The sequence below is a fragment of the Girardinichthys multiradiatus genome, chromosome 4, assembly GCF_021462225.1.
Source record: "Girardinichthys multiradiatus isolate DD_20200921_A chromosome 4, DD_fGirMul_XY1, whole genome shotgun sequence".
Lineage (NCBI taxonomy): Eukaryota > Metazoa > Chordata > Actinopteri > Cyprinodontiformes > Goodeidae > Girardinichthys > Girardinichthys multiradiatus.
Genome location: NC_061797.1, coordinates 34,484,390 through 34,626,660, shown reverse-complemented (window position 1 = coordinate 34,626,660; position 142,271 = coordinate 34,484,390). Strand labels below are relative to the sequence as shown.

Below are 142,271 nucleotides of genomic sequence, written 5' to 3'. Positions count from 1 at the left end.
AAGCACCCAAACGTGACTTTTAATGAGACTATTTCTGCTCTCACTGCCTTCTCTTTGTCCCTTATGTTGAATATTTCTCGGGCCGAGTGGTAGTGCAGAGTACCCTGCCTTCTTGGCGTCCCTGTCGGGGGTGCTGGATAGTGCCCCTCTCGGGGACTCCATTATTCTGCTGGGGGACTTCAACGCCCACGTGGGGAACGACAGTGACACCTGGAGAGGCGTAATCGGGAGGAATGGCCTCCCCGATCTGAATCCGAGTGGTGTTTTGTTATTGGACTTCTGTGCTAGTCACGGATTGTCCATAACGAACACCATGTTCAAACATAAGGGTGTCCATCAGTGCACTTGGCACCAGGACACCCTAGGCAGGAGGTCGATGATCGACTTTGTTGTCGTATCATCAGACCTTCGGCCGCATGTTTTGGACACTCGGGTGAAGAGAGGGGCTGAGCTGTCCACTGATCATCACCTGGTGGTGAGTTGGATCCGCTGGAGGAGGAGAAAGCCGGACAGACTCGGCAGGCCCAAGCGCATAGTGAGGGTCTGCTGGGAACGCCTGGCGGAGCCCTCGGCCAGGGATGTATTCAACTTCCACTTCCGGGAGAGCTTCGACCAGATCCCGGGGGATGTTGGAGACATAGAGTCAGAGTGGACCATGTTCTCTGCATCTATTGTCGATGCTGCTGCCCATAGCTGCGGCCGTAAGGTCTGCGGTGCCTGTCGTGGCGGCAATCCCAGAACCCGGTGGTGGACACCGGCAGTAAGGGATGCTGTTAAGCTGAAGAAGGAGTCCTATCGGCTGTGGTTGGCTTGTGGGACTCCTGAGGCGGCTGACGGGTACCGTGAGGCCAAGCGTGCTGCGGCCCGGGCTGTGGCAGAGGCAAAAACTCGGGCCTGGGAAGAGTTCGGTGAGGCCATGGAGAAGGACTACCGGTTGGCCTCGAAGCGATTCTGGCAAACCGTCCGACGCCTCAGGAGGGGGAAGCAGTGCTCTGCCAACACTGTTTATAGTGGGGGCGGGAGACTGCTGACCTCGACTGAGGACATTATCGGGCGGTGGAAGGAGTACTTCGAGGATCTCCTCAATCCTGCCATCACGCATTCCGTGGTGGAAACAGAGGCTGGGGACTCGGGGTTGGACTCTTTCATCACCCAGGCTGAAGTCACCGAGGTGGTTAAAAAGCTCCGCGGTGGCAAGGCTTCGGGGGTGGATGAGATCCGCCCTGAGTACCTCAAGTCTCTGGATGTTGTAGGGCTGTCATGGTTGACACGCCTCTTCAACATTGCGTGGCGGTCGGGGACAGTGCCTCTGGACTGGCAGACTGGGGTGGTGGTCCCCCTTTATAAGAAGGGGGACCGGAGGGTGTGTTCCAACTACAGGGGGATCACACTCCTCAGCCTCCCTGGTAAGGCCTACGCCAGGGTATTGGAGAGGAGAGTCCGACCGATAGTCGAACCTCGGCTTCAGGAGGAACAGTGTGGTTTTCGTCCCAGCCGTGGAACACTGGACCAGCTCTATACCCTCTACAGGGTGCTCGAGGGTTCATGGGAGTTTGCCCAACCGGTTCACATGTGTTTTGTGGACCTGGAGAAGGCATTCAACTGTGTCCCTCGTGATGCCCTGGGGGGGGTGCTCCAGGAGTATGGAATCGGGGGCCCTTTATTAGGGGCCATCCGGTCCCTGTACGAGCGGAGCAGGAGTTTGGTCCGCATTGCCGGCACTAAGTCGGACCTGTTCCCAGTGCATGTTGGACTCCGGCAGGGCTGCCCTTTGTCGCCGGTCCTGTTCATAACTTTTATGGACAGGATTTCTAGACGCAGCCAAGGGCCGGAGGGGGTCTGGTTTGGGGACCAGTGGATTTCGTCTCTTCTTTTTGCGGATGACGTGGTCCTGCTGGCCCCCTCTAGCCAAGACCTACAGCATGCGCTGTGGCGGTTCGCAGCCGAGTGTGAAGCGGCTGGGATGAGGATCAGCTCCTCCAAGTCCGAGGCCATGGTACTCGACCGGAAAAGGGTGGCTTGTCCTCTTCAGGTTGGAGGGGAGTTCCTGCCTCAAGTGGAGGAGTTTAAGTATCTCGGGGTCTTGAATTATATTATATTATATTATATTATATTATATTATATTATATTATATTATATTATATTATATTATATTATATTATATTATATTATATTACAAAAACAGGAAAAACAAAAAAAAAACTAATAATCAGACTTTTGAGCAACGACTGAAAAACAAAAAAGAGTGGTATGCATAATTTTCTTCATGTTATCACTGGTCTTTGTTCACCAGCGCTTGCTCTCTTTCCCTCATCACAAAAAATAGAAAACATTCATAATTAAAGACATCTGCTGCATGTTTCTTTTTTTTATACAGACAGTAGCAAAATGTTTCTGCCACCGCTGGAGCACAATTTTGTAATTCCTCTAGGAATTAGTTTTTTTCATGAGTTGTGAGGTTATACTAACTCTCTTATTTATTGGTGTGTCATGGTAATGAGATGAAAACTCCAATTTGTTCTTTTTTTTGCTTTATCTTCTTCTCCTTTTTCTTTCTCTTCTCTTCTCTCCTCTCTCTCTCTTATGCAAACCAAGCCTTGCATTCAGCTTTCCCATTTTATTTCTGCAACACAAACACAAGCCCACACATTTGCAAGCAGACAGGCTGACGTCACAGAGTCACTTAAAACCTCTGCTCTCCCACTCCACTTTGTTTCACTTCATTTCACTCCAAAAGCCTGCGTATCAACAGAAGGCAGAAAGAAGTATACCAAAACCCGGTACTTCCAGATGTTATGTCATACATCAGCACTCAGCATTTATTATTTAATCATATATTAAACTCCTGATTATAAGAACAGTCAAGATGAAATAAGCCTGCTTTTCTCTGCATGTATTTATTGTATCTAATGTAGTTCTTCTGACATATTCTAGATGTTTTTCAGGATACATACTGAATCTGAAGAGCCTCTCATAGCAGCAGATAGTTTGCATGTAGCCACTGCAGCTGCTGCTTTGGCCGTCACTCAGATGCTCATCTAGCCGTGATGGAGAGAGAAGCAGCTCTGAAAATGGAAAAGGCTTCAGTCCCCTGATTCAGCCTTTAAGCTGCTTTAGAGGATTGCAGAGTATTTTTTTCTCTTGCTCCCTCTAAAATAGACAGCTGACACTGGCTCTGAACCAGAACAGGAGAGAGCAGGGCGCTCTGAGCTTTCAGTGCGTGGCTGCAAACTCAGGGCAGAAAGTGTCCAAGCTGCTTTGTCTTGGCTTTATAATCTGCTCCTGGGAGACACGTGACAGGAGGGGTTGCTGCCAGGAAAGTCCTGCTGCTCCTATTGGGGATGCTAAGTAGGCATCTGTCCAAGCTGACTAGACTTTGTCGGGGTCAAGCCAAATATTTCACTGAATCAGATTTTTCTTTGTTGCAGCAGCATTCATGGTGTATAGCCTACATACCCAGTCCTCTCAGTGACATCACAAAGAGGACTGGAAATGTGGGTGGTATTAAACTTTTAGTCTTGCAGCTAACAGGACGGAAACAGTTTTCTGCTGTGTTGAATTCCTCATGAATACATTCATACCTTCTACATATAAAGGTAACAGTCAGAAGCAACATCTTCAGAATTCAGTAAGCTTGGTTTCACGGAGCTTGGAGAAACTAAGAAAGTATGAAGTATAATCAGAAATGTGGTTAGATTTTTTTTATGCAATGCATCTGTGAGCAACAAATCATAGAAAAGAGATATACTGTAATTTGTGTGCACAATGCTGAGTCAAAGTAATACTTAATGTGTCTAATGAATTACACTGGAATAGCATATGTTTTAAACATAAAATTTCAATTCAATTCAGTTTATTTATATAGCGCCAATTCACAACACATGTTATCTCAAGGCACTTCACAACAGTCAGGAACATACATTCCAATTAATCCTAACAATTGAACAGTGCAGTCAAATTCAGTTATTTATTCAAATTGTATAAAAAGTTTTTCTGTCTAAGGAAACCCAGCAGATTGCATCCAGTCAGTGACTTGCAGCATTCACTCCTCCTGGATGAGCATGTAGAGACAGTGGACAGTCACTGGCGTTGACTTTGCAGCAATCCCTCATACTGAGCATGCATGTAGCGACAGTGGAGAGGAAAAACTCCCTTTTAACAGTAAGAAACTTCCAGCAGAACCAGGCTCAGTTTGAGTGGCCATCTGCCACAACCGACTGGGGGTTTGAGAGAACAGAGCAGAGACACAAAGAGAACAAAGAAGCACTGATCCAGGAGTACTTTCTATGGGAAGGAAAAGTAAATGTTGATGGATGTAGCTCCATTACTTGTTTCACCTAGAAAGAAAGAACAGATAAACTCTGAGCCAGTTTTCAAGGTTAGAGTCTGAAAGCGAGCACATAGTTAGTCACAGTAAACAATTGCCATGTCTAGGAGAGAGAAAGGGTTAAACACTGAAAGACAGGGCCATGTGGGTCATCGGTAGAAGGTGAGCATTTAGTTGTTGCCAGCAGAAGCTTGGACGATGCCCTTCTCCAGAAAGGTGTCACAGGTAGACACAGAGCCAGGCCAGGTGTAGCTTCTAGGAAGAGAAAAGAGAGAGAACAAAGTTAAAAGCTGAAATAACAGCAAATAATGCAAAATTGGAGAGTAGTGTGAGAATGTAGCGAAGAGGGTGAAAGTGGTCATTACATCCTCCAGCAGCCTAAGGCTATAGCAGCATAACTACAGAGATAGCTCAGGATAACCTTAGCCACTCTAACATGTGCATTCTAATATGTATGAGTAAATGTGTGACGGGATTAGCTGTTGAGGAAAAGTATCATCTCTCAGCTGGAAACTTTGCAGTCTGTCACTATTACAATGAAAAGACATTGAATTTCGTATTGTTTCATTATATTACTTACTTGTAAATTACTTTGGATTAAATGATCTGCTAAATCAAAGTAGCTAACATGCAGCGGAGCTCAAAACCATGTTACAGCTTCCCTTTTACTAATGGCTCCCCGCTTTTCAGGTTATCCAGTGTGTTTACTCCATGGAGATGATCATTCAACAGATGCTTGCACATTTTTATAGTGATCACTTTTGTTAATCCTATTCAAAGCATTCCTGTTTCACTTTAATCTGGTTTACTGAATTTTTTGTTTTTTTGTTTTTTGGATCAATCAAGTGTACTTTTTTTTTCCTGTACCTTTTTGACATTAGTTCGTGATTAGTTTGTGTCCTCGGTAGAGGTTTCTGGCTCTTTATTATTTTAAACACTATTACACAGCATATCTAATGCTTAGCTTTTTGTATCTTCAAATAAATCTGATTCAGTAAATTAAAAATGCATTTTGTAACAAATATTTTATTTGAGGAATCCATATAAGTTGCTATGGAGAAAAGTGTCAATGTGGCATAAGGTATCATGTTTCACATCAAATGTAGAGAAAATGGCTACTATGTACTTTATTAAAAAGAAATGCAAATCCTTTCCTAACATTAGTGTAAATGGGTAAATAATAAAAAAGAAACTCAGTTCTAATACCTTAGTATTACCTTCCACCATGACTTTTAAACAGCATGTAATAGAAGAGTCAAACTTTGAGGTACGATCTTGCAGATTTCAAATATGTCAGAAATTCACTCTCAGTAAAAGCATGTTTAATAATTAATTGGTTAATTAGTTTTCTAAATCCCTGTGATGGACTGGCAACCTCACCAGGGTGTACCCCACCTACCACCCATAGGCTGCTGGAGATAGGCACCAGCTTCCCCGCGACCCGCTATGAAAGACGAGGTAGAAAATGACTCACTGACTGAGTTTTCTAAATCCAATGATTATGTCTTATTTACTTTACTGCATTTAAATTTGGTCACAAGCTAATAAGATCACCGTGAAGCTTTTTGAGTCAATTCAGAAACAAGCTTTAATAACATAAGAAAACACAACAGTGCATGACTGTTGTGTACATACTAAACATAATATGCTAAATTTCGACAACATGATCATATTTGCAGATATATGCTTGGTCTCAAACGTTATTCCTAATAATGCACCTCCATCTCCATTTATCTAATGTAACAAAAAAAAACAAAAAAACACCTTTTAGACAATCAGCTTTCTCATTTGAAGCCAAAAAGGCATGGAGTATGCTCCTCAACACACTGTGTTTTTTATTTAGAGAAGCAAGAAAATAGATTTTAGAAGAAGAAATATCAATATATAGATTTTACAAGTATGTTTAACTAGCTTTTTATTGTTTTAGATATTATGTGATTTATGTATAATTAACTGGGAAAAAAAAACAACTATAATCTGGTCCAGTAAATATTTTCTTTTTGAGCTCTATGCATTCTGTAGCTACATGGTCCTAGATAAAAACAAAAACAAATACAATTAAAATTTAATGTCCTAAACTTTTTACTGCAGTTCAATCTTCAAGATGTGTGCTGAATTGTGCTATCCACATTATTCGCTTTTTGTGGGGTGGAGCTATTAGAAATCTGTTCAATGGCGCCTATCAGTGGACATCTGATAATAACGCAGTTTAGTTTAGTATTTTACTTCTGACTCTGAGCACAGGGTGGCGCTAAGACACCATTCGCCGGGCAGCTGCGAAGGGCAGCGGAAAAAGCCGAGGCGAAGCCCCGGAAGCTTCGTCGTTAGTGGTCACTGTCAGCTCGTTGTTTGAGCGATGTGCTCTATCTGCCGATGCCCCACCGTGTCGGCTGTGGGTTTAATATAAATGGGAGTAGAAATATAGTGATACGGAGTTCCTGCTCACGAAATAAAGACTGCAAAGGTATGTAATTCAGCTGACAGTGCTAAGGTATTTACATACATACTGCTAGCATGCTAGCGCTTGCTAGCTTCCCTCAGCGGCTAGTTAGCCAGCTAGATTCAGCAGCCTGCTCGGTGTTGATGAGGGAAATCGGGGTAGATGGAGTCGTTTGAACTTAAGGTGTCGGATTGGACCGTGACATTTATTATTAACAGGAGGGACAACATGTATATGGTGCTTTTGACTTGCTCATAGCTTTGCCGTACTGATTGCAGATGATACAAGTGATGGTGTTGGTTTAGCAGTCCTATTATTACAAAGGTTGTTTTGATCCACAAATGAAAATAAGAATGGATTTAGACCAACATGTTGGGACTGATTGGGTCTGTGTAAACAAGGACTAGAACACACTATTTGGAAAGAAAATAACAAATGCAGTGTCACCTCATTAGGAGAATGATGGGTGTGTTTCTGGTAATTACTTGGCGAATCCTACATGACTCCCAGAGAGGAAGTAGGATTTATTTAACTGTGGTTTACATAAATCTGTTAACCACTGTTTACAGATTTATGTGGTCCCTTTGTGGTACTTTGCTATTAAAATTTACTGACGCATATTTAGAAGTATTTAGTATATACTTGCTGATGGATAAAAACGTTGGTTCTGTGTTTCAATTAGGTTTCTAATTAGTATTTCACAGTAAATCTGCGAGTTGGAATTTATTCTGCAATGAGGCATTTTCCATTCTTTTCAGGTGTCTGCCAACATTACCATCTCTGCAGATGTGCTTCTTCCCTAATGGTGCTCTGCACACCACAGCATGTTGTTGTAAAGCTCAGTAATATCAGGTATGTTGCCCCTGAAATTGATTTCCTTAAATTCCAGAAAACCAAGGTTGTTAGCTGTTTGTGCAAGATGGCAGTTTGTCTTATTTAAAAGATGGGAAACTTCATTCTGGGGTTGGCTGATAGAAACAATATTGTAAAGTAGGAGAAATGAGTAGCAGCAGGCTGCTTTGGGCATCCTTGGTTAAATGGATTATTTAAAGCGGCAACAATAAGTTTTTCCCCCCGATCAATTCTGGTTTTCCTGGAGGTCTCACGTGTCGATTCCAAACTTTACCATTCCAGATTTGTTTTAAGGCTATAACAGAAATAGGAAGCGAAAATGTGCTGCAGGTTCTTTTATACATTGAGTTTTGTTTTGAATCCAACAAAAAATAAAGCTATTACAAGAAATCCCCATTCATGCATAAAAACATATGTTCTTAACTTTTATCTGTTTTTCTACCCTAATTTAAAAGAGGTTATCAATTTGTATCACAAGAAAGAGGATTTTACAAAGAGCTACAAAAGATCTCATTTCTCAGGAAAATATGGTTTTGCTGTTTCTTAGACAGACTTTAGCACTGGTGTTTTAGTTGAATTAAATGATTAAATAAACTACCATGTGGTGATCAAAATCAATTTATAATTACATTCAGTTAATTTATAAAGCATCGAGTGATTTTACAAAACAAACAGATTCAATTCAGGCTTGAATAGGAAGTTATTTAGTTTATTGTAGTTAGTTGATTGACCTTTTTTTTCCCCCTACTTTTATTTATTCATTAAAAAAAACATTCTCATATCCAGTTTGTTATACCAAGCATCTAGAAGGTTGTCTTCAGCGTCTAAAACAAGCCTGGAGTTAAAACAGGTATATCCAGTTCGGAAGACAACTATGAGTATAAAATACAGTACAGACCAAAAGTTTGGACACACCTTCTCATTCAAAGAGTTTTCTTTATTTTCATGATTATGAATATTGTAGCTTCACACTGAAGACATCAAAACTATGAATTAAGACATGTGGAATTATATACTGAACAAAAAACTGTGAAACAACTTAAAAAATGTCTAATATTCTAGGTTCTTCAAAGTAGCCACCTTTTGCTTTGATTACTGCTCTGCACACTCTTGGCATTCTGTTGATGAGCTTCAAGAGGTAGTCACCTGAAATGGTTTTCACTTCACAGGTGTGCCCGGTCAGGTTTAATAAGTGGGATTTCAAGGCTTATAAATGGGGTTGGGACCATCAGTTGTGTTGTGCAGGAGGTGGATACAGTACACAGCTGATAGTCCTACTGAATAGATTGTTAGAATTTGTATTATGGCAAGAAAAAAGCAGCTAAGTAAAGAAAAACGAGTGGCCATCATTACTTTAAGAAATGAAGGTCAGTCAGTCAAAACAATTGGGAAAACTTTCAAAGTGTCTCCAAGTGCAGTGGCAAAAACCATCAAGCACTACAAAGAAACTGGCTCACATGAGGACCGCCCCAGGAAAGGAAGACCAAGAGTCACTTCTGCTGCGGACGATAAGTTCATCCAAGTCACCAGCCCCAGAAATCGCAGGTTAACAGCAGCTCAGATTAGAGAACAGGTCAATGCCACACAGAGTTCTAGCAGCAGACACATCTCTAGAACAACTGTTAAGAGGAGACTGTGTGAATCAGGCCTTCATGGTAAAATAGCTGCTAGGAAACCACTGCTGAGGACAGGCAACAAGCAGAAGAGACTTGTTTAGGCTAAAGAACACAAGGAATGGACATTAGACCAGTGGAAATCTGTGCTTTGGTCTGATGAGTCCAAGTTTGAGATCGTTGGTTTCAACCACCGTGTCTTTGTGCGGCGCAGAAGAGGTGAACGGATGGACTTTACATGCCTGGTTCCCACCGTGAAGCATGGAGGAGGAGGTGTGATGGTGTGGAGGTGCTTTGCTGGTGACACTGTTGGGGATTTATTCAAAATTGAAGGCATACTGAACCAGCATGGCTACCACAGCATCTTGTAGTGGCATGATATTCCATCCGGTTTGCGTTTAGTTGGACCATCATTTATTTTTCAACAGGACAATGACCCCAAACACACCTCCAGGCTGTGTAAGGGCTATTTGACCAAGAAGGAGAGTGATGGGGTGCTGCGCCAGATGACTTGGCCTCCACAGTCACCGGACCTGAACCCAATCGAGATGGTGTGGAGTGAGCTGGACCACAGAGTGAAGGCAAAAGGGCCAACAAGTGCTAAGCATCTCTGGGAACTCCTTCAAGACTGTTGGAAAACCATTTCAGGTGACTACCTCTTGAAGCTCATCAACAGAATGCCAAGAGTGTGCAGAGCAGTAATCAAAGCAAAAGGTGGCTACTTTGAAGAACCTAGAATATAAGACATATTTTCAGTTGTTTGACACTTTTTTGTTCAGTATATAATTCCACACGTGTTAATTCATAGTTTTGATGCCTTCAGTGTGAAGCTACAATATTCAGTCATGAAAATAAAGAAAACTCTTTGAATGAGAAGGTGTGTCCAAACTTTTGGTCTGTTCTGAATATATTCCATATAAGTTGCACAACTAAAAAAAACCAGAACGCATGTACTGTCGCAAACACCTTAAACACTGACAAATAAGCAAAACAGCAGTTAATTTTAAAATAAAGGGTGGTGCCCCGTGGAATATAGCATCATTGTGGCCTGTGCAGCATAACTGGTCTTACAAAGAGAACAGCTACAGTTGAGGTTACTAAAGCGCAGATCAGATTCCTCCTGTGTATAAGATGATGTCAGACTTTTAAACCCTGAGCATAATTTTACTGCCATGTCTAAAACTGTTTGTGGTTCTACTGTGATTTCAAACTCTTTACTGCTTCCCAAAAACATAGTCACATTTTTAATAAAGAGTCAAATTTAAGCATTAGAAAAATAGAAACAGCTGGGGCATCAGCAGCTGTATTTTAACGGTTAGTAAAGAGAGAAGCTGCCAACCTGTTTTGAATTGCGGGATCAGTTTATCTAATTGTTTCTAATATTCAAACTTATCTGTCCATCTTCTCCAGTTGTGGCACACGCTCATATAGATAATATATTTACAACCTTGATAGTCAGCTGTGTTGAAAGGAAATATCTGCCTAATTAGCTCTGAAGCAATGCAGGGGATTGCTTGTAGTTTAAAGGAGGAGCATGAATAAAGCTGCTTGAGATAAGTGAATCTTTTAAAAATCCATTAAATTTTGTTGTTTGTTTTTTTTTTGTCAAAATGGAGACAAAGGAGGAAAACAACCCAACATTTGTCCATTTGAGTTCTGTGATCCATCTGTGTTTTGGCACAGAGAGACAGACGTTTTTAGAAATGATCCCCTGCTAATCTGAGTAAATTGCAGTGTGGGTTTCCTCTTGTTTTATTCAGTTTGAGTTGTTTATCTTGAAGCTGTGGACTTTGTCTCTCCTGTTTCTACTGAATGTTATCCTACAACCTTGGCTTGAAAAGAGAAGTGGAAAGCTATGATTACTCGTGCCTCTTACGGGGGGGGCAGCATGTAGTTTAGTGCAAGGCTGTGTACCAGTAACCATATTTTCAGTTTTTCCTAATAATGTAAAATGAAATGAAAGCAGTTGACAGTCCGTTTCCTCAAATGTTCTTCTCTCAAGCTGTTGTGAAAAATATCTGAGGAAACGTATTATTTTATCAAGTTTGGAAATAAAGCCAGAAAATAAACTTGCTGTCAGTTTTACTCAAAATATTTCTTTTCTCCCGCAGGGCAGGATGCAGTCTTCAAACCACCGGCTACGAGATATGGATCAGCACCACCCACTGCTTTCAGCCGGTGCAGACGTAGAGACGGGCAGCCTGGGAGCTGGAGTGATGGTTGGAGGTCCAAACTCGGGCCACACTGCAGGGAACCGCACAGTCTGGTTCATTCAGGACAGCTGCGGTATGGTGTGCGCAACCATGACTTGGTTCCTGGTGCTGTACGCCGAGTTTGTGGTGAACTTTGTCATGCTTCTGCCCGCCAAAAACTTTTGGTACTCCTTACTGAACGGAGCCACCTTCAACTCCCTGGCTGTGCTTGCGCTGGCATCCCACCTGCGTACGATGTTGACCGACCCAGTAAGGACTTCCAACATAATAAAAGTGGGCAATATTTAAACATAAATGCAAAGTGGAGTGAAAGAGGGGCTTCACTGAGACAAAGTTTTTGCTTTTAAATTGTGTACTACTCTGCATATAAAGGTAGTCATTTACATTTATTATAGTTCTCAGTCAGAAAAGAGTGTAAGTTGCAGCACCGCCACAATGTCTTGGAGTCACTTGCCGATATAATGTTTGGCGCTGACCTGGTGGATAATTCGTTATAGGATGCTCTGTGTGTTGATTCTGGAGAGTAGCTTGTTTAAATCAGTCTTTTAGTTTAATTCAACGCCAGAGTTCACATTTTCACCCTAGCTGATAAATTAGGAATGCTCTTTGACATCTGTTCACGGCATTCTACTTTGACTGTTTCCATGTAAGTTTTAAACACATTTCCAGTCAGACAGTTAATTGACTAGAAGTAAATTAAATTAATCACTGGCACTACCTTGTGGTACTCTCCACGGGAGTTGAGCCAAGGTGGAGATACAGTTATTAATGCAAACACTGAAATGTCTCTCTGAGAGAATTGAAATACAATGAACCTTACTTCATTCATTGGGTTTTGTGCCTCATGTTTAACTTGTTACTTGTGTCTAAATGAGACTAAACTTGACTTCTCTGAACTTAATGCAAAATGTATCAGTGTGGTTCTTTGTAACTAATTGGAGTTGTTTTCTTGCCTTGACTACGCTTCAGGGTGCAGTTCCTAAGGGCAATGCAACCAAGGAGTACATGGATAGTTTGCAGCTTAAGCCTGGTGAGGTCATCTACAAATGCCCAAAGTGTTGCAGCATCAAACCTGAAAGAGCACACCACTGCAGGTCAGTCTGACACAGCAGGCAAAGATTGACTAAATAAATGGTAAATGGACCAAACCTATATAGCAACATATTTTCAGAGTAAACATTTAAAAGACAGTGGACTTAAAACAAGGTTTCAGCTTTATCAGTTAGTCTTTATATAGGTGCTTTTTGCCTTTTCAAACTACCAATAAACAGCTAACTAAACACAGAATGAAAAACTACGACCAAGCTCATTTTCCTTTTTAGATATTTCCAAAAACTGTTTACGAATCCATTCATTTTGCCGCTAGTTAACCTATCTCTCCTCCCTGCAGTATTTGTAAACGATGCATCCGGAAGATGGATCATCACTGTCCCTGGGTCAATAACTGCGTAGGAGAAAAGAATCAGAGATTCTTTGTTCTTTTTACTGTAAGTACACAGACGTTGGAAAGGAAGGAAGTGGTGAGTAGCAAGAGGGTGCGGCAGAAACGAGCAAATCTTTTGAAATGTTATAATAGCTGTAGTGCGGTAGGCATGACTCTCATTTTCTGTTACTTCATTTTTAAATATGAATAGGTATTATAATATTCCTATTTTGTGGAGGGATACATTTCCCTCCATCTCAGCTGGGTTTTGCTGTACTGGACAGCAGGACAAGGCCTACATTCAATGTGCACTCATCTGGGACTCCCTTGATAAGATCAGCACTTTTTATGACTCTATATGCTGACTGGATTGTTCTAAACATAGAAAAATACAGCTGCCATATATGGCTCAACAGTGGAACCTCGCCTGCCATTAAAATCTAATGTTTGGACTTGTTTCACACTTTAATTGCTAGAAAACTAAGCTATAAAACTGCAACCACGTAGCAATCTTTTGTTTACATTTGATATTTTTATATTCTTTTCTCCACAGATGTACATAGCCTTGATTTCAGCCCATGCTCTGGGCCTCAGTGGAATGCATTTTTTCACATGCATTAAGGTGCAGTGGAACGGTAAGACTTTGAAGAATTGAATGTGTTGAAAATGTGGAGGAAATTTAGAATTGCAGCTCTAAATATGCAAGTAGAGATGCGGGCATTAGAGAATGAGGTGGAAAATAGTATTCTTCCCATTCTAGGATTGCTTGTATTCCGACATCATTTGAATTGTTCATAAAGAGCTGTTGTTGCTTCTATTTCTTCACTGTGGTCTGCAGGAATGAATCAGAAATGAACATGTTAAGATGAACATGTTCATTAATACAATGTATATTGTATTAACTGAAATTACACTTTTCCTGCTATGTGCAGAATGTGCCTCTTGCCTAAATAGGAAATACTTTCCTTGCAGCTGTGGGTTGTAGATGGTCTCTATAGCCGACCGGACTGCTGCATGACTTTTTCTACAGCTGATGGCAGATTATTAGCTCCCACTGCTTTATTGGACTGAAACTGAGAAGAGTCTCTTCTTAGTATTGAGATTTGTATGCTTTTACCCTACACCCTGTTTTAAACATACCAAAAATATGTATTTGAAACTTGCTTTTTTTTTCATAATTAATACCCATATTTAAGGTTTTCGAGTCTTGTACTATTGGAAACCTCTCATTTGCTTCCTTTCTCTGTCCTGCTCAGAGTGCAGTGACTTCTCACCGGGGGTGTCGGTTCTGCTGCTGATCTTCCTCTGTCTCGAAGCCATCCTCTTCCTCACTTTTACAGCTGTGATGTTTGGCACACAGATTCACTCTATCTGCAATGATGAGACGGTCAGTATCCATGCAGCCCCATCACCTTTGGTTGCTCTGAGTTTAGATCTGTGATTCCCTACCTGGGTGATCATTAAGCTGGAAGGCCAAAGAGACTGTTAGTATGTTTCGCACATATACAAAATTATTAGACTGATGAAAATTCTGCTGCATTTAATTCAACTTTTATGCAATAAACTACTTTATTCATCTGTTTGTGAAATTAGAATGATCTAGAATAATAGATATAGCAATTTTATAATAGCTGTTTGGGGTAAAAGTAAGAAAAGCATTTATACGGAGTTGATGCACATACATGCAAAGCAGAGTGTTTGCTTGTTTGTGGGAATTTAGCTACACAGGTCAAGCTGTTGAGCTCAGAATAAGTGATTTCAGGTTATTTTATCATTCAGTTCTACAAGCACGTCAGAGAGCGCAGCTGTTTGTCAGAATTAAAACCAGCCTAACAGTTGCAACATCCTAATATCTGGTCGCTAGACAGAGGAATGAAAGGTCAACTTGGTTTTTCTTTTTCAAAAAATAAATTAACTTGACTATTATATGGACAAATAAATGATAAATAGGTGAGGGTTTTTTTATAGTGCTACATTTACTCAGGGGAAGAAAGGGGCTCTATAGGGGGGGAAAAAATCCTCCCATTGAGATCATTTGATTAAAAAGTCACAGTTTTTTTGTTTTACTGAACCGATGTAAATGTCTTCCAGGAGATTGAGCGTCTTAAAAACGAGAAGCCCACATGGGAACGTCACATGAGATGGGACGGAATGAAATCCGTTTTTGGGGGCCCACCATCTTTTCTGTGGTGCAACCCATTCACGGGTCTGCGTCTGAGGCGTCTGTTGATGGTGACCCAGGGTCGCCGTGGTGGCTCCGAGTTTTCCGTTTGACAATCTGGGCAGAATGATGGAGATCACCCACACGTTGGCTGCGTCTAAAGCAGGATTACTTATTTGTCCGCCCTGTGAGGATTAAGATGGACCTTTTCTTTCGGACGCTGGCAATTTGGAGGGGCCGATGCACAGGCTGCTGCAGTGGGACCTCAGAGCATCTCATCTCTCACGCCCACTGGCTGTTAAACACCCAACACTGTTTGTGTTGTTCTGCGCTTGAGTTCTCAATAATTGGGCTATTCGTCTTTACTTGAGCAGCATTATGATTTGTTTGTATGGATTTTGGAAAAGCACTTACTGCAGAAATCAAGTGAAACGTTTGTTCCTCACCATCCAAGTAATGTTGGAGATGCACATATGTGATCCAGACAGTGTGTCATGAGGGATGTGAACAGCATATGATTTATTGTCAGAAGGATCTCAAAGGGAGAAATGCTCAGTACTCTTCTGGAACCAGACATGGGAATCACAGTCTAGGATATGCACTACTTTCTTCAAAACGGCCTTGTTTGTTGAGCACAATGAACTGCAGTGATTACACTATGTGCTCCAACATGCATGTAAAACAGACCTGTCAATCAGCCTGGGATTGTCTTTTAAAGAAACAGACCATTATGAACACGAGCCTTATTCTTAGTCAAGAGGACCAAATGGCTTTTCTCATCAGCTCGTCCTCTTCGTCTTGTAATTTTTCTCTTTGAGCTGATTTTTGTTGTTGTTACGTGAGCCTGTAAAGATATTCCATTTTAAGTGACTGCTGACGCCTTACCACCATGACCACTATTCAACAGCTAACTTTGATGACTCACTGGAGATGACTACTGCTGTCCTGAATCCTCATTTGGATAAGAAAGTAATTTTCTTGCCATTCATCCCTGCCTACATGCTGCTTAACATCTCTGGAGTGTTTCTGAAATAATAAGTCAGATCACTGATATGTCTCCCTGTATTTTCACCTCAAAATAATCAAGGCCGTAGATTGAATGTTATTTAGTCTGAACTGTTTTCTTTTTGTGTTTTTCTTTAAGCGGTCAATTGGAGGAGACTTTTCTAAGCGGTTAGGAATACACAAGAATATGACAAGGAGATTGCATTGCATTCAGACTCTGAAACAACCTCAGAAGCTGCTCAAGACAGAGCCAAGTCTGAGACATGGTTGGTTTGCATGCTGCTTGGCAACTGTGTGGTGCAACGTTTGTTAAAGAGGACTCTGGAACTCTAGCACATCAATGGACTACACAACCAAGCTTTTTTTTCTTTGTGAACTCACTTATGATTGGAAGTAGTTTTATTATTCAGGCTTTAATACTGAACCATGTTTTAGGAAACTCAGCAGATGCTTGCAAGGCCTTTATTTTCCATTTGACCACTGTATAAGTTTAACCCTTCATTATCTGTAAGCAGGGCAGGAAGTGATATCTTTCAGGTGTTTTATTAGAGCGCTTAAGCTGTTAAAATAATAAAGATGCCCACCTTTGAATTTTCCCTTGGCAGAAGTCATATGTCTGGAAGCACTTGAGACTGATGCTTCCTGAATTTAAAGTTAAGTATTGTTTAAAAGGCTAGTAGTGCTCAAGTATTATCAAATTGACCCTCTTAAGTCTCATATCCTCAGTTGTTTAATGATATACTGCTGTTATGTCTTATCTGTGGTGGTCAGGAGGGGATACTCTCAGCTGTTTACATTGCATATTATTATTAAAACCTCTAAGGACATGGTGATTTTATTTTTTTGTTTTGTTTTTAGGAAATACGCTGTCATAAGAATGTAAGACCTACCTACCTACTTTAAGAGCAGGGCTCAGAGCAATGAGCGCATAGTGATATCAGGGGACTTTCCTAATGCTGACTTTTCATTTTTCCCATTTATTTAGCAGAGAGAGATTTTAACTGAACTGTTGGAAGGTCACAAGATACAGGTCCTTCTCAAAATATTAGCATATTGTGATAAAGTTCATTATTTTCCATAATGTCATGATGAAAATGTAACATTCATATATTTTAGATTCATTGCACACTAACTGAAATATTTCAGGTCTTTTATTGTCTTAATACGGATGATTTTGGCATATAGCTCATGAAAACCCAAAATTCTTATCTCACAAAATTAGCATATTTCATCCGACCAATAAAAGAAAAGTGTTTTTAATACAAAAAACGTCAACCTTCAAATAATCATGTACAGTTATGCACTCAATACTTGGTCGGGAATCCTTTGGCAGAAATGACTGCTTCAATGTGGCGTGGCATGGAGGCAATCAGCCTGTGGCACTGCTGAGGTCTTATGGAGGCCCAGGATGCTTCGATAGCGGCCTTTAGCTCATCCAGAGTGTAAGGGTCTTGAGTCTCTCAATGTTCTCTTCACAATATCCCACAGATTCTCTATGGGGTTCAGGTCAGGAGAGTTGGCAGGCCAATTGAGCACAGTGATACCATGGTCAGTAAACCATTTACCAGTGGTTTTGGCACTGTGAGCAGGTGCCAGGTCGTGCTGAAAAATGAAATCTTCATCTCCATAAAGCTTTTCAGCAGATGGAAGCATGAAGTGCTCCAAAATCTCCTGATAGCTAGCTGCATTGACCCTGCCCTTGATAAAACACAGTGGACCAACACCAGCAGCTGACACGGCACCCCAGACCATCACTGACTGTGGGTACTTGACACTGGACTTCTGGCATTTTGGCATTTCCTTCTCCCCAGTCTTCCTCCAGACTCTGGCACCTTGATTTCCGAATGACATGCAGAATTGGCTTTCATCCAAAAAAAGTACTTTGGACCACTGAGCAACAGTCCAGTGCTGCTTCTCTGTAGCCCAGGTGAGGCGTTTCTGCCGCTGTTTCTGGTTCAAAAGTGGCTTGACCTGGAGAATGCGGCACCTGTAGCCCATTTCCTGCACACACCTGTGCACGGTGGCTCTGGATGTTTCTACTCCAGACTCAGTCCACTGCTTCCGCAGGTCCCCCAAGGTCTGGAATCGGCCCTTCTCCAAAATCTTCCTCAGGGTCCGGTCACCTCTTCTCGTTGTGCAGCGTTTTCTGCCACACTTTTTCCTCCCACAGACTTCCCACTGAGGTGCCTTGATGCAGCACTCTGGGAACAGCCTATTCGTTCAGAAATTTCTTTCTGTGTCTTACCCTCTTGCTTGAGGGTGTCAATAGTGGCCTTCTGGACAGCAGTCAGGTCGGCAGTCTTACCCATGATTGGGGTTTTGAGTGATGAACCAGGCTGGGAGTTTTAAAGGCCTCAGGAATCTTTTGCAGGTGTTTAGAGTTAACTTGTTGATTCAGATGATTAGGTTCATAGCTCATTTAGAGACCCTTTTAATGATATGCTAATTTTGTGAGATAGGAATTTTGGGTTTTCATGAGCTGTATGCCAAAATCATCCGTATTAAGACAATAAAAGACCTGAAATATTTCAGTTAGTGTGCAATGAATCTAAAATATATGAATGTTAAATTTTCATCATGACATTATGGAAAATAATGAACTTTATCACAATATGCTAATATTTTGAGAAGGACCTGTATTGTTGGTTTAGCTGTTTGTAATCAGTACCGTTCAGACGGCATGTTTAATAAAACATATTTAGGCAAAAAATAAATCCTGTTCACATTAATCACTGAAGGACAGGTTGGTAAAGATTTGACAAAAATATGGAAATATGCTGCTGTATTATTTGATGGATGCACAAATAGGTTGCAAATCAAGCAACTTCAGTCTGTGCAAAAGGACATTCTGATGCAAAATGGTACCATGTGACTTGTTTACATAAAGTGTTAGCAAAAATAGAAGACAAGTCAAGGGGCTAATTTACAAGTTAACATGTTACCAGATAATAGGATTATTAATGCTCAGACAATTCTGTATGAATTAAATTGATCTTTGTGTGTGACTTCAGTCACTGTGATGAGATGCTTGTTGAAAATAGCGCGAACCTACCAATACAACACGGTTCTCTCAAAGCTGTTTTTCCGTATGAAGTTGCAGGTTAAAAAAGTTTAATGTTTTTGTGATGTACAGTAACAGGATAGATGTTTTAATACATATTTATAATTATTTCCACCATAAACAGTTGTGGGAGATTGGGTTTTATCTCCAGTGGGAATGTCTCTTCAAGAACAAAAATCCTTCAGCTTTATAAACAAAGTATAAAAGTAACTATTAACGATATATAAACTGAATGTCTAGTTTTGTTTGGTTTTGTTTTTATTTAAACTGTGTCAAATGTCATCCTTAATGTCATTCTTCTCCATAATAAACTTGAATAAATCAATAACTCATGCTATGTACTGCGACTGCTTTTTAAAAGTAGTTACCACACTCACTGGTTTATTTCTAAACAGAAAAGTGAATGCAGAAAACTCAGTGTTTGTCAAGTACTGTCATGTGATTCAGATATCTTTGCAGACTTTTCTACGATCAGAAGGTCTGGTTTTGTTTGGGAATAAAATAAGTAAAATTGCAGGGGGGGTTATAACCTAAACCAGTCATCATCCTGTGAAAGGTGGGGTACTGCTGCCAGTCACTCACAGGGCCTGTACAGAGACCCACAATTATGCATCCTGAAATTCAATCCTTAACATACAGTCTGTGATTAACTTCATACATGTGTCTTGACTGTTGGAGGAGAATGGAGTACCAAGCTAAAAAAAAACATAGGAAGGACAAACAAACAGATTAGCCCACATGGCTGAACTGGAGGGCATCTTGCTGTCAGGCACCTAACCACTGTTCAGTAATCATCCCCTCCTAAAGAAAGAAACAGTTTTATATAAAATATGTGTTTTACTCATTCCTGGATGGGATTTGTCCACATAGGAACTAGGGCGCATGTACGAGTTAAGTCATGTTAATCCTGGAACGGGCACCCGTCATTATTGAACTGCTAACTTTGTCAGTGTTCCCAAGTAACATCAACACCATCCGAAAAATGTTTTGTCTTCTTATTTCAGCAAAATGCCTCCACCAAAGAAAATACTTAACAGCAGGACTTACTTTAAGCTATTTTGTATGTTTAGGAGCTGCAATGCAGAAGCACAAACACAGAAAGTAGAGGATAGAATAGCTATATCAGCCACATCCAAAATTCATAGACACTCAAGTTCTGTCTAACAGAAATTTAAGCTTTCAAGAAATGTGGTTCAGGGACTTTCCTTGGCTTTATTATGATGCAGTACAGTAGGGAGTTTTGTGTTTTTATTGCAAGGCAATTTACCAGAACAAACTTTCACCATTTGCAGTAAAATCAGAGCCCAGCTTTATCACTTCCCGATTTCAAAATTGGAAAAAAGCCATCGAAACATTTAAAGCACATGTAATTCTTTTCTCTGGGACTGCACAGTTGTCCAGTGTTTGGCAAATCAACAAGCAGACAAAAGGCACTGTCTGGGAAAAAATTGTTCAATCAAATATTTGGCATGGCAGGGACAAGCCTTGAGAGGGCATAAGGATGATAACAGTAATTTGTATCAACTCTTGAAAGACAAAGTTGAGGATTACGTCCTTTTAGCCAATTGGTTGCAGAGGTCCGAAAAAGACTACATGAGTCCACAGATCCAGAATGAAATCTTGTCTACCATGAGCAACAGTATTGTGAGTGGAATAGCTGATACAATTAGACATCTACCAGTTCTTCAATATGCAGTTATTATGGATGGAACACAAGACAACACATTTCTGGGCAAGAACAAGAAAGTCATGTTGACAGTGACCTGAGCTTGCAGGAGATGACTTGTGGTGCCTTAAATACAGCATCTACTGCTAATGGCCTGTCAGAGCAGTTTAGGAAAGGGAAAACAGTTTTGGGTCTCATTCTTGCCTCACTGGTGATTTTTGAGCTTGAATGCCTGAACGTCTATTTCCAGAAGAGAACTGAAACCATTGCTGGCATGAGGACTGCTGTTGAAATTGTTCAGACCTCTTGCAAGGCCAAAAGAGATGAGGACATTTTCAATACTCTGTTTGAAGAGGCAACAGCTGTGGTTCAGTCTTTTGGCGTTAAGCCCATTGCCATTCCACGGACCACAACACCGGAGCTAAGGCTCACCAGCCTAACTGTGCCCAGGACCACTACAGAGCTGAGTTTTTTAAAGTCTTGGATATATTAGATGCACAGCTTTCTGAGCTATTTAATCAGAAGGACTTGCTGACTTTGCAAAAGTTTACAAGATACACTTCTAATTAGAAAGATTCATGCCGCAGTCATTGAGAAATGGCCAGAGCTGAACATAGAGTTACTTTCAGTGCAGCTTTCTATGTGTCGCCTGAACTACTTTCTTAGCAACAGCGCAGAAGCGGCAGGTATCATTGATGGTTGGAGAGGTGCGAGGACTATTTGGGCAAGTGAAAACCCTTGTCAGGATGCTTTTGGTAGTCCCTGTTTCACCCTCTGAGGCAGAGAGGTTTTAGTGCCCTCTGCAGGCTCAAAACTTGACTGTCATGTCCATCAGGATAAACTTTGATTACTGGACAGTAAGTCAATTTGCTAGCAATGTATGGCTTCAAATGAGAGGAGGAAAAACGTTTTGGCCCTTTTGCTTAGACCAATGTTTTTCAGTGTTTTTTTGTGTGCAAATCATTGAATGCAGGGTAGCATAGTGCAACAGCACACTGAGTTGTCAGTGAGGCACTAACCTTTTCTTTAGGAGGTAACACATTTATTTATTTTTGCTGGCCAAACTGTTGCACTAATCTACATGGAGTTTTTGGAGAAGAACAAAGCTTGTTTATTAGACATTATTTTTATTGGCCAAACTGTGTTGTGTTTCAGACTGTTCAAACAATTTTACTAGCTGTTTTTACTTTAGGTTTTCATAAGAAGCATAACATTGAGGAGTATAATCATAAATTTTACAATTAAAACATTGTTTTTTCATTTATGTTAAAAGCAAATAATTGTTTTTCCAGATTACTCATGTTTTTTTTATATCAGAAAGTTGTTACCTAAAGAACCAGTTGAACTGCCAGTCAGTCTACATAAATGCATTTTTGACCAATTAAACATGTTAATCCATTTATGGATCTGTACGGATCTCCTCCCCTACCCCAAAGTTTAACTCAATCCTACACCCTTGTTCATCCACACAAAAAGAATCACTGAAATGTAGCTGCTTCCAAATATGATTTATACACCTTCAATTATTATTATTATTATTATTATTATTATTATTATTATTATTATTATTATTAATTACAAACATCTCACAAAAACTGAAAGTGTGATGCCAGGTCAAACAAAGATCAGTTCTCTCTGGCTTGCACAGTTTTGTAAGATGATTAAATAAGAGCAATATATATATACAGTTTTGTTACAGCTATACATTAAATTGAATTAGGTTGGGTTTCCCTCTTGACAAGTACGTGTCTCTAACTGATTGGTTATTCGCAGCAGTTCATATGCCGCTCCGGGGCGGCGGTAAAGCGCCTGAAAGAACGTTACCACCACCATTCAAGCGAAAAGAAGAAGAGAGGCGAAGCGCGAACATGGCAGCAGAGGAAAGTGTAAACGTCGACCTGGTCAATGTCGAGAAGGTTGTTAACCGCTGGATAGTGGACTACTACTTTTCTCTGGCGGTGGAGTTCTTCAAAACTCATCAATATGCGGACTTCTGTGTTTCTAGGGCCATACTGGACGGTAAGGACCCAGCACACTAAACTAGCTAAACTTGGCTAGCTTCTCATGTCTGTAGTAACTTTGGCGTCCAAAAAAACTGAAATAACTGGATACTTATTAACCATCACAGACCTTTAACAAGCCATTACAAGGTGTGTTTTATTGATCTCAATATTTTAGGAGAGGCTTGCGTCCTTTACTACGGTGAACGACAGGTGCAAACGCGCAAGAAACACATTAATGATGAAAACTCCATATTTCATGAGTGATGCAAACTCCAAAACACACAAAAACAAAAAAAAAAATGCAACAGCAAGACAATGGAAAAGTAAATGCTGCAAACACAGAAAATGGACAGAGGCAAAAGGAAAAAAATGCTGCAAATACGAAAACAGCAAGTTAAAATACGAGCAGTCCACCAAGCCATATGGAAAGGCATTAACTGGATTGCCCAGATTAAACTTGGAAGGAAGAAAGAAAATGTACTTTTTCCTTCATGTCTTTCTAAACAAGTGGTCATAATATTTGACAATATTATAGAACAGCAGCAAATGTACGTCGGTAATATCACTGATCGACTCCCCCTAGTGGTTCCTTTTTGTGGAGCGAGTTTGCAGCTTTTCTTAACTTGTTTTTGCTATTTTCGCATTTGCAGAATTGTTAATTTTGCTTCTGTCTATTTTCTGTGGTTGCTGCGGTTTTCTGTTGCATTGTTTTTATTTTGTGATTGTGTATTTCGGAGTTTGCGTTATTCATGTATTTGCTGCGCGTTTGCACCTGTCGGCCACCGTACTTTTAGCGTCGCAGACGTTAAGCAAAATAACATAATCAGCTTGGTTGATATTGTGGGTTCAGGAAGGCCTTGCAGAGTTGTGTTGGCATAGACGTGGATTCCAGCCTCCAGCTATCCTGGTACAACAAAATCAGTCAGAAGTCAATGATGGATGCAGATTTCTGAGTATATATTTTGTTTTCTCCTTAGAAATCATTAAACGTCCAATAGAACCCATTGATGATATGGCCATTAAGGTCAGGGTGTTGCAGTTCCTTTCACGCATAAATGAAGGCGAAAAACTAAGTGAGTTCATTTTCCCATTCTGTTATTAACACAATTGCATATATGTTAAAAGACGTGTGAAGATCAACTTATGATTTTCTCCCAGTTTAAAATATGTAATTGATTCAATGCACTGATCATTTCTCTTTGAGCCACAGTTCAGCATTAATCCCACTTTTAGTCCTACGGTTATAGTGACCAGGCCTTGCAGTTATTGTTAATTCTGTTCCTCAGATGTGGAGTTTGGTCCCGAACATTCAAAAACTCCTCTGGAATCAGCCCTACATTTGCTGGAAAGCATGAGGACAGATTTCCAAATTCCCCAAAAGGATTTTGACTATGCATCCACATTACTGAAAGAGATGGTAAGTATTTTTTTCATACACTTACGTTTGTGTACTGGTTTAGATTTTATATCTATCAACACAAAGGCACCAAACACCCGTCTTTGCAAAGTCAGAGGCTGTAGAATAAATTTTTAAAGAGGCCGCTACGTGTGATTGACAAGTCCAACAAATTGTCCAACTGAAGATATTACCAGCATTATCAGAACATTTAAGATAAATGTATAGTCGACTAAGAAATGTACTTTGCCTGTTCTGTAAATTAAAAATATGAAAGGAGAAGGGTATCTTGAATACAAAAGGGCGATTTGGACCTAACAATTTTTTTATTTTTTTTTTCCTTTTTGTCTTTAGATCCTGGGAATTTTCATAAAGAATGGAAAATTTAATAAAGCAAATAATGCACTCATTCTGTACTTTCCCAAACCAGGGAATTGCAAGGTGAGTCCTCCTAATCAATGTTGAACATGCTTCCTATTTGCAACTGTCTTTCTGTCCAATTTGGCAAATTCACAAACCAATTAGGCAGATTAAATGGTGTTTAATTGTCTACAAAATCTAGAAAAGCCAATGCATACACATCTGAATCTCCAACCTTGTAATTGATGTTCTTTTATTCCATTTATGTGAATAATAGTAGACAGATTTTCCATTACAGTAGATATTCTTGAGCAGACAGACTGTGCATGTCTAAAATAAGCATTAATATGAACTATGGCTTCACTATTTGGGGAGAATGCAGTTGTAATATTATTGTTGAATATTGTGACGATGACGGGTTGTGATTTGCCCATATTTTCCTCATTCTTTTCTTTATTTGTTGTTCTCATAAGCCCTATTATCTCGACCACAAAATTTTGTATTAGGTTTGTGCACAAAGAGCAGAAACCCATTCAGTTCTCTGAAATTACGGTCATAATAAATTTGGGTAACATTGAAAATAATATTATTGAGTTTATTGGTGTAACTTAATTTGCTAAGTGATATAACACATAATACAGATTAATTACACACAGACACACAAGCCCTTATTGCTGTTAATTATGATGATTTTGTGAAATCGAATCATTATTTGAAAGAGGTCAGTCGCAGTCTGTAAGGTCACTGATTCTGTTAAAGATGAGGGAGCCTTATTTAAAAAGGTGACTGCAAATCTTGCTCATGCTGGTGAAGTGCATTCTCTGAAAATCTGAGTGAAATCCAAATTTCCTCCTCAGCTTACTAAACATACAAGTAGTACATGCTGTATTGTTAGGATTGTTATTTTTTATATTTTCTCCATTGTTTGTTCAATGAGAGCATTAATAGATTCAAAAATGGGATTAAATGCAGTGATGAAAATCAAACTTCCCTTATGTAACTGGTGTCCTGAAGAATCCTAATTCAACATATAATTTTTAAGAGCAGGACTTGTGTTTGTGGCACTACGGTTACTGTGATATGCAGTCACAGCCACATAATTACCTAAACAAGACTGAAAATAAAAATTTTTATCATTACTTTTATCGTTACCACAACAGTACGGTTACCTGTGGGTACTGTAACAATTACCGAACTTGTATGGGAAGCAAAGCTATCTGCAAGGAGATCCTGCGAAGATTGCTTCTTGCACTGTGGTGTCAGCTTGATATCTCACACAGAAGGGATCATTGATCAATTTGAATACATTGAAATCCTCAAAGAGGTCATGCTGTCTTTATGCTTAAGAGAATATGCCTTTTGTAGGTGGTGTTTCAATATGACAAGAACACCCAAACACATCAGCAGGCAAGCAACAACAAGAGTAGAATGTAGTTGGGAAATGTAGTTCAGTCGTCCTGGGTTTGAGTACCAGAAACTGTGGTTATAGAGCTAAATATTAGTTCAGTTATTCACAGAAAACCTAAATCTTCCAGAATTTTTCCATTTGTTCAGTAAGTGTTTGAGATTATAAAGAAAAGACAGACACTGCCATGTTTGAACAGCTTTATTTCCCCTTCTGTAGATTGGTAACAACTTCTCTTTAAGTTTTGCTTTGGGACAGAGGTGCTGTGTCCTAAATGCATTTGCATCCACCGAAATAAAAGATATTTTAAGATTTTGGAAGAAATGGAACGTCCAAGTTGCTTTTGGGTTGTTGCCTCTGTTTCTTCTGTAAACACACAGTATTTATGATTAGAAGAGAGAAGGTACCCTGAGGTTTAACTTTAGTTGAGCACCGTCTCATTAATGTCAATGTCTTTTTTTTATATAGCACATTTAGTACAGATGCCTGTCCAAAGTGCTGTAAACAACAAACAATATAAATATTTAAAATAACAAACAACATCCAAAAATAATAATAATAATAAAAAAAATTAAATACTAAGAAAAACTAAAAATAATAAGATCATAAAAGAATCTGCTCAGCTTGAGTTAAAGGCCATTGTAAACAGGTGGGTTTTTAACAACGACTTAGAAAAGAGACAGGGCTGTTCTAATATTCAATGGAAGACTGTTCCAGAGTCTCGGCGAAGTCGCAGGAAATGCTCGTTCGAACTGGAATGTGGACCGACAGAAGCTTGGAAAGATAGAGGGGAGCTAACCCATTCAAACATTTAAAAACAATAAACAAAATCTTAAAAGAAATCCTGTAGCTGACTTTTTCTGAGTTTTAGAGTCATTTAGCTTTAGGCAATTTTGTGACATCCAGTCCTTCACTTCCACAAGACATTCAAACAGAGTTTGCACATTGCCTGAATTTAAAGGAAGATAAATGTGTAGATCATCTGCAAAACAATGAAATGAATTGTCATACTTTCTAGAAATTGACCCAAGGGCCAGCATATACAAAATAAACAATAAAGGGCCCAAAATAGGACCCTGCGGCACTCCACAACTGAATGAGGCAACATCAGAGGTATAGGGACCAAGATGCACAGAAGACCGACCTTCCAGATATGATTTAAACCAATGTGAAGCAGTACCTTTAATGCCAACATGGTAACTTCCTTTGCAATCAGCTATTAAACTTAAAGCTCCTTATCATTTGTGAACAGAGGTAGATGGACATCAACTTCACAGTGCCTGCGAATCTAAGCAGTTTTCACCTAATTTTGGTCCGTTTTTATGTCAACATCTGATTCTCCTTAGAGGGCCATATTCATGCATCTCATCGATCAGGGGAGCAACACGCACGAGCTCATCAACCAAATCAACTTTCCACAGTTTAAGAAGAAGATGCTGGATTTTTGCCAGAAGCTCTGCCTCTTTACTGTCCCATTTCTTCAAAAGGTGTGAACACCGTGAATTAAGCTCAATAAATTGTCTTTTAGGTGTTTTGTTTTGAAGATGAAAAAATAACAAGTATTTATTAACATAGAAATGAGACATTGTCATTTAAAGTCAAATGAACACGTTTGTGGACTTTGAAATACAAAAGTATTTATATATGCAGTCAATCTTTAAAAAATCAAATAAAAAAATATTTGTATTTGATTGTAGGCTGTACATTTATTATTGTGTATGTGTGTGCTAAACAGGCAGCAAAAACCCTTCTTGAGCAAAGAATTGAGGAGCAACAAGATGGAGCAGGTAGGATTGATGAGCAAGATGAACCCGGTCCGTCCTCCAGCCTACAAATAAACACCGTCCAGTTCAGATCAGAGTAAGGCTCCTCTCTCTCAGACGTTACCAGTTCCATCACAGGTCATATGTTCTCAATATCAAACGTTTTGTAATAAAGTTTGCGATTTTGCAATTAGCAGTGTATATATGATCAGGGTTCCTACAGTCTTGAAGTATTTTTCATGTCCGAATATGGTGTAATCTGTATATTTACAGATTGAATTCCCCGTCTCATTCTCAACATGACAAATATCTGGATTTCTAAAAATCTGTTCCAACCAAAATTGTGCTATTGTGATGTTTTTAAATAAAAGATGGACATCAAATTTTTTTAATCTTTTCATCCGTCTGTCAATGCATTCATTCATCCATCCATACATGCATCTTTTTGTCCGACTGCTCTTCCTTACAGTCTGTGGTTTTTAAAGCCTGTGCTCTAAATTTGACTGAGAAGTTTTGTAGGAGTCCTGTACTGTGGTTTTCAGACTGTCAGCAGCATTTTTTAGTTCTCTCTCATATCTTTCAGAATGTACCCTTTTATCCAGAAGATCAGACTTTCGGTAACCTACGAAGCCCTGGCTGAGGGTTTGGAAGAAAAAACATTTTCTGCAGTGGAGGAAGAGGTGGAGGTAGAAGCCCAGGAAAATGAGTGCATTTGCATGCAGCACTCAGTTGATCCCATCAGAGGCACTAATCAGAGGTCAAAACAAGAAGCACTGTTTCAGAGAGACTCATGCAGCCCTATGGAAGCTTCCCCAGCAGACCAGCCACCACAGACAGACGCAGAACCTCGAGCACAGTCGGGGTCGTGCTCAAAGACACTCTACACTGTGGCCCGGTTGGTGGTGGAACCAGACAGCCAGCCGTGCTCCCAGTGCACAACAGCTGCAGAGGAGATGGAAACTGAGAGAAGAACAGAAAAGCCTCCACGGACGCCATCTCCATCATCATCTAAAGAGGAAAACAGCCTGCAGTGCCCAGTTACAGACAAAGAAGTTGTGATACCCACAAGAAAGCTCCCCAGGCGATGCAACAGAACAGTGAGCAGGTTGGTTAAATACCAAAAAACAATACCTTTGGTTAGTTGCCACTTTTAACATTAATTCTCCAATAGGTCTGCCTTCTGTTCTTTCTGCAAGGACTGTGTTGTTCAGTGGGTGCATTAAAAAAAACTTGTTTTGCAGAGCTTCAACTAGTTTTGCTGAATTCTCTTCAGACAGTGAGGAGGAATCCCTTCACACTACTACAAATAAGGAACTGGACAAAAAGCTCCATGACCAGTCAAAGAAATCATTGAGCAAGTAAGTCCAAATGAACAGTATCACCTCACACTAACCTGGCTTTAGGAAATCCCAAAGATGCAATTATGTGGACTTTTGGTACTATTACAATTTTGCAGTGTTGACTAATCTTACTCTAGATTATAAATTGATTAGAATATATATCGACAATAGCATTTGAGTAAAATAGAACATGTATTTTATGGATTTATTACACACACCAGGGAACATTTTTATTGTTTCTTTCTGATCATTTTGATGATTGTGGTTTATAGCTAATGAAAACCCAAAACTCAGTTTCTTCAAAAATCTGAACAATAGATCTAAAAACTATTATCAATACAGAAAAGTTTGGTTATGGCCTGCAAGGCCATGGGGAAAGCAAACACACCTTTACACCCTCCACAAAGGGGGAAGTTACAAATGTTCATGCTAAAGAAGCTGACTGTTCAAAATCCTGTATGGAAGGTTGAGTGGAAGGAAAAAGTGTGTTAGAATAATGTGCACAGCCAAGAGGAATACCACCAGCTTTGAGAGAGTTTTGAAGCAAAGCCTATTTTAGTTTTGTGGAAGATTCACACGGTGCGGACTGCTTAAAGAACCGCCACACATGAACATACTTTTTAGTATACAGACATTTCTGTATTGTTCTTTGTTTTTGTTTGTGTATTTATTAAAACAATTTTCAGGTTTTCATCATCCGTAAGACATATTCATCAAAGTGAAAAAATGTATCACTCTGTGTGTGTAATCAGTTTGTTCTGAATGAACTTATTGATTCTGATTTATTGAGAAAACCAATTCCTTATTTAAAAAACATGTGTATACTTTCATGATAGAAACTCCAACAAATCCAGAGCGTCATCAGAAAGCGAGGAGGAGCAACAGGAGCACTTGAACCTCTTCAAAACTCCAGTGAAGAGACCTCACAAACAGCCATCCAGGGGTTCTCCAAAATGGTGAGTGGAATAGTATTTTACATCTTTTAATTGAGTCTAAAATTTTGGTTGACTCGTAGGTCTGTATGGCAAACCTTTACATCCTTTTTACCCAGTGGCCCAAGCAGTGTAGAAGATATTTGTTTAACAGACTCTTCGTTGGACTGCTCCCCTGATGCGTCCTCTCATCACCCTATCCCTCAGAAGAGCTCTACTCCTCACAAAACTGCTCAAAGCAAGGCTGGCCCCAATAAAGAAGTGTTAGTACAGAGAACAACACACACTTCAGACAGATTATTGGCTGCTGTTAGTTAACGTGTCTTCATATTTTTCTGGAAGTGTCGAAAGTCACCAAATTTACTATTTATTTGTATTTATATATTAAGAAGGATGTGTTGTCATTGAAACTCTTGAGTTTTGAATGGTTTGGAGTCTTTAGCCTTGTTGTCATTTTGTCGTGCATGTTTTAAATGATAGGAAGTTTCCCTCTTGCCAGCGCCAGAAAATTTCTATAAAAAGGAAACTCTCATGTTTACAGGAAAGAAAGAGCCAAACATGCAACGGAGGTGAAGGAAACATGGATTGATGAAGACTCTTTTTTCCCCTCCGTAAGGAACAGAGGTAATGCTTCCTCAACTATCAGAATCTAATCTGTGTTAATCTGGTTGTGAAAATATTGCTCACAATGCAAACGTCTTTTATTTATGTTTTTAGTTAGAGGATCAAATGAAAGAACAATCTCAAACTCAGGAGCAACAAAGAGGGTAAGCATAACATTGCCTGAGTTTTGCTGTTTTTAGAAATTGAAAAAAGATCAACTCAAAGAATCAGTTATGATTTTAATTCTCATTGTTGTGAAAATGTTATTACAACACATTTTAATATCAGACAAAAGCAAAAAAAAAAAACATTCAAACCAACAAAGCCATTTGCAACTTCAGTATGCATACTGAAGTTGCAAATGCACCTTTGTATATATGTATATTTAAGGACCTAAAGATATATGCATAAATATATCTTATAACGCATTATTAAAAAAAAAAAAATCAGAGAGCAAAGTGTACCGGAGTCAAATTCCTTGTTTGTATGTACGCACTTAGCAATAAAGCTGATTCTGATATGTGGAAAAAGTAATGCCTTCCCCAAATCCCTCACAGTGATTACCCACTTTTTTTATCAAACCCATACCTGATTACTGTCAGATTTGTGCAATCAAGAAATCAGTTAAATAGAACCTGTCTGGCAACATGAAGAAGGTGAAAGTATCATAAGCATCGATGAGGTGATACAAATGTATCTCCTTTTGTAAGAGAGAAATGTGCACAGTTATTTGAGAAATGCATTTAATCCTGTGTAGATCTGCTCAATAACGGAAAAAAATCCAAAATAGTTATTTTGGTCATCAGTGAAAACACGATTATTGACTCATCCAATTTGGAGACGCTGCATTTATTGCACTTACAGAACAAAATAAACTTAATTTTTTTGTTGTTCTTAGCCAAACTGTTCTGTTCTGGTTTTTCCTTTGCCTCTGAATAGTTCGAGTGAATCCAAGTGAATAAATTGTTCCTAATGTTAAAGATATAGAAACAGTGGATGGTGGCATAATAAGAAGGGTGATAGATTATTAGGTGATTCATGTTTGTGATCCTACTTGCCTCCATTTGTTATGTGAATTTAACGGTTGCTTCTGATGGACTGAATTTAACGTTGATTGCTTGGCTTCGTTCCTTTTTAGCCCGTTTTAATTAACCACCTTTGAGCATTTTTTTCACATCTATATAAGCTGCAAAATGCAAGACAAATAGAAAGAATGCCAAGTATATAATGCACTTTTTCATCTTTCTGTGAAACACTATTGTACTTTAATCAAGGCAAACCCACTGTTGACATCCAGTGTTGCAGAAGCATCATTTTTTGCATGATTGCATTTTTGTTAAATCTCACTAAACATCTGTTGACCTTGTGACTGTTCTTTGGTTGACCCAGTCTGTGAAGCTTGATAACACACAAAGACCAACCAAGCATTTAAAGAACTCATTTCAAGCTGTAGAAAAACAGCACAGCTGAAGCAAACTTCTTAATTTAGTAATTTGTATAATCATAAAGAAACAAAGAATAAAACATGTCATTAGTTTTTTAGCTTTTCAGAGCAGCAAAAAACATTGAACAACTTTTATGTTTCAAATGTTGCAGAAGTGGACTGAGAGTGAGACGGAGAAGTTAAAAGAAGGGGTCAAGATGTTCGGAGAGGGAAACTGGAGCAAGATAAAGGCTTATTTCTGCTTTAAAGATCGAACCAATGTGAACCTGAAGGACCGATGGAGGACGATGAAAAAACAAAACTTGGTTTAAGTTTATTTTGTTTAGCTAATTTTCAAAATGGACACTTGTTCTTTACTTAATTCAAAGCTATTTTCAGTTTAGAAAACTGTTAAAAACTGTTCATTAAATCAGAAATGGCTGGTTCAAAGATGAGTTTTCTCTCTAGCAACAAGAAAGTTGTAGCAGGAATTGATTTATTTCTTGTTGACTTGTGGGTCATCCATGCTCAACCAGAACTGTTTTTAAGGACTGTTGGAAAAGACCTGCACACAGCACAGCCTTGTGTTTAAATACATTTTGGTTTCCACATAAAAGCAGCAATTGCATAAAAGGGCTGGTGGTTTTATTACAGCTGCATTAAACTGGTGGTTGGTATAGGTAGGTCATTGGTTCATAATGACCCTACTCTCCTAGATATGGATAAAAAAATAAATACGGTGGGGAGAACAAGTATTTGATGCACTGCTGATTTTCCCACCCACAAACCATGTAGACTTCTTTCATTTTTATCATAGGTACTCTTGAACTTTGTGTGACAGAAGCTAAAACACAAATCCAGAAAATTACATCGTGTGATTTTTAAGTAATTAATGTGCATTTTATTGCATGACATAATAATTTGATCACCTAACAACCAGTAAGAATCCTGGCTCTCACAGGCCTGTTAGTTCTTCTATAAGAAGCCCTCCTGTTCTCCACTCATTACCTGTATTAACTGCACCTGTTTGAACTTATCTGTATAAAACACACCTGTCCACACACTCAATGAAACAAACTCCAACCTCTCCACAATGGCCAAGACCAAAGAGCTGTGTAAAGACATCAGGGATACAATATTAGGCCTGCACAAGGCAGGGATTGGCTACAGGCAAATAGCCAAGCAGCTTGGTGAGAAGGCAACAACTTTTGGAGCAATTATAAGAAAATGGAAGAAGTTCAAGATGATGGTCAATCTCCCTCAGTTTGGGGCTTTGTGCGAGATCTCACCTCGTGGACTTCAATGATCATGAAAAAAGTGAGGGATCAGCCCAGAACTACATGACAGGACCTAGTCAATGAAGAGGGCTGGGATCAGAGTATCAAAGAAGATCATTAGTAACACACTATGCCACCATGGATTAAAATCCTGCAGGATGGTCCCCCTGCTCAAGCCAGCGCATCTCCAAGCCTGTCTGAAGTTTGCTAATGACCATCTGGATGATCCAGAAGAGGAATGGGAGAAGGTAATTTGGTCTGATGAGACAAAAATAAAGATATATAATAATCGTTTATAATAATCGGCTCATATTTTCCACCGCATGGCTGCACTTCTGCCGCGGAAAAACATCTTGCTGAGCTGATTACAGACCTGGAGAAAAAATACACGGACTCTTTCATCATAATACTGGGAGATTTTAACGGCAAACCTCTCCAATGAACTCCCCAAATACAGACAGCATATTATGTGTCCCACCAGAGACAAAAACACACTGGACCATTGTTACACAGCTTTAAAGGACTCATATCATGCTGTTACCAGGGCTGCTCTGGGTTTTTCGGATCATTGTCTTATCCACCTCATCCCAACCTACAGACAGAGACTAAGAGCTTCCAAACCCAAGGTTCACACTGTTAAGAAGTGGACTGAGGAATCAAAGCAGATGCTACAGGCCTGCTTTGAATGCACAGACTGGACTGTTTTTGAAACATCAGCCACTGACTTAAACCAACTAACCAATGTGGTGACATCATACATCAGTTTCTGTGAGGGCATGTGTGTGCAGACCAAGACCTTCTGCTCCTTTGGGAACAATAAGCCATGGTTTACTCCACACCTCAGGAATCTGCGCAGGGAAAAGCTCACAGCAGTGGAGATTGGGCGCGGTACAGGCAGACCAGGAACAGACTAACAAAAGAGATCAAAGCAGCTAAGAGAAGCTATAGTGAGAAGCTTAAGAACAGCCTTTCTACTGGTGACACTTCAGCTGTATGGACTGGTCTGAGACCTGACTGCCTACAAGAGCCCCTCCACCCATCCTGAACAGAGTCGTCTCCTGGCCAACCGTCTGAATGGCTTCTACTGCAGACATGACAAGAAGTCATTCATACCTCAAATCATCTCCTCCACATCCCATTCAGGAACAAATTCCTCCCATAAAGCAACCAACCCCCCACCTTCAGATCTTCTGACTGCACTAAAGGTCTCAGAGGAAGAGGTAAACAGGCTCTTTCAGCGCATGAAAACAAAAAGCTGGAGGACCTGATAACGTCTCCCCATCATGTCTGAAAGCCTGTGCAAATCAACTCGCTCCGATCTTCACACGGATCTTCAACAAGTCACTGGAGAAATGTGAGGTCCCCTCCTGCCTCAAATGATCCACCATCATCCCGGTTCCCAAGAAACTCACCATCCTAGGATTAAATGACTACAGGCCTGTAGCCCTGACATCTGTGGTCATGAAATCCTTTGAGCGGCTGGTGTTGAAGCACCTGAAAGACATCACGGCCCCCTGCAATTTGCTTACCGAGCAAACAGGTCAGCACTTCATCCTGCAACACCTCGATCACCCAGGGATGTACGCCAGGATCCTGTTTGTAGACTTCAGCTCGGCCTTCAACACCATCATACCAGACATCCTCCACCAGAAGCTCACACAGCTCAACGTCCCAGCCTCCACCTGTCAGAGGATCAACAGCTTCCTGACGGACCGACAGCAGCAGGTGAGACTGGGGAACATTTTCTCCCGATCCAGATCATTAAGTGCTGGTGCCCCCCAGGGGTGTGTTCTATCCCCACTCCTCTTCTCCCTGAACACAAATGACTGCACCTCATCGGACTCGTCCGTGAAACTCCTGAAGTTTGCAGACGACACCACCGTCACTGGACTGATCCAGGACGGTGATGAGTCTGCATACAGACAGCAGGTGGATCGGCTGGTACACTGGTGCAGTCAGAACTACCTTGAACTGAACCCACTCAAGACTGTGGAAATGGTGGTGGACTTTTGGAGAACACCACCCCCATACACCCCCCTCACCATCCTCAACAACACTGTATCGGCCATGGACCACTTCAGGTTCTTTGGAACCACCATCTCTGAGGACCTGAGATGGTCTTCACACATAGACACTGTTCGAAGGAAGGCCCAGCAGACTGTACTTCCTGAGGCAACTCAAGAAGTTCAACCTTCCACAGGAGCTGTTTATCATCTTCTACACTGCCATCATTCAGTCTGTCCTGTCTTCATCCATCTCAGTGTGGTTTGGCTCATCCACAAAACAGGACAGGTCCAGACTGCAGCGAATAATCAGGAATGCAGAGAGAATAATCAGGGCTGACCTTCCCTCCATCCAGGACTTATACAGGTCTGGGGTCAGAAAAAGAGCTGCAAAAATCTCTGCAGACCCCACACACCCTGCACATAAACTGTTCAGAGCTTTACCTTCAGGCCATCGCTACAGAGCACTGTTCACTAAAACCAGCCGCCACAGAGACAGTTTCTTCCCCCAGGCTGTTTCTCTGATGAACATTCAATAGAGTACAAAACAACAGCATACAGATGTTGCAAATGCACCATTTTTATTATATATGTGTATATTGTACATCGTAAATTTGTATATTCTGTAATGCAAAAACAGAACAAAAGAGCAAAGTGTACCGGAGGCAAATTCCTTGATTGTATGTATGAACTTGGCAATAAAGCTGATTCTGATTTTTGGACTAAACTCAACTGGCCGTGTTTGGCGGAAGAGGAAGGATGAGTACAACCCCAAGAACACCATCCCTACCGTGAAGCATGGAGGTGGAAACATCATTGTTTGGGGATGCTTTTCTGCAAAGGGGACAGGATGACTGCACCGTATTGAGGGGAGAATGGATGGGGCCATGTATCAGGAGATGTTAGCCAACAACCTCCTTCCCTCAGTAAGGGCATGATGACCTGAAGCACACAGCCACGGCAACTAAGGAGTGGCTCCGTAAGAAGCATCTCAAGGTCGTGGAGTGGCCTAGCCAGTCTCCAGACCTGAACCTAATCAAAAATCTTTGGAGGGAGCTGAAAGTTCATACTGACCTGAAACCTGAAGGATCTGGAGAAGATCTACAGGGGTTGGACAATGAAACTGAAACACCTGGTTTTAGACTACAATAATTTATTAGTATGGTGTAGGGCCTCCTTTTGCAGCCAATACAGCATCAATTCGTCTTGGGGATGACATATACAAGTCCTGCACAGTGGTCAGAGGGATTTTAAGCCATTCTTCTTGCAGGATAGTGGCCAGGTCACTACGTGATACTGGTGGAGGAAAACGTTTCCTGACTCGCTCCTCCAAAACACCCCAATGTGGCTCAATAATATTTAGATCTGGTTACTCTGCAGGCCATGGGAGATGTTCAACTTCACTTTCATGTTCATCAAACCAATCTTTCACCAGTCTTGCTGTGTGTATTGGTGCATTGTCATCCTGATACCCGGCACCGCCTTCAGGATACAATGTTTGAACCATTGGATGCACATGGTCCTCAAGAATGGTTCGGTAGTCCTTGGCAGTGACGTGCCCATCTAGCACAAGTATTGGGCCAAGGGAATGCCATGATATGGCAGCCCAAACCATCACTGATCCACCCCCATGCTTCACTCTGGGCATGCAACAGTCTGGGTGGTACGCTTCTTTGGGGCTTCTCCACATCGTAACTCTCCCGGATGTGGGGAAAACAGTAAAGGTGGACTCATCAGAGAACAATACATGTTTCACATTGTCCACAGCCCAAGATTTGCGCTCCTTGCACCATTGAAACCAACGTTTGGCATTGGCATGAGTGACCAAAGGTTTGGTTATAGCAGCCCGGCCGTGTATATTGACCCTGTGGAGCTCCCGACGGACAGTTCTGGTGGAAACAGGAGAGTTGAGGTGCACATTTAATTCTGCAGTGATTTGGGCAGCCGTGGTTTTATGTTTTTTGGATACAATCCGGGTTAGCACCCGAACATCCCTTTCAGGCAGCTTCCTCTTGCGTCCACAGTTAATCCTGTTGGATGTGGTTCGTCCTTCTTGGTGGTATGCTGACATCACCCTGGATACCGTGGCTCTTAATGCATCACAAAGACTTGCTGTCTTGGTCACAGATGCGCCAGAAAGACGTGCACCGACAATTTGTCCTCTTTTGAACTCTGGTATGTCACCCATAATGTTGTGTGCATTTCAATATTTTGAGCAAAACTGTGCTCTTACCCTGCTAATTGAACCTTCACACTCTGCTCTTACTGGTGCAATGTGCAATTAATGAAGACTGGCTACCAGGTTGGTCTAATTTAGCCATGAAACCTCCCACACTAAAATGACAGGTGTTTCAGTTTCATTGTCCAACCCCTGTATATGGAGTGGTCAAAAATCCCTGCTGCAGTGTATACAAACCTCGTCAAGAACTACAGGAAACGTCTGATATCTGGAATTGCAAACAAAGGTTTCTGTACCAAATATTAAGTTTTGTTTTTCTGATGTATCAAATACTTCTGTCGTGCAATAAAATGCTAATTAATTACTTAAAAATCACAGATTTTCTGGATTAGCTTTTTAGATTCCGTCACAGTTGAAGAGTAACTATGATAGAAATTAAAGACTTATACATGCTTTGTAAGTGGGAAAACCTGGAAAATCAGCAGTGTATCAAATACTTGTTCTCCCCACTGTACATAATCATAAACCTAATCACAGTAAGATCCAAATAACTGATTTATTAAGAAAACTGTTAGAGAAAAGATCCAAACAAGACTCCCTTTGATTGGATGATTTAATAGAAAAAAATGTAAGGTGATCTGTGAAATAATCCACATATTACAGATTTGCAAAATGAAAGTAAATAGAAATTTATATTTCCATTCTGGCTCTGCAGAAAAACATGGTCCAGATGTTGACTCTCATCTAGCAGCGTCACAGTGAAAGTCACATGGGCAGAACAAGCAGCTGTGAACGCTGGCTAGACTGGACATGCATTTTTGAAAGACAAAAGAAAAACTGTCCATCCAGCTGTTGTATCTTTATGTCAGCGTGTCCTCATTCCTAATGAACTCTCCCACATCAGCCTGGTGGAACACCACAATGGACATGGGGTCTACTCTCCGACACTCCTGTGTGGACTTGGCTGCTACTCCAAAACCCTGATGATAAAAGCAGAAAATATTCAACACCTCCTTTACTGAAAGAAGAAATTGGGCATATTGTCTACTTTTAGTGAAGATGCCTCTATTTCTAAGATACAACAATGTGCCATAGATTTCAGCAACATAAGATGGTACGGTTGACTTAAGTTTAATGTGAGCGAGCATGTCGAAGATTATTCATACCCATTGCAAATTGTGAGAGACGGAGGGCAAATTCAAGGTCCACAATTTTGAATAGTACAAGGTGTTCTAAAACATGTCTTGATGACCAGGGAACAGCTGTTTTTATTACTCATGGATGAAAAACTGCAGCTCTTTATAGCTGGTTTATGGGACGTCATGGTTAAAACCAGCAGATTTAGGTTTAAAGTAATATTTCGATTTGACCAACATGTTTCTTCTATATCTCACGACTATCACTGTCACATGCCCAAACAAATACCACATGGTCAAGCCCTTCCAGAAACACATACACAAACATCAACAAGATGGTAATAAATATTGGTTATTAATATCGGCCCAGTTTTAATTACCGGACCGATACATTATAAAATGACTAACATCGGCCGATACCGATGTCAATGCCGATATATCGTGCATCCCTAAAAAATACAAAACATTACAAACAGTGAAAAATCTCTGATGATGAAAGATCAAAAGTGACATCGGCACAGGCAAGGCTGGTGTTGCGAAAGATGAAAAACAATCCAGGGATCATCACCACGGCCATCCTGAAGAATGTGGGCCATGCCAGTGGTAACATAAAGGCAGACATCCAACAGACACCGAATACCGCTGGATTTCAGGGATACAGACAAATAGGGAGCCACATCTCCAAGTAAGGCCTTGGCCTCTACAAAGTCTCACCTGGGATAAGAAGAAGACTTCTGGTGATGTCTTTCATGGCAAGATGAAACAAAAACTGAATTGCTTGGCCATAATGAAGCCAGGAGAAGCATAATCTCCATCACCCCCTTGGTGGAAACATAATCCTTCAGGTATGTTTTTCAGCCGAAGGGACAAGCAACCTAATTCTCTACTTAAGATAGAGAAATTTTGTCTTGGGCAAAGACCCAAAACACACATCTAAAGTGTTGTAAAAAAGGTAATCTGAGAAAAAAATAATACCGCTTTGTAAAGGGAGGTAAAAATTAGGGTGATGGAATACAGTCTTCAAACCTCAAAGACTCAGAGCTCATCAAAAAGAAATGGTTAAAGAAACCTTGTCAGAAATTATGAGAAGCATCAGATTGCTCGAACAGTTTTTATACACATTATTGAGCAGGGTATGAATAATTTTGGACATGCCATTTTCTGTTCAAATTTAAATAAAAACAGAGAAATGTTTCCTTTCCCTTCTTTTGGAAGATGTCCATTTAATTTCCAATAGGAAAACAACCTCGTGCTTAAACAAAAATAACTTCAAATCTAGATGTAACCGTATTATTTTGCAAATTTCGTTTTTTAGCAGGTATTGACTAGTCCTAAAAGCCAGGGTTAATGGTTTTTGTTACTTCTGTCACATAATCGCTTAACAACAGAGAATTAATCCTACTGAAAGCCTTGCAATCCTGGCTTTTCTAGTCCTTCGAGTATAGGCAGAACTTTCCAAAGAATGCTGTCACAGAACTAGTCTGACTTTTTTTTTTACTTCATGACATACTAACTTGGCTTTTCTCTTCAAAATACTTTTTTTTTTTTTACATTAAAAAATAAGGTTGTACGAGGCATTTCAATGAAACTGGCTCTGAGTGAACAGTGTGGTCCTGAAAAAGAGGCTACATTAAGTTTGGATAAATAACCAATAAAAAAAACTGTCACTGTTAGAAATATTTTAAATTTCAACAATGCCAAACTGTGGGAGCCAAAAAAAAAAAACTTACCAAAGGTACATCAGCCATGGAGTAAACCACGACTCCTTGATACTGCATCGTGTTTTCAGTAATTCTGCCAAGGCCAGATTTCAGCACATGGTTCCCATACAAGAAAGACTGTTCTGCTCCAGGTTTCACCCACACCTTGAACTGAGGACAAGATGGTTTTAAATTTGTGCATGAGTAAATGTAGTCTTAAGGCAAAGATTTCAAGTTTTAAAGCTGAAGGAAAGATAGGATGAAATATGTGTAATGAATGCAGTTGTGTCCTGTCAGTTCTCTGTTACTGAGGGACATTCTTGTGAATGCCATGTTTTACTGCGATAAAGAATAACTGATCATACATGACATGCAAATTTGGCCAGTCTCCAAACAGTTTCTAATATTTTGAAGTGTTTCTATGAAGCACAGCAACTTCTATGTGGCTCATCAGTAATCTAGCAGAAGATCCAGTGGTGCAGCAGCTAATCATTGATTCTGTCTGAGAGGTTGTTGTCCCATCAGTTAAACCAGGGGTCTCAGTCTCCAGTCTTTGGAGGCATGTGTTACACAACTTTAAGACATGCACTGCTTCAACATACTTGAATCAAATAATAAGGTCATTAGCATGGCGCTGTAGAACTTGCCCAACAGGCAGTTCTATTATTTGATTTAGTTGTGTAAAACTGAAAACAGACTTAAAATTACAGCAAACAAACCCTCAAAGATTGGTATTCTAGGACCCTGATTTAGTCTATACTGCTTCTGCTTTATCTCATACTCCAGCCGCCATGGAAAGGAATACCGAGTGATGCAGTCATGAAGAGAATACCCACCTTTGCATAGGGAGCCAGGAAATCCAGGGCTGTGATGTGCAGGCGGAACTTCTTGGTCTTTGAGAACTTCCCAAAGCACGTTCCCACTGAAATAAGTTTATCTCTGGAAAAGTTTGTTGCCAATTTGAGAATTTTCTCACTGTTGGACAGAGAAAACAAGTCTACATAAGCTTCTCAATTAACCAATGGCAGATCTGCCAACTTTTGAGAGGAGCAGGGAGTAAGATGAGGACAACAATGGTGTCATCAAAAAAATATGAAGGGGAATGAAGGCATTTAAGCCAGAAAAGCACTTTATGTCACACATAAGACAAAACTGTACAAGATTTGACCATTTTATATTTAAATTGGCTGAATAAAATAACAAAATGAACATGTGAAGATTTTAAAAAAGCTGCATAGAAGATAACCAGTTTATGAGCATACACATAATAGCCAACATGTGATCAGATGACTGTGCCTTATAGAATTGCACTTTTTGGAAGTCTTTGTGGGGTGAAAGATTGCCTATTATACATTATTAATTACAAAAATAGATCCCAAAAACATCATAAAAAGGAATAAATATGCTGGATTATTTTTAGCTTTTGGCTGTTTAAAGGAATGATAAATGATTCCTTGTTTGATATCGAGAGCTTGAAGAATTATCTTGCTCCTTAGAGGTACTGTGGATCAGGTATATGTGAAGAATACGTTCTGATCAATTTCATGTCATCAAAAAAAATACTTATACAGTGCTGTGAAAAACTATTTGAAGTAGGCTATTCATGCTCAAAGGCTCTCTAGTGTGGCTGATGTAAAAAAAAAAAAAAAATTGCAAAGAGTGGGCCAAAAGTCCTTCCAGTGATTTGAAAAACTTATGGCCACTTGTTGCAAATGCTTGATGAAAATAGTTTCGGACAAAGGTACCATGAGGATTAGGGTGCAATTACCTTTTCATACAGAGCCAGGCTGGTTTTGATTGCTTTTCTTTTTTTTTTTTTTCTGCTTATTTAGTCCTATATAATAAAACTGCTTTGATTGCAGGTACTTTTTTTGGACTGAGATTTATATGAGCAGGCTGAGAATTTAAAGAAAACCTCAAAGTCTCAGAGGAGTGAGAGTTGGCAACCTTGCCTACGGTGAAACAAACATGTATTAACCAATAATTACCTCATGTAGTAAACGCGGTCTTGGTGTAGCCTGAAGCAATAGGTGCCATCAGGCCTGTCCACTAGAAGTTTAATGTTTTCCCCAATGCTTTTGGGAGAGAAAATACACCGATCACACACAGGCTAACACGCATGCTAATATACATATATAATATTGAAAGTTGCGCCCTTTCGGGCAACCAAAGATCATTTTAAGGGTCACTTACTACTTTGACAGCTTCTCAAACATAATTTTTGTCTCCTCGTCTGTTAGCGGTCTCATTTTTCGGATATAAAGTCGTCTTGTTAAGCGGTCAATGAGGGTTTTTAGTGCGAAAGAGGTAAAAACGTGGGTCCCATCGGAAGTCGTCACACTTTAAAGCGGAAGTCGTCTTTACGTAAACAGTCGGCACATTTCCGGGTTTTTTGGTATTCTTCAGCTTTCAAGTCGAGCTTCCCTTTCCCTCCGGTAAACCGGCTACATTCTGGTGAGTTTATCTTCTTAAAAATTACACGAAACCCAGTAAAGGGATTTGTTATCTTAGTAGCAAGAGTTATACGAATGATTATTTGTTTTAGTTCTAGTTTTTTGTTTCCTATTCTTGTCTTGCCAGTCGGAAATGAGCTGTTAGCCTAGTCGGCTAGTAGCTGTCAAGGGGGAAAAAAAAGTCAGCTTCGGTTGCTAGCGAGGTTAGCATGTAGCTATATATGATAGCAGCTGACATTTAACCCTAGTTCGGTGTTGACTTTCGTCCCAACCACCAAATAAATTCTATTAGAAATGAATTCTGAAAAAATGGAGTATAGTCAGCGCTTAAACCTAATCGTAGCTCTCATTATTCATCGTTTGAAACCCGGAGTATTTTTTGCCGCAGCGGCGCGTAGTTACATAACGCTCATTTGTTTGTAAATAGCAATTACGTTCAGATCGTAGGCAGCAGCGTTTAATCCTTAAAGGAAACAAGATGCCGCTGAGATCAGCTTTAAGCTTTCCTGCACTCCTGTGCCAGCTGACAGTATGATTGTCCTACGTACTGAGTGCATACAGTCACTTTAATGTCAGCGAAGTGAGCTGTCAGCTGCAGAGTCAGTGACTCAGTTTTGGGAGAGCTACTTTGTCAGCAAACTCTTTGCATTTGAGGGAACATTTGATCCTCCCTTTACCGACTGTTAGACAACAAAAGTAGCTGAGTGGTTTTTTTTTTTTTATATATATATATAGGCTGGCAAAGAATTTGCAACTTTATACAAAAATAGCACAGAGGTCTAATTTCTGATTATGGTTATACAGCTCTGATTAGGGATTTAGTGGATCAACTGAATTTAAATTGACTAATGTTGGGAAAGTCATGAATTAATTCCTCAAAGCGTTTTTACATCACCTCGAACAGGAGCGTTTTCCCACATTATTTTTTTATTTAATCCCCCAAAACGTTTAAAAAGTCACCGGATCGCCTATCAGAGGTTCAAAGTCACAGAACAGAAGATAAACCCGAAACATTTATTGCAATCCTGTACCAAAACATTCCTCTACCTGTAAATATTTACAGGCCTGTATTCTTCTTTCCGGGAGGACAAGTGTGATATTTATGATAGCACTTTTCATTTTTATTTTTTACGAGTTGCAAGAATGTCTGACAGCTTTGATTTGTCAGATGAGAGAGTAATCTGAAACGACACGTTTAGCCAGTCGGGATAAAAACAAGGTGTCCCTATTAGACAATGTGTGTTTTATGCATACTCCTAAAAGCATTTAACATTTAAATGAGACTGAAGCGAGTGAGCCCTGAAGTGTGAGACTGTAGGAGCTCTCTTTAATTCGGGAGTTTGCATCTGTTTATTGGTCTCTTTCACGTTTTAATCAATTGTTTGCAATTTCACTAAGCACAAAGATATTTATCAGTTTTATCTCTTCGGTAACACCCTAACTTTCATCCAGACTTGATCATCTAGTGCGTGATGTCAGCTAGGGGGAGCATGTGCATTTGATGACTGGTTAGTTCAAAGGGATGCTTTACCAAAACTGTGTCACCAGTTGTCAAAAGTTACATTATAAAACTTGATATAGAAAGTGTCCCTAACCTGCCAGTCTGTTTTGCCATAGTAGCAAATATAACAGCAATATTAATTTCTGCTTTTTTACTGTGTCGACAGGTGTATTCGCTTCCCTGTTTTTTTGTGGAGCAGTTCTTGTGCCAACAGTTTACCCCAGAGGAACCAGCAGCCCTTCTGTCAGCAGTTTCCGGTGGGTGTTTGTGACTCTGGCAACGGCGAACAGGAAGACAGACGCAGAGAGACGTCTGAGCTGAGAGAGGAAACTGCTGTGGCTTCTTCGTCTGCCTCAGAATGACTGAGTTCTGGGTTTGTTTCAGTTGCTGCATTGCAGAGCAGCCGCAACCAGTGAGTGTGACATTTCCTCTGAAGAGTAACTGATTTTGCTCAAAGCATAATGAAGCCTATGAGTTTTAAGTGGAAAAGTGTGGGTTTGAAGAGGAATGTAGGTTAATAAACTGGCTGATGTTGTTCAGTGGCCCGGCCTAAGCATGTTACATTTTAACCTGTAAATATAGCTTCAGATTTCAGGGGTAGAAATATGCTTTGCATCTAGTTTGAAAGAAGGAAGTTGTAAAAATAAACAATATGAACATTTTGCTACAATGACTGCGGAATAATTAAATATGCAGAGAGTTGAAAGAGGAGTATCTGCATAGAAAATAAACCGAAAATGAATTGTGTACAACTGGTTTAAATGTAAAGATGCTTTTAAAGAGGAAACTAAAGCAGCTAAAGATTCAGAGCTGAATAAATAAAGACTTATTGGTATATCTACCTGGCTCGACTTTTTCAACCGTTCTGAATATTTTGCAATCTTTAATGATGCCAGTTTAACTTCTGATTTGATGCTTTGTTTTATTTTTATTTGTATTTGTAACAATGTTGTTACACTTTGTTGCTTTTTCTCCAGAAACGACGGCGACGAATCGACCGCTCCATGATTGGGGAACCAACAAACTTTGTTCACACCACACATGTAGGCTCAGGGGATATGGGCCATGGATTGCCATCAGTAAGCTTTCATGCACCGTTAAGGCTTTAATCAACTGAACACAGCATACTGTGGTTGTCGGTTAACATTTCGATCTTTTTGTAGGTAGATCTTGTTCAGGCCCAGATGAAATCTAAAGGAGGCTACACACACGGAGGTTCAGAGGGCTCTCAATTGTAGCGAGGTGAGCTGGATTTTGCTTCAATCGATTTTTTTTTCAGCCAATTGGTTCTCTTCACTGTGAATGTGCACAGGCTCTTGTCTCACGTGTTTTCTGTTTGTGATTAATAGAGTCCAGTTGAGCTTCTTGAGAACAAACGATAAGAAAAATCAATTGTCTTCTTTGCATATTTTTGATGTGGTTTTGGTGTATGATATTCAAAAATATTTGTGAGAGCAGTGCAGCATTCTTTACAGACTGATAAGTAGGTCGCAATGTTTAATCCGGTCATATTCAGTGGAAGCATGCGCTTCCTCAAAACATCAAGTGACTCCTGCAGACTTTTTGTCACTGCAGTCTTTGGGCTTTCCCATTCAGCCGGTTTTAGATTTAACACAAGAATTAACATTACTGTAGAGCTGAAAGGTTGTGTTTTGACCCCACCCATGCTGTGTTAGACCATATGATAACACCCAGCTGCAAGCTGCTCTCATGTGTCTTTGTGGGGAAGCTGGAGCAATGCTACACCGTTTATATTTATGCTCATGTTTTACTGAAGAAATTCTTCCTCCGGGGTGAAGGAATCAGTGGACTTTTCCCCTATCGATAAGCTTTGTTTTGCTGATAACCGCTTCAGTGTATCTTGAGACAGTGACCCAGCTGTCAATAGTATCTGTTTTTGTAGTATTTATTATATTTTTGTATCGCATACCTGGAGCTAAACTGGGATGTGGCTTTTTGTTGATGTTGCATTCTGGCGTGTTTTGAAACTCCCTTTTTGACATTGCTTCAGTTGCTCCTCCATTTATTTATCTGTTTGTGTTGGAGCTAATCCAGATTACCGATAACATGGTTGAGAAATAAACAGTGTTTTAACTAGATTAAGCAGTCTAAAATCAGATCTCTTTCAAAAAACATATTTAATAAAACTATTTATTGATCAATGTAGACATTATTAACCACTAGCGCTGCAAATCCTAATGTTTCTTCCACCTTTTTTTTGTTCACAGCTCTTCAGACTTGTGAAGAACTACTGTTGTTTTAAGGAAGAATAAAAAAAAAAAAAAGCAGTTCTGTCTGTAACGGACCCAGGAACAAAAGACGAAACTACTGCTTTTCAAAGATGTTGTACATATTTTTATTATCCATTTCTCCTGGGTTATGTTTTTGGTTTTTTTATGAAAGCACTGCTATCCATTTGTTGCCATATTGTTGCACTGTAAAGAGCATATGTTAAGGGTCGATTAAGGTGTTTAGAGAGAGCTCATAATTTCAGTCAGATGTATGCTTGTGTGTATGCATGAGGGAAAAAAAAAACATTTTCAGAAATATTTGCGGGTGAAGCCCACCGGATGCCTGTAATTTATTAATTTGATTTGTAAACGGAGCTCATGGTGGCTGGGTCACGCTGGATACGTGGAACGTTCAGTTTCCTGTTTTATTCTCTGAGGTTTATCAAAGGACAGGTTAAAAGTAAAATAAAGGTTTCTATTCAGAGAATTGCTTTAGCTGCTCTGGGTGGCTTTCAGGATTGAAGATTGCTGTTTTTGGAATAAACTTGAAATCGAGTGGATACACTGGACCGTACGTTACACACCCACACTTGCTTAGGGATTTCTCTTTAGTTTCAGCCATTTCTTTTTAAGTTTCTTCAGATTGAAGCATATAGAACTTTATTAAACTATAAACTTCTTAATCTGCCTTCTAAAGTCATGTTTATTTTATTTAAATGTTAGAAGCACATCGCTGCAACAAACGCTTGTAGTGTTTTATAGAAAGAAAAATCATATTTTTTTAAATGCATTCTACGTTTCAAACGTTGTGTACCAACTGTAGGCAAATAATTCAACTTGATTTAAACAGACTCTTCCTCTGAGGTGGGTTAGATTTGGTACCATTGACAGACTTAATGGTAAGTTGATCATCTGGTTAATTGTAACTGATTGTATCTTTCACCAGCACACCAAGAAATCTCAGCTATCTAACTAGTAATCCCTCTTTTAGTTGTACAGAATTTTGTCGCCCTAAATATCCTGGACCGGCTAATGTAAGCTCAGCTCCAATGTCTCTTAAATGTTTGTCTCAAGTTGTTTAGGTTTCTCATGTAGAATTTAATCTTGTCATGATTACAAAAAAGTATTATTCTCTTATCCTCTAGGCACACATTCTCTATCAATGCTGTAGTTTTTTCTTGTTCTCCAAAGGGTCTGCCTTTTCCACAAGCACACAAACTTTCCTCTAAAGGGGCAAAGGAAACAAATGCAGCTATTGTCTGATTCTGCTGGTTGTTCAGTGATCCGGTTGGATTTAATGTCACCTATAATGTCTCCTATAAGATTTCAACATGATGGATCTATGTTTTGTTCTTATGTCCATATTAAGAATTACTGAAAATGTTAAGAGATTAAAAAACAAGCAAGCAGCCTTTAATTTTAGTAATAAACATTATTGTTACTTTTTGTGAACCATATGATTGACTTTTTCCACATGTGTTGAATGTATTAGGTGCAGCATGCTAAAAGATTATGGTACAAAAGAACTCAAATTTTAACATTGGTACAAGCCAGTAGAAAATGCAGTGTAATTGTAAATCCATTAACAGCCTTAACTCTTCTGTTTTGGACTTATCAGGTCAGGTTTAAAGGATAGGTTTTGACACATCGGTCTGTTTTCTTTTTATTGTCTCTGTAGTGATTCTCTGTAAAACAGACTTTAACGTAAACAGTTTGTATCCCCGAAGTCTAAAACATGTAGTAAACTGGCATTGCAGTACACGCATGTGACCAGCAGGCTGTGCTAGCGGACTGCTTGAATGTGTCAAAAAAAAGATCAATCGTTTTGGGAAACCTGTCATGACTCATGATGATGGTGTATATATGTGATGTATAAAAGTGATAAATCCATGATATAAATGTATTCACATTTATGCCTATTTGCTTGTCTGTAAAACGTTACAGGAAGGTAGAATTGGCACAATGTTTTTCTTTTTCTCAGGATAACAGGTTAACTTCATGTAGTACCCACTTTAAAAGAGATGTTCAACAGTTTGTTTTTTCCTGCAATTTCTGAGTAAGTAAATAAATAATTGTTATATGTTGTCTGACCAACTTGTAATGTGTTTCATGTCACCTCAGCGAAATTACGCCAATGGCCAAAATATAATTATCCAAATTATCTGCATCATAAACACTTTATCATAATTAAAGCTGCATGTAGACAAAATTAGCCCCATGGAAAAAGACTGAGTCTACTACTGCTGGATGATGTTAGAGTAGCTATAATAAAAAGAAAGAAAAAAAATTTGAAAACATGCAAATGGTCAAATGGAATCAAAATAACTGTTTCAACATGTTTCTTAAACATCTTTGCAACCAGAAATGGTGCATATTTCTGGTTATTTCAGAAGGGCAACCTTCTAGTGGATATGGTGTCAGAAAGTACTGCACAGATACAGAGCTATCAGGTCTATTATGGTATGCTCATATCAAAGTCACCTGTGGGCAACCATGTACTGGTCATCTTTAGTGACTGAGCTGCTAACGCCACAGCAAAATGGATCTGAAGATGCAGCTCTGCCAAAGCTGCCCGAAATGTGTTCGTGAAGGAGGGCTGCAGTTCTTCCTTTAGATGAGAAACAGATTTCTCTTAAAAAAAAAATATGTGCTGTTTTCCATCTGTGTAAAAATAAAAAAGCACAGTATAAGCATTTTAGTACACTGTCCTCGCTTCTCTGTGAACCTTTTCTCATGATCATAATATAGTGTGTACACGAACATCAACAAGAACTAGCATGCTCCCTTATGACCACCATGTCAAAAGAACCTACTGCAGACCTTTAGACACACATGATAAATACCAAAGTGAAAAGCAAGAATTTATTATATTTAATGGCAAATATATTTTTGAGCCGTAAAACGAAAAACAATATTAAAGGTATAAAACATGAAATTTGCTTTTCTGTTTATGCAAGTGCACAAGTAATTTCAGCAGCACTTTTTGGCAATACAAAAGCAGTTGTACGTAACCCTCTTAAAAGTAGGAAGTAAGCATGATATGTGGATGATGACAAGTAATCTGTAGCTGCAGTGTCTAAAATTCAAATTCAAGAAAATACTTTTTTCATCCTAAAGGGAAATTAGATGTAGCTCATATTATGCAGGTTTCTTCAAAGAGCCGTTGCAGATGCTCATGGCTGTGGTAGACTGTAGCGGTCGGCCTTACAGTAAATTTGAAGAAGCCTCTGACTGAAGACACACAAAGATCTCCAGAGATTCCTTAGGAGTCCCCAGAACAGAGCCAGCCTTTTGTATTAGTTTGTTGAGCTTTTTTAAGTCCCTGGTTCTGATGCTGCTTCCCCAGCAGATGATGGCAGAAGCAATCACACTCTCCACAACAGACTTATAGAAGATCTGCGCCATCTTGCTGCAAACACCGAAAGACCTAAGATTCCTCAAGAAGTACAGTCTGCTCTGTCCCTTCTTGTAGATGGCTTCACAGTTGCATCTCCACTCTAGTCTGTTGTCCAGGTGAACACCGAGGTATTTATACTCCTCCACTTCTTCACCCATGGTGGAAATAGTGTTTGACCTATTCCTGTTTCTCTTCAAATCTACAATCATCGCCTTTTTATTCACGTTCAAGATGAGATGATTGTTTCCACTCCACTGCGATAAGCAAACTGAAGGGGTCTTGATAGTTTATTGTTTGCTTATTCAGGTGAGCCAACAGGAGTCTCTCTGGGACCTTCATGACGTGGTATGTCAGGGCAACAGGTCTATAGTCAGTGAGGATTAATGGGTGAGTTTTCTTACAGATTGATTATACAGTGGCTTGTAAAGTATTCATACCCCGTGAACCTTTCCACATATCACATTACAACAAATTACACAAACATAAATATATTTTATTGAAATTTTATGTGAAAGACCAGTGGTATATAATTCTGAAGTGTACATGATACATGATTTCTTTTTTTACAAATAGAACACTGAAATGGTCATTGCGCAAAAGTATTCAACCCCCCTGAATCAATACTTTGTGAAACCATCTTTTGCTGCAATTACAGCTGCAAGTCTTTTAGGGTATGTGTCTATCAGCTTTGCACATCTAGGGACTGAAATTTTTGCCCATTCTTCTTTGCAACACAGCTCAAGCTCAGTCAGATTAGATGGAGAGCGTTTGTGAACAGCAGTTTTTAGATCTTGCCACAGATTCTCGATTGGGTTTAGGTCTGGACTTTGACTGGGCCATTCTAACACATTAATAAGTTTTGTTCTAGACCATTCCATTGTAGCCCTGGCTAAATGTTTAGGCTTGTTGTTCTGCTGGAAGGTGAACCTCTGCCCCAGTCTCAAGTCTTTTGCAGACTCCATCAGGTTTTCTTCCAAGATTGCCCTGTATTTGGCTCCATCCGTCTTCCCATCAACTCTGACCACCTTCCCTGTTCGCTGTTTGCTGTGTCAGTCATCAGGCAACTTTTGAAGGCAATTGATTGCACTCAGGGTAAAGGGGGTGGAATACTTTTGCACACCGCAGTTTAAATTTTTTTTTTTGAAAAACATTTTTGAAATCATGTATAATTTGCGTTCCACTTCACAATTGTATAATACTGTGTTTTGGTTTTCACAAAAAAAAATTAAATAAAATATATTTATGTTTGTTGTTGTAATGTGACAATATGTGGAAAAGTTCAAGGGGTATGAATACTTTTAAAAGTCACTGTAGATTAGGCACAAACTGTTTTTGATTAAAAAGACCAGATGGATTTTGACCAGAGGATGTTGAAAGTGTGTTTGGTAGGCATAGGTTTTCTATGGGATTCAGGTCTGATAAAAGTGCAGTACACTCCATTTGATTTACCCCAGCAACTGTTCCCCAATAATGCAGCTTAAATGAGCTGGGCAGTGGTATCCATGAAGGTGAAACCAGGTCTTTGTTGCTCATGCAGAGGCACAGTAACTGGATAATTCGATTATTTATATAGTATCAGCTTGACACAATACCGTTTACAAGGTATAGGACAGTTCTGGATTAGACCCACCTGCCCAGACCGTAACACAAACACTTCCAAAGGCTTGTCTGGTGAAAGCAGTGGCTGTTGTTCTCATTGACTTCTCCAACAGTGTTGGTAAGCATTTTTTTGTCCTCAATGGGAATCTACAGTACTATGGCTCACTGGTTCCTCTCTCAGTGCAGATTCAGGCTCCTTGTAGGTTGTCTAGCACATAAACCATGCTAATGTAGGCAGTTTTGAATTGTCTGATGTGAGTCTTCCCTTAAATGTGCCTTAGTTGAGTGGCATTTACCATCTGGTTCGACAGGGCACTGTTTACAATGAAGTGGTCATCAGCAAGCAATGTGGCCAAAGGAAGTACACTTCTATGCTTTCCTATAACTTATTCTCAGTTGCAACTTGCTAATGACTCTGAAACCTAGGCGCAGTGGCAACTTCCCTCTGAGAGCTTTGGTTTGGAGTCTTGCAATAATATTTGGTGTTTAATCCACAGATCAGGCACAAATAGTTTAGGGGTTAGTCGCTTTGTTAGAGAACAGCATGTAATGCAATAAATCCAGAAACGTGGAGCAGCTGGACAGTCGCGTTCAGTACTTTAGAGAAGGTCTAATTAACTTCATCTGTTAAGGGTATGGAACATTTTGAACATAAACAATGTTTGTTTTATTCTTTATTATGCACTTTTCACATTACTAAGAACAAAAAAACTGGTATTGAAATTAACAGAAATAAAAACAAAATCTGACAATTGCTTCTTAAAAAACATTAATAAAAAACAAAAAAGGCACAAAGACATAGAATCACACTTATTTTTGCACAGTGTATAATAAAATGTAACTTAACTCAACATTTTTAATAAAAATATTCAGAGCAAATTATGAATTGCACATAAAAACACAAAGCTACACACTATTATATTTCTTGCCTTATTTTCCTGCTCTGACTTAATTGCTTATTAGCAAAAGTCAGAAATAGAGAAGAGATCAATACCAACTCCTGTGTTTGGATAAAATCTGATCTGTTTACTCTGAAACCTACGCTGCACGCTTGGTATCATTTTCATGAGTTTGAGTCATTGAACCACAGTGAACACAAATGACGATAGCAGCATTAAGGCTTGGCTTGGAACCAGATCCGCTTATTCCAGCGTTCCCAGCACAGAAGCTGATTGACAGACCAATATTATCTATCGCCCCGGGTTTATCTGGCTGCTGTTGTTCAGTAGTTGGCTTAGCAGAAACAAGAGAATATGTGGATGTATGTAAGGGAAATCATCATTTCAACAATTAAATGATGAATACAATATGAAAAGAGAATGCATACAGCTACAACATCAGCGTTTGCTGGTGTGTGGACCAGTCTGTGAGGTCTTTGATGTAGTTTGGGCCAAACATATCACTGCAGTTCTCTGTCTGTAGGGGATATGGGTTCTCCTCACCAGCACCTGAGAAGTACACAACATGAAAATCAAAGTGTGAAGTTGGATATTAGTGACATTAATGAGATGAAAGACCAGCTTGTTTTTTTCTAAACAGAATCAGGATCTCAAAATGAAAACAAAATGTAAATTTACGCTTAAAACACAATCGTAATTTTCTTTATCTATTTTTCATTTCTGTAAAGATTAGTTGTATTTATTTTAACTAATTCCAAAGATAAAACACAGTGAGAACAAATTAGTTTTTGCATTTCAAGACTGACAACTGCAAAACCCTGTAGCACCAGAGTATTGGTATATTGCATTTTAAGTTATTTTATATTTTTTTAAATCAAGATAATATAAGTTCCTGTAAATAGATTGGATAATAAATTAGCACTATTATCTTAAAAATGGTTCCTGGTTTGAAGCATTTGATGCCTTTGTTCCCCCTAAACAAAAGAGTGGGTTTTCCCAGTTCTGAACACAGTTAAAATACATGCTTGTTAGCTGTCAGTTAGTATGAGTTTGAGGAAATATCCAATAAAAAAAAATATTTTTAATAGCCTTTGGCTAGTTTGTGCTTTTAGCCCAGGAGTTTTTATATTTACTTATTTTAATTTCTTTTGAATTAATTTTTTATTTACAGTATAAGGTCATCGAATTTGTGAGCCGATGACACTTTATAACACAATTAAACAAAACCAATTAGTCACTCTCATAGTGACATTTAGAAAAAATTAAGGTCAAAACAAAGCAAAAAACAAGTGTTGTACATTGGGGTAGGTCCCACAGAGAGTGCGTCCTCCATCCTCTTTGCTCCCACGTCTGGTTCCAGATGTCAGGGCTGCTTAAATGGTCCATCAGCTACAAGAGACAAAACAAACATTCAGATGATGAGACACATAAAAACACCCAGGGGATCCAAAAGAAAGAAATTCAGTAATATGCTGTAATTCTCTCAAATGGATGCTAAATATTTTGTGGTTTTATCAGTTAACTGTTGTCTTTTCATGTTCTTTTAGTCAATTAACAGTCTAAAAACCTGGATTTATTGTATTTTGTGGCTAAAATAAGAACTTACCTTATAGACAGCCTCACTTGGTTCCTGCTGTTCGGGTTTGGACTCCCACATCCCTGCAAAAGAACAGTATCTATCAACCCCCTTAAACCTAAGAGACCTCTAATCCTACCATCCAGAGGAGATAAATAACTTTAAACAAAGGCGCATCTTACGTTGTGCTTCAGGGCTGTTAAAGCCATGTTGCGGGCTTGTCTCCACCTTATGTGGTGTATCTGTAACAGGTAGTGTTGTAGGCTGCCAGGTTTGCTGTGAGGTGTATGTGTCATCATTTCTTGAGCCTCCTAAAACTCTCTCTTGAGGTCTGCTTAACAGTCCTGATGAAGCAGAGAGGAGAGCAGTGTTGTCTTGGAGGTGAGTTGGAACAACCTTGTCCAAATGAAGCTGGGTGCAGTAGTTTGAATTGCTTACCTCTTCTCCGCCTGCGTGTTTGAGAGCTGGGCAGCATCCTGTAGACTCTGTAGGCATTGCTGCCTCTTTTCCTGCTGTGCTCCCGCAGCTCACAGATGTCTGGCAGGGAATTCAAGGCACACCGAAAGTTTGCTTTCCACGTCTTGGGATCCGGCTTGTCTCTGCCTGGACGGTACCTTCCTGAAATAAATTAAGACAGAGACGGACATTTCTGACGTGAGTTTTTAGCATGTGTGGACAGCTATATTTCTGCAAAAGAACTGATTATTTTCAAAACCAGTGTAGCAAATTTAGTAAATAAGCAAATAAAAAAATAGAAAATTTTGTTCGTCAATAAGTTCAAAGATTTCTGCTAATGCTGAAGTCTAGCAAACATGCAACACGAGAAGTCTAAGAAGTGAGGTTTGGATAATCCTTTACAAATTGACTTCCAAGATCTCTGCTACTTTTACCAATGATAGTCTGGTTAAACCAGAACATAATTCCATGGTGATTAGTTTCTGGTGAAACTATGTTACACTTAAACTATAGCCGGTTATTAGGTATGAGGAAGCATTCACACCTGCAGGGAGAGGCTTGTGGCAGCGCAATTGTGATGGTGTTCGCACCAAGTGAGCAAGTCAGTTCAAGGAGTTGTGTGTATGTGTCTTCATACTGGGATTAGCTCAACGTATCACGCACTAATATGTCAAAAAATTATTCATTTCTCTGGCAGATCATGTAATCTTTTAGTTTGATCAAGACGTTTTTTTCTGACCATTTATAGCCAAAGATAAATTGTCAAAACATGCAAAAATCTGGGTTCAAATGCAGAGAAAAGTTTGAATTGCTGCAATGCCAATAAAGGCATTTTTGCTAATAATTAAGACGGGTAGATGCGTTTTTTGACATGCTTTCTTTTTTTTTTTTTTTTAAAGAAAATGTAAATAAAAACAGTTTTTCTTATTGATAATCCTTTAAAATTGTTTTATTATCTTTTGTGAGATGCCTGTCCCATTTTCTATCGGAGACACACTTCTTAGTTGAATGAATTTAACTTTAAATCTAATCTGCCAGGTCTGTGAATAACCTTTGGCTTAAATGTAACCACCTCTCCTCAAGCATGGATTGATTTGACACGTAAGGGAAATAAAAAGGTTTCTGTATGAAACTAGGCAATGCCGTTTTGTAGACCTAACAGATATAAATGTAAATGAACAATGATTGATTAATTGATCAATTTCAGTGTAGTTTTGGAAAATCTTATTCCACGGAAACTGCTTTGAAGTCTCCAGTTAAATTTTGACTGGAGCAGAGAGGTGAGATTTCACACTTTAGCTTTTATTAGATGCCTCCTGATCTGTTGAGCACAGTATCCTGATTAATAGATTGAAAATTCAATTGAATTATCGATTGTAAAACTGTTTTCTTTGTACCCTTCTAGACATCCAGACGCACTTTGTAAACCTTGCTAGCTGTCTAGTTTAGTGGACTATCTGACAGAAATAAAAATGTTCTCTTGATAAACATGGATAAAACATACATCTTAAACATTGCCACTAATTAACATCTCTTTATTATAAGCTCCTCTGTACACTTGAGCATCAGAAATCTGGGTGTTGGTTTTTGACAGCTTAATGTCACTTTATTCTTAGTCTGTTAGATCTTCATGCCAAAGGTTGCTCATGATCCAACTCACTGTTACACCCTTGAGGATCTGCCTTTCTCATCAGTAGTACTGAGTTTTGGATTGTACTTTGACTGTTTATTTGTTGCATAGACACTACTGACATTTACTTTTTAAAAGTAGCTGACGATACTTTTATATAGGCAAGTCTTCAGATAGATGCATAACTTCAATGTTTCCTGTGTTACATCGTGTTTTATTTAAGTGGACATGTTAACTTTATTCCAATTTTTTCAGTAATTCTATTGATCCACTATTTTTAATCTGTTAATTTTATTGTTTTATTTTTTGTTTTTTGCTGTGAAGTGATATTTCTCTGTCAAAAGTGCTAAATAAATAAAACAGCCTGACACAGTTAACAAGGTGACAAATTCAAATACAACAATGTGAAAGACTTGAATACTTTTAGGGAAGCAATATTCCACATGTTAAAAAGCAGTGAAGTCTGTTTAAAGAAAAACTTTTCTTGCTGCAAAAATGCAATGCAATCAACTGTCAATGCAATCAGTTGAACATCTAGTCAGGCCAGAACATTTCATCAAATGTGGCCTTTCTAAGATATAGTTTGATAATCATATATTTTCTTAGAGGACACTTGTAGATGCAAACATTGTAGAAAACAAGGTCTGTTAAAAAAAGAACACAATCAGCTCGAGCAGCAGAAACCTCCGAAAGGTTGCCAGGTGAAGTATGCTTTAAACACACCTGTTTCTTAGTATGAACATTAATCAATAAACACTCTTGCTGAAAAGGAGTCAACCATTTTTAGGAAAATCTTGATAGCCATTGTGGTATTTATACAGTTTGTTACAAAGTGGGTTTAACTTAATAAAAAGCAGAATGTCATTGTTTTCAGTAAGTCCATTCTCTACATGAAACATATAATATAGACTATTTACACACAGACTGATCTTTCAAGCGTTCATCTCTATTATTTATGATGAATTTTTGCCTATAGCTAATAAAACATGTCATTTAAGATTAGAATATTACATCAGATCAATAAAAAGCATTTATAATACAGAAATGTGGTCTTAATGAAAAGCATGTTTAAAACTAGCTTAAAGGTTGGTATTTTCAAAAGTTACTTTTAACCTGACAAACGAGCCTCATCAGAAGGCTTGCTCTAATTTATTGAATATGACAGTATTTCTCCTATTAAATGCAGCAGAAACACTCTACCACAGCATGAAAATATCAAATATCATCAGCTGGCAGACCATTCATCTTGTAAAGTGAGTGCATAAGATGAGTTGAGTCCTTTCTCAAATTTAGTACCGCTGTGTGGTTTGACTCTGAGTCTCTCCTCAAACCTTAATTACAAGGTTTAGGAAGAAAATCACTGTTCATCAATCTCAGGTAAATATTTCTGATAATTCTGCTTATATTGCAACGTCCACATTCCAGCACTTCTGCAGACTCTTTAGTCTCTTTTGTCCACATCTTGTGAATACCATTAGAGATGTACTTTGACAGCAATATGATCACCTTTCACCCTCACTGGAAGTGAACTGCACCTTTCCCATGATGTGATGCAGATAAAAAAAGATTTTCCCAAGACAAAAGGAAAGGAAATGTACTTAGATATACACATGTCTCTGCATGTGTATGTGTGACCTTAAAAGCAGAGCGAGAAGTGACCCTGCCAGCAGTAAAATACGTTATAGAACAGAAGGTAACAGAAATGCCTGTAATGACTGCTTTAGTACATGTAGAATTGATGCATTGTATAAAGCAACAGTTAAGTGAACCAAAACAGTTTTTCTTTTCTGTATATTCATGTTGGCATTGATCCATTTGTAGGGTCGTGGATGGGTTGCTCTATGATCCAAACAATAGGGAGACAGCTATGAAATGCCTTGCTGCTTTTGAAGGTTGCTGTGTAAATATTTGTGTAGTTTGTTTATTTAATGTCTCCATACAGTTTTTCTCATTTAATTGGAAGAGGGATGTGTGATAGGAATGTGGTTCATCAAGAAGAACAATCCTGACACTCTTCAGTGGAAACGACATCAAAGACAAAAATGAAAAAACGGTTAACAAGCAAAGAGAATCCTCTTCGCAGATCTTTTTGTGAACTTTCATGATTTTTGCAATCACTTAGTTTTTGGGGGGGTTTTGCTTCTTTTTAATTACTTGACTGATTTTCCTTCTTTTAAAGATTTTTACATTTGTCTATCTCAACCATTTGCAGACAGCCAACGCTAAAACAAGAAAACATCAACATCAATCTACAGGGCACAATGAAAATTAACAATCTAGTACATAACATGGTCAATGTCAACAAACAATGAGCCTCTATTTTTATCCTGATGGAAACCTATTTACGTTCAATTATATATCAATATACTCTTAATTAACTTTAATTATTTTAAACTTTTGGCGATTGTTTTGCTCATTGGGTCTTGTTTGATCGTTCTCTTGCACTGGTTAGAAGAAGCAGTAAAACATCCATTGTATTACCTTTTAGACAATAAATGCAATTGTCTTAAATGGATTGTCTTATTTTTTTATTAATTATATTAGATTGTGAAACTATAGTTCATACATCAACAACAACAACCCAGTCTGTTAGATTAGGTCACAGTAAATGTTGCTATCCATCACAACAAATGATCAAGCTTTACATGACTTTACATGATTTTTCATTGAATGTGATGCTGACTGAGTCCCGACAGTTCATCTACATGAACAAAAAGACCCAGCAGATAGAGTAAAACACACTTTTTGGGTGTATGGACCTTACCTGTGTGCATGGCCCAACTCCTGAAGAGGGTAGCATCCCGGTCAATGCTCCAACCGTGGCGGGCAGCGTGCTTCCATGGAATCTGGAAGATGCGTGCTGACTGTTGGACAAGATAAAATCGCATTTTAGTCCTCATACACAAATATGATTTCACCCACAAGAAACAACATGAACCCAGGTGTGTATGTACATGTCTGTGTGGGTGTGAGGAGGAGGAGGGTGGTGGTGGTGGTGGTGGTGGAGGGTGAGAGTGAGATGGAGGGATCTACCTGGTCCAGCCAGCTGACACCTGGATATTTCCCAGACTGAATCTGCTCCTCCAGCCATGGTCTCAGCCTCTGCCTTGCCGGTTGCTGCATACTGCAGGTCTAAGCTTCAGGTGTACAGGAAGGAGGTGCAAATGGAAATGTCACCAGTTACATGAGAGTCTAAATATTAAAAGAAAAAAAAGTTATGAGCTGTGATCAAATGAAGTTTCAGTGAAACAGCCATCCTACTCCGCCAGATTCCTCCAATCACAGTGCACACAGTTATTCCTGCTCCTCCTTCAGTAAGCTTCCCCATTAAAAATGGACTCCGCCTCTTACAGGAAACGTTTCCTTCTAAGTGGGTGGCTGGAGTGGTTGGATGAGTTAGAATTAGAGTTGATATTCTTAAATATTTTATAAGTGATTTGACCTATCTAAATGCTGTCTAAAATTGCACCAGTAAAACCAAATTGCTGCCGCAATTTGTTTAATAAGATATTTTTTTTTAAATAAGCTGTGTATTTCTAGTGCAGCTTTATTAACGATGTTCCAAACAGAGATGAGATAAAAAATATATATATAAGAAGTGGAAATGATAGTCTAATATAGTTTAAATAGCAATATGTGTTACCATTCATGATATTATGACTGTTACTTAAATTTCCTGGATTTCACATTCCTAAAAGTGGAATTAGACACAGATTTAATCTCTCCTTCCTTTTTTTTTTTTTTTTACACAGTTTCCCTGCTGTGTAACGCAAGCTTCATTATCCAGTTTTTAGGTTTTGCATCATCTAATTTGTTAAATGTTATCCATTTCTCTTTACAGAGAAGAATCTTTTCTCGTCGTAAAGACCTTGCCTGTCAGGACGTTTCTAAAAAATGTAATCTAGACAATGCTGAAACATATCAATCTCAAAACTTCCCTTCCTAAATAAAATAAAATAGAAAGTTGCGCACAACAAATTAAACAAAATCAATCTCTATTAGGAGTTTTAATTTTGGCTTTAGGGTCTAACATAGCATGGAAAAGCTCTCCTTTAAGTGCTTAACCATTAAGAATGAACTAATATTCGGTAAACTGGCTGTTCTCCTATTAGATATTTTAAATAAGCTGTGTATTACTGGTTGTCAGGTAATTTAGCCAAGGTCTGTGTAAAAGCTAAGAGTTAAGAGATTTTACTGCACCTTAAGTACAACAATTTGTGCACACAAAGAACACCAGAGGGAAGCAGAACAAACACACTAGGTGAGAGTCGGGACACATGACCCTGTCACATGCTGCAACAGTGCCTTACAGAATACCTAAAAAAGCCAGGAAGTGCTTTTAAACTGTTTATGCATTTCTAGAGCAGCTTTATTAACGATGTTCCCACATACCGGTCAAAAGTTTTAAATACACTTTCTCCCTTAATGGTTCTCTTTATTTTTGTAACTATTTACAATGTAAATTCTCACCAAAACACCAAAACTATGAATTAACACACATGGAATTATGTAGTAAACAAAAAGTGTGAACCAACATTTTTATATTTTAGGTTATTCAAAATAGCAACCCTCTGTTTTGATGGCTGTTTTCCTCTCTTGGCGTTTTCTCCATGAGCTTCATGAGGTGATCACCTGAAATGGTTTTCCAAAAAGTCTTGAAAGAACTTCCCAGACGTTCATTGAGAGACAGACAAAGGGTGGCTACTTTAAGGAATGTAATAGATAAACATATTTAAAGTTCTTTTACAATTTTTCGTTTGCGACATATTTCCATATGTGTTCATTCAGTTTTGATGCCTTCATTGAGAATCTACGTACAATGTAAATAGTCATAAACATAAAGAAAACTGTTAAATGAGAAAGGCGTTATAAAACTTTTGACCAGTAGTGTATATGCTGCCTTCTGCATGGTTGACTATCAGATCTTACAGAACATGTTACAAAATCAGTTTGGCATTTCTTACACTGTATTAAGTAGGAAGTAATGTCTTAACCGTTTCCTAACCTTTAAAGAACAAACAGAACATGGTATCTGATAGAAACACATGACCGTACTCTGCTTTCTTCAAGCATTTGTATAAAAGGATATTTTGATTCAAAACATATGCCTCTGGTCATAACTTACATGTAGAAACTTGATTATATTTTACGTCGCAAAAATAAATAAAAAATGGTACAAAATAAAGAATATCTTATTTTAATCTACAAGTTCCATTCAAATCAAAGGACATGAAATCTCTGTACTTTAAAACTACTATACTGTAAACAACTTGGGCAATATCGCCTGCTCTAAAAATGACATGGAACAGATCCAACAGCTGGCGCAACTACATATTGGTTCTTAAAATGGTGCAGCTTTGCTGCAGCTTCCACATCCAAAAGTATGAATATAGCCCATATCTATCATTATTGGTATAGATGTATCAGTAGACATTAAGGGGAAATGTGGTGTCTGCAGCACAGAAGGACATGGACCATTCAAGAGGTGTTAAAGGATCTTATTGGCTCTTTCGTCTCGACTCACATTTAAACGTTGATGACAATGACTGCTTTGCTGTTTTCCGCAAAGTGCTTAACCATAAAGAATGAATCAATATTCTATAAGTTCGCTGTTCTCATTCTATCTAAGTGCTGCTTTCTGCATGGTTGACCATCAGATCATTCAGAGTGTTTCCCATTTCATGGAGTCCCCAGAGGCTCTGTACTTGGCCCTTATCATTTTCATGCTCCATATGTTCACTCTGGCCGATGTAAAAAAAATAACATTAGTTCCTATAGATGTTCACAGATCGGTTATTTCTTTGCTTAATGGAACATATGACAGAAACACGTGGATGTGTCTGAATTTTTTTACAATTAAAGACAAAACTGAGTTTCTTATTGTTTGAAATGAGAAGCAAAAGAATGATACAATTATGCATAGAAGTATTTGTGGAGGTCAGAAACCTTGAAGCCACTTTTGACCTGTGACCTTGGTTTTAACTGTCACATAAGTAATGTATTCAAAACAGCATATTATAATCTTTGCTATATCACTAAGGTTTGAAATTTTTAGAGCATTTTATTTGCTTCTCTGTTTATATCTTTTCTATTATACTTTAAAAAAAAAGCTGTATTTGTAAGCTGTTGCCGTTAGCTCATTTTATTCTTGAAAACACTAAAAGCTAGCATACAAATAATGATTTATTTGTATTTTTAAATAGCATTTCTCCTGTTACACCCACTGCACAATAAAAACATTACTTGCCAATACTATCATTTATTACAAAATCCAGCCAAAGCATATGTTTATGTCTATATTTAATAGTTGTTTTATTTGAACCATTTTCTGCAAAATAAACCTAATAAGTTTCACTTTTAGCGAGTAGACCATAATCTCTTACACTCTACTTATTTCTCTATTCGTTGTGGTAAACAAAACATGCTGGGTGATTGTGACACTTCTGTGGAAAAGAGTCATCAACTCCAGAGAACAGCTATAAGGAAGTACTTTCTTAACCCTAAACAGACCAGGCTCTGTGTTGCAACTGTTTCAGACACACAAGTCTGTTTAAACTATGTTTTCTCCTGTAAAAAGCTCAGTTTAGCTTTTACACAGTTGTACACAAATACTGAAATTTATTTAAGGAACAAACAAAACATGCCATCTGATAGAAACATATTATCTTACTCTTTTTTTTCTTTAAGCATGAACAAAAAAGGAGATTTTGTTTCAAAACAGATGCCTCTGACTCATAACTTACAACATGTAGAAACATGTTCATATTTTACATCACGAAAAAAACAATTGACCACGGTACAAAATAAAGTCACTTTTAAAAAATATTCTCAAAGTAGGGAATGAAAAAGTATTTACAACAGTTTTCAGCCTTGTTTGGTACATCTCATCTTATTCTTCAAGTCCCATTCTTGTTAAAGGACATTAAATCTCTGATACTATTTAGCAAGAAGGGAGGGGTAAAAAAAATAAATAAAGTTATACTGTAAACAACTTGGTCAATATCGCCTACTCTAAAAATGACATGGAACAGACCCAACAGCTGGCGCCGCTACATATTGGTTCTTGAAGTGGGGCAGCTTTGCTGCAGTTTCCACAACTTAAAGTATAAATTCTTGAACCAAAGCATCGGTTAATACCTACACACATTTATAGCCCATTTTCATCATTACATGGATAGGCAATTCAGTAGACATCATGGGGAAATATGGAGTCTGCAGCACAGTAGGACATGGACCAATCAATTTATTCAAACCTGGAATCAAGCGGTGTTGAGAGAACTTGTCAACACTCCCATCTTGATTCACATTCAAACGTTGATGATGTTCACTGCTTTGCTTTTCTGAAATTAAAACATCTGCCTGATCCACTTTGACTGGAAATGGCTTGTAATCATCTACAACTACAGCACAGCTGTCTGACCCTGAGGGCTCACGGCTTGAGAACAAGAGCATCACCTTTACTGAGTCAGCAGACACTTCATCAGATCTCTCAAAGCCAGCCCCAACCCTGGACTCACAGGTGATGGTGTCGCTGGAGGTGGAGGACAAACTGGTGTTTTCTGCATAAGAGGATCTTTTGGGGTTTACTTTGCATGGCCGATACGATGGGTCTACTAGCACAGGAGATGAGATATCTTTCAGTGCAGAAAACAGACAAGCAGTCACCTGTTGGTCAGGAAGGTTCACAGTGTCGCTTTTGCATGAATAGCTTGAGTTGTCTTGCAATTTGTCTGTAGAATTGTGCTCCATGGTCTGATTCGGGGAGCTGGGAACAGACATAAAATAGCTACGATTGACTATGCCAGATGATCCAGAACTTGTTTCATTTTCCATGTGTCTGGCCTCCCACTCATCCTGGGTAATAGGCGGAAGCCCAACTTTTGCAATAGGCGAGACGAGGTTTTTTGGGATGCAGTCTTGTAAGGCTTTACGAAGAGCACCACTAATGATAGCCTTATGGTCAGGTTCTGCTTGACCATAACAAGAATCTGAAGAGCATGTGTCGATTCCACTGCTGTTCTGATTCATACTGGCATCTTCTCTCTGATTAATTGCCATCTTCAGCCTGAACACAGAAAAAGAGTTACTCAAACTGCCAATGTAATCTCACACAGAAAAACTCTTACCAAAGTAGCAGTACATACATTTGGTTGTCGTCGCTTGTAGGGGGGGGCTTAACCAAGACAGGTGAGGTGGTGGTATACATTGGTGTTAAATACTGAAACAGCAGAGATTTATTATATCAGAAACCAGACCTTTAAACTCAGTTATGTAAGAGAGTTCAAATTTAGTCAATAAGTTTTATTCCATTAAATAATATAAGTTAACTTGTTATACTTAATCTATTCAAACTGCCATTTAATAGATTTGGTAAATTACTTGCAAAGCAAGATTGTATGCAACATTGTTTTCAACTAATCCCTAAAATGGGTTTAATAACACATGGATGGGCTTGCAACAAGCCTGCTTGGTGCTGCAGCCAGGATGGCTTGGAGCTGGTGGGGAAGCAACACGATGGGGGGGACTCAGACCAACATAATGCCAGTATCAAGGTTAACCATGGTTATAAAATCGTGTGGTTGTAAAACGAGTTGCAAAAACTACATTTGGCAAATGACGAGTGTGTGATGAGCAGCTGACTGCAGGGTCTAGAAAATAACCTGACTAATTAAACAGCTGTTAACCACTAGTTTTTCTATACAGACAACAGAACAGCAAAAATGTTTAATATGTTGTGCAATAAGCACTTGAAAAGCACAATTAAATCACTAACAATAAATCCAAACAAATAAATGCTAGATAACATTCTTATAACAGTAAAAACAATATGTTTTATCCATTTGACAGCAGTAGAAATAATTGTTGATTTTACAGGCGTGATTATATATTGTTATAAATTTTTCTTTTACATTCTTGTGTAGTGAAAGTCTCAACGATGAGACAGGCAGAGAGGCAAGGTGAGAAAAGAGAATAGTTTTGCAATCATCCAAAACATTTCTGCATTTTAGTCATACACTGACTACGCGATGAATTTCAAATGTTTTCTGTCCAATTAACTAAAATAAAAGAGCCCAAAATGGAGTCTCACCTCTGGCTTCCTGGCAGCCACAACAAGTTTTTTTGGATCTGAAAAACTGTCCCACAACTTCTTTTTGATCCTACAAAATGCAAAGGGTTAAATAAATGTTGGCAACAAACAGATTAGTTTATTTTAGGATACTGAGCTAACAAAAATCCTGTAATGCGCATAGAGGCACAAGGCAAAAATTCTGTTGACAGCAGGGCTTACCTTACAAAGCAGATGTAAACTGAGAAAAACAAGATGATTCCAAATACGCTGAGAACAATGATGATTCCCAGGAATAACAAGCTTTGGGAGCCAGCTGAGAAATAAAAGGTGAAAAGTCGGTTAGAGTGAACAACCCAATTTTTTTACGCCAGTAGAGACATGTAGTGTTTGTGTTTGCAGGATCATCAGGGAGCATGAATCTGATCATAATCAAAACGATGCTTTAAATTTAAAACTTACTGTTTAACACAGAGTATCTTGCACTTTTTACCTCAACACATGTATTCTCTTTATTACACCGGTTAAACACTGTAAACACGATGCATGTCGGGATGCATCCTGAGGAGGCTTCTTAAATTTTCTAGGTTAGACGAATTAATCTCTGCTAGGAAAACACCTCGGATGTTTTATTTAAATCTGTAGTGTATGAAAATATTATTATCTTTAAAGAGTGCATAGAACAAATCAAGCTGTAAGAACTTAAGTTTAATTGTGACAAATTGATTTATTTTATATTTTCTGAAGTAATCCTCTAATGATTTGACAGTTTGATTTAAGGGTTTTTTGAGTTTCAGGTTTGAATGAGCATCTGTTTTTCCACTTTCTATTTTTGACCACTTACTCTTTGTCTTGTTTTTAAATATTTCCCTTTTTAATAAAGGGTGAAGTTTATTCTACGGTTCACTATTCTCTCCTTAGAACTACTTTTAAAGGAGGGAAAAGTTGAGATTTGATTACCACATGACAAGACTTACAGGTTTCAAATTTATATTCTTCGCTTCTGTCGCTGAACATCTGACTCATGTCCGTGTAGCTCCTCACGCTGACCATGTACACTGTTCCTGGCTCCAGGTCTTGACCACTTATTTCAAAGCTCTGCAGTCCATTAACTACTGCTGGTTTGATTTGTTTAAAAACCTGGTATAAAGAAGAAAGTGTTTTAACACAAAGGATAACATGGTTGTTATTGTCTGCCGACTACTTTTTTAATCCCTCCAATTAAATACCAAGTACAATAGACTTGGGAGTTAAATACCTCTTGGAACTTTGTTCTTACCTTCTTCCTGTCTCCTTTTTTGGAGACAGTCACTTCAGCGGTCAGTGGTTCAAGAAAATTCGTCATGTTTGTCATCCAGCGGACAGCAAAGTTCCCGTTAAATTCTTCCACACTGACAATTGTTGGAGTTTTTGGCTTAACTGCGTAAAAAAACAGAGTAAACAGATGTCAGTCTTCTTAAACTGCTTTCAGTCTATATACACTGTCTTGCAAAAGTATTTTAAATCTTTTTTTTAAACATAATTTTCTCATTTCACTTCACCAACTCAGACTATTTTGTGACGATCACATAAAATAAGAGAAACATTTATGTTACAGGTTGAAATGTTACAAAATAGGTAAAAAGCCAAGGGAGGTGAATCATTTTGCAAGGCACTGCAGAGCTTTAAAGGTTGGGTGGGAAAAATCTACATACAGCTTTCGCTGAGTCCGATTGTTTTGGTGTCCACTTCTGTGCTTCCTTTTAGGGCTTTTGCAGTGTGAGTTTCCCCCGGGATAGGTAGAAAATTCACAGAGCAGCAACACTGATCGATGTTACACTGCTCCAAAGAGCAATTCTCTATTCTGTGGAGCACAAAATTATAAACAATCTCATGTAGATGCCTGTGAAATTAACCTGGAAACCTTAAACAGCCAACTCACTTATATCCTTCGTCATTCGTGATATTTACAGTGTATTCTGAGCACTCTTTCACCGCCAGCTGGCAAAATATCTTCTCATAGTCGTTGGTACAATCGAGAACTAAACGAAACGTTAAATTAAAAGGTTGATTTTTTACTTTACTTTCATAAATATGTTACCTATCAGCTTTCTGTTGAACATACATACCATGGCCAGCTTGCGCAGTCGCAAAGTATCCCAAGAAAATAAGCAGCTGGAAAGAAGCCATACTTCCTCAAACGTGCCCAAAAGTAAAAGTCGAAAAGAATAACATTTAAACTTAGAAAAACTGTTTCCAGTATTTTCAAAACGCCCCTAAAACAAAACGCAGCGGTTCCATGGTGGCCTTTGTCGAGAGTATAACCCTTCCGCAGAGTTACCCGAAGAGATCAGCGGCTGTGGAAAACTGTTGCGCCACTAATTCAGGAGGAGTACTTCCTAACACTCCCATTTCCTCCAAAGAGCAAAGAAAGACAGGCTGTGGCATAGCGTGGTCAAGTATCAAAGTCTACCCTCTGCAGCCACTGTTTTACAACGAAATATCTTTCCAAACCGACGTTGCAGATTTGAGTAGTTCCTGACTAGATACAAGATATTACCCGTCCTCTCTAAGTGAGCCGTCCAGGATGTAAAACCGCCTCTCCCCACTGTTGGAGACGCGCCAGTCCTACTGCGATGTTGCAACAAGAAGGACAAGAGGGTATAGACGATGGAGGGTTACAAAAACAGTACACATTCTGTAGCTCTATATGCAGTTATAGCTATTATTGTCTGACGTCTGTTAGTTGCAATAAAAAAAAGTCTAAAAAAATATATTTTTTTAATTTCAAAAGACGTCAGTGCTGAATAAACTTTTTTTATTCCATCAAAACCTTGTTATTGTAAAAATAGGCAGCATATTAAATACGATTATGTTTTGTCATTTCATTTAATGCAATGTTCTACAAGGAAACACTGTGAAAACATTTGTTCCAAATGAAGATGCAATACTGTGAACCTATTTCTATCCTGTGGATAAAATGAAATTAATAGAGTATAATTGCTTATTTCAGCTTAGTCTTGTTTACACAATTTCTAAACTCCACAAAGAAAAGGTTCCCATGCTGAAGGTGAGAAGTTTGTGACCCCTGTGTCTATTCTGAAGACCTTTGTGACTCAGTGGAACTCAGGCGTCTGCCAAAGCCTGACAAGGTTGGAAAGAGGAAGTAATGTTAACGTTTTATGACGTTTGAGTTGGATAAGTTGGAAAGCAGGAGAGATAAGATTTCAGTATTTCAATAGATGTAAATTAAATGAACATCTAGACCAGTAACTGTGGCTGTGGAGGAGGGGTTTGTATTCAACAATAATCAAAGGAATGCAAATGAAAGATCAATCTGTCAAACTTTATTTATAGAGTGCTTTTCAGACAGTCAGGTGTACCACAAAGCCTCATGTGTTGTGCTTACTTCTGAATTTCACTGGAAGTACTAAAAAAATGATGTTTCTTAACACTTTTCAGTTGTCGGAGGTGTTTCTATGGCGGATGTTGACACTGCAGTGTTTATTGTGCTGTCTCATCTGACATTTTAACCACATACTGTTGGCAAGTCTAAATTCATCTTAAACGCATGAGTGTCATTTTATATAGAAATTCATTTTTCGATAAATCCATTCTCAGTCTTACCAAGATGTGTCCAAACTGTCATCTGGTCCACCAAGTCATGAAACAATCACTAATACTGCTGTTGCAACAGGAGATAGGTGCCACTAAAGACACTTTTTTGGTCTTAAAAAATAAAAACATGATGTAAAACAGAGCAGCAAAACATGACAAATTTATGAAATTATAGCATCAAACAAAATCATTTTGAAACATTTATTTAAGTTTTTAAAATTCAATTTTATTCTGAATATTCAGCAAATTCAAAACGTATTTTCTGAAAGAAAATATTTACTGTAAGTAAATAATGTGCATAATAAGCAGCAGGGGGGCTACCAATTATCAGGGGTGGCACACCAAAAACCAAGAGCCAGAAAAGAATTGCAGTTTTTTGTTTTTTTTTATAACAGTGTCATATTTAAGGGACTGGGATCAGTGTCAGATATTTCTAAGTGGAATGCCATAAGAGAAACACAAAAAAGACATATGCATAAATAAATACACCCGATGAATCAAATTTGTTCCAAACAACCTAACAAATTCAAAATAACATTTTTCTTTTTACATTTGATTTTGTGAATTACAATTTGACAAAATTTATAATAAACTCAGAAGACATCATAGAATATATTAGTTACAAAGGGACAATGCAAAATAGAGGTTGGAATTTCTTATATTTGCTATTGTTGATCTTCTGGCTTCAGTCTGTAAAGCTTCTCAGGCTTACCACACAAGCTGTTTACTATTTCATGTATTTGGCAACGTCTACCAAGTAACTGCAGTCTGTTGGTCTGATAGTTGCTGTTGCATGTGAGGCTGTTTTTCTTCCACTTATACACTCACTGTCTATTTCAGGAAAAGACTGAATTTAACAATTATTTTTCCATGGATATTATGCTTAACTTAACTGCTCCAAGTGCTGCTCCTCCATAGCAACACAGTCTGCTGTGTGCGTCCGGCTGAGCCACATTAATAGTTTTCCTTGGAATGCTTTTACTGGAAGCACTACAAAATTCAAGGGAAGAGTGTCTCACCACTCCCATTTTTCCTAAGAGAATGGGCTGTGTCCGCTCAAAGCTCTTCCCACTGCAGTACTTTATGGGTGGGTTGAGGGACTGTAAAATGGAAAGTGAAGCTTAAAGAGTGAAGTTGGAAGTGGTACGGGGCATGGGTGAGAGAGAATCACTATTGAAAGTAAATTAAATAAAAGTAACAAATTCTAACAAATGTGTATCTTTGTGTCAATTTGTGTCAATAAAATGTGCCCAATGTTAAATTAAATAGACTGAAATTAAGAAAGCAAAAGCAGAATTTATTTTAATGACAGTTATTCTATAAATCACAATGAAATTTGTAACTATCTGACATAAGACATTAACAGTTTTAACATTTAAAAATTAAAAGGATTTCCTTTTTTTAAATTCTTGACAGTCATTGTAGGATCTCTGCTCCTCCCCTTCTGGTTAATTCTGGCAGCTCATTGTCTGCAGCTGCAACGCATTCTCCTAATGAGCTCATGGGCTTCTTAAGGTAGCTGCTGATACAGACCTTTGCTGGAACATAACCTCAGTTATGTGGACTCCTGTCTGCCTGCCTATCCGTCTGCCTGCCTGTCGACTTGCCTATTTGCCTACCTGCCTGCCTGCCAACATCTGGTAATACTCCCTCCTAAGGACTGCACTGTAAATATTCTCATCACCAGTACTCTCTCTCTCTCTCCTTGGATTCCTGGGTTTACCTCCTCCTCCTCTGGCTTCTGGACAACTCCAACTCAAGATTCCTTAAACAAAGTCTACAGTAGAAATAAACCTCATTTACCGTCTTATCCTGTGTGCTGAGTCTGTTTCATCTTCTGGTTTTGTTCTATTTTGACTATCTAAGCAATTAATGATAGTCAGTAAAACAGATAAAAAATGCTAAATAAAACTTTATTATTTGAACTGCAATACATCCACACTGTTGGCATTTTAAAAATATAAAGAAAATGACCGACATAATACGAGTCTGCAACAACATTTATTTACTGTATTTTACTAAAGGTAAATTAAAGTGTAAAACATCCTTTAAATGCTGCATACAAAACTAACCACAATATCATCATTGTTCTCTTTAACTCTGAAAACGCGGTTCTTCCCCTAAATTCACAGAAATTGGGAAGTTATCATTTAGTAAAAACAATAGCCCAGCATAACTACTGACTGTTTGTTACAACATGCCAAAACACAAGCAGCACTCATAATGAAGTCATAATGGCTCAGGACTGCCCACTTCCCTGTTTTTAACTCCCTCTGTCTTCCCATCAACTGATGAGCCTTCCTATTGCCATAAAAAAACCCTTTTCACAACATGATGTCACCACTATGTTTCATTTTCGTTTTTTATGTAAGCCGAAAACATTAATTTTGGTTTTGTGTGACCAGAGCTCCTTCTTCCATATATTTGCTGTGTCCACATCATTGCTTGTCGCAATTTGCAGAGGTAACTATTTATGGTTTTCTCTCAAGAGTTTAACAATCTTGCCTCTCTACCATTAAGGACAAATTTTTGGAGTGCACAGGTACTAGTTGTACTATCAACAGATTCACCCAAATGAGTTTTGGATCTCTACAAGTCCTCCAGAGTTACCATGGGCTACTTGGTTGTTTCTCTGATTGATGCTCTTCCTGCCAGCCCTGGTTGTTTTGGTAAACGGCCATGTATTGGTATGTTTACAGCTGTTTCATACTCTGGTGTGTTCCTTGGACTCCATGATACTATTTGTCTACTAATGCTCCCTAACAAACTTCTGTGGCTTTTCATAAAACAGAGGTTTACATAGTGAGAGTAAATTACACACTTTTGAAAGCAATAAGCTGCACTAGATATTAGCCGTCCCACTATCAAAATAAAAAGGGGCTAAATAAAATAAGTATCAAAATAAAAGGGGCTAAATGCGTATACATTACAAACTTTACAGATTTTTAGTTGTACATATGTTTCAGAACCATCCATCATTTTCCTTCCACTTCAAATTGTTTTGCTACTTTTTGTTGGTCTCCATAAGTAGAATAAAGTTTGGGGATGTTATGTGACAAAATGTGAATATTTATAGGGATACCGATACTTTTGCTAGGTACTGCATTGGAATATTCTTCTCTCACTACACATATCATTGCAGGGTTTGGTCTTGGACAGTTGTGTTAAGTTTTATTAGCATAGTGTTGGAGATAAAGAATTAACTGTAATATGATCCAAATAAAAGACATCTAGTATTTTAGTTTTAACTTTCTATAAGTGTACTGGTTGTGTAGCGTCACCCTCTCGGTTCATCCCTAAGATGGGATGAATCAAGAGGAGCAAAGAATGGAGTGTGAGTCCTGCTTTTATCTTTGCCTGTTCTTAACCCTCCTAAAGGGCGTCATCCTCTTGTATTAATTTATCCTCGACTATGTGTTGCGTCTTATGTGATATCAACAGTTATGTTGTGTAAGCTGTAGCAGTGAGCGGTGCGGCAGATAACCAACAAGGGCAGATATATTTAATTAGGTCAGCAAAGAGATTATTAGAAAAGGCCACAGAATCATACATTCATAACAATCCCCCTGTTGAGGTGGGAAAAACCCACCTCACATCAATCAATGTGTCTAGTGCATATGGACCTAAACAGGAATATGGCAGGCAGTTCCTTCCGTGCGTCGCGTAACTCCGGCCCCCCAAACGGAGTGCCATCTCTCCGGTTACTGCCTGCAGCCCTCAGTGTCTGCAATCCCTCTGTTTCCCATAGAACAGACCTATGCTGATGTGTGTCTGAAATTTAAATTATTAAAAGATCGCAAATAGATAATAATGCCCTGTTGAAAAATTTAAAACAAAAAAAAATAATAAAAACCATGGAAATGAGCAGGACAATGTGTATTAGTATATTGTAGACCCTAAATCGTAGACCCTGTTCAATTATCTATTGTAGTCGTCTGGTCCGGTCCCCCTCCAGGCTGCAGGAAAGGGTTGGTCATCCTCCTGGTGTGGTATCCTTGGCTCCCCATTCCTGGTTGGTCTTGGGCAAGGCCTGGTGTTGCATCCTCGGTTTATGGCTATGATTTAATTTGCTCCCATTTTCAGGCTGGCTCTGAACAATGGGTTTCGTCCATTTGATATTCTGGTAATCTCAAACCTCTGGTATCACTGGAATAATCGCACGATCAATACACCAAAGGATGAGAGCTTGAATACACATTGCACAACAGCATACACAACCTGCAATCAGCACAACCGTCAATGAGGTGAATATACTCACCAGTAGGTTTCCCCATTTTCCAAACCATGTCTCAAACATGTTTGTGAATTGTTCATCGATTCCTGAGTGCGATTTTAATTCAATGGATAGTGATTGCAATTCTTTTAGGCCCTTTGTTAGAGATCCATCAGGTGCTGTAATTGTTGGGGATAAAAGAACAACAAGCCTCTCCAAAAACACCACAAAACCTTCTTTTGCTAGGATCATTTCCAAAGCTATTCTATTTTGACAAGAAATAATTTCAACATCCTGTTTACACAGCCTTCAGCTGTCACTCCTGTTTTTCCATGGTGTCATTTAAAAGATTAGAATCACTTCTAACAGGAAGCAGTTTGTATTCTAGCAAAACTATCAAATACAATTCATTTTCTGAAAGGTTCCCCCTGTCGAAGTGGGCCAATCGGTGTCAGGACATCCTGGATTGAGAGGGAAACCAGGGCACATCTTTCCTATCCACTCAATAGGTAGTCACCCCCAAAGCAATTATTCCCCATAAATCAGTTCTGTTCTGCAGCAAGGAAACGTTCAAGGCCTTGTATCAAGTTAATTTACAGTCTAAGTTGCAAACATCACCATCCATAAATAAACTCAGACGCACATGGGAAGTTATAATTTCTATTCATGAAGTTATTTGAATTGATTAAATAGTTGAACACTCCTTAAACCCTTCATGTAATTTATTCCACAATTTCTCACATTCACAGAAGTAAACATTTGTTTGTTGATTATTCACACAGTTTTACTTTAGAAATCCTTCTCCCCTCTGTGATTCTTGATTTTACCAGGACATACTCCTTCAAGCTTTACTCAACAAATATAATTTGTATTGTTTATTTCTTTATCCCATTCCCTCTGTTGAAGTAACCCAGCCCACTCAAAAATGTATGAAACAGGTTCCACATAATTGTATTTTGTTAGTTGAAAGCAAAAAGATGAGTTAATCTACCTTTATGACGTTATGGTTACTTGAATAAATTAATTAATTCCACAAGCACACTTTTGATGTGTTAGCTGGAAATGAAATGTTAAGTCAAAAGATATCCAATTGAACCTATTCATATGTTCTTCATCAGGTGCTTTCTAAGTTCTCTGAGGTTTCCTTCAGAGGATGGCTCTCCCTTCCTGGAATATAATCTGCTTACCTTAGTTTTGCCCTCATTCAGAGTTCCATTTGTTTCTTCTTTTGGTTCTTTGGTTAGAGCCTCCTGTGTGTTATGAGACAAAAACTTCACAGCAGATTAAAATCTTTGAGCATAGTGTGTCAGTTGCTCTCTCTGTGAATCCAGACACACCCTGGCTGAAGAGAGGAGGTGAAAGGTCAGGGCAGGGTTCTTCCTGTCAGCCTGTTGCCTTAAAACTGTCACATTATCGTTCTGACAATGTTTTTCCCTTCCAGCTCATAAAAAAGTTTTCACACAACTGGTGCTGCCAATCCTAGAACATGCTGATGTGTCACAATGGGTTTTCTCTGTCTCCTCTGCCTCCCTGTCTCCACGTCACACCTGTTCCCTCTTTTCCTGATCATCTGCCCTATTGTTTCATGTTCACCTCGTCCCTATTTAGATCTGTCTTGTCCTTTGTTCGGCGCGGTGTCGTCATGTCTTTTTGTCACGTCTCGTTGATGCTTCTTTGGAGATACCCTTATATTGGATCCTGTTTTCTATGCCAGTGACTGGATTGTCTTGTCGCCCTGCACTCGCCTGCAATTAGCGGACTCTATTAAAGGAGTTTTTCCCACTGATCCCACTCTGCTTCCTCCGTACTTGTCTGCCTCTGGTCCACCACAAAAACCGTTATGACAAGATGTTAGTTATGGCCATGCCACAGAAACTAATCTTCATCCCCTCAAACTTTGAAATACTGCGTATTTAGAAATATTTATTCAAATTTAATTCAAAATATGGCCTGAGAAATGCTGATCAGTCATCTTTTTGTGTTTTACACCAAGAATTAGGAAAAATGAGATGTTTTGCATTTCAGTTTAAAGCTTCATCAGCTTGGAATACTTTGCCTCACTTACTTACTTGCTGTATCACTGCTATTCATATTTCCAAGTTGCCTTTACTTTATTGTAAAACATCTTGCTCTTGCTTTCAGTAAGAACGAAGGTTCATTTATTCTGGACTTAATCCTCACAGAGATTTGCACAGGAACTCTGCATCTGTATTTTCATTGTCCGCTGAGCCAACCCCTCCCTCCTACTTCCTTAATTCTAAAAGGGATTGCTCAATCCAGCTCTCCATCAAACGGGTCCGGACTTCCCTAAACCTGAGAGGTCTTACTAAATAGGTTTACTGAAAGTTCTGTTTAAGCTGGTGTCGGGAAATGACTCGCCTAGCCTCTGACAGCCTACATCCAAAAGTCTCACCCTTCTTCAACTGGAGGTCCGGGTGACCGAGTAGCCTTATTTTGTGCCTTGAAGTTAAGTGTATGTGCCATGCAATTGCTATGCTGATGGTTGTGAGAGTGTGTGTGTTTGTGTGTCCTTGAGAATGTTGTGGGTATTTCTGTGTGGTTTTTCATATTTGTTTCATTTGTATTACTGTTGTTTATCTTCTGTTCTGCAAGGACCCTATCAAAAACGAGATGGTACATCTCAAGGGGTTACCCTTGAAATGATCAGTTGTCAGTGCTGCCAATTATACCTTTTATTTCTTTCTATACATAATATGTGCCATGATAGGGTTAAATAAAGTCAAAATCAGGTCGAAGGACATTGGATCTTCACGGCAAATGTTTCTGTTTGGCCATGATAAAGCTGCTCTCTTGTAATCGTCTGGTTTCATAAAAATTTTTGTGGTATTCATCAGCAAGATTATAACAGCCTAGCCTTATTTAGATCTATCTATTATCATGAATCACTTAGGTAGTCAAAGTAGAACAAACCAGAGGATGAAAACAGACTCAACACACAGGATATAGACGGTAAGTGAGGTTTATTTCTAGGGTAGGCTTGCCTAGGAAACTAAGTTGGAGTAGTCCAGGAACCAGGGGAGGAGGCCGGAATCCAGGAATCCAAGGAGAGAGTGCGGGTGGTGAGTATATTTACAGTGCAGTCCTTAGGAGGGAATATTACCAGGTGCAGGCAGGCAGGTAGGCAGATAGGCAGATAGGCAGGTCGACAAGTAGACAGGCAGGTAGGTAAGTAGGTAGTCGGGCAGGTAGGCAGACATGCAGTCCACATAACAGAGGTTATGTTCCAGCAAAGGCCTGTACCAGCAGCTGCCTTAAGAAGCCCCGTGAGCTCATCAGGAGATGAGTTGCAGCTGCTGATAACAAGCTGCCAGAACCAACCAGGAGGAGAGGAGCTGAGATCCTACATCTATATTTTCTAATGCAGTAAGTCCTTATTATATTTAAGAATGGGGTCACTAGTTTTTATTAGTTGCTATTATTATAATAATGCTAAGTGCTAATTTCATTAGTTCTAGTGCTTGTTTTACTGTCTTTTCATAGCTCGATTGGTCTCTTTTTATGTATAGGATTCAAGAAGAGTATTGTGTTCATTAAATTGTGAATGTAAGTAAATCTCAACCATAGGTACCATTTTAAAAATCTGTTTCAATTACATTTGACTGTAACTGATACCTGTGGAAAAAGCTTACTCCTCATCCGTTTAGAAGGCTCAATGAAATTGATTAACACAAAAATGAAGGGCATGTTATGTCTTATACCCTTAGTTTGTCTTACCCAGTTTTATAAATACACCGCACAGTTTCAGTCAGCTATAAATTACACTTTGTAATTATTTCAAGTAACTAAAGTTTGTTTCAGTTAACTCAAGTTTTCTCCATTTCAGTTTTCAACATTTCTGTTAAGGTTCATTTCATCTTGTGTTAAATTTGAATCTAATTTGATCATTCTGAACCTGACTGGAAAGGTCCAAACATCTGTTAAAATCCTTTTGTTTCATCATAAAGAACTGACCTAATATTATTATGATACTGTTGAGGATCAGACCTGCTCTTGTAGTCTTTAATTATTATTGTGGCAACCCTTAGGTGGCAAATAGATAATATTTATTTAATAAATAACACTGAGCATTAGACAGTTTAAAATGTTTTTACCCTTCAAGCAGGCGGTCCATGGCCTAGTCAGGACTGCATCCCCAGTGTACCTTTTGGTTAAACTGTTTCCCCACACCTAAAAACTCAAAATTCCAATTAGTTTCATATCAGAAAACAATTTCAATTAAATGTACCCTGCCACATATACCCTAATTTTTAACTAACATGAAACAGACATTCATTTCACAAAAACAGACAGACAAAATGGACAGACATTGGCCACATAAAAGTTTGATTACCCTGTTTGTAAAAGAATTGTGAAAAATTGAAGACAGGTCTATGACCTTTCTTATGTTTATCAGTATTTTCAATACAGGTAGAACTATTGCTATCTTTATATGATTTTGGAAAAATTCTGGAAATTTTTTTGAGACAGAAGTTTGGCAATGATCATCAGAACATCAGACCTTTTATGGTCCCTCAAAGACTTTCTATAATGAAATCAGTCATTCCCATTCACACACATTCACACACTGACCACTTTTCCCCCATGACTGTCATGAATATCTGCTTGATGGTTTTTAATGATTTTGTTTTTATAATGTAAAGCACTTTGAATTGCCCTGCTGCTGAAATGTGCTATACAAATACATTTTTAGTTACTTCTCTGTCAGAGCAATTTCATTTGCAAAAGTTTGAATGTAGTTTTTTTTTTTTATATTCTTATAATACACATAATTACTCATAATCCTTTTTGTTTCCACTGGGTCTGTTTTGAATGCTTCAATTCTTTTTTATTCCACCAATAATCAATAAGGTTGTCTTAGTGGGTTCCACCTTAAAGGTATTGTTTGTCCGGTCCATCCAGTCACAAGTCAGTCAGAATCTTGGTCATTTGGTCTTGGGTCATTTAGTCTGTGCACATAATGTTTCATAGATCCAGCCTATGATCAGTCAGCAAAACTTCCACACAGGGTGATGTTATTTCTGCGGTAGATGAAGTTGTTAGTATCTCATGTATACTGACATATTCTGTTGCATTTGGAGAGGATCTCAGATTAAATAAACCTAGTTAGAGCTTCAATCCAGGTTAATTTTGTGTCTGCAGACTTTAGCCAACTTTTATTTTTGTATACATAGTTCTGTTAGCTCTCCATACTAACCCATGAAATGCTGGTTTGAAAACCTGCACCAATTAATGTTTTACTCCCTTTCATCTTTCAACTTCCCCTGGATCTTTATTGGAGAAAATGAGTGCCATCGTCAGATCTCATGATTTCAGGCACTCCCATGGTGTGATTTCCTTCTCTTTCCCTTTTTAGAAGGATCCTTTTCCTTCCGTTTTGCGTTCTGCTCCCATGTTAGTGAAATTAATCATTATTTGCTTCCATGGAGCACTATGGACAGGAACGCTGCCCAGTCCTGCTTTTAATGAAACCTTTTGATTAAACTAATTGCAGATTTCACACGGTTGCACAAAATATGTTGTGACATTTTTCAAATTATCCTTCACTTTATGGCTTTTGAGAAATAGGACCTGTTGCTTTGTACCAGCACAATGACTTCTGCTGTTTTGCTGCTTCCCCCTGTTGAGAGAGAAAAGGTTATCATATCTAAGGTTCTACTTCTAGAGAATCACATAAACCTCTGGTGGGACGGTTTTGGCCCGCGGGCCTCGAGTTTGCCACATGCATAGTCGGAAATCCTGGTTGGGCACGAAGAGGATGTGTCCCCCCCGTCATAAAGATGTCTCCCCCAATAATCATTGTAAATACAAAAACACTTTTTAAATGATAATATAGTAATATTTAATAAAAGCACAGCTGAAGTGATCCAAGTTAATTGTACGTAAAGAAAGTTTCCTAATTATTAAAAGATCACGACACCCCTATCCCACAAAGTAGTTTGGTCCACATGCACACTCTTTCTATGGCGCTGGCTGCTTCCAACGGGAGGGGCTACCGGCTGCTACTCTCGGCAGCTTCGTTTTCAGAGCGGGTCAGACTCGCTGGACGAGGAAACTGCATTAATGTGTTAAAGCCAGTTAGTCATGTATCACATCACTTGTTCAAAGAATGCAAGGTTATGTCTGAGCTACCGCACCCTGCTGGCGGTCAGACGCCTCGGAGCCCCTCCGGTCCTTGGAACCCCGGAACCAATCCCACACTCTATCTAAAGACTCTTAAATGAACGACTCTCATACAGTTTCCAACTTTTAGTTCTTTTAATCTAAACTAAGGCAGAGGAATGATTACAGAGATCAGTGCTGAGGCTCCCGTCTCGGACCGTTGACGTCCGTTAGAGGATGACGAAGAGCCTCGATAGAAGGTCACATCTAGTTTTTATATCTGGCACTCCAATGCAATGGATGTGCTCTCCCTCAGTGATTATCAGTAGACTTATGTGTCACCATTGTGGTGTCTATTTGTTAGATTGTGTAGTAGCGGGTGTCCATACTTGATCTAAGTGTGCTGTAGCTTTCTAATCAAACCAGTTATACCGGCTGCTCCACTATCAACCCCAGTGCCCCAGCTTCAGGTCATTTATGACAATCCTTGGGTCATCCTTGTACTGTATGTCTATGAGCATTCTTATCCTAGTGTAACAAAAGGGAAACATTAGAACTTATATTTTATTTCACTATAGTATAAATGGGAAAAACAGCTATGAGCATATTAATAAAGGTTATTCCTAACAGTTATAACATAAAAAGTGATATTTCTCCCGCTTTGTCCAAAACCAGCCTCTACTAGCCTAGCTTATGATGGTTAACAAGCTGAAACAGTATGTAAGTAGCAGCACTGACAGGACACATGAGAAGAGAGCGAGGAGGGAAAAGAGATCACTTAGGACTGAGGACAGATTTTTCAAAAACCTCTGTCAGGATGTTATTGTCAGATAAAAATCTAATTCACATTTTTCATGGACTAAAGTGTAAATTAGAGCAGGATGCAAATAAATTCTGTTAGATGTAATCATAAAGATGGACCGTTGCTACCTTGCACCTAATACCATTGTTGACATTGCTGGTTGAGCATAAAAAACCTGTATAAGGGTAAAATATGGACTAATAAAGAGCAATGCTATAACTACAAATATTACTTTCAATAACATAATTTTAACATGCTAAAAAATTGCCAAGGAGCAGGAAAGAGAGAGGGAGGGAGCTCTTTTTTTTTATGTCCCCCCCAAGAATTACTCTCTGAAATTTTTCTGTTTAGTGTCTCTCCCAAAAATAAAATGGGATTTTCGCCCCTGGCCACATGCAGGGTAGAGTTACAATCTTTATCAGAGCTCTCAGAAGAGACAGGCTTCTGCTGTGTGCAGAAGTGTTATCTTTGTTTTCAGGCAGCTGCATGTCTGTGTCAAGTTTAATGCTGCAGTCACAGAGCTGAGAAGAGGATTGAACTTCTCTCAAAAGAGGAAAAATCAAAAAGGCACATAATAAGGGTCAAATATGGAATTATTTCTCTGTAAAATGAATTTTCTGCATGTGCTTTTCAACTGGCCTCAGCATTATGGCTATGTTAGTTAAAGGCTGATCTTGCTGTTCTCTGTTCTTTAATTTTCAATCTAGTCTGACACCATGCTTGAGTAGACTAGGTTTGTTTTGTGAGTTTTTAAACAGAAAGCGGGTGAGGCGCACAGTGAGTTATAAAGCTATTTTCTTCGCCTGTTGTTTTTGAATTGCAGTGCTGCTGTATGACAGTGGGTGAAAATGATTTACCTGTAAAATCTCCATGAATTTCCAAAACATTCCCACAACGTGCATGTATTTCCACCAGCTGTTAAGAGTCCAATTGTTTTGTGGTTTTAGCTGGATTTATGATTCGCTGTTTGCCGTTTTCCAGAAGTGCCTGCAAGGATGCTGGTGATCAGATCGGATCAGAAAAGCTTTATTGCCAAGTACGTTTTTGGACATACAAGGAATTTGTTTTGGCGTAGTCGGTGCAATACAATGCAAATTAAACAGTATAAACATATCTACAATAGATAGACTAAGTGAATGTCACTCCATACTTAAATTTGGATCAGTGGAAGTCCAGAAAAAGAGACGTGAGAGCCGAGCCTTGCAGCAAAAGCGTCTGTCTACCAGGTATTTCTGCCTACCTGATGAGATGACCGCGGTCTGTACTGAAGGCTCGGTCCCCCCGCCGCTGCTGTCTGGGTCCTCCTTGCAGGGTTGGTCCCGTTTGGAACCTGGACAGTCGGACGAGCCTCCACTGTTTACCGGGCCCCCCTCAGCCCATCTTAGGGATGAACCGAGAATGGAGTGTGAGTCCTGCTTTTATCTATGCCTGTTCTTAACCCTCCTAAGGGGTGTCATCCTCTTGTATCAGTTTATCCCTATGTGTTGCGTGATTTTAACAGTTCTATTTCATCCCTACTGACTGCCAGAGGCGGTGCTTCAAGCACTGAATGATAATTCTTGCGCATGCGCAGGTTGAGAAATTAATAACAACATGGTCACATGTGACCTACCGGTGGCTCACGTGAGTCTATATAGTCACATGACACCGGGAGCCCAGTCCCTTCCTTCTTCTCGTGCGCAGGTTGATGAATGCAGGTGTTGACTTGTGTTTGTCTGTTCCTCATTCCTCTTGCTGCTGGGAGCCTCGTGATCGTTGTGGTTGGTTCTGCCCTCCAGAGGCGGTGCAAGCTGCCTTTTCTTCCAGGGTTTCTGGTAAGTTTGTTCGGCTCACAGGTAGCGTTTTCTGCTCGTGCTGAGTCCATTCATTCATTTATACGTTTCTAAAGCGCTGACTTTCCAGTGGCATTTTCTGCTTCAGTCTCTCTGGGCGGATGGTGGCCGCAGCAAAACTTCCCCTCCTGAACAGGATGTTATTTCGGTTGCGGCCTCGGGCACCCTTTTTTGAGAGGCCTTTCCGGAATTGGGCTCCTGGACCTCGGGTTCGGACTCCGGTGCCTCTCAGGGATGTACGGGGGAACCGGTGTCTGCAGCTATTAAAACGGCTCTGGGCCGTTTGCAGCTGGACGTTCCCCTGGCCCAGCCTGCTCCATCTAGCGCCTTCTTTAGGCGTTGTGATGCCAAGGCCGCGTTTGCCGTTCCTCCCTCAGTGGAGTACATCCAGGAACTGCATGCTTGCTGGACGGACACAAGGGCCTTTTCCTGCCCGACAGCGGATGGCAGGGCCCTGGCTGCCATGCACGAGGTGCCCAAGTTCGGGTTGGGCTGCATGCCCCCTGTCTAGTCTGCCATTGCCTCCCTTATTGTTCCTTCCAATGAAGCGATTTGCTGTGTAGGGCCTACAACTCGGGTGCCTGGATGGGCCGCATCGGGAACTCACTCTCCCATCTACTATTGGGTCTCTCCTATTCCTTGGAGTCGGTTCCCTTGGACCAGCCGACTCAGGGCTTGTTGGATGCATCTCTGCAGGCCTTCACCCTCATGACGCGTGAGCTTGGACGCACGCTCTCTACGTGTATTCTGTAACTACGGTTCTATGAGTCCCGGATGACCGCCAGAGTGCTCGGTCCCTCGGGCTCGGCGTGCTCGAAGATTGTCGGGACTGGGCTCCCGGTGTCATGTGACTATATAGAGTCACGTGAGCCACCGGTAGGTCACATGTGACCATGTTGTTATTCATTTCTCAACCTGCGTAAGAATGATCATTCAGTGCTTGAAGCACCGCCTCTGGCGGTCATCCGGGATTCATAGAACCGTAGTTACAGTTGTAACTTTCGTTATGGCGTGTAAGCTGTGGCAGTGAGCGGTGCGGCAGATAAACAACAAGGGCAGATATATTTAATTAGGTCAGCAAAGAGATGATTAGAAAAGGCCACAGAATCATACATCCATAACAACTGTTTACTCATTATTTTACAATTTTATACAAAACAGTAGAAGGTAATAGAAAAAAAACCCCACAATGAATAATAAATACAATCTAATTTTCAAATGTGAACATTAGATACATAAAAAATAGTCCTAGTTTTATTAAGACCGGGATACATATTGGCTTTCCTTCCCTTATTTACTTAGGAAAACGTCATATTTATTCCAAAAGGTGGCAGTATTGCAGTCACGTAGTCTGTAAACCAAAAGTCGAAGAAGAATTTCCACCGAAAACAGCCAGTGGCGCTTTTCATTTGAAAACAGATCGAAAGAAATTCCGGGTGAAAATAAATTTCTTCGGGTTTGTGTTTTTTCTCTGTTGGTTCCCCATTTGCCGCAATTCTTTCTACCAGCTACAGCGTAGAAAAACCATCTCTCATGTTACCCGAGGAGCTAGCTAGATGTTAGCTTGTTCTGGTTTCTGTTTCTCCGGGTTGAGCTTATGTCTGTCAGGCGGGTTCTGGTGGGTTGTGCCGTGTTGTCTCTACAAGATGCCTGTGTGTTTTATCCCTGCTGCAAAGCCTGCTTCTCTCGGCTCGATGCTGAAGAAAGAGACGCTTTAAGGTAATAACACATGCAAAGACTTTAATAAGATTATGCTCTGGTTGAAAAGTGTTATTTTAGAGTAAATTCAACATGGATATTCTCATTAAATTAAAACTGAATTTCTCCTGCCCTGCAGACATTAAAACGGAGTCATGTGTGCTTTCTGTCAGGTATCGGTGCTCCAGGTGTGGTTACTGGTGTCTGAAGGATCAGGTGGACTACAGATACCGTCTCTCACTGCGGGTTGTCCGGGATACATCCATATTCGGTGTAACAGTGTTTGGAAACAGCTTGAACCCCTTTTTTGGCATCCATGCAAGTGGATTACAGAGGTGATTTATTTTTTAATGGCTTATTTTGTGTTCAAAGTCCATCCATCTTGTATAATCTTGCGGTCTGGTGAGATATTTGTTTTGCTTTATTAGTTCGTTCAGAGCTTATCCATTTAGATATTAACAGTATAAATATGTGTAACAAGTCACCAAAAAGAAAATAATACTTAACACAAAACTTAGATGAATACGTTTTATTATTTTGCATTTTCATAACTGATTAAATACCCTCTTATTAAATTACATCCCCTCTCTACTCAAGCTAAAATCTTGTCTGCAGGATGATATTTTAGTAATTTATTAGCTTTAGTGTCTAGGCCACTAAAAATTTACAAGTGTAGGCAATCACTGTCCTTTGCGTTTGCAGTGTTGCATATATTATTCAGATGACAGTAGTGGTTTGATCCATTGTGTATCTTATCTAATATATCATAATTAATTGGCAACATTTTTGTTAATTATTATAAACAAGCAAATGAAAAGAAGCCCATATTACCAAAATGAAATAATGGTTTGACAAATCTGCAGATCTTAAGTTCGTTGAGATAATTTTTTTCTGTTGGTTCCATGAAATAAATGCTGCGTTTATGTTTCAAAATATGATTGTACAACCTAATCTAATTGGCATAGTGGTCTATAGTGGCTAATTAATAATGGATGAGTTTTACTTATGTCTGTAAGGCTTTGGCTGTTGCTAATTTTAAGACTTAATTAGAACATATTGTTTATTGCAATGAAGATAATTATCATTATCTTCATTGCAATAAACGTCATGAAATATTTTGATAGCATTTTGTAGCCCATAGAGCTCATACCAAGTTGAAGGCCTCCTCGAACGTGGTTGAGCAGAGAGCAATGGAGATGAGTCAATAAGTGGTGCATAGTACACTAGTGCTTATTATGAGAAAGTTTGATGTGCTTGTTTGACTGCAGTTTTTTTTAAAATAATATTAACTGTAATGTTGTAGGTTAGTTGAAAATTTGGAGGGACCCCTAGGACCATCAGCACAGTCCACATTGTTGGTGAAGGCAGTTGAAGACTGTTTCCTTGGTAGACACTTCATCTTTGGTATAAAGGTAATGCATTTATGAATAGATGCCTTATATTATGTAATATTATGTAGTTTTTCATAGTGATAACTTTCACATTTGTTGAAAAAAAAAAAAAACAACGTACTGCTGAATCTTGGATTGTGTTATTTCTGCAGCCGTGGCTGGTTTTACAAGTTCTCCAGGAATTGAACTGAAACAAAACTGCCCAGTCTGCCAGGGTGAAGTGCTAGTTGTGTTTAACTCTAACCATAGCATTGATGCTGAAGTATGGACAAAATGAATTTCTTTTGTATTTGTATATTTTTATTTCTGTTGGATGTTTATTTAAATATTGATACAGGAATAAAAGCGAACCTGTATCCACTTGGATGGACGTAAAGGAAGTATTCTTAGGGTTTCTTTATCTCTGCTCTTATTCTGTCCATCTTTGTGTTTAGGTTAGCAGAACAGAAAGAGAACCTTGGCTTGAAAATCCTGATGGAAATGAATCCAGCAGGAGAGAGAGAGCCCAGTTTGTTGCCAGTCAGATGATCCTTCCCACAGCCTCAGGCTTGACTGGCTGCACGGTGCACAGTTATTATCAGCGTCTTCTTCAGAAAGCTTCAGAGCATGTAGCGGAGTCTTCTGACCCCAGCAAAACCTTTAGACCTCTCGCATCCCCCCTGCTGCTGATTTCTGGTCCTTCTCCGAACAGCACCTTTAGTGACGTCACTCTGTTTCCTTTTGGTCTTCTTTCCCAATCAATACTCCGGTAAGGAATTTGAGAAATCATGTTTTTCTATAACATCAATTCGACCTAATTTGTCTCAGCTGCTCTTTCATCCAGTTTTTCAAATAACAAAGGTGTTCCTTCATAAGCAACAGTGTGATGTCTAAAGAGCTGCTTTTATTTCCATCTCAGATCCCAACACCATGACCACTCATTTGCTCCCACCTCTGTATGGCAGCAGTCACTTGGACTTGTGACATCCTCAGCAGAGCAGGAGGAAATATGCAGTCAGGATGGTGGAAATCAGAGCTACAGTCTGGCCAAACACAGCACAACACCACATCCTGTGCAGAGAGTTTACCCGGAGAACCATCCAGGCACAGAGGAGAGAACCGTTCCTCTCCAGTTAGAGGGCAGTTTTCTCAGTAGTCCATCATCAACTGGGTATGAAAACTCCTCTTTTGGAAACAGCTTCCGTGTGAAAACTTGCTTTAGTCCATCCCAACCGAGGTGTAAAAGCTTAAGCGTCACTCCAAAGGAGCTTTCCAGCCCACAACAAACCAAAACATTTTTATCAAGCTCATTTGCTTGGGATGATTTGCCCTTCTCTGAGAGTCTCACAGCATTTTTGTGCGAACAAAACAAAGATTTTAATATTCTGGATAAATCAAAAAAATTTAATTTGCAGCATCAAAAACAAACAGCAATAACTTTTGTGGAAATCGCACACCTGTCAGCTGAACCAGCTTCTGCTTGTCAGAGTACTGTGGAGAAAATCTCCATAGATAAACTGCAAGCTATCACTAACACAGTTGCACCGGATGGACAGGATGAACATATTTTATCTGATCAAGACTGTAAGAACTGTGCTGAACACGTGAAGAGGTCTGAAGATGGAGAAATACAACTGGATGACAAAGCTTATTTCTTTCCTGAAAATCAAGAAGAACACAATGAAGTGGACGGCTACAACTGTTCTGCTGACTTATTTGGTGACTCTCTCATGATGGGGGTGCACACAGAAACACACACAACTCATGCTCAAACTGTGAGTTTGCCTTCAGATGCATGTTTCCAGTGTCCTGAGATGAATGATCAGCATCTAAAGAATGAAAACTCCAGTGTGTCACATTCAACGCCCCACAAACAGAAACTAAAAGGCATGTTGGGCATTAAAAGAGATAGTTTAGATCTACAAGACTTTGACTTTATTCCTCCTTCTCAGTCCACTCCCATTACAAAAGTAGGTGGAATGACACTATTACCCACAGTTACTTCCTGCAGAAATTTGAAAGATGAGTCCTCAAAAGAAAATTTAATGTGGAGCATGAGATCCAGCCGGTGTAGGAACAGAATCACTCCAGGAAGGAGATTCAGGAAACGTAAGAAAAATAAAGACGGAAATCCAGTTGGACAGCATGCCCTAAAAAGAGGAACATTAACAACCAGTCAGAAACATAATTCTACAGCGAGCGATGTGTCTGTTTGCGATTATGAGGTTTGTGAGGGAATAGTTGCTCCTACTCCTGCTTTTAAAATGCAGCCGAGTGTCTCGTTCAGAAAAAGATTGAAGACAGAAAACAGCTGCAGGGATTCAGGTTGTAACAGGAAAGGGTCTGGGGGAGATGGAGGGGATAAGACTTTGACAGTATTTCATGCTAATGACACAGTAGGTGAGAGATATCTTGATGCATCTGAGGACCATTGCCTCTCTGAAGCATCCAACTGGTCAAGGGATCTATTTTCAGATTCCATCTGATTGTACAAATCTGCAAAAAAAACCAAAAATCATTATGCATTAAGAATTTATGATCAGACTAGCTGCCTATGCCTCTTTTTTGCACTCTAACAATAATTAAATATTGAAATAAGACAAGTAAATATATTTCTTTTGCATTGCATAGACTGAAGATCAGCTCATATTTTTTAAAAATAAAAAAAAACTTGTGGATTCCTTACATTTTAGCATTATTCTCTCACATACCGTCTGTTAAGTTACAGTACGTTTAAAAGTTAATATGTGTTGCTTTTTTGTTGTTGAAATATTCTGAACTGCTCCATAAGTATTTTTTTTTTCAATTTGTATCTGTTAATCCCATCTTAATTAATGTCATATATTCCTTTAAACCTTTGCATATTGTTGCAATGCCTTTTTGATTAATTGCTGCTGAGATCGAGGAAATAGCAATTGAGTTGAGGGTTCAAATATGGAACGAAGGTCCTCAGTTAGATAACAGATGGGCATGTTGGACATCTGTCCATCACATGGCCACAGCCAACTAAACACGGTCACTGCTGAACTCTCTACTCTGATATAAATCACGCTGCTCCTTGGCACCGGTGAGGAGACCTGCTGTTCTGGGTTCCTTTTTATGTGTCTGTGTGTGTGTGTGTGTGTGTGTACGTGTGCAGGGTCAGTTATGTAGGGATGAGTGTGGACAATGTCATGCCAAAGAGCTAAAGTTAGCTGTCACGATGGCTATGTTCTGGATGTCAGAGCAAAAAGAATGGGAGCAAGAGGAAGGTGGTGTTGCATGTGTAAAAATGGAAACTGAACAGTCAGCACACAACTGGAGTCCAGTGTTATACTGTATGTGTTGCAGAGAGGGGTTGGTATGTGGTCAGCTGAGTATTTGTTTTTTTCTGTCATGGATCAGGACTACCACGTGAGGGAACAAAGTGGTGAAGACAGCAGCAAAAAGGTATTTTAGCATGGTGATCATTAAAACCAACAAACGTAACGAATATTTTTGATTTTGTAATAATGGAGATAAGGCATGATTAGGTAAAATCTTTATTCAATTTGGTGCTTATAAACATATTTTATATCTGGTGTTCCCGAATAGATATCTTTTGAGATATCTGTAAGGCTTCCATGCATAAAATTAAAATACATTTAACATTGTTATGCCTACAGCATAAATCGAGCTAGGTAATTTCATCTGAATATTTTATCCTGCAGGTATTTCACTTTTTTTCCATTAAAGTCACACAAAGACACCTTTTCACATTTACAACCACAAGCCTCAATGTATTTTATTAGGATTTTATGTGATTGCGCTACAGCATTCCCACAGTGAAACATGGTAGTGGGAGCATCATTTTGTGGTCATGATTGTCTTCAGCAGGGAGGTGGAAGCTGGTCGGAGTTGATGGCAAAATGGATGGATCTAAATTCATGGAAGAAATACCTGTTAGAGTGTGGTAGAGCTTCATCTTCCAGCGGGACAACCCTGAGCATAAAGCAAAGCCCAGGTATTGTCCAAACCTAAATCCAACTGAGAATTTGTGGCAGGACTTGATTGAGCCTTTTTTTTTTTTTCCAGTATTTTTTGACAGTAGTTAGACAGGAAATGGGGGTGGAGAGAGAGGGGAAGACATGCGGCAAATGTTGCCGGGGCTGGGACAGCTGCATCAAGGACTAAGGCCTCCATACATATGGGTTGCGTGCTTGACCCCCTACACCACCAGCATTGCACCCATTGTTTTTTTTTGTTTTTTTTTATACTAAACCCATAGACCCTAATTATAAGAATACACTTCCAGAACATGTTGTTTCCAGAAGCTGCAGCTTGTTGTGTGACTGCCTGAGACACCCTCTTTTCTGCACCCATCTGGTACAGCACGTGAGGTATGTCCCTGCACATTCAATGAATAGAAACACTTAAGAGCCTGTATGTGTTGAGCTTACTCTCTGTGAGAGAGGTCACATTGCTCTTAGCCCTTAAATCAATGCACTGGCCCTTCCTGAAATAAGCGCTTTCATTTAAAGCCCTTCTCGAAGAATGTAAGTGTGTCTCACTCTTGGCTTGTGATATACAAGCCTCTAGGATGTCTCGGATGATCTGCGGTCACTGCTGTAATGGTTGGGCCCAGAGATCAAAGTACACATAAGCAAATGGCTCTCATTCGTCATGATGCCAACTATTTAAATGCATTTAATTAGAAGAGCAGATGTATGCAGTATGCTGTCTTTATTTTTTGCTTTCAAACTTGCATTTTTCTATTTTTAGTCATTTTGTAATATTGTGGAATATTTGGTCAGGTAATGTTATTTGTATTTTTATCTCGAAGATTGCAGTTGATTTTCTATTTATTTTTTTTAATTTCAATCTCGTAAAGTTAGTTTTCTCTGATGTTGATGCTTTCTTTGTATGAAAATATAAAACTTATTTTCATACAAAAAAGGGTAGATTGTTGCTGAAATTATGGCATAATTTCTGTGTTATAGAGGAAAGAGGTGCATGTTTTACAATAAGTTTTAATTATTTGGCTTTTATTTAAGGGTCATAGAAGAGAGGTCTCAAACAGGGAAACGTATTGATGAACATTTAATTAACTCTTTTGCACTGAAAAGTGAACATACATTTTTTAAATAATTTTTAATTATGGGTTTTTTTTCTTTACATTATCTTGCATGTTCTACAGTATCATCAATTAAAATGCTTAAACAATGCTTTCACTGTAGGACTCTAAAGTAGCTAGTCCAAAGACCATAATTAGCAGATTAAATGAAAAAATAAAGGATATCAGTAATTTGTAGATCATTTAAATAATATATTGTCCATAAACGGGCAGAAAAACAATATATAAACAATTAAAGCTGATTGATCTTATGCACAACTGTGTTCTCTTTAAGAATTAGATGAACCAGGAGCAGTTTCTACATCTCTTAAAAATACTGGATGGTGATGTCTAAGCCTGTGAACAGTATAGACAGTATTTTAATGTCATCAATCTGCTGGACAAAAATTACAGCTGATTTTGTTTTATTTGTTAAATTAATTGATTGCACAGCAAAACAGGCAACATAAGCTCCTTATGCATATTTTAGTTGCAGCTAAATTTGTTGTATTATGTCATCTATTTGTGCCACAAGACACTATTCAGACGTGCCACAATGCATCGCAGCACTGTTCTGCAGTAGTATTTCCATTGCACAGTTGTTAGGGAAAATGTACTACAGCCCCATGGATAGCAGGAGGTGTGGCTGTAACATTAGAGTGGTGCAGGGATTAAAATCCATGACAAGCACATGGTTCAAAGGGTGGAGAAACGGCTTAGTATGGAGTTGTCAACAAAAACGTCAGCTAGAGGGAAACTGACTCGTGACACCAGAGCAGCTTCTGTGTGTAGAAGTGAAATAGATAGAAATCATCTCAAGAATCATTGGAGCTGTCCAATGTGGCATAATAGCACACAAGACTGTAGCAGAAACTCAAATTCTACCTGTTGCTCTTTAAATCTTACTAATATATGATCAGACTATTCTGTGACTCATCTTTGACCTCTGTCCAAGAAAACCAGCTTTAAACCTCCTGAGTTTGAGCTCTGTTTAGTGTACGATGATTCTGATATGAGCATAAAGGACAGCACTGATCCACCACATTTTTTTGTGTCTCTTAAATAAAGCTTACTTTATGCAGTCTTTCTGTGGCGCAAGCAGGAATACCGGTTCTACATGCAACAGATCTGGGGCTGCTCCTCTGCATGCCGGTGTCAGCCCCTCTATAACAGGACACGGAGAATCTGACATCACAGTCCAGCACTCCTTATAAGCACCTGAACATCCACGTCATGCCTTGCTCCCAATATGAAAAGCGTGTGATTGTTTTCCACATGAGACTCTGTGCAGACATAGTAGGGTGGAACTATATATCCTCAATGAAGACTCTTTTCTCACACTAAAAGCAAGGCAGACAGTGATTGTTGCTGGTCTCCCGCTATATTATGGAGGTAAGACTGCTTTTATTGATATTCATTTTAGTCAGTCTGTAATGCTCCTATCTTTGCTAATTTGCTAAGATCCTACACTACTATCTTGCATGTAAAAATTATAAAAGTTGGGGTTTGCGCATCACAGGAGTTTAATATTTTGTTTAATGTGGATCCTTGCTTTTAAGTTTTTTTAATAGTAACTAGCAGCACCTATTTATTTTGTATATTTTCTGAGATTAGATGTTATTAACAACGACTGATAAATAAGGCTGAATAATTTAAAGTATTTGAAGCATGAGATAGATATTGATCATGTTCAGCTTTAAAAAAAAAAAGGGATTTAATAAAATACAATTAAATTACAGTTGTTTCTTTCTGTCCTCTTTCTACTTAATGCAATTAATACAATAGTTTCTCCACTGAGTCTTTTTACATTTTTTAGCTTTTACTTTTAATATTGTAGATTTTGTAGATTGCAGACCATTTTTCATAACCCATTCACTAATTTTTAGAACTTCAGTGGCCTTCAGTAGCATGTTACAGTGTTGCTGCTAGTCCAAAGGGAATCTACTAAATGTATTTATTTCAGTTAATATTTTGTACCAAAGGTTAACCTATATTATTGTTCACAGAATCTTTAATTCTTCCCTATATCTTTAACTTTAGGAAGGTTAGGTTTTCACATTACTTTTCACTTTCAGAAATGCAGACCTGTAGAGTCTAGAATCTAATTATAAACAAGAATATTTAAAAATGTCATTGCAGTTTTGTAAATATTATTTTAAGTAAAATGGTGTATATAATGTACTTGATTAATTCTGAATGGCTATAAAGATAATGATTTTCCTTTATTGTCATTATAGTGATAATATTGAGTTTATCTTCACACCTGTTCTTCAGGCGACATCCTCTCCCCAGGACACCAACACCCATGCAGCATCACTACTGGCATATCTGAACCATCAGAGAGATCAAGGCATATTTTGTGACTGTGTACTAAGGCAGGGGCAGAACTCAGATCAGCTGTACCATGCACACAGGTGAGCACCATATTATACACAAATGCAGCAATATTTATAAAAGGGCAAAAATTTAGAGATGTCTGACACATGATTATACAGGTTTTTAAAAAAAGTATCCACTTTCTTTTGTTTTGGCTTTTTTGTCACACTTAAAGCTTTCAGATCATCAAACAAATTTTTATATAAAAGCATAAGACTCAACAAATACAGAATGTAGTGAGGATCATTTCATTTAGTAAGAAAAAAAGCTACCCAAATTAGCCTCACCCTATGTGAAAAAGTAATTTCCCTCTAAACAGAATAACTGCTTATTTGCACTAACACAACATTTTATGACAACATTACTTATCATAAACATGAAGCATTTATGACGATGAGTAATGAGTCTTGCACATCACTGTGGAGAAATGTTGTCCCAAGGTGAGCTCTTACAGTAAGATTGGGATGTCAACGGGTTTCTTTTTAAAGTTTATTTAGATGGAGATGGAGTGGGGGGATGATATGGTTGGTTTGAGGTCTTTTGTCAACTTTATGTTTTTGCACAGGTTCTGTTTAAGCGATTGCTTAAATCTACTTGCCTGGCAATAATCAGGCCTGGGCATGTCTTTTAAATTCAATTCAGGTTTCCTTAACAAGGGGTACTTACATTTCTTACAAACCCTTAATGAATGAAATCATAATTGAAAAATTGCTTTTTGGGTTTACACAGGGTGTCTTTGCTTAATATTAAAACATTTTTGATGATCTGAATATTTTCAGTTTTTGTGGAAAAAAAGGCAAAGCTATTTGATATTACTTAGGGACAAATACTTCTTCACAGCACCGTAGTATATATCAAACTTAACTTCACTCTTTGCTCTGCAAGGTGTATTTTGGCAGCCTCCAGTCCAGTGTTGGCATCCATCCTGTCCTCATCTGGTGTCCTAGTGGAACTACATGATCCAAGTCTATCGGACACTGTGCTACCATCCCTTTTGGACTATATTTACACTGGGGTTCTTCCAAACCCTCTCAGCCAACAGGATTATTACAGACTGCTCTCTGCTGCCTGCCACATGCAGATGAAAAAATTGCATAATGCTCTGAGAGCAACCTGGCTGCAGATCCCAGTTAATGCTTCAGATGATAAAAGTGCTCCTGGCATAGCTGGAAGGTATCCATGTAAAGAGACTGAAAATACTTGCAAGACTGATTTGAAGACAGTCAAAGACTTTCCATCGTCAGCCATGACATATTCTTTTCAAAAGCTTGAAACAACAACTACACAGCAGTTACTTAATGAGGAGTTATTTCAAGAAGCGCAGATAAATTCAGTCAGCACTGATCCCAGTATTGAAAATGGTGATAGAAGTATAACACAGCAATATTCAAATAGCCTCATAAGAACGGGCTCTGCTACTTTAGAAGATTTAAATACTTTCAGCATACTTGAAAGAATCGACAATGTTGATGCTTGTGACAACAGACAGGAAAAATCTCTGACACAAAAGAACTCAATGAAGCATAAAGCTGACACAGGCAAGGTGCATGACATATCTGGAGTAATTCAGTACAGGGATGTAGATAAGCATCATTCACCTAACTTTCTAAAAGCAGACATTGAACAGAGAATCCCAGAGGAAGAGCTACTCAGTACATCTGAGAACAGAAAGAGAGACTCTTCAACTTTTTCATCATCGTCTCGTTCATGCTGTGGGGCAGTACCTGTCATCTGTCACAGTAGCAGAGCTGCTGTTCTGCAGCAGTCGGAAGTCTCTGCAGGACTTCCTCACAATCAAGCATCTGAGTCTTCAGTGCAAGTTCTCTCCAACATGGCCCATTTCCCACTCTTCCTCAGCACAGACAATGACAACACTGTTGAAGCTGTTACCACTGATTGCAAAGATCAAGATGAAGTACAAAATCAGGACCCTAGAAGCACTATAAGGCACACTAAATGTGCTACTGGCTGCAAGGTGAACAAGGATCACAACAGCAACAATGTGCATCAATTTAAATTCAGTGAACACACCAACCTGAGTTCATCCTATAATATGAACAATAACAATCAGAACGCCAATCGCGATTCTTTGCAAAGTCACACAAAACATTTTGGAGAATTTTTGATCCAGAATAATGACTCAAGAACAGGCTTAAAACACCAAATTGAAAGTGATTTGGATCCTGTGCCCTCCAAATATCAACGCTTAGATTGTTTTGAATGCCAGAGAACACTGTTGACAACTGCAACACAGGAACAATCAAAAGATCAGGGAGCTGTAGTTTCACTTCCCATGGAGACACAAGACACAGGAAGTAACTTTCACTGTGAAGAATGTCTTGAGGAGGAAGTGAGAGGGGAACACAGTTACTCTAGCAGGTGTCCTGCTGTAACAGATATAGAGGAAAATCATTGCAAGACATCTGGACCTATAACAGACTGGTACCCTAACGTCTACAAAGGTGACAAAAGCAGAAAGGATGATATTTCTAGCAAGGGTGAATATAAAGTTAGTAATAAACAAACAAAATTCACATGTATCACATCACAATCAGGACTGGTTAACAGTTTATCTGCTTCCAAACACTGCATAGTGCTTGAAAGTAGAACAAGTTCAAGGCCTGAAACCATTGAGCCACATTGCTCTTCAAAAGCGCCTATAGACAATAACTTGTCTGGCACTACAAGACACACTGGTCCACCATACCATTGGCAGAGCAAACCATGTGAGATTGCATCACTTCATGACTTTAATCACAAACTCTCTAAGCCTGGCCTCTCTCCTGATTCAGATGAGTTGAGTGATGTCGATTCCTTTGATTTCTCAGGTCAAAGGTCCCTGAGACAATACTTTCCTGTAGAGACAGAAGACCATTCGGATATAAACACCAAACATAATGAGACAGCTGCAATCACAAGTCATAATAATGCACAAACAGATCAGGGTTCCTCTATAGCCAGAGGTGGGAGCATTGACGAGTCTGACAGAGAGAGAGACGGCAAAGAAGAAAAACCTTTTGATATAAAACAATATCGAACAAGAGTTTGGGTTACACAAAACACTGGTGTCATGGAGGGTTCCAAACCTAATGAGGGAGAAACCATTATTAGCACCACTCCAGTGTGTTCACCTCTTAGTGAGCCAGAATATGATCGAGCCTCCAAGCCACCCACTGTATCTGTTTGCATACCTTGCACCCTTCCAGCCACTATGGCAACAGATAAGTCAGCTCATCTGTCATCTCCCAATCATCAGGCTTTCCAGTGCTCTCTGTGTGATCGTTCCTTCAGCCAGAGAGGTTCTCTGAACAGGCATGTGCGGAGCCACCTTGGCGTACGGCCCTTCCCCTGCCCCTGCTGCCGAATGACCTTCTCACGCCAGTATCGTGTCACAGAGCACATGCGTGTTCACCAGCGTTGTGCTCTTGGAAATGGCTTACAAAAGACCCCTGAGTCTTCTGTTGCAAACAACGAGGAAAGACCGCCAAACTAGAATTGTTTGGTAACACTATTGCACTAAAATAGAATACAAAGGTCATAGGGGTTCTTCCTGTAACCGGTTGTTTGCCGGTTTGAACACCCGCTCTGTCCATCTCAGTCATGGTGTCTTTGGGCTAGACACTTCATCCACCTTGCCTGCTGATAGTCATCAGAGAGCCCGGTGGTGCTGATTGTATGGCAGCCCCACCTCTGCCAGCCAGCCCCAGGGCGGCTGTGGCTGTGATGTGGCTTACCACTGTCAGTGTGTGAATGGGTGCAAAGCACTTTGAAATCCTCGGGCCTGATAAAGCGCTGTACAAGTTATAAGCCTTCTACATGTAGAACAGATGCTGAAGATTTTGCAGCAACAAATTATATTTACTTTCAGCGGTTCCTTGAGACTAAGCAAAAGCCATAAATCAGTGGCAATGTTTGTTAAGACATCTGTCTGTTTTTTCTCATGAGATAATGGATATGTCTATATAGTGTACCTTGGTTGTTTTCGGTTCCCTAGCCATGGAGAACATAAAAGTCAATTCAAAATAACTAATTACTGACAATAATGATAATATAGATCACGAACATATATAACTTCTGACAAAATAAAATTATAAGACACAAAAATCTGATATATTGCATATTTAAGGGCCACAGATCAAACACAGGAAGTAATTACTCTCATTTCTTTAAATTTTCCTGCCAACAGTTGTTTCTTCCGACTTTCTGAAGATCTTTTTCTTCTTAAAGTTTTGATTTCTTTTTCACTCATTTTTGTTGTCCATTACGGGACCATTTTTAGAGCAATGCATTTTGCTTGTTAAGCCAGTTAACTTTGACCTACATGTCATTTAGACATTGCAAAAGCTTATAAACGTTGACATGGCAGTTTAGTGAAGAGTCAGTTTTTATTTCTGTCACTAAGAGACAATTTGTTTATAGCTCACAACATACAGCAAAACAATGCTGTTAGACACAATAAATCAAAATGTGAAAAGGACTACTATGAAAGACCCCTAGAAAGCCTGGAGAACTATTGATTATCATAACTTTATAAAATGACTGATTTCTTAAAGGAAAAGTTGAAAGAAATTAAAGGCAGCTTAAAACCTCAAAGATACATACAATGAAATAAATGAAGTGATTGGCCTTGCAAAGCGCAAAATAATACACATAAAATATGCTCCATCTTTGTTTGCATTTCATGTACAGTATAGTAGCCCAACATGTAACAAGTGCAAGTACTTTATATTAGACTGATGAGCTATTCTTTATGTTGATCCATCCATCTATTGTCATCTGAGATCGTGTAGCAAGTCCTGGAGGGAAACACAGACATCCCTCTTCCTGAAAACACTTCCAGCTCATCCTGGGGATCCCAAGACATTACGAGACCAGCAGATTATATATAGACCCTCCAGCGAGTTCTGGGTCTTCCCCGGTGTCTCCTCCCAGTGAGACGTGCCTAGAAAATCTCCAATGGAGAGGTTTCCAGTACGCATACAGATCAGATGCCAGAACCACCTCAACCGACTCATTATGATGTGGAGGACCAGCAGCTCTACTTCCGGCCACCCACCTTCCATACTGACAGTGTTAGCTAATTCTTTAAATAGCATATCCATTCCTCTGAGTTCTGCAGTGCGCTATGAGTCTATTCTACTGACTCATAAATATGCAATCAATACTTTGTATACAGTCTGCTTCTGGCAGTTCAGTATGTTGTGTCTTTGCATTAGTGCTGGTTGTTTGCTGTGAAGCTTGACCTAAAGAAACAAGAGTATTGAGTACAGTCCAGACATGTTTTCATGATTTGAAGTTTGATTAAAAAAACATCACAGACATATAAAATTATGTCTCTATAAATTAAAGACCCACTATAAGGTGCATAATGCTAAACCAAGAATAAATACTTTTACAAATGAGGTGTCATATTTGCAGTCCTATAAATAAACAGGTAAAGACAACATTTAATTTTGTAACAAAAAATAAGAATAAAAATCCATATAAGTATTCACTTCATGATGCAATTTTTTTGAAAAAGTTCCCTTTGTGGAGAATGCTGCATTTAAACATCTTTATTAGTATTTTGCAAACTGGAATTATGCTGAGGTACAAGATCTATTCCATTCAAAGATATTTGAAAGTTTTCCGTCATCAACTTGAATCATACCACTGAGCTTGGTAAATACTTAGTAGAAGCCAGTGTATCTGCCTGCTGATCGTGAAATAATATGGTGCTGTTAGTGTGACTAATTTGTCTCTGAAGCATTATTTTTCTTGTGATTGTTTTGGACCTCTCTACCCACTGTGCTTCTTGTATTCTGTCATTTACATAAAAATACCAGCTTGTGCAGACAGGATATTTGTAACATCCACCTTTGCAGAAAATATGACTCAAGGGCTGAACTGTGTTAGTAAAATAATGACACTGTTTGACATGGCAATGTGTTTATTTAGCACATCAAGCATCAGGTTGCAAATACCTGAATATGCAGTTTGTATTTTAATATTAAGCGTAAACAGTCATGCTTAAACTTGTCCACTTCTGAGCTAAACATCAAGTTTAAGGTCCATTGAAAGCTAACACAAGTATTTCTCAAGACTTTATTGGTACAAAACAGTACTCATTCATTCAACCTAAAATGTATCTTAGATGTGCTCCATTTATAGTTCTTTTTGCTTTAAATTTCATTCATATATATTTTTTTACACATACTAAAACAATGTTATGGTTACACTGCATACAGATGGTATTCCCCAAACTTCTTTTGTGACTTCTGAAAGCATCAAGTTATAATTTGGGGTTTTTGAAGAGAACAGGATGTAAAATACATAAGAACATACTGTCTTTTCTTTTCCAAAACAGTTTAGTTGATTGAGCATTTTTATAGATATGGTATAAAATCTTAAAACAAATATGGTAACTAAAACAGGAGAGCAAAAACCACAAATAAAAACTAGGCACAAAACAAGTATTTGTAAATTACAGATTAAGCTTTAACCATCTGGAAACAGGAGCACTATTAATTTTTCTGATTCTTGTTTATCCTGTATGGAGTTCTGGCATTGCCCAAACATTTTGACCGTTGCCAGGCACAGACCTACCATACAGGCAAAGGTAAGCCACTGCCTCAGGACCCCAACCAGTAAGGGGCCCCGCTGATTACCCAACCCCACGACAATACCCATGTATTCATAACGCATCTTTGAGATAACATGATTATAATTTACAATCAAAACAATAACAGAAAACGTGACATACTAAAATGGCCTATTCAGTTTTCATCACATAAAAAAATCTTGGAAGTGCAGTCTGCTTGAGCATGAGGTGGTATCAGACAGGAGAAAGACGAAGCGGATTTGTCAAAGTGGAGCGGAAAAACTGAAAAACCATGAAAAAACTGAAACTTCATACAGTAGCTTCGGCTGACAAAAATGCTGCTGAGCATTGGTCCATTTTAAGTGTGGACACAAACCTGGACTGGATGAAGGAAGAACAAGTGAGTGCCGAGGAACAACAGGACAAGGAAGAGGATTCACACGATGAGGTATGATTGATGGTTGTTACAGTACAGTCACAAGGATGGGTTTAAAAGGTTTAGAAATTATTTTCTACAGAAATTCTGTGTTAATTCATGTTCCTCCCATCATTGGACAAATAGATGAGTTTACATGACTCTTATCATATTGTCTGACTTTAATTTTAATTTTTACATTTAGGAACATTTCATAATAGCAGTTCCACTTATTTTATTCCCTCTCTCTTCAGTTTTATGTTATGTAAATAATAATGTCAATTGAAAATACAAAAAATGTAATAAGTTTTACATCCAAAACAACTTTCTATTGTTGTCTTTTTATAGCCTATACAATTGTCTCTCTTGCCTGGACAGCCTTCATCCAGTTCGGTTACATGCCCACACAGGCTATGGGCCACAGTTAGCATCTGCCTCCAAGTACCAATTCTCTCAAACACACTGACTTTTCTACAGTGTTCTAACAACTATGCCGTGTCATAAGAGTTAGCAATATGACTAAAATAATTGTGATACAAAGTTATGCAAATCTGTTAATTTACATTCTAACATATTTTTACTATATTGTTTACCTATGCCCTATCGTTAGTTTGTACAGTTAGTGGTGTTAAGTTTTATGATAATAATAAAACAAAGGTTTTTCCTAAGTGTTTTATGAGTAGTTGTGTCTTATTAAAGTAACAATTTGCTACTGCCTGGTTCACAGTATTCCAGTATGAAAATTGTGGCAACTCTACAGAATATTTCACTCTCAGGGTGTACTGTTACATTACAACGGACTTGAAGGAGGGCCCCTTTACAAAGGTTCACCTGGGGCCCCAAAATAGCTAAGTCTGCCACTGACTGTTGCAATCATTAGTTTGGCTGGATCAGATGACGTCCAAATAAGATGAGGAGAAAGGTTGACTCCAGTCTACCACTAAAGGTAGCAGTTTGCTACCTCTGCTGTGTGTATGGTATAGTGTTTTTATTTTTATAACACTGGTGACAAATATAATTTCTGGCAGTTACATGGTGACACATGACTGTTCATACCACACATTAGTTGGATTATTTATCTTGCATGGTACTCAACTACAACATTTCAGAGGTGGGCAATGTTTAGACATATAATAAGATAGACACCAACGTCTCAACTTGCGGCTTGATTTCCAATACTTCAGACCCTTCCTCTTGCACTTTTCATTCAACTGGTGTTTCAGTTGTCGTTGCCGTCAACACAACAATGGCCTAAATAAAAGAGAAAGAATGCTTGATTTAACCAATGGTAATGTTGTAACTGTGTTTATGCTCAGAAACATTATTCCAGAAAGCATTTTAGCAAGACAGGCCCCTTTTCAGGTAATACTTACATTCTGTGATAATCTGTAGAAAATAACTCAAAGCCAAAAACACAAAGGTGTATTGATTATGACCTGGAGGTCCATAGGAAAAAGATAAGCTATACTACTCTTTACTGGCACTGGCTATTGGATAACAGAAGGCTGGGTGACATGCACTTCCATGGTTAGGAGGAAAATCAAAACACAAATCTTTGCAGGAACTTCACACACATTTTTGGAACATAGCATAGCTTTTAATGTAAACAAAAATTTTTTTTACAAGTGAATCTCAAAAATTTCATCAGACTTCATCTTGACACAGCCTGGCAAAACTAAATGATCTGTTTTGTATGACCCAGAGCTTCTGGGGAAGAAGCTATAACTAAAGAGCAGAACATAGCTTCATTGTCAAGCACACCAATTTCCTATATTTCTGGTGACAAATTCCTACATTTCCCACACTCTCTGCCATGGCGTCATCGGACGAGGAGGCAGAACTAATTTGCTGTCTAGCTTTGGAAAAACAAAAAGAATAGAAGATGGTGTTAAGGGCCATTAAACCACACTAGGGATGAAGAAGAGGAATAGACCTTTCAGTGGGAGGCAGAGAGTGGCCGTGACGTTGCACGTTCTTGTGACCGGCTGCTCGGAGCAGTGCGTCACATATAAAACAGTGTGATTTGGAAACATTTTCCTGCCGTGTAGTTTATTGTGTGGCACTTCGTACGTGGTTGTAAAAATTTAGCTTTGCACGGACATGTCCGTCCGTGGAGTCAAGTACTGATTTGCCCTTAAGGCTATTCGGCCTATCAGAAATTGACTTTGGATACATGAGTCCATGTCACATTATAAACAGCCAACAAAAAGTATTCAATTATATTTAAACCACATTTTATATTCTAGAGATAGATCAAAAGTGTCAACAAACTAGATAAAACAATGTCTTTTTTTTAATCATAGTAACAATGGTTGACATAAAATAAAAGAATATTTTGAGGATTCCAGAACGCCATAGTCTAGTTAAGAAATTGTTGTGGCTAAATCTAAAATGTTTCAAAAGTCATTTTGAAGACACTTAGAGGAAAGCAGTTAAATTAGGTGAAAGGTCAGATCTGAGTTGTTCTGTGCACTACAATGATCCACACATGTTCTTCACCTGTCGGCAAGACCCAGAACAGCTACAAGATGAAAGGTAAGACAGAATCGCAGTACCCGTGTGATAGTGATACGAGACAAAGCAAAGACAAAAGCAGCAGAAGTACAGGCACAACAGAGCAGTGTCACAGTCAACCTAATGTGATTTGTTGGAGGTGTGCATGATTATGACATAGCTATGATCTCAAAGAGGCTATAAAAAGTTCTCTCTGAGTTGTTGTACCTCGGTTTTTGTTGAACGGAGGGCAGTCCCTGCTAGCACTGACGTGATGATCAAGGTGATTATACCAACAAAGATGTAAAATATAAAGATTGCCTCGATGATCAGACCCATTACCTACAAAAATAAACAGACACATACCAACAATATTTATAACAGACAAATTTTGACAGCCTAAATTTGATAAGCCATTATTACAGGTATTTATGATTTTTAATTACACATACTACAGGGGTTGGACAATGAAACTGAAACACCTGGTTTTAGACCACAATAATTTATTAGTATGGTGTAGGGCCTCCTTTTGAGGCCAAATACAGCGTCAATTCGTCTTGGGAATGACATATACAAGTCCTGCATAGTGGTCAGAGGGATTTTAAGCCATTCTTCTTGCAGGATAGTGGCCAGGTCACTACGTGATAATGGTGGAGGAAAATGTTTCCTGATTCGCTCCTCCAAAACACCCCAAAGTGGCTCAATAATATTTAGATCTGGTGACTGTGCAGGCCATGGGAGATGTTCAACTTCACTTTCATGTTCATCAAACCAATCTTTCACCAGTCTTGCTGTGTGTATTGGTGCATTGTCATCCTGATAAACAGCACCGCCTTCAGGATATAATGTTTGAACCATTGGATGCACATGGTCCTCAAGAATGGTTCGGTAGTACTTGGCAGTGACGTGCCCATCTAGCACAAGTATTGGGCCAAGGGAATGCCATGATATGGCAGCCCAAACCATCACTGATCCAACCCCATGCTTCACTCTCGGCATGCAACAGTCTGGGTGGTACGCCTCTTTGGGGTTTCTCCACATCGTAACTCTCCCAGATGTGGGGAAAACAGTAAAGGTGGACTCATCAGAGAACAATACATGTTTCACATTGTCTACAGCCCAAGATTTGCGCTCCTTGCACCAACCTTGCCAACCTTGAAACCAACGTTTGGCATTGGCATGAGTGACCAAAGGTTTGGCTATAGCAGCCCGGCCGTGTATATTGACCCTGTGGAGCTCCCGACAGACAGTTCTGGTGGAAACAGGAGAGTTGAGGTGCACATTTAATTCTGCCGTGATTTGGGCAGCCGGGGTTTTATGTTTTTTGGAAACAATCCGGGTTAGCACCCGAACATCCCTTTCAGACAGCTTCCTCTTGCATCCACAGTTAATAGTGTTGGATGTGGTTCGTCCTTCTTGGTGGTATGCTGACATTACCCTGGATACCGTGGCTCTTAATACATCACAAAGACTTGCTGTCTTGGTCACAGATGCGCCAGCAAGAAGTGCACCAACAATTTGTCCTCTTTTGAACTCTGGTATGTCACCCATAATGTTGTGTGCATTTCAATATATTGAGCAAAACTGTGCTCTTACCCTGCTAATTGAACCTTCACACTCTGCTCTTACTGGTGCAATGTACAATCAATGAAGACTGGCTACCAGGCTGGTCCAATTTAGCCATGAAACCTCCCACACTAAATGACAGGTGTTTCAGTTTCATTGTCCAACCTCTGTACTTTTTTGGCGCTTTGTTTTTTAGTGTCACAAAGCTACACCTTTTGATCTAAACCTCAGTAAATATCCTTAAACTAAAAGACACAGTAATAAAAATAATACATAATAAATCACAATCTATGTGAGGTTTGGAATGTAAATTGTAACACAGCTAACAACAAGCAAAGACACAAGTATAAAACAATAATTACGTCTGCACGTGATGTCCATAGCATTTCAATGTACGTATTGTTGCTGCTTTCGACATCGAATTTATACATTTGGACGTTAACCAGCATGATGAAAGTAGTCCAAAAACCAGCAAGTATGGACACAATGCTGAGAGCTAACGATATGGTTACCTGAGCACAGAGAGGATGGATAAGGTGTCAGAAACATGTAGTACAAATTCATTTGACAAAAAACTCCTAAATGCTTGGGTAATTTTACTTTGTAGCCAAAAAAAAACAACATTAAATGCATTTGAAGACAAATGTAGTTTGTTTAAGTTGTCTTTCAGAAACATTTTTAACTACAGCTATCTCCTATTTATCTAAATAAGGAGTGCAAGAAAAGCATCCTGAATGTTTTACAGCAGAACTTACAGTTTTCTTAGTGGGGTTGCGCTCTGTCACAATATACAAAATCCCACATATGGTGAACTATAAGAGGAGCGGAGGAAAAATTGTTAATTATAAACCCCAATGTTTAGGGCTTCAAGGTAATTCTTAGTAAGCTACCAACCAGTGATCCCAGGAAAATCTCTTGAGGGGTGTTGTACATTATGTGTAGAGGGTCTGACGTGATGGCAATGGCAATAATCAACGAGGATGCCCCAATGATCAGTACGACAGTCTAGAAGAAATTCATACACAACCACTAAAGCACAACCCCTCAGTCCTCTTCTACCAATCAGTAATCTGAAGTGTGTGTGTTCTTCATACCCCAATGATCTTGGGTTGACACCTCAAGAAGCGGTGTAAAGGTTTATTGCCTCCCATTGTGGCAACCTGAGTGGTTTCATTATTCCCATCTGGTTCACTCACAGTATGGAGTTCAACAGCCATCTATGGACCAGTCTGCTTGAAAAAGGATCGATAGGAAAGTGTCATTCATTATAACTGATAGGTTCAGGTTTGCTTTGCTTCATTTTGAGTAACACAAAACACACTGGCACTACAACATAACATTTTGTCATAAAGAAAAAAATATTGCTGTTGTTTGAGGGTGATGGTGGCAGCATCTAGTAACAACAAACTGTTGTAAGACAAACAAGTGAACCCACCAGCACAGGACCGGCGTTTTAATGTTGCTCTGTATTGAAAATTTAATGAAATTGTTCAGAGGGAAGACATCTGAAAATCACATTTATGGACAAAATCATACCTTGTTTTATGTCAATCTATATCAATTTTTTTTAAAGCCTCTCTAGAGAAGCTAAAGAGTCGCTTGTAGCTCTGGAGCTCATAGCCGAAGATTCCTATCCTGGGATCGAGTACAGTAACAAAAGAGGAGTGGAGCCACAAGAACACATGAGACTAAAAAAGAAAAGCAAAATAGGATCTGAATAGTCACAGAAGAAACAAAGATTCAATTCAATTCAAAAATACTTTATTAATCCCAAAGGGAAATTAAATGTTGTTATAGCTCATATTATGAAGGTTTCCTCAAAGAGCCGTTATAGATGCTATTGTCCAAAAATAGAAAGTATTAAGAAAAATCCTCAAAGCTGCACAGCATCCGACACTGGAGTGGACAGTCATCCAAAAAAAATCAACTGTATCCACCACAAGAGGAATAGTTCCCAAAAAAGAATAAATCAGAATCAAAAGTAACAGAGCTACTCCAACCTGCTGCCACCTTGGGCAGCGCAACAGATCAACCAAGGATAGCGGTGGTTCTTGTATTAATGCCAACGTTGGCAAGTCCCTGCTTCAGCAACCAAAATAAGGCCACATTTTCTTACAATTCTTAATTCCAGTTTACTGGATGCTACAGTAAGCTATAGGAAATGACTTGACATCCAAAACCTTAATTTTCCCAGTGCCATTTTAAGCCCCCTGATCTATATCTATATACATATAGCATATATATAAATATATAGCATATATATGTATATATATATATATATATATATATATATATATATATATATATATATATATGCTATATATATATATATATGCTATATATATGTATATATATATATATATATGCTATATATATGTATATATATATATATATGCTATATATTTATATATATAGCATATATATAAATATATAGCATATATATATATATATATATATATATATATATATATATATATATATATATATGCTATATATATGTATATATATATATATATGCTATATATTTATATATATAGCATATATATAAATATATAGCATATATATATATATATATATATATATATATATATATATGTATATATATATATATATATATATAGCATATATATATATATATATATATATGCTATATATGTATATATATATATATATATATATGCTATATATATATATATATATATAGCATATATATATATATATATATATATATATGTATATATATATATATATATATATATATGCTATATATATATATATATATATATATATATATATATATATATATGCTATATATATTGAAATGCACACAACATTATGGGTGACATACCAGAGTTCAAAAGAGGACAAATTGTTGGTGCACGTCTTGCTGGCGCATCTGTGACCAAGACAGCAAGTCTTTGTGATGTATCAAGAGCCACGGTATCCAGGGTAATGTCAGCATACCACCAAGAAGGACAAACCACATCCAACAGGATTAACTGTGGATGCAAGAGGAAGCTGTCTGAAAGGGATGTTCGGGTGCTAACCCGGATTGTGTCCACAAAACATAAAATCACGGCTGCCCAAATCACAGCAGAATTAAATGTGCACCTCAACTCTCCTGTTTCCACCAGAACTGTCCGTCGGGAGCTCCACAGGGTCAATATACACGGCCAGGCTGCTATAGCCAAACCTTTGATCACTCATGCCAATGCCAAACGTCGGTTTCAATGGTGCAAGGAGCGCAAATCTTGGGCTGTGGACAATGTGAAACATGTATTGTTCTCTGATGAGTCCACCTTTACTGTTTTCCCCACATCTGGGAGAGTTACGGTGTGGAGAAGCCCCAAAGAAGCATACCACCCAGACTGTTGCATGGCCAGAGTGAAGCGTGGGGGTGGATCAGTGATGGTTTGGGCTGCCATATCATGGCATTCCCTTGGCCCAATACTTGTGCTAGATGGGCGCGTCACTGCCAAGGACTACCGAACCATTCTTGAGGACCATGTGCATCCAATGGTTCAAACATTGTATCCTGAAGGCGGTGCCGTGTATCAGGATGACAATGCACCAAAACACACAGCAAGACTGGTGAAAGATTGGTTTGATGAACATGAAAGTGAAGTTGAACATCTCCCATGGCCTGCACAGTCACCAGATCTAAATATTATTGAGCCACTTTGGGGTGTTTTGGAGGAGCGAATCAGGAAACATTTTCCACCACCATTATCACGTAGTGACCTGGCCACTATCCTGCAAGAAGAATGGCTTAAAATCCCTCTGACCACTGTGCAGGACTTGTATATGTCATCCCCAAGACGAATTGACGCTGTATTGGCCGCAAAAGGAGGCCCTACACCATACTAATAAATTATTGTGGTCTAAAACCAGGTGTTTCAGTTTCAGTGTCCAACCCCTGTATATGTATGCTATATATATATATATATATATATATATATATATATATATATATATATATATATATATATATATATATATATATATATATATATATATATATATAGCATATAGCAGTGATTGGGACACCAGAATTCATTGATTAGGTGATGGGACCCAATACTATTGGTGATATAGCATAACCAAAAACACATACACATGTCAAGAAACACAAAGTTAAGCATTGGATTGCCTTTGGCACAAGTTAAAACAGTGTGTTCTAACTTTCAGGATTTTATAAAAAATAACTATATTTTTGGGTTAAAGTAGCCTACAACACTAAAAGCAATTTTTTTCCAGTTTTGTCACGCTGTATTTTGTTATTCTCAGATTTACAATGTGTTCCACTTAATTCTAAACTTATTTTGTATATAAGTAAATCTATTTAAATCAAAACGTATTGTAGGCCTACCGCATACTCCTAGAGACCAGCTTTTAGACTAAATCACTGTAGCAAAGGAAACTCCCACCAAGCTTTCACGCCGCGGTCAGTACGGTTACGCCGTTTTTGGGAATTTTTAACCAAGTCCTTATTTAAATATTAGGCTACAGCTCGACTAAACAGCAACGTTGTTTTTCTTTAACTTTAACTCTGAGCAAAGGTGTGTTTAGACACCAAACATAAATAGCCTACTCCCCACTTATTCGTAAAAAAAACTCGAATGTATTTCTCAAATTAAAATCACAAACATAAACTAAGTTTAGAAACCCTAACATGGGAACAGTCTTATTTTAAGAAAGGACAAACTCGGCCGTAAAGTGAAGCAATGAGATAGAGAAGGAATAACAGGAGAAAAGCCAGACCGTGCAGATGTGTGCTCCGGGCTGCAGCTTGGACTTCTTGTTCCACTCCAGGATAACTAAGGGAGTAGTTTTAATACAAAGATGGGCGGTCTATAGCTCTGAACTCTACAGCATGGGGTCGCCTGGGTCTGTTCCCGCATAATGTAGATACACCTTTTCTCCCCACATTATGTCACGACACATGCAATTATGTAGCAAACACAATGTCTCATAATCTCTCAATGACAAGTTCTTTCAAGACAATTTGGAAATCCATTTCAACCTGAAAAGACTCACAATAAGAAACACAAAGATGGCGATTAGAAAGATTTATTGATATAAGTTTCTATATTTGGCGCTCGGACCCCGGATGAAGACATGAATGCTGAGAATGACAGCTTGAATGAACATCTTATGGAAGGGAGATGGTCGAAGCTCAGCTGAAGAGCGGGGAATCCATGACTGGAGCTCCTTAAAAGCGAAGTCTCGGGGGATGATTGATTGATTGAAGACACATGCGGACCTGACGCTGCTTGGATGGAGGAGAGACGCACGGTGGAGTCATAGGACGGCCGGGGGGTGGAGGTGAGTCTTTCATATGGGATAAAACTCCATTTCAGGTGACCACCTCATGAAGCTCATGGAGATGAATGCAAAGAGAGCAAAGCAGTAATCAAAGCAAAGTGTGGCTATTTTGGAGAATCTAAAATATAAAAATGTTTAGAGTTATTTCACACGTGTTTACTACATTATTCCATGTGTTCATGCATAGTTTTGTTGCCTTTGGTGAGAATCTACAATTATAATAGTCATGAAAATAAAGAGACCCATTTAATGAGCAAGTATATCTAAAACTTTTGACCGGTAGTGCAGCCTATATATAAGCTTGGTCTGAGCTTATTTCTGCAAACATGCAGAATTCAAAGAGAAAGCGATGAAATAGTTTGTGAGTACAAACGATCAAAAAACGATTTCCTGTTTTTGTATAACTGATACATCTGTGCACTCTAGAGGTTATCCACTTATAAAGCAAAAAAAAAGTTCATGTAACACAAAGACAGGAAAGAACAAAATACCAATGGCAAGGGACTATAGTGTAGATAGTATAGATTTAAAGGAATGCATTGTTGCCAAACATGAACAAGATGTTTCTTGTTCTCCTAAGCTTATGCCTTGCAGCTGCAGAAACATATTTTGGTATTTAACACTGATTATGCAAATGTGTGCGTAAATCCAGAAAAAAAAAAAGACAAGGAATGCTTTGTCGAAGTGAAAAGAAAAAAAGGCATATTAATACTTAAATAAAATGTCACAAATTGTAATTATAATTACTGAAAATAGTTTATTCTACAGATTAGAATACATTGTTAACAGCTTGCACCACACACTGTTTAGTAGAACTGCTGCTTGGTGTCAAAACTGTAATCTTTACATGTGAATAAATAAACTGGAAATAAAGAGCGACTGAAAAGATGTTTTAAGTTTTTCATAATCTTTCACAGAAAGAATTTAAACATAACTACAGGATAATCGACTCTAAAAAGTTGTAATCACTGATTTAATTACGTCTTTGCACTTTCTAACAGTAAAGTACATCCCTAAAATTTGTTAATCATTAGATCATTAGCATTCCAACAACATATACCCCACTGAACTTTAACCAAAAGGGCTCATTCCTGACTGTTTTTTAGGCAGTCAATTACAGTGCAGCACCAGTCCTAAAGGAGCTTATGCACACGCTATATTACAACATAACATAATTATGATCAGAGCTTCCTGATTCATGATCAGTTGGGAGGCCCGTTGACTGTATTCTTCTTGAACTTCTTACTGATTAATAGCTTGTAAAATTAAAGTAAAACCAAATAATAACAGTTTTTTTCACTAGTTAATTTATGAAGGAGGGTTAAAGCAACTTTGTTTTATTGGATATCATTCTTAGTTTTAAAGAAAATATACCCAGACATTTCAGTCAACTAAATGCTTTTAACTGGATGCCAGAGACACCAGTAGAGCATGAAGTAATGTAGACATACATGTCAATGAATGCATTTTTTAAAATACTGCAGCACTGCTAGTGTTCGCATGGTGAGATCGGCAAATCTCAGAGAGTGGCTAGAACAAGTCACTGAAGAGCTGCACACGCTTTTGAATGAGCACCAGTAAAAACAAAACAAAATAAAAGTGGGAAAAATGTACCGTATATATATATATATATATATATATATATATATATATATGTACCGTATATATTTATACACACAGGTGGAGCACAACAGTTTAAATTACTTTGTATAGTCTCACAAATTAAGATTTTTGTTATTTACAGTGGTTTTCTCCATGTTTAGGAAATGGTAACGTGAGAAATTTGCACAGTTTTTTTTCCCTTTTACAGTAACAGGACAGGTAAATGTTATATGCTGAACTTATCTACTTACGTACATTACAACATTACAAAAACTACAAATTAAAAATGTCATTGACAAGCATTAGCTATTAGAATAATGGGGGATTTATATATTACATTCCTACATATCACCACATGTTATGAAACATTTGCTTGCACTGTTCTGCATTTATCTTAAACAAATTTACAGAAAACTAGACAGATTTCTCACAGTAGCACGGTCAGGTTACCACAAATATTTAACCGCATGTGCAGCGGAGGTTGTCATAGAAAAGATCCTTGAAAACACTACCTGTGGTTTTTGTTTTGCACAACTTGGATAGTTGTAGTATAATGCAGTGTTTAAAAGGTTTAGAAGATTCACCTGTACATGAGGTCAGAATAGACTCTGCATTCTGTGTGCATACTATTTGGTGGAAAATTGCAGGTGTTGAGTAAAACTGTCTTTTTCCTGAAGACAATTTAAAAGTAGACACTGCATAAAAACATACAAATAATGCTTTATTATTCAGTTGTACTGGCTGTTTCTATTAGTTTAAATGAGAATGTATGGAGGACTGAAACAGATAATATATGGCAGTGAGGTGTATGTATGAGACAGTGCACTTTCCAATATGTGCTCTAAACCATGTGTTAATTCAACTTTCTGAGCAACTCTCAAACTTTTGTCGAAATGTATCAGGTACTTCTTCCTATCCTTCCGTCCAATACTTCTGTGATTCTGTTTGCACTGTTAAAAATACATTCTTTTATACTAAATCAGTACTCACATTTACCTATTTTAAGGAAATGTTCAAGCATAAGGACTATCTTCATTGTCCATTTTTTATTGAAAAAGCCTCTGTGCTGTTTTCATCTCAGTTCTTGAAACCATCATTTTCATCTCTGAGCTTGACTGCCAGCTTCATCATAAACAGGACAATACAAAGCTTGTAGACTCCATTCTTGATCCGATGGAGTTTTCCCCGTTTGTCTCAAAAGGCTGCGACTCATCTTCCTCATGATTACTACTATCAGGCAACTGTTTTTCCCCAGTTGCTGGTTTGATCAAAACTAACTATCCTCGTTTTGAACCAGGACCGGGAACACATGGTCGACCATCTCGCACAGGTGTCCAAAGCTTAGGGAGAGAGAGACGAGAAACAGACATTTAACAAAAAACAAGCTTAAAACTGCATTCATGTTATCTTTGAAGGTACATTAATGGAAATCAGAAATAAACAGACAGTGCCACTTACGAGGAAATGTTTGTTTTGGCATGCTCCTGTATGAGCTCTCCTTTTGGGTTGACAGTAAAAATCCGGTTCAGGGGAATGCCTACTTCCTTATAAGAATAAACATCCTGGAATCACAAAGGCACAATCAGCAACAAAATATCCAGTCCTTTTGTGAAAATACACAAACAAAATCATCTTCTTTCACTGTGCTTGTCAAAGTATTAGTTTAGAAATTGGTGCTTGACTTAAAACTGACATCAAGGGGCCTCAATGTAATCAGAAAATGGTTTTATGCAGTATGTGTTTGTGTGTGTTCAGTTTTCCTCACCGTGGCTCTGTTGCCAAAGGCGGCGTAAAAAGGTTCGGTGTTTGAGTAGAAAAGGTGCTTGATGTCTGTCAGACACTCAATTTTAAACAATTCTGGTTTCTTTTCAATCACCTCCCTAAAAACACAAAAGTTTGATGGGATATTATATTTCAAGTAGGCTACCATGCATTTCAACTCCATGCCATGTGTGACAGTAATATACAGTATTTGCACAGTTGAAGGGACTCCAACTACCCTCGATGCCCACACCAAAATATATATTTTTAGTGGCTGAGATGCTCACATAAAATAATGGATACACCGTAATGATGGAAAAGAAAGAAAAGAGTCAGGACAATTTGGGTTGATCATAATGAATATTGTCATAGCTACACTTAGCAATAGTATCGCAATTATAAATTTTTCTAATGCCGGCCAGCCCTACTGTACACTGCACATACAGTTATATTCAGTCAATTAGAATCCGTGTTTCCGATGAGGCTTTTTGGTCAAAATACAAGTATCTTTTGAAAATAACAACCTTTAAGCAGGTATTACATACTTTTCGCTAAGCCAACTTTTCTATTAATTAATATTAATATTATTACTATTACTATTATTAATATTAATATTAATTTATTTTTATTGGTAAAATTAAATCTCGTGTTTTTATTAACTGTAAGCAGAAACATTAACATAATTAACAAAAATAAGGGCTTGAACACAGTTTGTGGGTAATTAATCAATATAATGTGTTTCACTAAGTGAATTGAGTTACTAAAATAACTGAACTTTTCAATAACATTTAAATTTATTTATTCTGTACATATGTTGCAGAATGCTTGAGGCTTGTCATGTGTGTGACACTGACCTGTGAAAGGCAGAGAAAAGGCTGCTGGGGCTGAGCAGGACTGGGCCCATAGGCAGCATGGTTCCCCTTTCATTGACCCAGTGCAGGTAGCCCCTCGTCATCCCAGCCATGCCAATCGCTCTAGCTGAACAGTACATAAATTTGTACCCGTTTCTGTGACAGAGAAAGTTGATACAGTTACATAACTAAGTAATGCATTTTAAAAAAACTCATGATATGAAAGTATCAATTAAGGTTTTACATTTAAAATATTTTGCTTCTTTTTGCACGCTTGAAAGCCTATGGTGAACAAACAAAAATCTTCCTCACTGATTATTTCCACTTTGAAAATTTCCCATAGTAAGGAACAGAGATAGGACAAAGTCACTGTTTTGCAAGTTACAAGTAAGTCTCAAGTCTTTACACTCAAGTCCCAAGTCGATTCTAAAGTCAAGGCATGCAAGTCCTGAGTCAAGTCCAAGTCCTAAACTTTTATTTTTGAGTGTTAGCTAAGTCATTTAACCAAATATACCATTGAATCACAGAGTAATAATTAATAATTTCAAGAATTATTAGTTATTAGTTGTTTTTGTTTGATAGATCAACCAGCAAAACAAACGTACTTAATACAAATGAGCTATAACGACGAGATTTATTTATAAAAAAAACCAAAATGATTTCTATACAAATAAAGATGATCTACATGTTAGTCAACTGCAGCCTTCTTCTGCAGCATTGCACGAGTAACATCAAATCATTAAAAGAACAAGTGCAATTATTCATACAACTTTATAAAAGTGAACTTTCTGATCAAGTTCATTTTATTAGACATGCTTATGGTAGCTATCAACCAGCTTGGATGGGCTGTTTTTGCTGGTGGTTCAGGCTACAGCACAGAGACTTGCACTGTTGGTAAACAACATGAGAATGTAGCGTGCATGTTGCAGCAACAGGAGGAGGAAATACTGGCATTAGCCAAAGGCACACAGCAGCTGGATTGTGGGCCAGGCACGATTCCATTGTTGCATGCCAGGTGCAATTTGTAACACACTTTCTGGTTGGTGTGAGATATTAGGCATTTTCAAGTGAAACGACTCAAGTCGAAGTGAAGTCATGAGCAACTGATGTGGAAGTCCAAGTCAAGTCCAAAGTCTTTTCTGACTTCATCAAGTCGATTCTGAGATCATTACATTTCTGACTCAGGTCTGGCTCCTTGCAAAGTCACATTACTGGAGCCCATGCCTTAAGAAAAAATGAACAGTGAACAAACATTAACCAGGACTCACAGGCTGACTCTGTGGTAGAGCCGTGCTATACCCTGGTGGGTCCAGTCTTTACCCAGCGTGGGAAGGATGTGGCCAAGAGTGTCAGACCTGAAGCACATGGGAACAGAGACACAAAAGATAATAAAGTCAACCTTCACAAATATAACGCACTTTAAACAAAGCAATTTCAAAAGAGAACTAACTCCAAAATTGTGGATAACCTGCCATCTACTGGTAATAAGTTGGAACTGATTGTTGATGGCCGATTACAGGCTGTTTCTTACCTGGTGATGGTTCCATCTATATCTGAGATGATAATCTTGTCATCCCAGCTCCAAAGATAAATTGTTCCATGGCAGCGGCATGTGCCTTGATACTGTGTGGTCACACTAAACACCACTTCGTTGGGACCTTCCTTTAGCTGCAGGCTAGCCTTTGAAAACACATGCAGCAAAATTCAGGAAGGCATGCAAAGTGCTAAAAAGTGATAAAGAAATGTAAATGGTTTTCTAGAAGTAGTTTATTCAATGTTAGGTAATATGCATGGGGTTCTCATGAGTACAATGAAATAAGTCAAGGGTCTTAAACTTGCAGCTCCAGAGCTAAAGGTATCTTTTTGTCTGTTCACACTGACTCTTTATAGATTTGGCCATTTGGCCAACAATTATATAAAACTGAGCTGCTTTTTAGTTTTGCATTTTTTCTGAGTTTTTTTTTTCAATGTCTGTAAAGAATTTCCACAAGCTAATCACGCATACGATACATGCAATAGTTTTCTTCATAAGGTCCTAAACTGCATATTTGTTTTCCATAAATATTTGACTTTTGTTCATGAAAATGTATTCATTCCCTTTATATAAAAGTTTGTAGTTTCTCTATGTCCCAAAACCTAGAAATATAAGTAACATTGTTAATTTACCATAAAGCAAATATTTGTACACAGTAGGTGTTCATAGAATTTGCACGTTTTTCTTTTTTGAAGGTTCCTGTAATTTTACCATTCTAACAAATTGTACTTAGTAACAACAAGGGCAAAAATGTCCCTTTGGATCATAAAGGTTTACCCCTGGCCTTGATTTTTGTTATTCTCTATTAAAATGCAGTCTAGAATCGCTTTGTGGAGAATTCAAATGCTGTTTTTTTTTTTTTTCAAACATAATATTTTGAAGTAAATCATAAATCAATCTGTTGAAAAGAGTTCTATAACACTTTTGTTTCACCTGTGCAGAAACATTAACCTGGCATTCTCTTGGCTGCAGGAGTAACAGTTAAGTCTTTGTTATCGACTACAGAGCTTCATAGCATTAGATTCATTAAACCCAGATGTAGGAAAAAAGCACTGTACCAGTTGGTCTGAAGTAAGCCGAAGAGTCTTCTTATAACAGACACTGGCAGAGTTTAAAACAGGGTCTGGCTGATAGGATTCTGGCATCTGATTGCATGCTGTGTGATCCTCGTCACTTGAAGAAGAGTCATCCTTCAAACTGACATATTCAAGGCACTGAGTTAGGTAAAACAGGGAAACCGATAATGATAAGAATGCATGTCAGAGAATAAATTGATGATGTGATCGTTAGATGGGTAAAATTACCCGTTCACTGAGGTCATAGTGAGTGAGCCATCTTCTCTGTCACCTATTTCAGTAGCTGTTTCCTGTAGCGCAGGGAGATCAGAGTTGGCACAGTAAACTGAAAGATTTTATGCCCTTATCTTTTTTTTAACTTTCTGTTCCCTTTGAAAATTATTTCCCAAACATTAATTAGAAAAAACAAAGTGTCTGTCTGTGAACTGACCGACTTAGAGTCACTGTTCCTCCTTCTCCATGAAAACCACCAGCGCCCTCCTTTCTTTGGCATCTTTTCCTTCATGATGTTCTCCACCGAGGCCTGAGGACAATGATGCCATACAACTAAAAAATGAGTGGAAATGTAACTCAGGACTAACAAGCACAGACATGACAGCAAGAAAAAAATAGAAAAGAATGTACTGAACTCTAACTCTAACCCACACTAACACACAGCCATGCAAATGAGAAAAGAAAAGGTTGATTAAGAAACACAGATGAGAAAGAATCAGGCAGGAAAAGACATGCTTTGACCAATAGTCAGAAAACGCCAGAAAAGTTCATACAGGCTCTGAAGTGCTGGTGCCAAACAAACCAGGGAAGCAGTATGAGAAGAGGCCGAAAACAGAAAAAACATAACTCAAACACCAACACTTGGAGAACACAATGCCAAATTGATGATAAGTTAGATAAATAATGTAAATGAAGGGGGAAAAAAAGAAGGAGGATAAAGATATGACGTTATTTTAATGTTAGGACAACAGATTTAAAACAATATTATACTGTTGTTTAAGGATCATCTATTGTGAGCTTCTAATAATGTACTTGGAGTACAGCCGGATAGTTAATACCAAAGGATTCACATAAACTAAAGCTAAAGCTGTAACTAATGTCACTTTAGGTGGAGCAACTGCATTTGAGTGCCGGAAATGAGAGAAAAGCATGCCTTAAATATTAGTGTTAAAGCTGAGTTTTTATCAAACATTAAGAGGCAAATGACAATAACTGAAGCAAAATGAAGCTTTACATTCCGCAGGTTTATTAACAAATTGGTTGGCGTGCACAGGGGAAATGTAATGCAGAGGGTTGCAAAAAAGTATCTGTGCAAGAAATAATAATCATAAATGCTAACAAAAACAACCACGTATAACCAAGTAATTAACTGATGCATTAAAAGGACAGGAGCTAAATGAATTTATAACACTAGGTTTACACATTAATACCACAGCTACTTTAATGCATATATTCTGAATTTCAATACAGTTTTCGTTAATATACACAATACAGAACACATGGGAGAGCTTATTTTTCTAAACTTGTGTTGGTCTTACCTGTGGCAGGGGTTTCTGGTAAACCTGCATGGCCAGCATAACAGGAGCTGCTGTGGTCCAGTTGTAGTACCTGCAACACACCACAGAGGGAGCTAAAGAGCTCTGCAAAGAGCGAACTTGGTGGAACTATTTACTAGAACTACCTAACATCAGGTAGAAAAAACATACTGCATATGGAGAGGATATTTACATAATTAGGTTGATTTAATAATGGCAACGTGTCCACTAATTTGGGGGGATTTAACATTTAAAGATGTCAGAAATATTAACACACCATTGAAAAACAGTGGTTCACAAATATGACGGTTGACTATTTTCAGTTTTAACATCTAAATGCATATTTACACAAAAGAAACAAAAGCAATAGTCAAAAAAGGGAACAACCCATAAGTCAAAATACTTGGAAAAACAGTAATGCATACTTATTTCCAACCTTGACCACCAGGTTAGGATCATCTATAATAGAGGGGTTCTCTGAGAACTCTTGGTAGGAAACTGCTCTCTGCAGGAACTGCTCTGTGGTTTAAAAAATGCACGATACAAGAAGAGAACACAGGGTAACAAAAAGTGTTTAAACCACAAAATTATTACAAAAAACTGAATGTAAATGACAAGAAATTTCCCTGTAAAAAGAACACAGAACTTTTTTTATCTTCTGATGAACATTTCTAAATACCACCTTATGGCTTAAAGGAAATAAACATTAACTTTTGATTTTTGTGATAAACATTTAATGTAAATATTTTTACCTTTTGTGATCTCCTTGTTGTCTGAGAGTCCTCCGCACAAAGAGATGGCAACATGAGGCAGGTCGGCTGTTTGGTCCAACAAACTGTCCACACCGCTGTCCATGCCACTGCTGCCCACTGACTGAGGGGATTGGTTGGTGCTTCTCACATCCATCATTATCTCTGAGTCCCCCCTAATCGAACTGCTGCCTCCGTCACTGATGAGAAAGATGCACAAAATCTCAACTGTTATCCTAAAACATTACATTTTAGTTAAATGGATCATAGTTAAGGTATATTAAATACTCGTCTAAATTATAGTGCCAATAATCTAAAGGTTTAGAGTATATAAAAAAATCTAATGCAGTACAGTGATTATTTAGTAAAAATGAATTGTGAATATGGGGAAATGGGAAGTCACAATTAGATGAAAATCATGCTAAAGTTTACTGAACACTAAACTGAGAAGATTTAAATGCAATAGGTTGGATGTTGGAAAGACCAGCCAGGCTTGAATAAAACTAGTATTTTACCTTTTCGGGAAGTAGAGAGCAGCAACTTCAGGCTCCAGGTCTGTAATGTCATCCAGATATACGCCATCAGCCCCCAGATGCTGGCTTCTCTTTTCTAAAGAGAACAGCATCAAACTTTTATTTATAGCAGTCATACAAGTAAGTAAGTGCTTTACAGAGTGCAAATAAAATAATACAAATATATGCTAAATGTAAAACAACGACAGAAAGAATAGCTAATAAAAACAATAAGATGACATGTGAATTGTTTTTATGCAAAAGGAAGCCACTACCTTTCCTCTTTAATGGTGAATCGGTACTTCTGACGGGACTTCCTCTGTTACTTTCTTCGTTCAGATTCCCGGGGAGAGTCTTTGGTGACATCAAACAAACTGTTGACCTCTCCACCTCCATAGATGAGGGTCCGACATTCTCAGCCTCTCTCACTAAAAGGACAAAAACCCAGCAGAAAACCATCTGAAGGATCAAAACAAGCTCATGAACCACAAAAATGGACAGAATAAATAGTTCATTTTCATATTTACTGAATTTACTACACTAAACCCACAAAAGTAAGACGGCCCATAATTTTTTAGGCTAATGCCAGAAACTTTGTAAAAGTAGTGTTTTTGGATCCAACCTTTTTTCTAACTAGCATTTCACAGTCACCATGTTCTAAAGGAAGAACAACAGCAGCCAAAACACTTTCCACAAGTCACAGCTTTCAAAGCAGACCAGAATAAGTAAATAATTACATATATTTCTAAAACAGCTCTCAATTTACTCTTGGTGTGCATTGGACAGTCATTTAGAGAAAAAATTTCATAGTAATGTACAGAACAGCCACTGGAGGCCAGTAAAGTTTATACTGAGTACTTTGCATCTTGTAAACTCTATCCAGTGCAGCTGACGCAGGATCAAAGTAACAAAAAATACCCTTCATATTTAATTTTTGAAATGTTTTACATGACATCATTTGACTCTTTAAGTTCAAAGTAGTTCTCTCAGGAAATAGCACATTATTAAAACACTTGATAATTTTGCCCCACTGTGGAAACCAACTGTATTTACCATTCTCTTCTCCAGATGTCTTCTTAGATGTAATTGTCAACTCCACCCTAGCTCCATTTTTCTCAAAGTCCACAGTCCTTTCAGATGCAGGGGTGTCGGCTGACTGGAGTCTACAGGGAGCCTCAGGTTGCCCCGTGTCAGTGATGGCTCTGAAGTGGCTGTTTGCAGTCACTGGGATGGAGACAGCTGCAGCCGAGTCTTGCTTTTGGTGTGAAGCAAGGAAGGATGGCTGGAAAGCAGAAAGACAGAGTTTTTGTCACACTCTAAATAATTAGCAGGAGTTGTTTTAGGCAAGCGTTTTATTGGTAAAGCTTAATTTAAATAAAACATGTTAGCAAAAATATATAGTTCTGCTCAATGATCCATAAAATTATCACCTACACAAGTCATACAAATGTGTTTATACTTGTAAATTTTCAGCTTATGTGTCTGCTGTTGCTGTAAATATAAAGTTATGCCCAAAATTATTCATATCCCTGGCAGATTTAGATTCAAAATTATTTTCATTAAAGCAAGAAGTTTGTTTCTAATAGGAAATGAGACAGGGATCTATCAAAAGACAGTGCAATAAAGTAAAGGGGTTCTCCAATTTGAATAGGAAAGGTTTTTATTTTTTATTTGACTTTAAAAAATCAATGTGTGTAGATACCTGTGCTGCCTGTGGCAGCTCCCCCCAGGTCCACAGCATTTCAGGATTAGTCTGATTGGTCAGTTCTGAGTCACTCTTCGGTGTTGATGATGCAGAATCATCTTCTGGACTGCTGTACAAGTGAGTTTCAGACATTACATTAACACCAAGCATAATATACTGTTATATACAGGGGTTGGACAATGAAATTGAAACAGCTGGTTTTAGACCACAATAATTTATTAGTAAGGTGTAGGGCCTCCTTTTGCGGCCAATACAGCATCAATTCGTCTTGGGAATGACATATACAAGTCCTGCACAGTGGTCAGAGGGATTTTAAGACATTCTTCTTGCAGGATAGTGGCCAGGTCACTAAGTGATACTGGTGGAGGAAAACGTTTCCTGACTCGCTCCTCCAAAACACCCCAAAGTGGCTCAATAATATTTAGATCTGGTGACTGTGCAGGCCATGGGAGATGTTCAACTTCACTTTCATGTTCATCAAACCAATCTTTCACCAGTCTTGCTGTGTGTATTGGTGCATTGTCATCCTGATACACAGCACCGCCTTCAGGATACAATGTTTGAACCATTGGATGCACATGGTCCTCAAGAATGGTTTGGTTTTCCTTAGCAGTGACGGACGCACCCATCTAGCACAAGTATTGGGCCAAGGGAATGCCATGATATGGCAGCCCAAACCATCACTGATCCACCCCCATGCTTCACTCTGGGCATGCAACAGTGTGGGTGGTACGCTTCTTTGGGGCTTCTCCACACCATAGCTCTCCTGGATGTGGGGAAAACAGTAAAGGTGGACTCATCAGAGAACAATACATGTTTCACATTGTCCACAGCCCAAGATTTGCGTTCTTTGCACCATTGAAACCGACGTTTGACATTGGCATGAGTGACTAAAGGTTTGGCTATAGCAGCTCGGCCGTGTATATTGACCCTGTGGAACTCCTGACGGACAGTTCTGGTGGAAATAGGAGAGTTGAGGTGCACATTTAATTCTGCCGTGATTTGGACAGCCGTGGTTTTATGTTTTTTGGAAACAATCCGGGTTAGCACCCGAACATCCCTTTCAGACAGCTTCCTCTTGCATCCACAGTTAATCCTGTTGGATGTGGTTCGTCCTTCTTGGTGGTATGCTGACATTACCCTGGATACCGTGGCTCTTGATACATCACAAAGACTTGCTGTCTTGGTCACAGATGCGCCAGCAAGACGTGCACCAACAATTTGTCCTCTTTTGAACTCTGGTATGTCACCCATAATGTTGTGTGCATTTCAATATTTTGAGCAAAACTGTGCTCTTATCCTGCTAATTGAACCTTCACACTCTGCTCTTACTGGTGCAATGTACAATCAATGTAGACTGGCTACCAGGCTGGTCTAATTTAGCCATGAAACCTACCACACTAAAATGACAGGTGTTTCTGTTTCATTGTCCAACCCCTGTATATATTACAAGAAAATGTCATGTTTTTCTCATCTGTACAGAGTATGATCAATTTCCAATTAAATTTTACATTTTCCTTTTCTTAATTCATTGCTGTATTCAAAAAAGGAAGAAATTAAGATGATACCCAACAGTGGAAGAAAAGTGAGAGGTCCTCTCGGGACACGAGATGGATAGACCATAAGATGGAGGGATGGAAAGAGTCTTCTTAATCACATCACTCCATCAGTAGACAAAGAGGCACAAAATGAAAAAAAAGAAATGAGCATCAGAAAAATTAAAAATAATTAAATTAATCAAAGGTAAACCCTATCAACAAAGAACAGTTAGGAGAAGTATGAAGGGGTACGTAAATGAGTTTAAGGGAGTTCTAAAAATGACAATAAATAATAAGGTGTGGAGAGATTTATGTCAAAGTGATACCTCCGTGATTCAGTCCACTCAGCCATGTGGTATAAGTTGCTTTTGGTTGTAGTCCCCCGATCGCTGTATGCTGGTCTGATCACAAACACACACATGCAGAAATTAGTGCAAACTAATTATTCCACAAATGTTTCACGAGATCAAAAATTATCAACACTCCAAGTAATATCATTGTATTTTTAGTCTGAAACTCGTTTTGTTTAACTGTATCCATTAATTGAAAATCTGCTGTGAATCATGTAAGTCAGAGTAGAATGATAAAGTAAATACACATTTCTTAATGCCTTTAAGGAATTTGGGAATTTTTCTAGCCCACAGTTGTGGTTGAGCTCTTTAATAACAGCCTTAGACTGTTGGGGTAAACACAGCTGAGTAAGCTACAATGCAAAAGAGACACAGTGAAAACAGAATAAAAGACGGTCCAACGAATCAAAAATGCTTCATAACTTGCTTTAAATATTAACACTGGCAGGCACAGGTGTGTAGTCTTGCATGTTAAATCCATAATTGCTTTTAAAGCATGAGTCTCGCCCTGTTGGCATGACTTCAATCAAGTGTGAAGGCGGTAACCACATAAAGTATTATGCTTCACTGGTTTAATGACTACTTCTTTGGAAAAACAATGCAAAAGATAAAACTGTTCAAGAGAATTTCCCTCCCTCATCATATGTTAAACCCCGTGTTGAAAATTCAAAACCCATGTTTTACTACTTTTAAATACTCTTTACCATTAACATCTTAAACTTCAGTTTGGTTTCGTAAAGCTCACTCTCCTGAATCAGGGTCTCTTGCTGTGGAGCGACGCAGTCATTGTGACGCTGGATTTAAGTTCAGCCTTTGACACTTCAGACCCTTTTTCGTAATTAGGACACTTTATCAAACAAAATCAAACTTTAAATAATATTTGATTAATCTTGAGCATGAGGTTCCACAGGGTTCTGTTTTTGCCCCTTTTTTTAAGCTTTATTTACTTTATTTACTGTGCTATACTGATGACATCTTGATTTTTATCACTCCTACACCGCAGTGTGGTAAGAAAGTTTTTGTCCTATACAACTGTACAACAGAAATATTGCTAAACTAAGCACTATTAATATCAATGCTAATTTGGAGATCGTTACTCATGCTTGTGTTTCTTCTCCCATAGATGACTGTAAATCTATTTTAATTGCCACAGTAAAACTCCTCTGGATTGCACCTTGTCCAAAATGCAGTTGCAAAGCTTTTAAACATACATCCCCCAAAACCCTCCTATCTCTCACCTTTACTGATCGCTCTGCACTGGCCTCCTCAATACAGATTACAGTTTAAGGGTCTGGTTTGATCCTTTAAAAGATTGCATGGTGACTAACTTTCATACTTCTAATTCTCTTTAGCTGTATGTTACCACCTGTTCCTTGAGGTGGACAGATTAGAGCCTGTTGTCTTCCCTTAAATAAAGACTAAAAAACAAAGATGACAACGCCTTTCCAGTGGTGGACACTTATGATCTAGTAACTCTCTGGCCCTTCATTTACGTCCGGTGAATTTGTTCAAAAAGTAGCTGAAAACACATTTGTTTAGAATGGCAAATGGACTACATTGCATCCTATCAGATTTTGCTTGATTGTATTTTAGATTTTTTATTACTTTAATTTTGATGTGTTAAGTTGTAACTTTTTGCCTTTTATATTATTTATATTTAAATCACATTGGGATCTATGACGGAGTATTAGGGCCAGGTTAAGAAAATTACTTTTTTAAATTACAAGAAGATAGTCAATATAAGAGAATAAATTATAAGAATTAATAATATGCTTTAAAAGGAAGAATGTTGAGCATCTGGTGAAGTTATACTTTTGTATCAGGTTTCTCAAATAAGGCCATTCCTAATCTTCTAGCAGATGAGCATCAAATTATTATCAGTATCAGGATTTTGAAAGGATTGTGCATATGACTGTTTTGAAGAAAGAACCACACGGACTTGGAAGGGGTTGCTTGTTTAGAGGAGAAGGAGCTGTCATTACTTTTTCTTTGTAATGTTACGAGTTTATTCTCATAATATTACGACCTTATTATTGTAATATTATGACTTTATTCTTGTAATTTAAAAAAATGTAAATTCTCTTAGCCTGGCCATAATACTCAGTCATAGTGAGTTATCTTGAAATGTGCTATTTAAATAGCATTTATTCATGTACTTTAAATTAAGGTTGTTGCTGTTATATTATAGAGAAACACCAGTTTCTTACCACATTTTGAAAACTTTAAACCGGAGATGATGGTTTGATATTTATCTGATGTGAATTATGTCTTAACAACTGCAAAATCTCATTACTTTTCCATCATAATTAAAAAATACATCATATTCCATCTAACATAGTAGTGAAAAGCCCAACCAAGCCTCTGTACTCTATATCCCCACACACCTGCTGCTGTCATTCTCCTTCTCCTCATCTGAGCTCAGGTCAATAGTAAACATGTCTTCATCCTCTGAGAACTCCTCCACGCTGTCCTCTCTCCTCCCTCCTGTCCCTCCTCCTCCTTCTGGCCTTGCTTTCCTTCTCCTCTTCCTCCTCTTCCTGGATGTCCCTCCTCCGTGTGGCCCCAGGCCCTGGACAGGAAGTGTGCTGCAGGGGATGTTTTCTGTGTGATAAGAGCGAACAGCATAAATATGTTTTCTTCTTAACAAAATGACAAATTCCAGCATTTCTTTTTATTTTCAGCCAAGCCTACCATGATGGTGAGAAGCAGCCCTGTCCAGCTCGGTCTGCATTAACTCCCTCCCCACGGACGTAATGGGTGATGTTGCAAGGTAGGAGGGGACCACTTCCTGTGGACAGGAGACATGACTTCCTCACTTGATGTGTTTGATATTAACAAAAACCGCTCACTAAAAGACATCCCCCTTAATTACTGAGGTATTAAACATGTACATGTGAGGTTTCTTTTTCCTTTTTAAATGGAATATACACCAACTAGGCATAGGATTATGACAACCTGCCTATCGTTGGGTCCCATTTTACTGTAGAAACAGCCCTGACCAATCAAGAAATGGATTTCACCAGACCCATGAGGTTGTGCAGGACTCAAGCATTGTCCAAAGCATCACACTACCCTCGCAAGCATGTCTTCTCATACTACATCATGCAACAGACGTGTTTGATTGTGGTAAGGGGTCAACATGGGCCCCCTGACTTATCTACAGCTACGCAGCCCCATCCACATCAAAATGTGATGCCCTTTGTATTCAGACACCTTTCATCAATGACAATTGGCTACCAATGTCTCCAATTCACCACTGTTCTTTCCTTAGAGCACTTTTGATAGATACTGACCACCGCAACAACAGCTGCAGTTCTGGAGGTGCTCTGACCCAGTTATCTAGCCATTACAATTTGAAGCTTAGTCAAACTTAATAAGTCCTTAGGCTTTCCATTTTTCTTGATCAACATCAGCTTTAAAGCCCAAAATGACCACTTGCTGCCTTATATAAACCACCCACAAACAGGGGCAATGATGAAAAGATAATCAGTGATATTCACCTGTGAGTGGTCATAATGTTATGCCCGATCAGTGTAGACTAATTGTGCTGTAAAAGTATGAGCTCTTTCAAAACTGTAAATCAATAGATGAACAATCATGTGGAAATTGACTCAATTCCTGCCCTGAACAGTCAAATCAAACTGACATGTCTGTATATGAAGCTAGACTAAATCACAGAGACTGGTGTGTCAGCAAAATGCACTGACCATGACAGCAGCTTTGTATATTTAAACATGGGAGCATTAGTTCAGTTTGTATACTATTATTGTTTTAAACATAAATAAATAAATAAAGTATGAGGGAGTCAGACAAACATATGATCTGATGTGCTGACTGGCAGATACTCTGCTGCACACATAGCACTCTCAAATGAATTTAATTAGGAGAGGAAAAAGAGACCGTGCTCAGAATGCACAGAATGCAAGGTCAAAGCACACCGCCACTGACCTCTGTCCTTGCTGGGATCATCCAACACAAATCCGGTTTAAGTTCACGTTTTTTAATCAATTCTATCATTTTCATTCTCAAAGCTTTACTGTCTGTCTTAGACCTATTAGCATTCTTCCAAAGGTAGCTGAGATTTTATAGAAGAAACTTTTTTTAAATCAAGCAAAAAGAAGTATATTGTTAAACTAAATTAATATGTTTTTCATATTTGTCCTTGACATACTATGCAACTATTTGGGAAAATGACAATATAACAATGGAAAGATGAATTACATGTTTTTTTTGGTGTTCATTTAGCATAACAGGAAGGCAACAGCGCTGCAGCCAGAAGATGAGAATGTGGACAATGTTTCACATGCAGGACCTACATTATTTGTTAATAATGTAGGACAAGCTCTGACAAGCCCTGAAGTTTAACTTTACACCCTGAGGAGTGAGCAAACGGAATGAAAGTGGGTGAGTAGGTGGGGAACAGATGACTGGTCTTATACAAGCTCTTTTTTCATTTAATATGTGATGATTTACTGTAGATGAGAACTGGGGCAAATGGCAGAACAATGACACTAAATAAACATGAGTAAACTTAAAAATTCCTCAAGCTGTCCACCAACATCCTCCTAGACCTCAAACTGAGAAAACCGGTCCTCTTTTAGAATACGTACAGTACATCTGTCTGATCATCTTTCCCCATCTGGCACAGAGGATGAATTGGTCAGAACTATAAATAGGTCCCTGGCAGTTTTCCACACTGCAAAGGAAGGGTTGCGTGAAGGAAAGGATTAAACGCTACATCCAAGCATACTGGATTTCTATCTAAATAAATCTTAAATTTGAAAGCCTTTCAGTCACTTTGAAAGGTGAATAAGACCAATGTAATACTTCAGATCAGAAATTGCTGCACATCTCCTTGCATAATTGCCTATTCCAAGTAATTCTGTATTAAGAAAAGCAGACAACCCTTCTCATGGGGCCACTATTACCACTGTGACTGCTCACGTTTGTTTATCACATTAGTGGAGCTGGGCTAGCTCCTCCTTGTTTTCTCCAGAGGAGTTGTAACCGCTCATTGCTTTCCTTCTGCCAAACTCCCCCTGCAAGTTTCCCCTCAGACCTGTGTTTATTGTACAGAACTCATTTTCAAAGTAAACAGAAAGTTGCCAGTTTAGTCTATTTCCTGTTAAGTCAGAATTACAGCCAGAAATACCTCCCCTGTGATACTGAGGCTAGAAAGGTTAAATGGCTAGAGTTACTTTTTCAATTGTGTTATTCAGCTTCCACATAGCTAAAAGCAAACTGGATGACTGCCAGCTATGTGCTGTCAATCTGTTATTGCAAAACAAGTACTCTGATGCATGACATTCTTTCATTTTCAAAGGCAGGCCCACCCTTAGGTTAAATGGGACCCTAAGTAGAATTTACTTTAAGAAATTATTGTCAAAAAGGACCATTAATGGCTACTTACCAGGGGACCAACATTTTTAATTGTATGCACATTGCAGATTTAGGACATATTTTAGAGTTAACTGGTCAGCCAACAATAAATTCCCTAATTAATTAATTAATTAATTAATTAAGTATCATAAATTGCACTTATAGTTACATTTTAGATGGAAAAATTTAAATTCTCTAACTTATTACTGTTATGTTTGGTGTAAAGCATTTCAATACAGACTCGGTAGAGTCAAGAAGGAGGGGCCAAGTTTAACTGATTGTGCTCACAAACACATTTGGACAATAGACAATTACTTTATTATTAGTTTATTTGCAGACATTCACAGTCTGCATTAACTGTGACAACCCCACAGACAGCCAACAGAAATGATTAAACTACAGTCACAGTATTAAATTATAACACTACTAACATAATAATCTGACTGAAAACATTACATGTTTACACACAATATACAGTGTCTTGTGAAAGTACTCATCCCCCTTGAACTGGTCAACCTCTTGCCACATTTCAGGCTTCAAACATAAAGATATAAAATTCTAATGTTTTGTGAAGAATCAACAAGTGGGACACAATTGTGAAGTGGAATGAAATTTATTGGATGTGTCAAACTTTTTTTAACAAATAAAAAACTGAAAAGTGGGGCGTGCAATATTATTCGGCCCCCTTGCGTTAGTACTTTGTAGCGCCACCCTTTGCTGCAGTTACAGCTGCAAGTAGCTTGGGGTATGTCTCTATCAGTTTTGCACATCGAGAGACTGAAATTCTTGCCCATTCTTCCTTGCAAAACAGCTCAAGCTCAGTGAGGTTGGATGGAGAGCGTTCATGAACAGCAGTATTCAGCTCTTTCCACAGATTCTCGATTGGATTCAGGTCTGGACTTTGACTTGGCCATTCCAACACCTGGATACGTTTATCTGTGAACCATTCCATTGTAGATTTAGCTTTATGTTTTGGATCATTGTCTTGCTGGAAGATAAATCTCCATCCAGTCTCAGGTCTCTTGCAGACTCCAACAGGTTTTCTTCCAGAATGGTCTTGTATTTGGCCCCATCCATCTTCCCATCAATTTTGACCATCTTCCCTGTCCCTGCTGACGAAAAGCAGGCCCAAACCATGATGCTGCCACCACCATGTTTGACAGTGGGGATGGTGTGTTCAGGGTGATGAGCTGTGTTGCTTTTACGCCAAATATATCGTTTTGCATTGTGGCCAAACAGTTCGATTTTGGTTTCATCTGACCAGAGCACCTTCTTCCACATGTTTGGTGTGTCTCCCAGGTGGCTTGTGGCAAACTTTAAACAAGACTTTTTATGGATATCTTTGAGATATGGATTTCTTCTTACCACTCTTCCATAAAGGCCAGATTTGTGCAGTGTACGACTGATTGTTGTCCTATGGACAGACTCTCCCACCTCAGCTGTAGATCTCTGCAGTTCATCCAGAGTGATCATGGGCCTCTTGGCTGCATCTCTGATCAGTCTTCTCCTTGTTCGAGATGAAAGTTTAGAGGGACGGCCGGGTCTTGGTAGATTTGCAGTGGTCTGATACTCCTTCCATTTCAATATGATTGCTTGCACAGTGCTCCTTCGGATGTTTAAAGCTTGGGAAATCTTTTTGTATCCAAATCCGGCTTTAAACGTCTCCACAACAGTATCTCGGACCTGCCTGGTGTGTTCCTTGGTCTTCATGATGCTCTCTGCGCTTTGAACAGAACCCTGAGACTATCATAGAGCAGGTGCATTTATACGGAGACTTGATTACACACAGGTGGATTCTATTTATCATCATCAGTCATTTGGGACAACATTGGATCATTCAGAGATCCTCACTGAACTTCTGGAGTGAGTTTGCTGCACTGAAAGGAAAGGGGCCAAATAATATTGCACGCCCCACTTTTCAGTTTTTTATTTGTTAAAAAAGTTTGACACATCCAATAAATTTCATTCCACTTCACAATTGTGTCCCACTTGCTGTTGATTCTTCACAAAAAATTTGAATTTTATATCTTTATGTCTGAAGCCTGAACTGTGGAAAACGTTCAAGGGGGCCGAATACTGTATGTCAATTGTCTTAAAACCTAAATAAAGATAAATGTTTTGTTGAATCATTTAAATTTATTAGAAATATTAAACTCTTTTAAATCTAACATTTTGAAAAACAATTGAGTGCTACAGTTTTTTTTCCAAAATAAAAGGCAGCAACAAAATATGATGTGACATTTTTACTGTATGAGAACTTAAAGGCTTTTGGTGGCCCCCAGCTGGCCTTTTAGTGACTCATATGCTATGTTGTAATCACATATTTTGCTATTTTTACACGCAAACATACAGTGGGTAGAACAAGTATTTGATACACTGCCGATTTTGCAGGTTTTCCCACCTGCAAAGCATGTAGAAGTCTTTAATTTTTATCATAGGTACTCTTCAACCATGAGTGATGGAATATAAAGAAAGAAGTTATTCTTAGTTAGTGCTTCTTTAAGAAGCCCTCCTGTTCTCCACTCATTACCTGTGTTAACTGCACCTGTTTGAATCCGTTATCTGTACAAAAGACACCTGTCCACTCACTCGATCAAACAAACTCCAAGTCCAAATTCAACTCCATGGATTAAAAGCCTGCTACGCACGCAAGGTCCCCCTGCTCAAGCCAGTGCATGTAGATCTGGATGATCCAAAGGAATATATACAGTACAGACCAAAAGTTTGGACACACCTTCTCATTCAAAGTGTTGTCTTTATTTTCATGACTATGAATATTGTAGCTTCAAACTGAAGGCATCAAAACTATGAATTAACACATGTGGAATTATATACTGAACAAAAAAGTGTGAAACAACTGAAAATATGTCTTATATTCTAGGTTCTTCAAAGTAGCCACCTTTTGCTTTGATTACTGCTCCACACACTCTTGGTATTCTGTTGATGAGCTTCAAGAGGTAGTCACCTGAAATGGTTTTCCAACAGTCTTGAAGGAGTTCCCAGAGATGCTTAGCACTTGTTGCCCCTTTTACCTTCACTCTGCGTTCCAACTCACCCCAAACCATCTCGATTGGGTTCACGTCCGGTGACTGTGGAGGCCAGGTCGTCTGGCGCAGCACCCCATCACTCTCCTTCTTGGTCAAATAGCCCTTACACAACCTGGAGGTGTGTTTGGGGTCATTGTCCTGTTGAAAAATAAATGATGGTCCAACTAAACGCAAACTGGATGGAATAGCATGCCGCTGCAAGATGCTGTGGTAGCCATGCTGGTTCAATATGCCTTCAATTTTGAATAAATCCCCAACAGTGTCACTAGCAAAGCACCCCCACACCATCACACCTCCTCCTCCATGCTTCATGGTGGGAACCAGGCATGTAGAGTCCATCCGTTCACCTCTTCTGCGCCGCACAAAGACATGGTAGTTGGAACCAAAGATCTCAAACTTGGACTCATCAGACCAAAGCACATATTTCCACTGGTCTAATGTCCATTCCTTGTGTTCTTTAGCCCAAACAAGTCTCTTCTGCTTGTTGCCTGACCTCAGCAGTGGTTTCCTAGCAGCTATTTTACCACGAAGGCCTGATTCACACAGTCTCCTCTTAACAGTTGTTCTAGAGATGTGTCTGCTGCTAGAACTCTGTGTGGCATTGACTTGTTCTCTAATCTGAGCTGCTGTTAACCTGCGATTTCTGAGGCTGGTGACTCGGATGAACTTATCATCCGCAGCAGAGGCGACTGTTGGTCTTCCTTTCCATGTGAGCCAGTTTCTTTGTAGCGCCTGATGGGTTTTGCGACTGCACTTGGGGACACTTTCAAAGTTTTCCCAATTGTTCGGACTGACTGACCTTCATTTCTTAAAGTAATGATGGCCACTCGGTTTTCTTTACTCAGTTGCTTTTTTCTTGCCATAATACAAATTCTAACAGTTTATTCAGTAGGACTATCAGCTGTGTACTGTATCCACCTCCTGCACAACACAACTGATGGTCCCAACCCCATTTATAAGGCTTGAAATCCCACTTATTAAACCTGACAGGGCACACCTGTGAAGTGAAAACCATTTCAGGTGACTTCCTCTTGAAGCTCATCAACAGAATGCCAAGAGTGTGCGTAGCAGTAATCAAAGCAAAAAGTGGCTACTTTGAAAAACCTAGAATATAAGACATATTTTCAGTTGTTTCACACTTTTTTGTTCAGTATATAATTCCACATGTGTTAATTCATAGTTTTGATGCCTTCAGTGTGAAGCTACAATATTCATAGTCATGAAAATAAAAACAACTCTTTGAATGAGAAGGTGTGTCCAAACTTTGGGTCTGTACTGTATATATATAAAAAAGCTATGTATGAAGTTTTTGACAGGCCTATGTCATTATTTCCCTGATGTTGTGTAAGGAAATATTTAAGCTAAAACATGTAACATGAAACAATGTAGCCCAGCTGAGGAACCATATAGATTTACTGCTGCAGAGTGACATCTTCAAATGTCTAAGACCACTTGTGGGGTGTTTTTAGATAAACCAGTATAAGATGTTGATTGTTTTTTACTATCTGTATTATTTTTCTTCCAGGGTGATCATCAAAGTCAACTGGACCCCCCGAGTGTCTGTCCCGTACTCTTGGACAATTATGTCTCATCTCAAACTCAAAAATACTCCCTCAGTTGTTGGGTAAGAAAATAATGTTATTATTCTTCCTTGGGCTAAGGCCCTTCTTTATGCTTCTTATATAAAATCCAAAATTTTACCCTATTCAAGCAAAACAAACACTGTGCAAACATTAACAAAACATTTGGAATAATCAAATGTAAAGATGATAAATAGCTTTAGATAGCATTTCCTTTTTCACTGTTTTGTAGACGACAAATTCCTAAAGATTCATTTCTGGATTTTCCAGGCTTGTCTGGGCAGGAAAAACCGCAATTTAAGCCTGACAATTAAAATAATGACTTGTAGCGGCACATTAAATAGTAAGTTGTAAAACCAGCAGAAGTTAAAGATGTAAAAGAGGGCAAGAATAAAACACAGTTATCTGTATTTTATTTTTGATTGTTTACCTTAAGCGTTATGTTCTGCGCTATAATTGCATGTGTTTATTGACCTGCAGTAATGAAAACGCCAGTCATTACCTACCAGAATGTTATCTGTCTCTTTGACGAAGAAGGCTTCTCCATTCTCTCCCAGCTTCATGTGCAAACCCACTGGCTCTCCATTAATTTCTATGTCCACCTGTGAGACAAAACAAATATGTTGCTCATCAGCCTGTTCCAAACAAGTTTACTCAGGTGAATAATATACAACCCCATTAAAATATATTGAAGTTTGGGGTTGTAACATTACAAAATGTGAAAACAAAATCAAGGAGCATGAAGTCCCTTAATGTAATCCGTTACTTGATAAAATGGTACTGAACATTTACTTGTCAATAAATGTTAAAATGCAATGTCTTTTTTTTTTTACATTTTACAATGCAACTATTCTTTAAATACAAATATTTTAAATGTTTAAAGAATGATTTTTAAACATAGAAGAGAATCTTGCTTTTTTTACAACTACACATGCTAGAGCAACAAACCCTGACATTCACATTATTGACCTTGTGTACATACAGAAGTTGGACAATAAAACTGAAACACCTGGTTTTAGACCACAATAATTTATTAGTATGGTGTAGGGCCTCCTTTTGCGGCCAATACAGCGTCAATTCATCTTGGGAATGACATATACAAGTCCTGCACAGTGGTCAGAGGGATTTTAAGCCATTCTTCTTGCAGGATAGTGGCCAGGTCACTACGTGATACTGGTGGAGGAAAACGTTTCCTGACTCGCTCCTCCAAAACACCCCAAAGTGGCTCAATAATATTTAGATCTGGTGACTGTGCAGGCCATGGGAGATGTTCAACTTCACTTTCATGCTCATCAAACCAATCTTTCACCAGTCTTGCTGTGTTTTTTGGTGCATTTTCATCCTGATACACGTCACCGCCTTCAGGATACAATGTTTGAACCATTGGATGCACATGGTCCTCAAGAATGGTTCGGTAGTCCTTGGCAGTGACGCGCCCATCTAGCACAAGTATTGGGCCAAGGGAATGCCATGATATGGCAGCCCAAACCATCACTGATCCACCCCCATGCTTCACTCTGGGCATGCAACAGTCTGGGTGGTACGCTTCTTTGGGGCTTCTCCACACCGTAACTCTCCTGGATGTGGGGAAAACAGTAAAGGTGGACTCATCAGAGAACAATACATATTTCTCATTGTCCACAGCCCAAGATTTGCGCTCCTTGCACCATTGAAACCGATGTTTGGCATTGGCATGAGTGACCAAAGGTTTGGCTATAGCAGCCTGGCCATGTATATTGACCCTGTGGAGCTCCCGACGGACAGTGCTGGTGGAAACAGGAGAGTTGAGGTGCACATTTAATTCTGCCGTGATTTGGGCAGCCGTGGTTTTATGTTTTTTGGATACAATCCGGGTTAGCACCCGAACATCCCTTTCAGACAGCTTCCTCTTGCGTCCACAGTTAATCCTGTTGGATGTGGTTCGTCCTTCTTGGTGGTATGCTGACATTACCCTGGATACCGTGGCTCTTGATACATCACAAAGACTTGCTGTCTAGGTCACAGATGCACCAGCAAGACGTGCACCAACAATTTGTCCTCTTTTGAACTCTGGTATGTCACCCATAATGTTGTGGGCATTTCAATATTTTGAGCAAAACTGTGCTCTTACCCTGCTAATTGAACCTTCACACTCTGCTCTTACTGGTGCAATGTGCAATCAATGAAGACTGGCTACCAGGCTGGTCCAATTTAGCCATGAAACCTCCCACACTAAAATGACAGGTGTTTCAGTTTCATTGTCCAACCCCTGTATATACTAACTCTAAGTGACAACATGCTGGAAACACAGTTAGAAGCAAATGTGCACAGAGAGAGATCACCCACCACTTTCTCACGGGACTGCAGTACACCCATCTTTCCGAAGCGGACGTGGAACGGGGAGCACTGCAGGGAGCCGTCGGGCTGCCGGACCACGATGACGTCTATGCATCCCGACAGCGTCGCAGGGTTGAGGCCTCTGTACAGCTCCTTGACCTGCACGAACACCTGACCTGCCAGCTGACCCACATAGTTCATGGTCTGTAACTGGAGACAAAGATGTACATAATATTTCTCTGATTTGTCAATTAGAAAGGGAGTTCCTCATGGTTCATGCCTTTAACGTAAGACAATATTAGACCAAACTGGGATCCCATCACATTATGCTAGTGAACTAGTTGTTGAAAACACAGTTTTCACATTCTTTTCTCCACTTTTGTGGTGCCGCTGGGTGAGGGGTATGTTCGTTGGTCTGACTGATGTCTGTGCATGGAAATATTGTTTTTAGATGTTCTTATCTTAGTGGAAAGATGCTAAAAATAGATATTTCAAATGTCTCCTCCTTTTTGTAGAGCAAATACAGTCTATCAAGGACAACATTAACCCTAAGAGACCGAGGATGCCTTTATGATCCAGAACCTTTAAATCTTTAAAGATTGCCAAAACATTGCAGCAGATGCAAGCAAAGACAGAAAAATGCAACCACTGTGTTGTAATGGAGTCTCTTTTAAAGAGAACAACTGAGCACATTTAAAAACCAGACAAATATTAAAAATACTCAAGTAACAGAACCATGGAGATATCATTTTGACATTTTATACACAAAAGGCCTTTATTCCATTCACAAGTTTTTTTTTTCTTACTTTTGTTTCTGCTTTACTCTATGACAGACTAGTCAGTACAGCACACTAGAAAACCCTGCAGCAATGTTGCCTTATACTTAGGAGCAACTGCAGATATGATGCAAGAGAACACAGTAAACAAAGGCAGATCTACCTGTCAGGACTGTTATACCATCATTTCATTGCAAATATTTGACTGTCACCATTTTGCATAACAAACATTCACATACCCATAAAACTAACAGAAATGTCTTTATTGTATTATCATTTTTTTTCACAATACACCTTACTTCTAATAATCATGTTTTTGTTTTTTTTACATTTTTTGCATTTTACAGTAACAATTGTACAGTTAACAATAATAAGCCTGATAATTGGAGGATATTTTCTTCAAGTTTACATGAAAATTGCAATTTTCATTTAAGATGTTAAGATTTTGATAATATTTTTACATTTCAGTCCTAGAACAAGCAAATCTGTCAAGGATGTATGTCGCAAAACACACAATTAACACTAAACACCAACAGAGGAAACAAAATAGGAAAGCAATTGCAGAAGCTAAGCAGAAACTAAGACGTAGCAAAAACGAGCTCAGTGAAATCTAGGATAAAAAATGTAACAAATGGATTAGCAGAATGGAGACAACTGTCTCAATCACATAGAATATGTTAAATCTTAGGTAGGTGTGTTGACTCAGACACTGTTGCGAGCACACAGACAGACACAGTGCAGCACCCCTTAGGGGACAGATGGCTTCGTGTTACTGAAAGCCATGTTGAAACACTGATTATAAGGATGATATTTTAAAAACAATCACAGTTTGAGAAGCTTCTGCTGATCAGCAGGCCTACAAGTCACTCATTGCAGGATGTTCGAATGTACCACTGTGACAAAAGATTGTTTCAGCAAACCGATAAACACAATGAACAATTTATTCATGAATACTGTAACTTGTAAAAATGGTAAGATGGATATTTCTAACATTGTTGAGACATAAGTGGCTAGAAATTACTCTGGAACATAGATGTTTTTCTGTAATCTGGATAAACATGTTGATATGTTGGGCATGACTTGCGGCTCACGAACTGGGATTGGGTTTGTTTGGCACTGATTGTACAACTGCTTGACCGTTTGCCTCATTCTCATTTCCTTGTTCATTCCGTTTGTCTCTGGAGCAATAAAATGAGAACGTGTCATTTCATGAATACTCTGTGTTTTACTTTTACAGTCAACATTGCTCAATCACTGCAATCTCACAAAGATAAACACAAGCTTTCACAGCCACAGGTTATTGCAGAAGCTAGCTGCCATTCAGATCCTGATCCTGTCTAGCTCTTAACTGCAATCAGTTTACAGATAACTCAAGCTTGAATTACTCTGCTGCTGACTAGATTCTCCAAATTTACTTAATGCCTTGTCACAAAGTTTAATCCTGACACAACTGATGTTTGTATTTGCAGAGCTGTAAAAAAGGTGTTCCCCATGCCTATTGTTTTTGTTCTTTTGTCTACAGTGTTTCAGATGGCACATTTCAACATCAGACAAGAACAACCTGAATAAATACAAGATATAGTTTTCAAATAATAACTTAAACTAACCTGGTCACTTGGTTAAAAGTAATCACTTCCCTTGTTAAATCCTGAATTAATAGTGAAACTAAATATTTTTGGAAAGAGGTCAATAAGCCACCCCAAGGTCTAATTGCTGTCTTACACATAGAATCAATACATCACTGAAAAATGACCTCTCTGCCAACAGGAAGTAGGCTAAAAGAACAGTAAGGGCATTATGAAGGCTTTGTGACTCCTGTGTAGTGAGAGACATTATCCACAAATGGAGAAAACATGGAATAGCAGTAAACCTTCCCAAGAGTGTCCGGCACAACAAAATTACCCCATGAAAGCATTGCTGACTCATCCAGGAGGTTACAAAAGAACCCAGAACAACACCAAATAATGCAGGCCTAATGTGTCTCAGTTAAGGTCAGTGATCAGGATCCTACAATAAGATAGAGCCTGGGAAAAAATGGAATCCATGGGAGAGTTCAAAGGCCAAAACTACTGCTGACCAAAAAGAACACAAAGACGCACCTCATATTTGCCCAGAACATCTAGATGATCGCCAAAATGTTTGGGAAAATATTCTGTAGACTGATGAAACAGAAGTGAAACTTTTGGATGATGTGAGTCATGTTACATCTACAGTAGCATCAAACTAACATAGAATTTCAGAAAAAGAACATCATATTGAGAGTCAAAAATGATGGTGGCAGTGTGATGGTATGGGGCTGCTTCAGAACATGCATTACTTGCCATAACTGATGGAACAATACATTTTGGTCCCGAACAAAAGATCCTGTAGCCATCCACTGATGACCTTAAGCTCAAGTGTCCCTGTTTTATGCTGGTTTATGCAGCAAGACAATGGTTAACCCTAAAGCTCTGAATAGCTACAAAAAAGGTAAATAGGTTTTAGACTGGTCTAGTTAAAGTCTACACTTAAATCAGATCCAGCTGCTGTGGCATGACCTTAAACAAACCTTTCGTGCTTGAAAGGTCTCCAGTAGACCACCTTAAAACAATTCTTCAAAGAAGAGTGGGCCAAAATTTTTCCACAATGATGTAAAACACTCCTAACCAGTTAAAGGCTTAAAGGCTCTTTTTGGCAAAAAATGGACCACAACTAGTTTATAAGTTTAGAAGCCTTTTCACATAGGGCTGGGTTTGTGTGGACAGTTTATACTAACTTATAAATAAAATCATCATCTGAAAAATGTATTGTGTATTTACTCTGGTTATTTTTGTATGATATTAAAATGTATTTGATGATCTAAAACGTTTAAGTGTGACTGAAAAGCAAAAAGAAAAGAAGTCCTATTGACGCACAATCAGAGACTTTGCCATTCTGTCATCACACCCCTCTTTCACAGCCAATCAAACTGTCCCTCCTTTATGTAATAGCCAATCACCACACAAGCCATAGACATTTTCGTGTCCCATTCTGGAAAATGCTTTGAAAAAAAAACACGAACAAAAGTTTACATGTGGAAAATATACCTTCAGTGCATTGTGTCAGTTAAAAATGAGCACATACTCTTCTCTAAGGCTTAAAATGAAGCCACTCTGTCCCTTTTCACCTCAATAAACAGTGAGGTGAGAATGAGGTCACTTAGAAGCTGGAGTTTGACACTCCAAGACTGCTCTCTGCTACACCCAAATCAGCAACAATTAACTATGAAGATCACCAAGGTATGCAATAGTTTTATTAGGATGTTAATAAAGATGTCTTCACACAACACCATCAGATGAACCCGCAGAGCGCACAGCAGAAAAAAAGCGGCACGTTGCATCTACACGGGGTTGGTGAGTAAAGTAGTGCGATGCGTGGTCTGCGTGTCGATATATAAACATCAGTACAAATACACACACAGATAGAAGAGGCTCTGCAACCATCAGTCAACCTAACTGCATTCAATTAGGTTTAGAAGCTCAGCTCAGCGGAAGCTGTGGTGAAGAACAGTGAAATCTGTGGTGTGTAACAGCCTTTAATAGCCATCCTTTCTCTGCTTACATTATTTATTGACGCAGCTCTTCGCTCGGGGTTCTTTCCGCCATCCAATCCTTTCACTCAGTCAGCAGCGTTAATGCGTGTCAGTCTCCAAATCAAACATCATCGGTGACGTTCTGCATCATTCAGTCTCCCTGAAATCTGATCATAGATCCTCTGTCTGCTGAAGGTTGCTTCTTCAAGCTGAAATATTCCTCCATCCGCCTCGGAGCAGAGATCACGCAGGGAGCTTATTGGCTGAGCTGCTGCTGATGTCATACATTGTTGTTTATGGAATATTTCCCTTTTAAAAATCACTGTTGTATTTTGTGTCGTGTTAATTATTATTTACGCCAAGAATAAATATTGTTTTTGGCTTACTTAGGCAAAATGCACTGCAGGGGGCAGTGTGTTACATGGTTTACAGTTGAATAATACAATTTGAATAAAATATTATTTCAAACAGAAATGTACAGATGATGATAAGGAGTAAATTTGCAGAAATGCATTACATGGTGTAACTGATTTTAATTGAAGAAAAAAGAAACAATTTCTTCTGCTGCTAAAATAATATAATGTACTATTATTGCAGTTATAATAATGATATCTAGAACATTTATTTATTGTTATTTTGATTTTGGCACAAGACTCAAGCACACTGTATAACAAATATAGAAATTCTGTTTTTTTTTTTAAAACATGTACATATGATGCCCACATGGTTAGAAAAAACGCTGAGAAATGGGCCCCCTATGGAATTGCTCACAGGTTGTTCAAGTCCCCAGAGACCCCAAAGCGCTTTAAACTACAATCAGTCATTCGGCCATTCATACACACTTTCACACACTGACAATGGTAAGCTACATTGTAGCCACAGCTGCCCTGGGGCCGACTGACAGAAGCGAGCCTCTGACCACCATCAGCAGGCAAGGCAGGTGAAGTGTCTTGCCCAAGCTCAAAGTTTGAACTGGCAAACCACTGCTGCCACCATCACCCCTCAACGGTTGTATCTGGACAACCCAAGTGGATCCCAAGCTTAGTTCCATTTAGCGCTGTTCCAGCCTTAGCAAAATCCATATGTGGCCTAACTCTTTTAACACTTAACACTTTTTTCACAACTGGAAATATTTTCAAACAGTCAGAACTACTTTTCTTGTAAGCAAGAGAAACGTGTCAGAGTCTACTTTTAGCTATATAACTGGCAGTGTGCAGCAACACAGCAGCATTGTGTTACTCTGTTCTACATACAGTTTACAAGGAAAACTGATCACTCCAGTTCTATTTATGACATTTCATTAAGATGGAACAGACGCATGGGAATGGTATGATGGAATAATGTACAGGTTTTGAAACAATAACCATTTTTACAACCTTTTTTTAGCTTGATTACTGACCCACACTTAGTCCTCAGTTTATGGCTTGACATACTAATCCAATACTGGTTTTCTTACCTCAATGGTTTTATAAATGAACTATCAATAATTAACATAAGCTAAAAAACATTAAAAAAGTTATGAGTTGGGGTTTAGAAAGACCTAAATATAAGTTGATTGTGATTTGCTTTGTGAGCATCCTGGCATTAGAGCAGCAGATTCTGCAATGTTTTTGATGGATTTTCTGGGTGTTTTTTTTTTTCAAATGGTAAATGCATTATCTTTTTTCTCAGATGCAATGCTTTGACCCATTCCTGAATCTTTAAACACATGTATTAAATGCACGTTTTAATACATCTAATGAATATATTAGACACTATTTATGCTGTGTTTTGCATTTAAATTTGTTCAAAGTGGTGTAAAAGTAAGTAAATGAAATAAAATAACATTAGAAAGTAGTCATAAGAATGATTGCAAAAAACAATTTCGTAAACAAATAAGATGATTACTCAAAAATTATTTCTATTTAATGTAAAGTTCCCTTTAGAGAAAAAAAGACTTTGTCTTTTTCCCTGTTAAACTGTAGAAACTGCTGGCAGAAATCTGGTAGAGATCTATTGAGATGGTTTATTACTAAATGAGATAGAACAAAGAGTAAGTTAATTTATTTTAAATGTGGATTTTACATCCTAAAACAAACATTTTACTAAAACATATATTGCAAAGTTTTGGCTGGTATGCAACAAAGAAAACGCTTCTCAGAGGAGATTTTGTGTTATACACTGTTAACTTATTTAACCTGATTGATATATTTATGGCTGCTTGGTTTATATCAGCATCAGTATTCTATTATTAAGTTAAGGGACACTATGTGGCAATATTACAACACTGGTTAAAAAAAACAAGCACGTCTGTGCAAACTAAATCTTCAAATTACACATAAGGTACATGCTGTACATACATCGAAGAGAAGAGCAAGATCATGTTACTATTAAGAAGAAACATAAGTCTAGTATGTGACTACGAGACAAGAATAGCATTGACATTCATGCAGCTTGAAGGCATCCACATTCATACATTGCGTCTTTAGTGAAGCGGTCAACATGCAAACAGAAACAAGGGTTATGTGTTTTTTTTCTTAGCACATTCTGGTTCTGCACTATTTTATTGCTGTAGTGAAATTAGTACATCTCATAATTTAAAATTGAACATAATGTATGGAACAACTTGCTTTTCTGACTTTAACTGTAAGCACCATCCACAATATGAAAGAGACATTAAGTTCTTTGCATAAGGAGCTTTACAATTATCTCAATCTTTGGTATTTACGATAGCTGTGCACAAATGGTGTGGACTCTACTGTGTCTTTTATTTAATTAAATTCTCTGTCTTGCCATAAGTTAGACAAAAAGACTGAAATGTCCCTCTTAGTCTAATGTAATGCCTCAGCAGGTTGTAGTAACTAATGTAAAATGCCAGCTGGCTCTTCATAAAAGTTGGATAATTTCTCTGATCATCCAGAACTCAAAATTAAACTAAAGAAAGTTTTCTTTGTGCAAAGAAGTACATATACATATATATCTATATTTCGCAGTTCGGCAGTCAATAGGAAACGTCCTCTGTCTAACAGTTTATGAGTTTATTGTTTTAGGATTCATAAAAAAATGCACACCATAAACTGTAGATTTTTACGTTTGTTTTTATTTCTTTAACAGTGTATGTATATAGTACCTGTAAATTTGTATAAGAACTGTTTAGGAGGCTTGCTTATTGTAGTGTTGTAGATAAACATGTGTAAAAAATCTGACCCCTTTCAAAATGTTTTTTATTCTCTGTTCAAACGTAAAACTCTGCAGTGGAACTTTTTTTTTTAAAACAGTTTCTTAATATGTTTTCAGGACTTTTTAAATCATTCTGTAATAAACCAGTTTTCACTCTTAAGAAAGAAAAAGTTCTTTACCTTATGGAGCTTCGTCTCAGCTTAGTCTCTTAGCTTTTTCTTGTTGCTTAAAGTTTTCAAGAAACACCTCGCTCAAGTTACACCCAGAGCTATTTGGTTCTGATTCTGTTTGGTATTCTGGGCCTCCTTAAAGCATTGGCAGGAGATAGTGTGTGTGTGTGTGTGTGTGTGTGTGTGTGTGTTCATCAGGCACTGTCAAGTGAATGGTCACATGGTCCACAGTTATGCAATGTAATGTATGTGTGCAGTGGCAGCAGAGTTTGATCGATGGAGTCATTAACTAACAAGTTTTATCCACACACACACACACACACACACACACACACACACACACACACACACACACACACACACACACACACACACACACACACACACACACACAAACACACACACACACACGGACTCTCAGAACTGGGCAGGAAAACAAGAAAACGTGCTGGGATTTCTAGGAAGTGTCCCATTCAACAGGGAGGAACAAGAAGCCACATAGGGAGGTAGTGAGAGCATGGAGGCGAATGAGAGGACAG

General features: G+C 38.7%; 10 protein-coding genes across 19 annotated transcripts; 5 read left to right on the top strand and 5 right to left on the bottom strand.

Moving 5' to 3' along the window:
* Window positions 1-6,600: 6,600 nt before the first annotated feature.
* zdhhc7 (zinc finger DHHC-type palmitoyltransferase 7) lies at window positions 6,601-16,861 on the top strand. The gene is made up of 8 exons (XM_047362335.1): window positions 6,601-6,791; window positions 7,526-7,619; window positions 11,344-11,694; window positions 12,415-12,539; window positions 12,836-12,932; window positions 13,422-13,503; window positions 14,125-14,255; window positions 14,960-16,861. Exons 3-8 carry the CDS (start codon window positions 11,350-11,352, stop codon window positions 15,140-15,142), a joined length of 963 nt encoding a protein of 320 aa, XP_047218291.1. The 5' UTR covers window positions 6,601-6,791; window positions 7,526-7,619; window positions 11,344-11,349; the 3' UTR covers window positions 15,143-16,861.
* A 5,666-nt stretch (window positions 16,862-22,527) lies between these two features.
* Window positions 22,528-32,619, top strand: terfa (telomeric repeat binding factor a). Of its 2 annotated transcripts, XM_047362388.1 has the most exons (13): window positions 22,528-22,780; window positions 23,742-23,837; window positions 24,051-24,181; window positions 24,515-24,601; window positions 27,272-27,412; window positions 27,661-27,785; window positions 28,272-28,793; window positions 28,930-29,046; window positions 29,865-29,984; window positions 30,080-30,223; window positions 30,502-30,584; window positions 30,678-30,727; window positions 32,160-32,619. In XM_047362388.1, the coding sequence occupies exons 1-13, from the start codon at window positions 22,543-22,545 to the stop codon at window positions 32,316-32,318; spliced, it is 2,013 nt and encodes a 670-aa protein (XP_047218344.1). In that variant the 5' UTR covers window positions 22,528-22,542; the 3' UTR covers window positions 32,319-32,619. The 2 variants fall into 2 exon arrangements, with proteins under 2 accessions (XP_047218344.1, XP_047218345.1); XM_047362389.1 differs by lacking the exon at window positions 30,080-30,223.
* A 5,421-nt stretch (window positions 32,620-38,040) lies between these two features.
* Window positions 38,041-42,679, bottom strand: nip7 (NIP7 nucleolar pre-rRNA processing protein). Its single transcript, XM_047363879.1, has 5 exons — window positions 42,475-42,679; window positions 42,270-42,356; window positions 41,118-41,256; window positions 40,312-40,452; window positions 38,041-38,425 (listed from the first exon to the last, which is right to left on the bottom strand). Exons 1-5 carry the CDS (start codon window positions 42,528-42,530, stop codon window positions 38,306-38,308), a joined length of 543 nt encoding a protein of 180 aa, XP_047219835.1. The 5' UTR covers window positions 42,531-42,679; the 3' UTR covers window positions 38,041-38,305.
* On the top strand, window positions 42,601-48,556 carry cdc42se2 (CDC42 small effector 2). The gene is made up of 5 exons (XM_047363880.1): window positions 42,601-42,735; window positions 44,402-44,647; window positions 45,213-45,314; window positions 45,399-45,477; window positions 46,464-48,556. The coding sequence occupies exons 2-4, from the start codon at window positions 44,594-44,596 to the stop codon at window positions 45,471-45,473; spliced, it is 231 nt and encodes a 76-aa protein (XP_047219836.1). The 5' UTR covers window positions 42,601-42,735; window positions 44,402-44,593; the 3' UTR covers window positions 45,474-45,477; window positions 46,464-48,556.
* Window positions 48,557-52,140: 3,584 nt separating this feature from the next.
* On the bottom strand, window positions 52,141-60,752 carry LOC124867253 (interferon regulatory factor 1-like). The gene is made up of 7 exons (XM_047363611.1): window positions 59,057-60,752; window positions 58,788-58,887; window positions 54,376-54,555; window positions 54,120-54,281; window positions 53,968-54,020; window positions 53,660-53,750; window positions 52,141-52,910 (listed from the first exon to the last, which is right to left on the bottom strand). The coding sequence occupies exons 1-7, from the start codon at window positions 59,144-59,146 to the stop codon at window positions 52,792-52,794; spliced, it is 795 nt and encodes a 264-aa protein (XP_047219567.1). The 5' UTR covers window positions 59,147-60,752; the 3' UTR covers window positions 52,141-52,791.
* A 1,048-nt stretch (window positions 60,753-61,800) lies between these two features.
* LOC124867521 lies at window positions 61,801-67,678 on the bottom strand. The gene is made up of 9 exons (XM_047363995.1): window positions 67,199-67,678; window positions 67,012-67,111; window positions 66,785-66,933; window positions 66,370-66,509; window positions 66,068-66,230; window positions 65,313-65,406; window positions 65,112-65,181; window positions 64,168-64,241; window positions 61,801-64,088 (listed from the first exon to the last, which is right to left on the bottom strand). Exons 1-9 carry the CDS (start codon window positions 67,257-67,259, stop codon window positions 63,161-63,163), a joined length of 1,779 nt encoding a protein of 592 aa, XP_047219951.1. The 5' UTR covers window positions 67,260-67,678; the 3' UTR covers window positions 61,801-63,160.
* Window positions 67,679-82,565: 14,887 nt separating this feature from the next.
* ddias (DNA damage-induced apoptosis suppressor) lies at window positions 82,566-87,804 on the top strand. Its single transcript, XM_047362826.1, has 5 exons — window positions 82,566-83,373; window positions 83,526-83,687; window positions 84,656-84,764; window positions 85,178-85,491; window positions 85,642-87,804. Exons 1-5 carry the CDS (start codon window positions 83,252-83,254, stop codon window positions 87,206-87,208), a joined length of 2,274 nt encoding a protein of 757 aa, XP_047218782.1. The 5' UTR covers window positions 82,566-83,251; the 3' UTR covers window positions 87,209-87,804.
* Window positions 87,805-88,131: 327 nt separating this feature from the next.
* On the top strand, window positions 88,132-96,273 carry LOC124866840. 2 transcript variants are annotated; one of them, XM_047362824.1, is made up of 3 exons: window positions 88,132-88,704; window positions 90,862-92,207; window positions 93,055-96,273. In XM_047362824.1, the coding sequence occupies exons 2-3, from the start codon at window positions 91,990-91,992 to the stop codon at window positions 95,660-95,662; spliced, it is 2,826 nt and encodes a 941-aa protein (XP_047218780.1). In that variant the 5' UTR covers window positions 88,132-88,704; window positions 90,862-91,989; the 3' UTR covers window positions 95,663-96,273. The 2 variants fall into 2 exon arrangements, with proteins under 2 accessions (XP_047218780.1, XP_047218781.1); XM_047362825.1 differs by having other exon boundaries at window positions 88,132-91,185; window positions 92,068-92,207.
* A 1,807-nt stretch (window positions 96,274-98,080) lies between these two features.
* Window positions 98,081-108,115, bottom strand: LOC124866842 (membrane-spanning 4-domains subfamily A member 15-like). 2 transcript variants are annotated; one of them, XM_047362828.1, is made up of 7 exons: window positions 107,985-108,115; window positions 104,318-104,452; window positions 104,118-104,228; window positions 103,979-104,035; window positions 103,586-103,735; window positions 101,886-101,999; window positions 98,081-100,415 (listed from the first exon to the last, which is right to left on the bottom strand). In XM_047362828.1, exons 2-7 carry the CDS (start codon window positions 104,438-104,440, stop codon window positions 100,368-100,370), a joined length of 603 nt encoding a protein of 200 aa, XP_047218784.1. In that variant the 5' UTR covers window positions 104,441-104,452; window positions 107,985-108,115; the 3' UTR covers window positions 98,081-100,367. The 2 variants fall into 2 exon arrangements, with proteins under 2 accessions (XP_047218784.1, XP_047218783.1); XM_047362827.1 differs by lacking the exon at window positions 107,985-108,115 and adding an exon at window positions 104,760-104,909.
* Window positions 108,116-109,285: 1,170 nt separating this feature from the next.
* Window positions 109,286-141,870, bottom strand: lpin1a (lipin 1a). Of its 7 annotated transcripts, none has more exons than XM_047363801.1 (24): window positions 141,742-141,870; window positions 134,087-134,287; window positions 132,268-132,363; window positions 124,447-124,543; window positions 124,140-124,356; window positions 121,732-121,806; window positions 121,436-121,528; window positions 119,865-119,976; window positions 119,216-119,444; window positions 118,438-118,590; window positions 118,166-118,259; window positions 117,654-117,850; window positions 117,327-117,420; window positions 116,905-116,974; window positions 116,140-116,226; window positions 115,803-116,018; window positions 115,601-115,662; window positions 115,355-115,493; window positions 114,294-114,442; window positions 114,031-114,117; window positions 112,766-112,918; window positions 111,916-112,030; window positions 111,609-111,712; window positions 109,286-111,490 (listed from the first exon to the last, which is right to left on the bottom strand). In XM_047363801.1, the coding sequence occupies exons 2-24, from the start codon at window positions 134,276-134,278 to the stop codon at window positions 111,424-111,426; spliced, it is 2,898 nt and encodes a 965-aa protein (XP_047219757.1). In that variant the 5' UTR covers window positions 134,279-134,287; window positions 141,742-141,870; the 3' UTR covers window positions 109,286-111,423. The 7 variants fall into 7 exon arrangements, with proteins under 7 accessions (XP_047219757.1, XP_047219756.1, XP_047219760.1 ...); XM_047363800.1 differs by lacking the exon at window positions 141,742-141,870 and adding an exon at window positions 138,433-138,639; XM_047363804.1 differs by lacking the exon at window positions 141,742-141,870 and adding an exon at window positions 138,433-138,639 and having other exon boundaries at window positions 115,803-115,895.
* Between the last annotated feature and the right edge of the window lie 401 nt (window positions 141,871-142,271).

Bases quoted from the DNA above. Each gene is read 5' to 3' on its own strand.
- terfa (XM_047362388.1), top strand. From the start codon at position 22,543: ATGCCGCTCCGGGGCGGCGGTAAAGCGCCTGAAAGAACGTTACCACCA. The intron at 27,413-27,660 runs GTGTGAACACCG...TGTGCTAAACAG, and splicing joins CTGTCCCATTTCTTCAAAAG to GCAGCAAAAACCCTTCTTGA. The intron at 29,047-29,864 runs GTAAGTCCAAAT...CTTTCATGATAG, and splicing joins TCAAAGAAATCATTGAGCAA to AAACTCCAACAAATCCAGAG.
- nip7 (XM_047363879.1), bottom strand. From the start codon at position 42,530: ATGAGACCGCTAACAGACGAGGAGACAAAAATTATGTTTGAGAAGCTG. The intron at 40,453-41,117 runs GTGGGTATTCTC...TCTTGTCCTCAG, and splicing joins TCCTGGCTCCCTATGCAAAG to TTCAAGGTGTGGGTGAAACC. The intron at 38,426-40,311 runs GTAAGTTTTTTT...TTTTATCATCAG, and splicing joins CCATGGCTGATGTACCTTTG to GGTTTTGGAGTAGCAGCCAA.
- LOC124866842 (XM_047362828.1), bottom strand. From the start codon at position 104,440: ATGGCTGTTGAACTCCATACTGTGAGTGAACCAGATGGGAATAATGAA. The intron at 104,036-104,117 runs GTTGGTAGCTTA...CTCCTCTTATAG, and splicing joins AGATTTTCCTGGGATCACTG to TTCACCATATGTGGGATTTT. The intron at 100,416-101,885 runs GTACAACAACTC...TCTTTTATTTAG, and splicing joins TCCGTTCAACAAAAACCGAG to GCCATTGTTGTGTTGACGGC.
- cdc42se2 (XM_047363880.1), top strand. From the start codon at position 44,594: ATGACTGAGTTCTGGGTTTGTTTCAGTTGCTGCATTGCAGAGCAGCCG. The intron at 44,648-45,212 runs GTGAGTGTGACA...CTTTTTCTCCAG, and splicing joins TTGCAGAGCAGCCGCAACCA to AAACGACGGCGACGAATCGA. The intron at 45,315-45,398 runs GTAAGCTTTCAT...ATCTTTTTGTAG, and splicing joins TGGGCCATGGATTGCCATCA to GTAGATCTTGTTCAGGCCCA.
- lpin1a (XM_047363801.1), bottom strand. From the start codon at position 134,278: ATGAACTATGTGGGTCAGCTGGCAGGTCAGGTGTTCGTGCAGGTCAAG. The intron at 112,031-112,765 runs GTCAGTGTCACA...TTGTGTTTTTAG, and splicing joins CTTTTCTCTGCCTTTCACAG to GGAGGTGATTGAAAAGAAAC. The intron at 111,491-111,608 runs GTAAGTGGCACT...TCTCTCCCTAAG, and splicing joins GCCAAAACAAACATTTCCTC to CTTTGGACACCTGTGCGAGA.
- LOC124867521 (XM_047363995.1), bottom strand. From the start codon at position 67,259: ATGGCTTCTTTCCAGCTGCTTATTTTCTTGGGATACTTTGCGACTGCG. The intron at 66,934-67,011 runs GTGAGTTGGCTG...TGTGCTCCACAG, and splicing joins ACGAATGACGAAGGATATAA to AATAGAGAATTGCTCTTTGG. The intron at 66,510-66,784 runs GTATGTAGATTT...TTTTTTACGCAG, and splicing joins AATCGGACTCAGCGAAAGCT to TTAAGCCAAAAACTCCAACA.
- zdhhc7 (XM_047362335.1), top strand. From the start codon at position 11,350: ATGCAGTCTTCAAACCACCGGCTACGAGATATGGATCAGCACCACCCA. The intron at 12,933-13,421 runs GTAAGTACACAG...TTTTCTCCACAG, and splicing joins GATTCTTTGTTCTTTTTACT to ATGTACATAGCCTTGATTTC. The intron at 13,504-14,124 runs GTAAGACTTTGA...TGTCCTGCTCAG, and splicing joins CATTAAGGTGCAGTGGAACG to AGTGCAGTGACTTCTCACCG.
- LOC124866840 (XM_047362824.1), top strand. From the start codon at position 91,990: ATGGCTATAAAGATAATGATTTTCCTTTATTGTCATTATAGTGATAAT. The intron at 92,208-93,054 runs GTGAGCACCATA...TTGCTCTGCAAG, and splicing joins CAGCTGTACCATGCACACAG to GTGTATTTTGGCAGCCTCCA.
- LOC124867253 (XM_047363611.1), bottom strand. From the start codon at position 59,146: ATGCAGCAACCGGCAAGGCAGAGGCTGAGACCATGGCTGGAGGAGCAG. The intron at 58,888-59,056 runs GTAGATCCCTCC...CTTGTCCAACAG, and splicing joins GTGTCAGCTGGCTGGACCAG to TCAGCACGCATCTTCCAGAT. The intron at 52,911-53,659 runs GTACAACACTTG...TGTACTTCTCAG, and splicing joins TCTGTGGGACCTACCCCAAT to GTGCTGGTGAGGAGAACCCA.
- ddias (XM_047362826.1), top strand. From the start codon at position 83,252: ATGTCTGTCAGGCGGGTTCTGGTGGGTTGTGCCGTGTTGTCTCTACAA. The intron at 83,374-83,525 runs GTAATAACACAT...GCTTTCTGTCAG, and splicing joins GAAGAAAGAGACGCTTTAAG to GTATCGGTGCTCCAGGTGTG. The intron at 85,492-85,641 runs GTAAGGAATTTG...TTTCCATCTCAG, and splicing joins CTTTCCCAATCAATACTCCG to ATCCCAACACCATGACCACT.